The 109798-nt window shown below is 44.8% G+C and overlaps 7 protein-coding genes and 1 long non-coding RNA gene across 8 annotated transcripts in view; 6 read left to right on the forward strand and 2 right to left on the reverse strand.

The window, feature by feature from the left end:
• Positions 1–360: 360 nt before the first annotated feature.
• Positions 361–10304, forward strand: LOC137910409 (microtubule-associated protein tau-like). Its single transcript, XM_068754846.1, has 8 exons — positions 361–501; positions 829–880; positions 1079–1335; positions 3988–4080; positions 4604–4696; positions 6020–6101; positions 6189–6295; positions 8403–10304. Exons 1-8 carry the CDS (start codon positions 361–363, stop codon positions 8598–8600), a joined length of 1023 nt encoding a protein of 340 aa, XP_068610947.1. The 3' UTR covers positions 8601–10304.
• Positions 10305–11494: 1190 nt separating this feature from the next.
• On the reverse strand, positions 11495–25303 carry LOC137909927 (KAT8 regulatory NSL complex subunit 1-like). Its single transcript, XM_068754357.1, has 14 exons — positions 23901–25303; positions 16597–16738; positions 16366–16449; positions 15357–15466; positions 15070–15211; positions 14720–14885; positions 14200–14355; positions 13847–14041; positions 13551–13705; positions 13175–13299; positions 13019–13076; positions 12528–12640; positions 12180–12432; positions 11495–12008 (listed from the first exon to the last, which is right to left on the reverse strand). Exons 1-14 carry the CDS (start codon positions 25301–25303, stop codon positions 11799–11801), a joined length of 3312 nt encoding a protein of 1103 aa, XP_068610458.1. The 3' UTR covers positions 11495–11798.
• A 13788-nt stretch (positions 25304–39091) lies between these two features.
• On the reverse strand, positions 39092–66050 carry LOC137909813 (corticotropin-releasing factor receptor 1-like). Its single transcript, XM_068754238.1, has 14 exons — positions 66021–66050; positions 62371–62458; positions 61503–61556; positions 61169–61294; positions 52032–52117; positions 47819–47925; positions 45426–45546; positions 44239–44392; positions 42873–42933; positions 42151–42223; positions 40512–40597; positions 40261–40396; positions 40122–40163; positions 39092–39232 (listed from the first exon to the last, which is right to left on the reverse strand). Exons 1-14 carry the CDS (start codon positions 66048–66050, stop codon positions 39092–39094), a joined length of 1305 nt encoding a protein of 434 aa, XP_068610339.1.
• Positions 66051–75002: 8952 nt separating this feature from the next.
• On the forward strand, positions 75003–79980 carry LOC137910255 (protein FAM171A2). The gene is made up of 8 exons (XM_068754696.1): positions 75003–75105; positions 76702–76929; positions 77082–77174; positions 77440–77598; positions 77699–77878; positions 77992–78105; positions 78272–78398; positions 78495–79980. Exons 1-8 carry the CDS (start codon positions 75009–75011, stop codon positions 79978–79980), a joined length of 2484 nt encoding a protein of 827 aa, XP_068610797.1. The 5' UTR covers positions 75003–75008.
• A 3161-nt stretch (positions 79981–83141) lies between these two features.
• Positions 83142–89767, forward strand: grnb (granulin b). Its single transcript, XM_068754397.1, is given in 17 exon segments — positions 83142–83252; positions 83541–83609; positions 84331–84471; positions 84702–84842; positions 85331–85444; positions 85666–85807; positions 85991–86100; positions 86279–86408; positions 86493–86584; positions 86766–86916; positions 87221–87318; positions 87492–87725; positions 87800–88036; positions 88772–89017; positions 89163–89417; positions 89501–89611; positions 89613–89767. Coding segments are annotated over 16 exon segments (2229 nt in total). The 5' UTR covers positions 83142–83252; positions 83541–83606; the 3' UTR covers positions 89637–89767.
• Positions 89768–97724: 7957 nt separating this feature from the next.
• LOC137910290 (uncharacterized) lies at positions 97725–98914 on the forward strand. The gene is made up of 3 exons (XR_011106041.1): positions 97725–97950; positions 98020–98120; positions 98385–98914. It is a non-coding gene; the product is annotated as an uncharacterized lncRNA (long non-coding RNA).
• Positions 98915–99841: 927 nt separating this feature from the next.
• arf2b (ADP-ribosylation factor 2b) lies at positions 99842–104118 on the forward strand. Its single transcript, XM_068754221.1, has 5 exons — positions 99842–99958; positions 100925–101082; positions 101475–101585; positions 102091–102215; positions 102300–104118. Exons 2-5 carry the CDS (start codon positions 100935–100937, stop codon positions 102459–102461), a joined length of 546 nt encoding a protein of 181 aa, XP_068610322.1. The 5' UTR covers positions 99842–99958; positions 100925–100934; the 3' UTR covers positions 102462–104118.
• A 1454-nt stretch (positions 104119–105572) lies between these two features.
• The window catches only part of grb7 (growth factor receptor bound protein 7), a 7358-nt gene continuing 3132 nt past the window's right edge, over positions 105573–109798 (forward strand). Inside the window, exons 1-5 of the mRNA XM_068754322.1 lie at positions 105573–105600; positions 106994–107165; positions 107703–107829; positions 108935–109091; positions 109168–109289. Coding sequence (XP_068610423.1) covers positions 105573–105600; positions 106994–107165; positions 107703–107829; positions 108935–109091; positions 109168–109289 — 606 coding nt within the window. The remainder of the gene's footprint in view (positions 105601–106993; positions 107166–107702; positions 107830–108934; positions 109092–109167; positions 109290–109798) is intronic.

Consider the following 109798-nt stretch of genomic DNA (forward strand, 5'->3'; position numbering starts at 1 on the left):
AATCTGGAAAATAAAATGAAGAGAAAAATAAGGCATGTATTAGTACCCAAATTGGTTTTGTGCTCTTCTTCTCACCACCTGGTTGCAAAGTTTTTTTTAATGGGAAAAGGTGGAACTGAATGTAGGAGTGCCGATGGGAACAAAGAACCAAAACAATAAAGTGGAAGATGCTAAAAATGCTCTCTAGAACTGAGATGGAGCTTCAGCGTCGAACAAAAAAATATAAATGTCGGCAAAGAACCCAGCTTGTAATGATTCAGAACCTTTAACGCCCCATTTGTAAAACCATTCCTCCTCATCAGTTTCCATTTGTTGCGTCATCCTTCTGTTTTGTTTTTTTTGTTCATTTTTTCCTTTTTCATGAAAAAGATTCAAACTGCCACCTGTTCCCCTAAAAGACCACCCACAGTCACCAAGGGCAACGAAACACATGCTTCCTCCCGAAACGGCCACAGCTCCATCCCCATTAAAACCAGCAGCACTGGGCCGAGGCAGCCCGGAGTAAGTACAGGCCCGAGTGTCGGTAGAGTTTAGACCTGAGCTGGGCTCAGGATGGATGGATGTTTCCCTGGACATCAGGATGGCCTCTTGTTTGAAACGGGAAAGATGAAACAGCAGTAAAGGAGATGTTTCAGTCATTTGATTGTTTTAATATACTTTTTTTCTTCTTCAGAACTTCTCCATTCATCACTGATTCCACACTTCTACAAGTCAAAAAAAAACACAGCTAGTCTGCGCTTAAAAGAAAATTCAAATTAGAGCTTAGGTTTAAAAAAAATGCATGTTTTTGAAGAATAAATCATTTTGTGTTTTGCTGTTGACTTTCAGAGTTTTGGTGCCAAGTCTCAAACACCTGGAGCCAAAAGTTCTGTCAGAACAGGTACGGATCAATTAAATGTAGTCCTTAATTATTCCTTATTTTCATGTCTGTCATTTTGGAAGGAGGGCGACTTAAGGGTTACTTAATAAATGCCACATCTTGCCGTGACTCAGCTAATAGAGCAGAAGTACGCGTCATTAGAGGTCACCTTCTGGATCTGGGTCAAACTCAGTTTCCCGTCGTACTGACTGATTTCAGATGCCCAGAGCGGACAGAGCAGCCCTGGTACTCCGAAGTCTCCCACCAGCCAGGCCCTTTCTGCCAAGGCGGCAGCCGAGGCCAACAAAGTGAAGAAGGTGGCCGTGGTGCGTTCCACTCCCAAATCTCCGGGCTCGCTGAAGGGCCGCCCGCCGGCGCCTTTGGCTGCAGCGGCGGCACTCATGCCGGACCTGAAGAATGTCAAGTCCAAGATTGGCTCCACAGACAACATGAAGCACCAGCCTGGAGGAGGAAAGGTATCTTGGCTCTGACTCCTAGTCTGTGCAAGCCAGAGCTTCCACCGTAGTTTGCAGACGGATGTTTTAAACCCGATGAAACATTTTAAATGTTTGAACACTGCCGCGGAGGCTGAAACGGGCGAGTAGGCAGACTGCATTATTATCCACACCCTTTAAAAAGGGAACCGGCAGCTTGTCCAGGGTGTTTCCCGCCTCCGGCCCGCTGGGATAGGCTCCGGTACGACCCGTGACCCGGCAACGGAACAAAGGGGTTCGGAAAATGAATGAATAGCTGATATTTTAAGTATAATCAATGCATTGTTTTAAACACTTTGCTGGCTTGCATTATTCTTCTGCTCCTGTTTTTGAAAGCACAATTCCTCTTTATCGCCCCCAACTGGCAATTAGTGGAATAACAGGAGACGTCTGCTTTAATTTAGTGACCTACATTTGAAAGCACTGCATCCATCACTGCATCCATCACTGATGTTTAAAGGGCAGATCAAATAAACCGAAGAAAGGATTGAACGTAAAAAAAACACAAAAAACACTACAGCTGCTTTGGACTGTGATTGGCTGCACTGAATGCATTGATTTCTTTCCCGTCTATGTTAACCTATGAAGGCCTGCATTCTTTCTATTGACCAGCAGGGGGGCAAGTCCATTGGTTAAAAAAAAAAAAGAATCTTATGAATCTCACTGCATTCATCCACTATTTATTACACTTGTCTGTGTCTCTGAATCAGAAGAGTCCCTTTCTTTCAGGCTTTCACGCCTCTTTTGTCAAATCATCATCTACACCAGGGGTCCCCAAACTTTTTCCTGTGAGGGCCACATCACTTTTCCCTTCTCTGATGGAGGGCCGGGGCCAGTTTGTGGGAAAAGTGTGACGATGGCAGGGGTGCCTAAACATTTAGGGGCCGAATGTGGAGGCAGGCTGTAGTTTAGGCTTCATCTCACCCTCACAGCTACACACAGTGACATGAATCGAGTGTCACACATGCAATGCCTCTCACACCCAAACTCAGTCTCTCTCCAGCACTATCAGGAAGTGCAGAGGCGAAGAACGACTGGATCAATCAGCTGATCCAATACAGCTGCAGAGGACCAAACAACAAACCTCAAATTCTTGTAAAAAACCCAAATGCTGCACACCTTGGTTTTGAACCCAGGACCTTCTGGCTGGGAGTCGAGTGCACTACCCGCTACACCACCTAGACGCCACCCTAGCAGGCGTTAGGATAAATAGACAGTAGCATTGTTGACTTTAGACCAGAGGCACTGGTTTTGAATCCAGTACGACGTCACCTGGTCGGAGACACGCCCACTCCACATAACACATAAGGAAAAAGCACAACACAACAACACAGCAACACCGTACAACATAACAACACGCTGTGGTCTGAGAATACCTCAAGTTTCCTCACCTATACGGTGGCGTAGTCGGTAGGGTTACCGGTCTACTGCCAGAGGAACTGGGTTCGCATCCAGCTGTGGGAGTGGGGGTGGAGCAGGGGCGGCAGGGTAGGCCTAGGGCCTTGCCTGGGCGGAGTGAACTGGACCACCGGTCCACTCCACTCCGCTCAGGCGTGCCCTGGGCCTACCCTGTTGCCCCTGCTCCATCTCATTCCCGTAGTGGGATTCGATACCAGGGCCATTTTGCCCCCCTCTACAGTGCTGCCAACTATGCCACCGTGGAGGTGAGGAAACCTGCCCTGTTATTACAAAGTAATTACTATGTAATAAGTTGATATTACAGAGCACCGGAACATTAACTTTCTGGCCGTATGTGACCATCATTAAAATTGTCCCAAATAAAAGGGAGGCTACTCATGTTGTATGGAAAGGAAAATAAGTAAATTCTATTTTGGGTCTCTGGTATTGTTCAGGGGGCCAGGCCAAATGTGGAAATGGGCCGGATCCGGCCCGCGGGCCGTAGTTTGGGGACCCCTGATCTACACACTCGAAATCTAAAAACTGACATTTTGATTTTTCCCAGGTACAAATCCTTGATCAGAAGGTGGACTATAGTAATATCCAGGCCAAGTGTAGCTCCAAAGGCAATGCAAAACATGTACCCGGTGGCGGCAATGTGAGTAACTGAGGGATGAACTCAACGCCAGACTCTTGAGTTTCTCTACAGTTATGATCATCAAAACCAACTTTTGGTAAAAACAAAGTGTTCTCTCATTTTCTTCCCCTCTCTTTTGTTGAAAGACATGATCAGAAGATGGACTTCCAGTCAGTCACCAATTTATTTCAATTCAATGAGAGCATAAGAGTTGGCCCCGATAACATTTAATTCGTTACTGGATTCATGTTATTGTATAATTATGTAATCACTTAATATTAGTATTATTAGTAGTGCTGTAGGCAAAAGTATTAATCCGAAATTTTAATCTGAGACTTTTATGCAATTCTCCCCCCCCTTTAAATATCCAACACAATTTAATCACTTTGCTCTTGCTATTTAAAAAATAGTTCAAATTCACGATTGCCCTTCTTTCAGCCATTTGGAAGATGAGTGACATCAAAACGTTCTGGATGGCAGACTTAATGAAATGAAAAGTACATCTAGTCTCATTTCCTTCTTCGGGGCTGATCCCATCCTGCAGCCGCTCCCCTTTGCAGTCCCTGAAGGTATTGTATTTTTCTTCTCACACCTTGCAGGTCCAGATCCTGGACAAGAAGCTGGAGCTCAGCAACGTTCATTCTCGCTGTGGTTCTAAAGACAACATTAAGCACACGCCTGGCGGAGGCAAGGTGAGGGGATGTGGATGCTAAATTAAGACACACACTATACAGGAGGATTTCTATCCGTATGTACTGTAGTTTTGTTCTGCTTTTACTTTGCTCGGGACATTTTTACGCGTCAGGGCTCTTTGCATTCTCACGAAGAGCAAAAAGAAGAACCAACTGGACTTGTTCAAGTTTGATCGAAGACGTTTCACCTCTCATCCAAGCGGCTTCCTCAGTTTCTGAGAGACTGGTAGAGAGTTTGGATACTTGTACTCTTGTTGTAGCAGAAAACAAAGAAACAAAGAAGGGACAGAAACCACCAAGGCAAACTCAGGAGCGTCTCAAGTATCCCTGCAGTTTTGTAAACTAAACAGACTTTGTAGAGAATCTATGAATAGTCCTTCCTTCGTGTTCTTCAATCAGCCGTGTTTCCCGGTCGGAGAGAATCAGATCCATCCCTCCAATCCGCTCCTCACTTGCAGCCCAGCTGCTTTTGCATTCCGAGATAACCATCTTCTCTCCCCCCCCCCACATATCAACTTTCCAGGTACAAATTCTTGACAAGAAGTTGGACTTAAGCAGTGTACAGTCCCGCTGCGGCTCCAAAGATAATCTAAAACATGTACCCGGCGGTGGCAATGTGAGTAGACGCGGCCTAGTGGCCGGCCGGCCGGCTGCATGCGGCTGCTGCCGCAGATCCTTCATGCTGCTTTAAATGAACGCATCTGCACAAAGCAGCCGGATGTCCGAGTGCACGGAGCCTCGTGTCCTTGTGAAGCGTCGGTGAAACCTCCCCAGCACTCTGTAGAGTCCTCTTGTGAACAGTTTTACCACCTAACTTACATCCATGAGCATTTCATACTGATAATAACGCAGAACTACAGATATAGATTTCACACTGCATGGCCTTAGTCTTAGATTTTAGGAGCATATTATATTAATATTATGATGTTTATTTCTGCTGCGTTGATGTGATGGCGATGGAGTTTGCTTTGATTAGGATATTTGCTTTATTATATACATGTTTGTAAAGGAAAGGGAAGCTGCTGTCCAGTGAGAACTGTGTATCTCCCCAAAAAATATTTTTCACGAGTAACAGCAGCATATAGTTTTATTTTTCCTATGAATTGGGAGAATTACACATAATAATTCAGAAACTTTAAAAAACTTCAATCACCAAATTTGGAGATGTGTGGATTTCAGAAGATCGGCGGAGAAAAAAATCCAAAACTGACAAATAAGAAACAAATTCTGTAAGACTTCAGATGAGCAAATTACATAAAAGACAAGTTAAGTGTAAACATGTTGGGATATTAAAACTAAGTTACAATCATGCACTGATCAGTTGCCCTACACTCCTATCTTGCTGCCCTCCAGTGCTAACGATGCTATGTAATGCTCATGGTCGAATGTAAGCATGATAACTCTGGACCTCCCCCCCCCCAAACTGGCCCCTTCGACAACATGCATGCCGTCCCGTGTGTGGCTGTTCCCACTCAAACTAATCCGTGCCTCATGTCACAAGATGAGACAGAAATATGTAAAGAAACACTTTCAGGGCTCGTAGCTGATCATTCCCGGAATCAAAAAAGAGACTCCTTGGAGCAACAAAAGAGTCTCTTGTTCTTGTCCTCGCTGCCAGACGGTGACTGTCGTGGCGAGCTCCGCGGCGGCGTCAGCTCAGAGACTGAACGCTTTGTGTCCAGAGACAATCGGGCCGTGAAAAGTGGCTTTTTAACCAAGATTGATCAAACGATTCGAACATGAGAAGTGATCGTTGAAGCATCAGTAAATGCTGCAACAGTCACGGATGACAGTACAAGAATTTAATATCTAACCCACGTGTGTGTGTGTGTGTGTGTGTGTGTGTGGGGGGGGGGGGGGGGGGGTCTGGGATCATCTCCTCTGCAGCTGCATGCAGGCAGATAAATCGGCTTCCTCTCTGTTGTGTTCGTCTTCGCAGGTTCAGATTGTGCACAAAAAAGTCGATTTGAGCAGCGTGATGTCCAAATGCGGATCGAAAGACAACATCCGCCACAAGCCAGGTGCGTTTTTATTCCACGCTAACATTGTGAGAAAATGCTTCTTTTTTTTAATTTTACCTACACTACACCACCTTCTGTTTTTATTAGGTGGTGGAAATATTGAGATTAAAAATGAGAAGGTGGAGTTCAAAGTCAGGTCCAAGGTCGGCTCCCTGGGCAACGTTGGCCACGTTCCTGGAGGCGGCCAGAGAAAGGTAAAGGCATCGCCGCCACGCTGTTTCAGAAGCAACACGCTTCCTCTTCGTTCATGGGCCCGTCGCCTTTCCATCCCAATCCCGTCCCGCCAACGCTTCATTCTGCATCGCTGCCCCTCTGAGTTCAAGCAGAAACTAGTTCTGTGCAGATATACGTCTGGAGTTCTTTTTTTTTGGGGGGGGGGGGGGGGGGGGGGGGGGCAATAGTATAGAACAGGGGTCCCCAAACTTTTTCCTGTGAGGGCCACATCACTTTTTCCTTCTCTGATGGAGGGCCGGGGCCAGTTTGTAGGAAAAGTGTGACGATGGCAGGGGTGCCTAAACATTTAGGGGCCGAATGTGGAGGCGGGCTGTAGTTTAGGCTTCATCTCACCATCACAACTACACACAGTGACATGAATCGAGTGTCACACACGCAATGCCTCTCACACCCAAAGTCAGTCTCTCTCCAGCATTATCACGAAGTGCAGAGGCGAAGAACGACTGGATCAATCAGCTGATCCAATACAGCTGCAGAGGACCAAACAACAAACCTCAAATTCTTGTAAAAAACCCAAATGCTGCACACCCTGGTTTTGAACCCAGGATCTCCTAGCAGGGAGTCAAGTGCACTACCCGCTACACCACCTAGATGTTACCCTACCAAGCGTTAGGATAAATAGACAGTAGCATTGTTGACTTTAGACCAGGGGCACTGGTTTTGAATCCAGTACGACGTCACCTGGTCGGAGACACGCCCACTCCACATAACACAAAAGGAAAAAGCAAAACATAACAACACAGCAACATAACAACACAGTACAACATAACAACACGCTGTGGTCTGAGAATACCTCAAGTTTCCTCACCTATACGGTGGCGTAGTCGGTAGGGTTACCGGTCTACTGCCAGAGGAACTGGGTTCGCATCCGGCTGTGGGAGTGGGGGTGGAGCAGGGGCGGCAGGGTAGGCCTAGGGCCTTGCCTGGGCGGAGTGAACTGGACCACCGGTCCACTCCACTCCGCTCAGGCGTGCCCTGGACCTACCCTGTTGCCCCTGCTCCATCTCATTCCCGTAGTGGGATTCGATACCAGGGCCATTTTGCCCCCCTCTACAGTGCTGCCAACTATGCCACCGTGGAGGTGAGGAAACTTGCCCTGTTATTACAAAGTAATTACTATGTAATAAGTTGATATTACAAAGCACCGGAACATTAACTTTCTGGCCGTATGTGACCATCATTAAAATTGTCCCAAATAAAAGGGAGGCTACTCATGTTGTATGGAAAGGAAAATAAGTAAATTCTATTTTGGGTCTCTGGTATTGTTCAGGGGGCGGGCCGTAGTTTGGGGACCCCTGGTATAGAATATGGGTTGGACCATGTACGTCCGCTTCCTCTGAAGATGAAAATCTCTGATCTCTTCCTCCAGAGTTTGAAACTAGTGCACCCCCCCCCCCCCCCCCCCTCCTGTTTGAGTGTCTGTGTCCTCCATCCAGCTGATTTTACATTCATAATTCAGAGATTTATTTTTTTAAATCTTCTGTTTCTACTTTTGTTTATTTCTTTCATATATTCTGTTGCCTTTTGATTTCTGTTTGACGCCATCGTGTGTATTTTCGTTGCATGCCGCCGTCATTTCCCTTGCTGGGGGGGCTCCTCTGTAGAGGGAGAAGGGGAAGGAAGCAGAGGGGAGTACCTCAGACAGCCCCCTAATCCCCTCCCCTGCTGTGACCCCCCCCTCAGTCGCCTCAGACTGTCCCTTCAGCACCCATCTTGACGAACCCCCCCCTAAAGATTGAGGACTCCTGTAAGTACTCGCCAGATTAAATAGCAGCGTTAAAGTTTTCTAGACTTGATAAGTGACAATGTTTTATTGAAGGAGTCTCCAGCAGTCCCAGAACCCCCCCTCCCCCCCCCCCCCCCCCAAAAAAATAAATAATAGACCCTGATTTACTGCACAGGAAATACGCAGTAGTTGTCGTCCTCGTGCAGAAACATGAAATGAGAACCAGAAAGTCCGGCTGAAGTGACAGATTAAATGTGCTGAAGGGGGCCGGCTTCGTGAAGGGCGGGTGGGGGGGGGGTCGGGGGTCGTGTGTGTGACCTTCCACTGTGATCTGACCACAGATTGAGAGCCACAAACTGAGCTTCCGCGAGACAGCCAAGGCCCGCACTGACCACGGCGCCGAGATCGTCTCCTTGGAAGACGACCCCCACCAGCTCAGCACCGTGTCCTCCTCCGGCAGCATCAACATGGCCGACTCTCCACAGCTCTCCACGCTGGCCGACCAGGTCTCCGCCTCCCTGGCGCAACAGGGCTTGTGAATGCGCCCCCCCCCCCCCTCAAACGTGGCGTTGTGATGCCTTTCTCTTGATTTTCACAGGACTTTTTTTTTTAGCTACCCATCATCACTGTTTGTTTGTCCTTCACTGCTAACCTTTGAAACTGCTCTTGAGGAATTACTTGTAAAGGTCTTAAGAAGAAAAAACAACCCCCCCCCCCCTTCCCCCAGATAAACAAGGCCACAATGTGTTTAATTTCTCTCTCTGTGGTCATTCTGATTTTCCATTTCCACCTTTTGTAAGTCTCCCTTTAAGATTCTAAGCGCCCGAGCAGAGCAACATTCTCCCTGTGAATCCGAGGAATCGTCTACGTTTATATATTCTGGTAAATCTGATGTCATGTGAAGCTTGGTTTCCCATCACGCTGGCCCTTCCTTTTTGTTTGCTTGGGAAATGGAAGGGGGGGGGGGGGAGGACGCGCTTGTGCCAGGTTGGGCTAAATTTATCGCGACAGGTTATGGTGGGATGGCTTGAGAGGAAAAACGAAAAAAAACCCACACCCAGACCTCACTGCTGTCTTTTACAAACGTAGTCCTGCACCTCCAGCTACCGGATAAAATAAAAAAATAAAAAAACATGGCTAGAATAGAACTTTGGTTTGTGTTGGGCACAGTTTTATAATCGTATTCTGTGGATCTATGACGCGTATTTGATATGAAGAACCATTTGTATTGTGCCTGCTGCTGTCAGTGTTAGTTTCTCTCTGTTCCTGCTCTATCGTTAAAAATAAAACGCGCTGAAGCTTGACGCCTGAGGAGGAGAATTAACCTCAAGGCTTTTAGAATCTGCACCTTTCACGGTGAAATGATAACAAGAAGGTGAGCTTGTTGTATTCAAGATGTTATATGCACATCAAAGTTATGTAGAATAAGCTCCAAGTCACACCTCTGCCAAACAGGAGCCCACTAAGGAGTGGAAATGAGGAGATAATGCAGAATAAGTATTCATCATTCTGCGAGAATGACGACTGGAGAAGCATGAAAGTAAGGAAAGGTAAGGTTAGATTTCACTTTGCCAATAAGCTACTGAATTTGACTTTTTATTTCTAAGAACAATGTATTCGATTTTAAAGGTTGAAAGAGACTAATATTTTAAACTCCACTCAACCAGAGGGCATTCAAATGCCCCCCCCCCCCCCCAATAACCAGTATGTAACGGGAAAACGTTCCCTTCAAAATATTACGCAGCCATGTGCTCAAAGGTATCCCCAGTGATTCTCCGCCATTAATATTCCCAAACAACTTGCATGTAACTCATGTTAGGAGACATGCGTCTGCTCGTTGCCCCCCCCCCCCCCCCCCAGATTGAACCATATCTCTTACAGGAAACATGCTACTGGAGACACGGAGGGCACGCATTACCTGCATGATAAATTATTGCTTCTTTACATTTGTCTCAGTGTGCAGAACAGACTGACGCTGGGAGGTGGGAGATAAGCTTGGGGGGCGGTGCCGGGGGGGGGGGGTGTAAGGTTTGTGTGCTTTGCTGGCTCCTTCCCATGTAGGTTTGTACCGGATAAATGTTTCTGCAGTAACAAAAACTCCCCGAGTCTTTGGCTACTTCTGACACTGTACAGTTGTGGAAATGTGATTGTTCTTGTTTTTTGTGCATTTGATCAATAACTGGTTTTATGGTGATTCTCATTGCTGTATAATGTCGATTTGAAAATAAATGCTATGAAGTCAAGCGTTGTCGTGAAGGATTGCAAGCCTGAAACTCTTAACCCTTCACGCTACGAAACAAAGTTGGGACACGGAAGGACCGGAGGCCGGAACGACGACGCCAAGTTAAACATAAATGTTTTTAATGGTACTATTTACAACAACAAAAAAGAAAACAATCAAACAAAGTCTGCTTTTTTTTGATTAGATTAACTGCTGCAACAATCGAACAGGTACATCGACATCGTTTAACTACAAAGGAAAAACTGAATGAATGGCCGTGGCGTACAGAGGGTGGGAAAGGAAAACCGTAGACTTTTTTTTTGCATAGCAATTAGACACTCAAAGGTGGGTGTTGGTTATGACAATGTGGGGGTGGCAGAAATAGGGGGGGGGGGAACAGTAGTTTGGATTTGATCAGAGTGAACGTTTAAAACAGCAGAAAATATTCCTTTACTTTGGAAAACCTGAGCTCGGTGTGCCTTCTAGCGGAGATCTGCTACATCCGAAGTGTTTGCAAGAGAAAGCTTGCCAAGCTGATCCAGAACGAGGAGGGCGCTTGCTGTCAGATCTTTATCCCCCCCCCCAAGCCGGTTACCTGTCAGTACTTTGTTTTTTTGAAGTGGGGATCTGTGTGCTGTCGTCATTAGACGACCACAAACGTGTTCATCTCAGCATGCAGCAGTGCTTTCTGAAGTGCTCTAAAGACACCACCAGTCCTCTATTCCATCAACCTCTAGAAAGAACTGAGACTGTGCGTGTGTGTGTGTGGGGGGGGGGGGCAAGCAACCGCTCTCTCTCTCTCTAAAGAGACTGTAAAAGGAATGATTTACAAGTTGTTACACTGGAACAGACAGAACGAGACACAAATAAAACATGTCAGGAATGAAGAACAAACAAAGAAAGCTAAACCAACTAAAGGTGGACTTGGCAGTCGGAGAAGTGCTCTGTTGATTTCAGGCGACCTCTAGAGGGCGGATGAGGGAACCGCATCTCAAATGTACCCGTTATTCGGATGAGGAGCGGGAGCAGGGAGGAGGAAGGGGATATTTATTTACTTTTTCCTTGTTTTATTCGTCACTCCACTAAAAATGTACATGGGACAAGCAAGCTAGTCAATAGAAAACACCCTTTGGCCATATTTTGAGGAGTCCGCTACATAGTGCGCTACAGGTGACATGAAACACCATTAAGCCCCCCCCCCCCCCCCCCCCCCCCATGTACATTGTTTAGCCTACTACAGAAAACAGTTTTTGTAATGTGTTGTTTTATACCTTCTTTTTTTTTTAAACATTTTTTTACATTTATCCTTTTTTCCTGTGACAAAACAAGTTTAGGGAAAAGGCTTCTATCTCCATAATATTCACTAAAAACTGTGAAAAGTAATAGACTGATGTTTGAATATCAAACAACAGGAACCCATTTAATATCTTATTCTGCTGTGAGGTTCTGTTTATTAATGCCAGAGGAGCAGAGGGGAGCAGTGGGGGGGGGGCGGGGCCTCAGCCTGTCCAGTCATTCATCGGTGGGTGGGGGGGGCCTTGTGTTTGGGGACGACGTCTTCATCACAAGGCAGTTCTGCGTCGTCCGAATCGAGACGTCCGTAGGCCGTCGCTCTGCAACCCGAGATGCTGCGGATTCTGGGCCTGGTGTGGTCGACCTCCGCCTCGGGCTCCGGCGCCGGGTCTTGCGGCAGAGGGAAGCCGCGCCGTTCCCACGGTGCAACCGTCTGCAAACATCGGGCGCGGCTCAATTAACCGCTTGAATTTTAAGCGCCAGTATTTTAAACAGGTTTAAGATGTTAAAAGGCACCTAAACTAAACCTTTCCAGTCCGAGGTTTTATCTAAACACTCTCAAAACTCAGATTAATTTCCACGACATTCGGCACTTCATTCGTACCCGCTCTTCAAAGGTGAAGTCCGGCGTCGAGCACCGCGTGTCCTCACTGGAGAACAGCCGATGGGAATCCCTCGAGCACGGCGTGTGGGGGTTGGACGTGGTGTCGGGGCTGGCTGGACTCATGGGCGACGGGACGTGGCTGTAGTCGTGCAACAGGGGGCAGTGGCCCGGGTCTGGAGACGCAGGCTGGGGTGTGGGGGGGTTGGTTCCACAGAGCAACGGCGTGGTCCGCCCGTCAACGGATTTGTACGACCTGAGGGGACGACACAAGCCGCGTTCACATCTAGTCTCTGATTGGCTAACAGCCTGCGTGTGTGTGTGTGTGTGTGTGTAAGCGGTGGTACCGACCTGCTGCCCCTCCTCTTCGCGGGGGCCAGAGCCATCCAAGTCCAGCGGGAACGCTCCTGGTCCTCGTAGGGCTGGTGGTGCTGAGTGAAGGCTGCGTCCGACAGGTCCTCCACCTGCAGGCGCGCAAAACAAAACCAGGACCTTTAGAATTTAGCTCAGAATCGTCTTATTAACCGACTCATAGGCCGGGAAATTAAGATTAAACCAGACCTTTAGAATTTAGCTCAGAATCAATCGTCTTATTAACCGACTCATGGGCCGGGAAATTAGGATTTGTTTTTTTTATTACCGACATGGTAAGTATTTGCTGGATGCATGAATAGACATTTATACGACATGTTTGTGACAATAATTCCGTCGAGACTGAACAGCTAAGAGGTGACTTTGGCCACGTTTGACCACCAGATGTCAGTGTTCACATGGAAGGCATTATTCAAATGGAACAGGGGAGAATAAAAGAAGCGATTCTTTTGCTGGTAGCAAACACTTGCCTCGCGTTCGTTTTCCTCTTCGGTTATGGGCTGAGAAAAAATGTCCACGGACCTCCAACTATACAAAGGGGACAAAAAAAAAAGAATCCTTGAAATGTTAATATATAAAAACGCGGTCGCTGGAAGCTCAAAGGAGAAGCGTGCAGCCGTCTTGACCTGGGCGTGAGGATCTCTTTGTACTGCAGCTTCTCCACCCTGGTGGTCGCAGCCACAGACATGGGGATCACTATGTTGTTAATGTCGAAGGAGCTTTCACCTCGCCTCCGCTTGATGGGCTGCTGCTGGGGGGGGGGGGGGGGGGGGGGTAAACACAGGAAGGGGGTTCAGCGTGGACGTTGGGGGGTGTTAAAATATCAGGACGGATCGGGTCATGGGACGACATCCAATCCTCAAACAGGCGTGTCATTTTGGATTTAACACTTGATTTAAAATCATTGACTTCTAGGCGAGCAGCCAGACTCAAGCTCCACTTCACAAATCAGATCACGAGGCAAGCGGGGGAAAAGCGAGGCTCCGCCCAGCGTCTCCTTACAGGTGTGCTCGCGACGCTCTGGCTGCTGAGGCCCAGCGGCGTGGAGTTCTCTGAAGACGTGGACAGCTGGCGCGTGAGGGGGCTGTGAAGTGACGAATGCATGTTGGCCAGCATCGTGCAAGGGCCGCTCGAGTCCAGGAAAAGTTTGGGGGAGGCTAGAGGAGACGAGCGGATTGAAATTGACTGCTCAAAAGCCTTCAATAGAACAATAAAATAAAAAAAAATAAAAAAATAAACCAAAAAAGAAAGCAACTGAAGAAGGCCGCTGATCAGGCCTTCATTCGTGAAACACTCACAGTCAGTCCTCTCCAGCGAGAGCTCTCTGAACCTCTTGCGACTGTAGCTCTTGTCGAAGGGCCCCAGTGTGGCGGGGAGGGCCTGCAGCCGCTCCGCCTTGCACACGGCCTGGCCCTCCAGCCGGGCGGCGTTCAGGGCGGCGCTGCCGTCCGCCGTCCGGGGCTTCTCTGTGCGGTTCTTGTAGTGGCCGAGTCCTGCAACGCCAGGGAGCAGACGCGCCGTCAGTCGGGAGGTAAATGCAAGTTCAATTAAAAAAACAAAAAAACGGCGCCTTGAACTTCTTCACGACGATCAGCGATTCCACAAATGGGCTAAATTGAAAGGGACCGACCGGGCGTGGCTTCGCACTTACTGACTGCCATGAGGGAGTTGGTGAACTTGTGTTTCTCTTTGGAGGAGGACAGCTTGTGTTTGAGGGAAAGCTTCTTCAGCGGTTTGCTCCTCTCCAGGGTCTTGATCTGCCACTGGCTCTTCATGACCTGCTGCAGACGGAGGCCGATGCAAACGTCTGCGTGAACAGAAGAGGCTCGGGTCACGGGAGCGCTCGTAGCTGAGGTGTGAAGCTTTAAGATTCGCCATCAGCAACTCACAATGGCGTGCTAGATGTACAATAGCCCCCCCCCCCCCCGAGCGATTTACGACACGCACCAAGTCTTGTGGTCTCAATTCCGGATTTGTCGAACGTCTCTCGTTTGGTTTTTGAGATAAAAAAAACAAATGCATACCGGGGGAACAAGAACCCCGTTACAGATTGTCTAAACTGTCCCCGTGAACTTCCTGCAGAGGAATATCTCGCCAGCCACTCTTTGTTTCGTCTTCCCGTCAAGCAGGAAACGACGGCGCCCCCTTGGAGCGAGGAGCTCGGCACTGACCGTCGGGGAAGGAGAGGATGGGGTGGACGCCGAGATCCAGTCTCGACAGGCGATCCAGCGTGGGCAGCTCAAACTGGGGGTCCTCCCTGGGGGTGGGCCAGCCACCACACATCACGCAGCTGGGGTTCACCCGGCAGTTACACTGGACGCAGCTGCTCCTCTGGGCCTGCGGGGGGGGTTGACCGAAAAATCAACACAGGAAGTCAGTCTCTGCCCGCTGTTGCCCAGCGAGGGCAGAATCCATTCTCCTCTCTGGAGGCCAGTGACGTCACGGCGACAGAGTCCACGTATCCACACATACACCCCCCCCCCCCCCTTTTATTGCATTATCTGGTCAACGTGCAACTCACCTTGCCGTTCAGGTTGGGCACCGTGTTGGGCTGAATGAGCCGCCGGCGGCGGCAGCTTGCGAGCGGCCGTGCACGCGCAGCCACGCACGTGCCGTCGCTGGCCAGCGGCTGCTGATGCTTGCCGTCCGCGCCGTCTGCCGTCCTGCCGCAAGCAGCAGAGCAAACGAGGTCAGAGACGTCGCACCCGGCGCATCAGACGCACTTCTTTGTGACGGGCGTCAAAACACGAGCGAAGAAATAAATCGGAATATTCAGACCCTCAATCTGGGATCGGTCATCGGCGGTACCTGCTGAGGACGCCGTTGACTGGTTGTGCACTATGACCTTTCAAAAAGCCGGCCTCGGCGTTGGCGATGTGGGCGGCGCCCGCGTGGTCCAGCCGTTCCGAACCAACATCCTGCATCGACAGATAAGACGGAACCGGTGAGATTAGCCGCTCATCTCAACCGCCGGTCATGCTGACCAACGGCGTGCAGAAACGCGGCGATAAAGGAACAGCGATTGTGAGAAAAGCACGGCTATAAGATGTCTTAATTTATGACGGCTGCTGGGCCGAATGCGTCAAACTGAAATAACACACACAGCTAGCTATTTGAATATGAAATACTCATACTCATTATCGTTCAGACATTTGTGTGAAATACTATTTGCATGTGAAGGATTTGTAAGGTCACGCCGTCCTCGACACTGTGGCGCCGGCGCCAGAGGGAAGGTTATTCCCTCGAGGTGTTCCTCAGATACCACCTTCATCAGAACGCCGCAGATGCGGCGCCACGGTGAGCTTCGGCCACCAAAACCCGATCAATAAGCTCAACGTTTGCACAAACTTAGATCCTGCATTTAGCAACAACGTTCCCGTTTCAAACGGAGTGAAATATTCGCAGCATCGTCTACAGCTTTGTTTAAAAAAAGGAATCTAGCCGTTAAAGCGGATAACATTTATTCCACTACATTCACGCACAATGAGGAATAAATCATACAAAGCTTGGATGACAGCTGTATGACTGGGCGACAGCAGTCTGGCTCACCAGCAGGCCCGGAGGCCACTGCAGTCTCGCTGGTTGAACTGGTTTTCACATTTACACACACGTTTGTCAGCAGGGACAGATTCTGTGAGAGATACGGAAGCTCTTCCTTTCCGACTCTCTCGGGCCCAACAAGTAACGTCACGCCCCGTAACCGTTTAAGATTTCATTTTCTCCAGACGCCGAGATCAACTGAAGCTTGATAATTTAAACCTGGGCTTTCTCAGAGCTCATTCTTCTCATGCCACTCCCCCCCAAACGTACTACTCACCCGAGTATTTACAGGCTCCGCCTTCACCTCCGTCCCGACTGCAGATGCTGCACTGGGGCTAACGCCTCCCAACTCGACCGAACCCTACAGAACCAAGAGCGCGAACTGTTAGCTTATCGTTTTAATCCGACACCGCAGCTTAGTCATCGGCTCTGCTCTGAAAGCTCCTCCGTATTCTAGTATTCAGCACGCAAGCAGGCATATCTAGCGTTGAGAGAGCAAATGGCCGACCTTGGTGGCACGGATCTGTCTGTAGATGTCCGTTTGTTGTCGGATGCGATATTCCAAGTCAGAGATGTGGGCTTGGAGCCAGTTCCAGTGGCTGATGATGGCAGCCCTCTCTACCGTGTAGCGGCTCTCGGCACGCTTCCATCTGCAAGCGAAAGAGCAGATGTGAGTGCATGGAGATTTATGCATTAAAAAGTATATCCTCCACTTACAAACCAAAACAAATTAAAGATTGGCATACTTTAAAAGAATTAGCCGACTGTATGAAAATAACTGGGAATTAGATTCAAACAAATTACTAACTCTTTTGGGTCCGAGAAGCAGAGGTCAAATCTATTAAACGGGAGTACCAGCTTATAATCTTTTAAGATAACACTAAAATGTCAATTAAATAATTCTTTTTTTTTTTTTTTTTAGATAGCACGATATTTAACAGGCTTCCAAGCCTTCCCTCTGTCAGACTGCAGAGGTCAGCGAATAAGCATCAAACAAAAAGCAACAGAGGGCATCGAGTGTAAAAATGTATCTTTAAAAGAATGAAAGAACACATTTTAAACTGAGGGAGAAAAATGGAAGGTGTTTTCATTATCATGGGAGAAAGTGAACACAAACAGAGTACTCCATTTTATCAGTATGACAGAGAATGGGCATTTCAAAAGGCAGACGGTAGGAAAATGTCTGGAAAATGTCTGCTCTCGCACCGTGTGGCAGAGATCACAGAGGGCGCCATTTCTTCAAACTAGGAGCTGCAACGAGGGGCTTGAACAATGACCAAAAAAAAAAAATAATAAAAACACTCAGATGGCAGACAAAGATAGACCTCGCACTCCTCTGCGCTTCCCACCCCACACCCATCTGTCTTTGATTTGCAAACCTCTGCCAGGTTGGAGGAAGTCAAGCAAGTCTACAGCTGAGAGGGGCAGGAAAGCGGAGGAAGAGAGAGGGAAAAGGGACACCGAGGACTGGGAGGCTCGAGCAGTCTGCGTGGGGGGGGGGGGGGGGGGGACAGACTGGCTTTAAAAGCACCCAGGGCACTGGCTGCACAGCAGGCCAACCAAGCATCCTGCCTCATTGTGGCGCTGCACCAATCACCAAACAGCTTGATTCCTTGCTTTAGTCGGCCACATCATTTAGCAAACTACGACTCCTCACTGCAACTGAATCAAGGCCGAAGCTGCAAAGTTACCTGAAAGAACATTTCCTACTTCCATTCCATACACTTGATCCTGCCCCCCCCCCCCCTGCAGATAAACAAACATGCATTGTTCTTGCACACCGGGTGGCGAGCTTTCAAAAACAACACTCCTGAACACACCCATAGCCGGTGCTCGGACGATTCGTGTTCACCTGTGAGATCCGGTGGGAAATCCAACACTCATACTGGTTTGAGCCTGTGTGTCACGACAGGCCAGGTGTAATGCCCCCCCCCCCCCCCCCCCCCTCAGGGTAAACAGGAAAAAATGACCTCAAGGGGATTCATAATCACAATGACAAGCTAAGCATATTCTACACTTGACACCAGTCTGGTTATGAAGGTCAGCAAAACCACAGACAGCTACGGAAAAGTGCGACCGACGTCTGAACAAGAGAATGGGACATGAAAAGCTAAAGGAAAACATTCAAACTCAAATTTTCTGGCTAAACCAGAAACTATATTTGAGAGTTTTTTGGTGTCTCCCGGTCCGGAGCCATAGATTACAGAAAAAAGGGACGTGGAAAAAAAACTCAGCTTGCAGTTTAGTGAAATATAAACACACAGAGGCCATTGCAAGCCCAGTGACCTTAATTTGACAGAGTGGGGTGAGGAAGAGGGGTCAATAGCAGAGACCTCCACCCTAGGAACTCCACCCCCCCCCCCGCCGCCGCCTGCTTCAAACCAGAACATATTTTCCTTCCCCCTACTCCCACACAAAAGCACCAGCAGCCATCGTTTTCTAGCAGTCAGCACATTCTCCATTGTGGTGCTTCTCTGTATGCAGCACATATGTGGTATGGTGCCAGGCACCCCTATACCATATTGTCTCCGACCAACACGGCCACCGACAGTGCCAGTCCAACGCTTGGACAGACACCAATGGCGTCCATAAGAAAGTACGCTGAACGAGTACTGTGGAACTCTTGCTTCCGTAAATAAATTATGCTGAAATTCTGAAAGTACGACGGCTCTCCTTTTGGTACTAAAACGTTATTCTGCCCCGAGGAGCCACCGCACATGCCCACAAGTGTTCTTGCCTGCTGTTGAAAGGACAGAACAGAAAAGACATTGAAGATGGTGACAAATGCAGCTGCAGCTCACTCAAGAGACAAACGGTGCCAACAAACACACACATATTAACAAAGCCCTTTAAAAACACTCAGCCTATCCTGAGATGTAAATACCATTATTGCTCATTCATGACTGGCAGAGCCAGAATCCAAACTCCAGTGCTGGATTCCAGCCACCCTTTACCAAAACCTGACCTATAAAGAGGTCACATCCACACAAGCCTTAATTACCGAGTGTGCAGTCAGTTGATGGAGCTCTCTTATTCTACAATAAGCCTTTACACACACATATACAATATTACAGCTTGAACAAACCCTAAGCAGGAACACACTCATATTATACTTCACATACTCCTCACTCAAGTGGGAAAAAAACAAATATGCTAATGAGAGCAACAAATTCAATCCTGCATGTGTCTAGAACATATTTATTTCCAGTGTCTACATACATATATATGGATCACATGGCTCAAAATGGAACTTCCAACAAAGCTAAAGCTAACTGTTAGCCGATGCAGCAGTGCAGTAGCAGCTTCTGCCGTTCCATCTTATCATTAACATCATCCATTGTTCTGGTGGATTCACATCATTTCCCTTGGTTAGATCAGTCTACGTACATGTGTAGTGAAACAATCATTCATTCATTTTCTTAACCGCTTCATCCAAAATCAGTCATATTGATTACGAGATTAATCAATTACTTAAACAATCAATAGCTGCAGCCCTACATGAAAGTGAAAAATGCCATCCAATCAGCTAGCGCCGTTTGTAGAGGCACGTTGAATGACATGAACAGCTACCTCAGTTGCCAAATGTTTTTTCCATTGTTTTAATAAAAATGATTAAATATAGCCTCTGCATTTATGTAATTAAGCTTTTAATACTTTTTCCTTGATGCTGCATGTAATTATAATACTATTACTTAAGTTTTATAATACATATTTACACATTATACAATGTTATCGTGAAATAAGACCGTTAAAAGAGCTCATCCAAACACCGAAACATTTACGGTAACATATTTTGATGCACCAGGACGGGTGGGCGGAGTTTCAGAGGACAGCTGGTTAAACTCATTTTACAGGAAGACGCTACTTGGGAGCCGCTATTGTGGATGAGAGCGGCCGGCGGGGTGTGGGACATGGAAATCTAGATAGAGAGGGCAAACTCTGCCAGAGAGCTGCAGCCATTACATAAAAGTGGAGGGTTATGCAATGCCTGTGGATTCATACTGAGGAACTTGGGCCAAGCTAAACACATCCAGATGTGTCCAACAGGACAGGAACATTTACCATACAGACAGTGACGTACATGCACATGTAAAAAAAAAAAAAAAAAAAAAGGGAAAAAACGTAGGTGACCCACTCATCCTGGAGGGAAATGCCGATCCATGAGCGTGAAAGGAATGCTCTCGTCTCAGCCAGCCTCATTACCCTAGTTCACAGGCAGCAGGAATGCTTACTGTCTTACTGAATGAAGACCATACACACACACTTTGACTCCCCTTCCCAGTTTCATATCCCACAGACAAAAAGCCAGATGAACAAAAACCGAGATGCCTCTGTGATGTCAGATCACATTTCCGACGTCACCGGTTGTATCCATGAGCCATCATGCAAGTTCTGAGATTTCCTGATGAGCGCTATTGTTGCCTAAGAAACTGAGCCCAGTCGCTTCTTAACACGGAACAACTGGTGCATTCCACACAACATGCCTGAATGGCAGAAATCCACAAACATCTTATTCTTCTAATGGAGCAACTCTCCTTTTGTAGCAAGTAATTAAAGCACACTTCAGTTCCCACACCATAGCAGAGGCCTTTACAGGCGTCACATTCACAGACAGTGGTATAGGGAACGATGACAGGATGAGCGTTAAGTAGCGCATTGCATCCAAACAAGCAGGCAAGATCCATCTGCATCCGTCATGCCGACTGGCGTAGCGCTGTAAGCCATTATATATATATATATATATATATATATACATACACACACACACACCCTCTACACAAATGTGTTCTACCACGTATGGTTAAGAGTGACTTCTGGACTCGGGGTGGAAGATATACAACGTGCATCCGAATGCTTCATATAAAGGCATTACAGATCGATTGCTTTAAACTGCAATGGCACCTTTCACTTTGTGCACAAAAGCTGTATGTAGCTCTTTAGACTTTCAGAACAGTACTCCTAGCTAAATGTGCTAAGTCATGCCGAGATGTCAAACAAACCCAAGTAAATACAGAAGAGTGGCGCAAAATGAAATGTAATGCAGACATGTTTTAGATGTTCTTTTATCACAGCCTCATTGCACTATGACACAGTAAACGGCATCAGATTGGTCCATTTGGCTCCAGAAACAAGTCAAAAGATGCACGAAACACTCCTTTATGGAAAAGGACACAGACCTCGAAGCAGAAAGGCGTTTTAACAAATTAAATTAGATTTAAATAAGGATATTTACATGAAATGCTCGGTTAAAGACATTTCAACCAAACCAAAAAGAAATTAATAATTACAATTACTAACGGTGTAATGGACTGAGTATCCTGTATTTTTATAAATTTGTTTATTTTTTTGGTACATCTTATTTTAACCGTTCTGCATACACGTCCTCTCTGTAAATAAAAGCTTAGTTATGTTACAATTAGGAGGTAGAGATCTGGTAGTACAGGCCTATGCTATCAGCTGACCTGCTAACCCCAGCTGACCGCAGCTGTGCAGACAAAAAACAACGTTGTCTTCTACTCTCACTATAAACCATAAGCGTGGAAGAGCTGCTATACTGTTTCATGTGATTTTGACATTTAAATCACACAAATAAACTCAGTATCTAACTAGTCCAGTCCTTCCTGGCAGAGGCCAAAAATAGCAAACGCAGTTGAGTCAACCCTATAAAATAATTAACTTCTTTAATATACTCGCATTGCTGTAATTTGTGAAAAAGCATTAACATATGCTGCTTCAATCACATATGAGGAAAAATAATCCTCTTTGTTTTCCGTTTAATTCTAGCATTGAAAATTAGTAATAACTCCCTGACAAAAAAGAAAGCACTAAAAGAAGTCCACATCTTTATGGGAACCTATTTGAACAGATTGGGTACTTAAGTCCTTAAAAACAATGAGTCATATTGCATAAAGCCGCAACTGCTTCACAGTAAAATCCTCACAATGGCTGGTTGATGGCGGGCTTTCAGAGTAAAGTATAACAAGATGTGTCATGTTTGACAAAACACATGATTCACTAGAGAAAAACGGAATTATGTTGCCACGTTATTTATGGAGTTTAGTTACATTATCATTGTACCGAGGCTGCTGCCATTGTCCCTACTGTTTACTAGGAACAATACCGTCCTCTTGCAGAAATTCTTAAACTACATGAAGGTAGGTAGGTAGCAGACAATTAGAGTAATCTGTTTATATAATATAATACAAGAATGGAAATAGTTACTTTGCAAATGTAAAACAGCACGGCACAAATTAATGTGTGACAAAACCATCTATTCTCAAGTAGTTCAGCCATCAGGAATGATTCAGAGTTGGTCTATAAATCAATCTTCCATGTGAAGATTGATTTGAATCAATTGTTTGATATGGACTATACTTGGAGCAACGTAGTTGAGCTTCTGACAAATTTCTTTCACTATTGCAAGCAAGTAAGCTACAAACAATACACTTGTGCATGCGTGTGCGTATATGTAAGATTTACTTTTTTTTTTAAAGCGCCTACAACTCGGAGGTCTCCATTATAGAGCCCTTCGATAGCTTTTTTCATCATAAAATAACTACATTTTATTATAACTTTCAGAGTTGTGATACATGTGTAATAAAATGTACAATTTATGTTGAATTTACACAAATTAAACAAAACCATCTGTACACCTTAAAGGAAACGTCTTCCCTTAAAGTAAAAATTATACAGTATGACTACAAGATATGGATTATTTTCTTACATATTTAAAAGACACCTTGTTGAGGTCAACATTTACCATTACGTCACATTACTTTCATATTTTAAAGTTCTATCAATCGGTCATTATCTGGAAACAAATTCAATGAAAATCTATTGCGTGCGTTTCATAATTATAACACACACAATGTCAAAGAGAACAGCGGAATTTTATTTCGAGGATTTTAAGATGTGACATTTCAATCTCAATCTGTCAGTCACGCTGACTCGCTGCCAATCCCTGCTTCAGAAATCTCAGTCCACATAAATGCAGCTCACTGTCTATTCTCCTTCTGACATGCTAAAGATTTGCACTTAAAATACATACTTGGTCCTTCAACGGCACGAGATTCAATATGAACACATGACAGGAAATTGTTCTACTTTTTGATCATGCGTGTACACACACACACACACACACATCCTGTTATGAAGTTATTTAGGTCAAAGGTCTAAAGTCAACACTGAAAAGGATAATAAAATCGGTGTTCTGAGCAACGGCTGTTAATAATCTACCCAAACCTACAGAGGTCAGTAAGTCATTAATGCTGCCGACACACCTGCTGTACTTCCCCCCCCCCCCTCCCCCCCCCAAACACTAATGACACACAAACAAGCAGTGTGGTGGGAACGTCCCATGGAAGACATTTGCATGCTCCGACTGAGGCAAACCTGACATCCCAACATGCAGCACATAAAACACAACATCCACACCCTCTGAAACGCCACCACCACCCCCGGCTCTATGTTTCTTCATGGCTTCAGTGTAAATCAAAACATTCACAGGCTCTGTGCTGCAGATAAACAAAACATTCCGTTTCAGCCTTGGCCTACTCCGGAGGAAGCCCTGTGCGATGAGATCTTTTAAATTCGAGTCCATTCGAGCCGCTGCTTTCTCTACATGGTTGACGCCACCCACGCACTATACACGTGCTCTAGCTAAATGGCATCCTCTACCCGCCCTTAGAGCGACTGAGACAAACCAGACAGTTATTAGTACCTGCTAAGCATGAATAACAACAATCAGGGTGTAGACGTAGCTAAAAAATAAAAATAAAAAAAATCTCCCACGGTGTTGATCCTTTTACTTACATTTTTACATGTCGCTGCTCAATGTCCACCCTGGCAAGCTCCTCCTCCTCCAGGTCAGAGTCCCCTCCTGAGCTGCTTTCTGTTACATCTGAGTCAAATGCACTTTCTGCTGAATGAAGGTTGGCTGATCCACTTAGATACAGTCTCTCCAACTCCAACGGCATGGTGCCGCTTTTAAGGAAGCGGCGGAGTCCGTCCCTATTGTTCGAGGAATGGCGCCCAGTCCTCCATGTAGCCGAAGGTGCCGATGTCTCTGATTTGCGGTTACCAGCCAGTAGACGGCCAAGAGCTGAGTCCAAGAAGCCCCCAAGCTGCTGTTGAATGTGCCGCTCCACCTGCTTGGCCTGCACAACCTGCAGTCGTTTGCGCAAGCGCCGTAGCCGACTCTCAATCTCCACTTGGCGGCTGCTGTTGAGTAGGGTGCGCTCCCTGACATGCGCTTCAAGACCGTCAGAAGAAGAACTACAGGGTAGGGGGGACTGTACTGCAGGCGTGCAAGATGGAGAGCCCTGCTGGCTGCCGCCCGGCCGCTCTCCGTCGGATTCCTGTGGCTGACCGGTGGCCATGTTTGAATCAGCTTCCTCCAAATGTGACTGTTCAGACGGGTTAAGGGTTTCATGGGTGAAGGGCGAAAGCACAACAGACTGCAGCACAGGGGATTCAAGGTGTTTTCCATCTGTAGTTTGAGACACCCCAGAGAAATGCTTCTGCTTTTGAGTCCCTTTCAACAGAGCACGCCCTGATAAATTAGCCGTCAAGGTCTCGATGTCCGAAGGCAAGTTCTGGGACTGAGAGTCGGCGGCGGCCGAAGGCTTGTCGCCGTTCACTGCCACCACACAACCAGGGCCTGACATAGTAGCCAGCTTCTTGGCCAAGCCATTGACGGGCGCCATCGGCTGGCCGCCCCCGTTGGTGCTGCCGCTCATTAGGCTTTTGAGCTGGCTGCTGGACAGTTCTATCGCCTGCCTCTTCCTCAACAGGAAGTCTCCTCCACCGTTGAGCAGGGAGCCGGGCAGAATTTTGTGACTTTTCAACACAGACTGTTTGATGAGGACTCCTTGCAGCTTGATAGACTCCTTACTTGAAGGGACAGGCGTCACATCAGAGCACAAGTAGGACGCCACCAATGGCTGAAGCTTGCCCAGGGCGGAGGCCTGGGACACAGAGTCGGCGTTGGGCTGCTGTTGCTCCTGTTCCTGATCGCCACCACAGAAGTCGAGGGGGCACTCTTCGGTGGTGGCCTTACACTTAGCGGGGCCGCTGCTATGGATAAGGATGTTGCTGGCGTTACCGTTGTTCTCCGCACTGGCCGGTGAGAGACTCGACGATGGGGCAGCCAGTTTGAAGCGGATGTGGTGAGCTTCGGCTGGGGCGTCGGTGAGAGCGGGCGCCATCGCAGCCATGCAGTGCAGAGGGACGGGCACCGCGGCCTGCTCCACACCACCCACTTACCGCCCCACCTGAGGACAGCCTGAATGAAAAACAAACCGATTGAAAGGGGAAACACAAAATTAATTAAACAGATTGAAAGGGAAAACACAAAATTCAAGTGACAGTTTACAGAATTTCCAAAAATGACACCTGAGTTTCAAAGATGAGTGTTTCAAGACAAAGTGGATTAATTTAATGTCAATAAATACAAATACACATTTTATATAATTATAATAATAAAAGAAACATTCTTGTCATGTGAAAGGAAAGGCGAAGGGAGGCCATACGCCATAAGATAAAACATAACTGAAATGCTTGCACTGCAAGTTCTGTAAGCCTCTGAGTGGTCGGAAAATTACTAACCAACAACCAATAACAGGAGCATTTCCAAAATAGCAACATATAGCAATACACTGATGTTACCACATAATCAATTCCTACTAACCCAAAGTAAAGTTTCAAGCTTAATGAAAAAAGATAAAGACTTATTGACATTTTGTTGACCTACTGGTTCCAAGGGTTGCAAAAAAAGATCCTACAACACTAGACAAGGAACCATAAAAACACACTACAGAATAGGAACATCTGAAAATATCCAACATGCGTATATATATCGCTTACCCTTTAGTTGTTTTTGAATAAATTCCAGAAAATGCCATTTGAAATCACAATAAGTAATTGCTCTAGAGGCCCTCTTGCATGGTTTAAATAAATAAATACAAAAAAATGTTATGAAATGTGTTTGGCGACTAGGATGTTAAATATATCTAGAGCTAATATATCTTGAAGCTACATGTATGTTTGGACATGCGTCTATGAATCATTGACATAAAGTAACACACCTACTCTTTAGAAAAACACATTTAAAATGATCTTCTAATGTAGAATAACTGATGCAAACCCCACTGCCCTACATGTGCAGCACAGTTCGACATAGACAGTGTAAGTAGGTGGATTTAGGGCCTAGCATTAGTCCAAAGCACATGATGTCATGCTGTGTATGTTCTGTCAATTTCATCTCATCTTATTAAACCATTCCCCCTTCCCCCCCCAAACATCAATTTCAGCAAAAATAAATAAATATATATACATATATTGTACTCAAATTAAATAGGAAAAGGGAAAGACAATAACGAGTAAATGATCATCTGAGTGGTTAAGCATGTTATCGATTGGAAATGAATACATGCTCCCATCAAATAATAGGAGATCAAAGGGAGCTGCATCTGCAGGCTCAGATGAATGGGAGCTCACTGTTTCACCGCAGTTTATAGTCAGCGCGCACTACGCCATATTGGTATTTCCGAAGCAGATTATGCAACGCAATCCATTTACCCAAAACCGCCCATTCCGCTCAAAAACACACCGAACTTGTTTCTCGGTCCAAGTGAAGAAATCAAATTGCATTTGTAAACGCGTGGTTCTGAACCCTCGCACGTCACAACGAGAGTTTCTATATCAAAGGTGTTGCTAGAGATGCGACAGAAATATAACCAGAAGGTAATCACCGAACTGTTCACAGTAAAATGTTACAGTTAATACAATTCATGTACAATTGTACTCATGCTGGATCAAACTATCGCATTCTAAACTCCTCCGCGGAGAACCACGTCGTTATTCTGGTACCACTGAATCCGAGCCAGTGAAAATCAGCAAACGAACATCACATTAGCTCAAGTCCCGCAGCGCTTAGACTAATACCCCCCCCCCCTAGCAAATGTCACTCCACTGTGTACACATTAATGCGTTATGTTCTGTAGCTAACGTTAGCCCAGGAAAGCTGCTGATGTAAGAAACAACCTGCTCGGAAGCTAGCGTGCGGCTCTCAACCGCAGCGAGACGCGAACCATCGCCATCAAATCGTGTACCATTACGTAAGGAGCACAGTTTAGATTCATGCCTCTGATTAAAAACACACTTTGGGCTTTGCGCAAACCAAGCACAACATCTTAGTCACGGAGTACGTAACCTGCGATCACAACACCCAACGCACTATGTGGCACCGTGAAAGCCACGGTAACATGCGTAAACCCAGGTCGTAATGCACCAAGCTTCACGTATAGTCACAATAACGCATTACAGTCACTAATCGCGCGTCGATAACTCATTTAAACAACCCGTTCGCACCCGACGCGATCGCAGAGCGCGGACATGGCGTGCATTGCAATGAGACGGAGGAAACGAGCCCGGGCGCCGTGAAGTGAATCCCGTTGACCCTTCTTCTCCTGCTCTGAGGACCGACAGGCAGGAACCACATAAACGCGCGACGTCGGTGCACAGACGTCAAAGGCAGGGAAGTTGGGAGTAGACGCTGGCCGTCTAGCTAGCGCGCTAACAAAGAAAAAGGAGGAACCTACCACGTGACGAGGTTGCACTATCCGAGGGAATTTCGGCAACAATCCCCTGCAGTTAAAGTGGAAAAAACCAAGGGTGCTAACATGAAAAACCGCGGCTCGGTCCGGTCAGTCTGCCATTAATCACTCCAAAAACGCAGCCAGTTTGCCCGAGAGGCCCAGTTCATATATCCGCTCGGGTTCGTTCCGGAATCGGGCAATGGGCGAATCAACGATCTACACCTTGCTCGCCAGCTAGCTCGCCTCGCCGCTACAGCGAATATAAGACAAGGCCGTGAAACGGTCTTTTCTATCCCAAATTACTACAAGTGTAGGACATTTCACGCCACTCATTTACCAAAAAATCCGATTCTCGGCAAGCAGAAGCTACTCCAGATGGCGGTATATCCGCGAGCCCTTTTCTATCGTTTTAGGGAGAGACGCTTAGAAAATGGCGGCTAGCTCCTCTCCCTCGGATTTGAGTCTGACAAACATAGAAGGGTTGTGTGAGTGTGTGTGCGCGCGCGCGCGCACGTGTCTGTTTGTGTGTGTGTGTGTGTGAGAGTGCTCGGTGGTAGGCGGGAGACATTTCTCATACTCACCACTAGAGCAAAGGGCAGATAAGAAACGACATAAAAGCTCAAAAGGAGACGCCACAGGAGGCATTTTCTATCAATTTCTATCAATACACGAGCGCGACGTCACTTCTGTACTCGTCAGACAGACTCCGTAACAAACGTGTTGCTCATAGTTGAACTGGAACCTCTGCCATTCATGCCTTTACCGTCTGTACAGTAAATATCCCCTTACAATAAACGTCACAATACGTGTAACCACCTGTTACTTATCCACATAAAGCAATTGTAGAAATAATGATGTACACAGAACATATGCTGTCACTTATATATATATATATATAAACACACATTATGGCTTTATCTGCAGCTCTACACGGCTAAGCTGTGACAATAATGAGTGATATACGTGATTATCACGCATCTCGTTTCCGTTGCACGTTACAGGAGAGGCTCGCCCGCCTGATAGGAAATAGGAGAATGACTGGTTCCTGTGGCAGTTTTGGCAAAACAAATAGATCGCCGACCAACAGAGCAAACGTTGTGAAGATGCAGCCAGTGGCCACATGGAGGCGCTCCACTTGATGGCTAAATGTAGCTTAGCCCAAACACACTGTAATATACCATACAGGGAAAAGCCAAACGTATTACATCTGAAAGGATTAAGGAAACTACAGGTCTGAACATGAATGTAAAACAATACAAAGGCCTGTTAATAATTTGGTTTTGGTTGGGAAAACCAATTTTTAAAATTAAACAATTGTATACACCCCTAGCTATTGTGTCTTGAATTCATTTGTCAATAAGAAAATTACATTTAAAGATTAAGAATTACATGTTTAGCTATGAAAATACCTCATACTGGTACTGGTATATCTGGGAAACTGTTACCTCCTCACTTTGAAAAAAATATTTCATTCTGCTTGACATTCGCCGGTGCTTTAGACAAATCAAGCATAAATTTATGGCGTGGCGATTGTAAGAGCTACTGCATGTTACACTGATTCATTACTAGTCTGACCCTTGTAGTCAGCAGAAATGGGTTACTAAAGTGGTTTGAAATCATAAGGGTCCATACCTCTGATCTTGTAATGCCAATTAATTTCTATCTCTTAAATCTTGCATATTTTTCTTTAATTTACAAAATGTGGCATTGCCAAAGGCTAATAATATGAATCTTACTTACAGGTCTTGCACGTCCTCTGCGCATGGTAGATATGCAAAATAAATATGTAATTACCAATTTTAGCAAGTGAGCTGTCTATTTTTTTTAAAAACATACAAGTCTTTAATCTCTATGTGTTGAGAGGCAATATGTGTGGCTCTATCGTGAATGTTTTTGAATGTTCTCTGGTAGATTATAAATAAACCATCCATAGTGCCTACATCAGAACGCACCCAGCTCATAAGATACGTCTTCAAATTCCTTGGTGCTCCTGGTGTATTCAAATTAATTTTAAAAACTACTCCCTCGTAGTTATAATTAAGTCAACTTGTTTCAGGTGCAGATACGCCCGTCTCAAAAATACCTGCACATGGATACGCACCTGACGTGGCTCCTTTCCATTGGAGGTGGTCGGATCAAGCCAAGGTACCCGAGAAAATAAAAATCCCCTCCCGCCCCCCATTCTTGTTTATGGTTCAAAAAAAAACCTAAAACTAAACAATTAATAATACCATATAAATACCTTTATCAACACAGCTGCAACGCTCCATTCAATAATCCCGGAGGGCGTCATTCCAGTCATCGCGCATGGAAATAACATGACACCTGAAAAAATAAATAAAAGATCGAACAAACATTAGTTGGCTTGTGTTCAAACATTTCAGGACAGAGACAGATACATAAATACATTTGTCGACTGTCGCACCTGAACTGTGAACGGGGGATTTCTTCACGTCTTGTTATGCTAGCGCTAGCTGGCTAGTATTGACAAACGAAAAATGTCATTGCAAATATAGAATAAAAAAGTTTCAGGTGTTCAGTATTTTTAACACGGAGCTGGAACGTTTAAAACTAACTGCTGATGGGGGGGGGGTTCTTTATTGAGTGCCGAACCGAATAATTGAATTTCCAGTGATTTCTGTGATAGAAATAACAGTATTTTCTCTCAACGCTAATTGGAAAGCTAATGTTAGCCAAGCGAATGTTAGAGCCAGCGCTAAACCGACGGCATGAGCTAACGTAAGAGGCTGGCCAGCAAACTTAGCTGACAGGCTAAGCTAACGCTCGCTAGCTTATTTGCTTCCCGAGCCCATAGTGACTTCTCAATGACTGCCGTTTGTGCACACTTGGCATTAAAGTGTGCAAAATAAATCAAGCCCTCCCGTCTCAAATAGCGGAAAGTTTAACCAAATGAATTGTTTTCCCTGACACGCGCAGCGTTCTCCAATTTTCAAAAAATAAGAAGAGAAAATCTTACTTACCAGCTTGTCTCGTTACTAACCGCTTACGACTTGATAACAACCTCCCCCTACGTTTCTATTGGCCAATACTCCCATTAGAGGCTTCCTATTGGCTTACGCAGCTGTCGGTCTTACCAAATGCCCGTACAGCGGAAATGTGGACAAAAGTTCTTATCATACAACTTCATTAGCCAGATATATTGTTTTCACTTGAAAATATTTCCTTAAGTCTCCTAGCTCCCCCTATCATGTGCAACTAGCTGTCTTTTCTGTGCTATTACGTGCGCGTTGCTTGCAACGGCACGCATGCTAGCTACCTGATGTGTTTTCACTCAATGTAAATACAATATCAAATATTTATTGATCCATCTTTCGGACTGCGCTCCGAAATCAACCGCCGGGTTCCACCGCAGAACACAAATCATAAGCACATATCGCTGTCAAGCGCAGGCGACTCCATACGAGATGTTTTCAATAATTTAATTTGATCTTCTTTCTTGTGGTAAATGCTAACATATTTTGTCGGTTGGGGTGCAAACTGAGTGATCAGGGTCACACAACTCTTGCTCCAGGTAGTTTAGGAGACGCAAGAGAAAGGCATTACTTAAAAAGAGTGGATGTTAAGATGGAGCTGGTGAGATGGGGTACAATCTGATAGACGGGGGACGGCTGAGTGATGTAAATCTACATTATTGATGCAAAGAGCTAGCGGTAGGCCTGTGAATATCAGACACTGCAGTGGGCCAGTCCCAATGATTGAACATCTGACCCCCCCATTAACCACATCCATAGCAAAATATTGAATCGAAATGACCCTCAATACACTGAGCAACAGAGGCCTGACGTGCATGTTGGATATATGGGTGTAAAGCTCAATAAAAAAGTATATTTCAGTCATTGTTTATTTCTTATCCTAATATTTTCAATATATATTACATGTCACTTACTTGCATTTTACATTGTCTTTACCTCTGTGCATGTTAAATGGGAAAATTGTGAAATGCTCCAATTTAAGGTGTACACATTTAAGGTGCCTGTTCTTTAGTTTAGTTTTTACATTTTATAGTATTGCAAACTTCATATAAGAGTCAAATATAATTTTCAAGTCCATTACATTTGTCTGAGAAGCTGATGAATTAGAGATACATGATTTTTACGGGACAACAATACTGCAAACATGATGCTCTTATAAAACATGATGCATTCCTGTATATTAAACTGCCAAGTTGTAGAGTTATTAAAATGAACTTTAAGCATCTATAGCTATGAAATGTGACATACACAATAATACAGCAGTATAAGAATATAGAATATGAATAATCAATAATGCTAAAATAGATACAGCAAACATTTTACTCCACACTGGTAAATAATGTTTAAGCATACAAGACTTATAAATGTCAAAAATACACAAATGAATACTTCTTCTACCTGTGGTTGTTATGCAAAAAAGGGTGAAAAAGAAACGTATGATGTTTTATACAATAGTACACACTGCAGGGGGTATTTTATTCTTTGATTTCTTTTACTTCCTTTAGTATTTTATCGTGTTATGATATGAGAAGTTCCTCCACTCCTAAACACCACAATGTAAAAACAATCAAGTAAAAGTCTCTCATTAAAATCTTAATCAATGTATGTATTGGTGAGAAAGATTATTACATCAAATATAAGAGGCGGAGTGCCACAGACCTCACCCCTCACACTTTTACAATTACATATGCTTATCAGAATCTCCATCCGACAACACGGTGTAATTTAAAGATGATATCAGTTGCCAGGGAAAATCCTAAATACTATGAATTTAAATTAATCTATGCATCATCTGGGGTTTTCAAAGTAATGGCAATCTCATATATGCTTAAATGGATCCTCTGCACCATGGTGTTCGTACAGTCAGCGATATCTCAGAGAGTCAACCACCACTCATTTTAATGATTTCGTGGATGTTAACTTAACTGAAGACGCCACAAATCAGAACTTGTGACTGCATTATTGATGTAGGAGCATCTATTTTGAGCTGCAGTATCGCTGTAGTTGACTAAGCACAGCTCATAATAGCACAGTCTGTCTTTTTATACCGCATCTGAAGCACTTCCAATTGATTTACCTCAGCCACTGCCATTCATTCTCTTTATTCCCGGCTCATCCTTTCTCTTTCAGCTGCCTCGACATCTTTCTGTCATCTACCTTTCGTTAAGGAGCGTCCACAGCCATTCGTTTTTTTTTAAAGAGTATGCATTTTGTTAAAAGTCAAATGTCAGTAATGTTCAAATTCTGCCTTTAATTTTCCGCTTCAGCGTCCTTTACATGCAGGTCAAGTTGGTTCAACTCCTAATTAAATGCGTCAAGGGACTCAGAAACATGCTCATGTAGTTGTAGTAGCAGAACACTAGATGGAGCAGAAGTCTCACACTCGACACCATCAGAGGTCTGCTTTACACACCAAATTTACAGGCCTTGTTCCTGTTGGTGTGACTTAAATTCACTTGATTAAGTTCCATATAGCAGAATTCAGTGTACAATGGTGAAATAACATAAACTAACCACATCCAGGGCTGGTTAAGTATCAGACGAAGCCTCAGTTGTTACTTCACTGGAGTTCCTGTAACACTGACTCAACGGAGATTATTTTACACCGGCGCTAAAAAAATTAATGAAATACACAAATGTGCTTTTTTTTGTGTCTTTTATTTTAACAATGTGAAATAAGCAAGAAAGTTACAATACATTACAGCACCGTCTCTTTTAGAGGTTTTGTTTTATTGTGGGATTGCATTACTTTGATCTTCTCCAGAAAACAGCACCATTTGGTCAAGCTGTCTGAAAGCCTTTCACACCGAGTCGCATCAATGCTGTCCCTTTCATCTCTGACAGCTTCTCACAACTGGTCAGGCGCCCCAAATTTTCTGCCAACTGGTTTGGCCTTGATATGCACCCAGAAATTCTCTGGGGTTAAGCTCTGGTGACTGACAAACCAAAGAAATCCCAGACAGCGAATGCTGCTCAAATCATGACTTTGGTTTTGTTTTTGCTGCATGTCGGCGCTTTGTCTTGTTGTGAAATGGCCCTTTGTTTGACATTTGCCCGACACGGCTTGTTCAGGTTTTGGAAAAAACCTATCTCATATAATATCTTTTGTTTTTTTTCATGAAATGGAGAAATTTTTGAAGCCATTTTGAAACAAAAATAACACCTTTACGCCTCAGTCACATCTCTCCGATGCGCAGAGGTCACATAGATGCTTCATGTTTTCTAGGAATTGACATTGTGAGTCAATCAGCCTTAGTTCAGTCTTGGTTGTCTTTTTATGTGGTCTGTGATAAATTGGCGACTTGTCCGGGACGTACCCCATCCATTTATTTTCTGTTGATGAATAATGTTTTTTGTGTGTGTGTGTATTTGGCATTGAGACACACTGTGATCATTGCTAGAACTTGAAGTACTTCACCTCCATATTAAACCGACTTATCTGCCTCTGAGGTTGAGGAGGTTGTGTTTTTAATCAGATTGAGCTGTTAACTTCATTGTTCCGTTTTTACAAATATACCAATTACACTAATGTTTAATTGTGGTTCCTGCCAAGCAGACCGTTGCCAGAAATGTGACCTCTTAGCAGACAAAATTAAAATGTTAGCGCTTCAAAGGTATGTAATATTAGACTCCTACTGATGGAACATGCGCCGGTTACATGTGAGCTGCTCTTTATAATAACCGTTTGATGAGCTGGACTCTCTGAATATAAATTCCCAACTACAGTGTGAGCTGGTTGGCATGGCAGCTACTCTAAGGGAGAAACCTGTAGATCATCCCATAATTTTACCCTCTAATATCAAGTTCACAGGCCTTAACCCTTTCACTCCTCTAATCGTCGCAATTATTAAACTCATCTTATTTCACAGTGACATTCATCCATATTATTTCTGAGCTTCTTCTAGCTTCCACTTGTTTTTATGATTGCAGCACGGAATCAAAGGAATAAACACATCCTGCAAAAGCATTGCCGTACGGCAGGGGTCCCCAAACTTTTTCCTGTGAGGGCCACATCACTTTTCCCTTCTCTGATGGAGGGCCGGGGCCAGTTTGTAGGAAAAGTGTGACGATGGCAGGGGTGCCTAAACATTTAGGGGCCGAATGTGGAGGCAGGCTGTAGTTTAGGCTTCATCTCACCATCACAACTACACACAGTGACATGAATCGAGTGTCACACACGCAATGCCTCTCACACCCAAACTCAGTCTCTCTCCAGCACTATCAGGAAGTGCAGAGGCGAAGAACGACTGGATCAATCAGCTGATCCAATACAGCTGCAGAGGACCAAACAACAAACCTCAAATTCTTGTAAAAAAACCCGAATGCCGCACGCCTTGGTTTTGAACCCAGGATCTCCTAGCAGGGAGTCAAGTGCACTACCCACTACACCACCTAGATGTTACCCTACCAAGCGTTAGGATAAATAGACAGTAGCATTGTTGACTTTAGACCAGAGGCACTGGTTTTGAATCCAGTACGACGTCACCTGGTCGGAGACACGCCCACTCCACATAACACATAAGGAAAAAGCACAACACAACAACACAACAACATAGCAACACCGTACAACATAACAACACGTTGTGGTCTGAGAATACCTCGAGTTTCCTCACCTATACGGTGGCGTAGTCGGTAGGGTTACCGGTCTACTGCCAGAGGAACTGGGTTCGCATCCAGCTGTGGGAGTGGGGGTGGAGCGGGGGCAACAGGGTAGGCCTAGGGCCTTGCCTGGGCGGAGTGAACTGGACCACTGGTCCACTCCACTCCGCTCAGGCGTGCCCTGGACCTACCCTGTTGCCCCTGCTCCATCTCATTCCCGTAGTGGGATTCGATACCAGGGCCATTTTGCCCCCCTCTACAGTGCTGCCAACTATGCCACCGTGGAGGTGAGGAAACTTGCCCTGTTATTACAAAGTAATTACTATGTAATAAGTTGATATTACAGAGCACCGGAACATTAACTTTCTGGCCGTATGTGACCATCATTAAAATTGTCCCAAATAAAAGGGAGGCTACTCATAAATTCTATTTTGGGTCTCTGGTATTGTTCAGGGGGCCAGGCCAAATGTGGAAATGGGCCGGATCCGGCCCGCGGGCCGTAGTTTGGGGACCCCTGCCGTACGGTATTTAGATACTGCTTCAGATATCTTTTGAGGCTAGAACTGATAAATAGAGTCTATGTAATCTGTGAGACTGATGACATACTGACTGCACAGCCTCAGTTTGACTGACGCCAGAATAAACTGTGGCTTGGAACTACCTGGTATGTTTGTTTTGGACCATTCTTATATATTTCGTCACATCATGTCCTGATTACATGTGTGAGCAAAATCGCCTCCAAGCAAGAAACCTTGGAACATTTAGTGGCCATTATTGTGATTAAAATAGACATTTTGAGAAATTTCCAGCCAGACTTGTTACAACAAAACTTGATATTGTCAGGCAAAAAAAAATAATGACCTTTTCCTAATCCTGAATGTTTTTGTGCTTCAACCTGAACTGACTTTAAGCATGCTGTTGAAAGGTTATATTTTTCTCCTGTTCTGTTCTGTTACATCGCGGTGACGGGAAGGGCTGCAAGCCTCTCTTGCTATACAAAATGCATGACAATTTAACAGTATTACCACAATCATCCTGTGACACTTCACATTCTGAATGTTAAAAAGAATCAAAATATCACTTGAAGTACTTCTGCAAAAGTAAAAAACCTGTTATGGGAAAATCAATCCAGACAATTGCACTAATGGTCTGCTTAAAGCTGCAGACGTTGAGTAACATTGTTGGTCTGTTTATGTGTTCATTCAGCTTCACATCTACCGTACTTTATTGGCATGGTGCAGTAACGAGTTTTAAATCACTTGAATGCTCTCTCAGTCAATTCACTCTATCCCCCTAAACCCCATTCCTTTCTGTTTGGATCATTGTTCTGACATTTCAGGTTAAAAGCAGAAACAACTCCTCTCTTGATATCCCATTCACGGAGAAAAAAAAAAAAAAAGGAAGGATCTTTATTTAAAAGCTGATGTTCAGCTGTGCTCCCCACTGAGACGCAAACACACAGCTTGAAAGGAATCACACGGCGCTCAAAATCCATTTGTTGGTTGCTTCCGTCTCCTGGGACCTGGGAGACAAATGACATCGCGATCCTGAGCAGAGCCTTTAAAGCCGGCATCCGGCACTCGTCGATGGATGCGTCCGTGCATATCTGTCCGTGTGTGGGGGAAAAAAGCATTTTCTATAAATAACCTTGACATCCCAGCCACTTGTTAAATGTTTCATTCAGTCAAATGCAACACAGTTTATTATCTCTTCACAAGTATGAAAATAACAATACTCAAAATAAATACAAAATAAATATCACGTGATTGACCACCAGGCAATGAAGAGGTCAGTGTCGGTCATTGTTTTTCTTTGGGTGATTGTGGCTGGAATGACAACATGTCACCGATATCACATGCTGCTCATTCCTGCTTACATTTAACTTATAAAATTGCTGCCGGAAAACAACAACTACAACAATGGCAGGTTTTCTTGTAGGGTAAATTCCTTTATAATGTGAAATACGTGATAACAAGTCAAATTGAAGGGTAGAGTTGTGCAATATAAAGAAATACATTTGTCTGAAAGACAAATGAGCATATATTATATTACTTGAATTTCAGTATGTCGCAGGGATTTGCTCATTTTCATCAAAGACTTTTTATTTTTCAGTGAGACACAGATTAGGCAGGGAATTTTTGCATACGCAACACAAAACAAACACGAGCTTGTACCTAAATGCGGAACTAGATCCATGGATGCGCTTTTGCTGTGATTCTCCACAACTGACCGAAACGGATTTTATATATGACAATATATGAAGCATGACAATAACACACATCCCAGGGACAGTTGAATTTATATTATCTTAAATAACATTTCATCACAACCAGAACTCACACATCATTAAAATTGTACTTTTCTTTTTTCCTCTTTTTTTAATGCTTCTTAGGGCAACAGAAAGATGATGCTCATGTACAAATTGACAACAAGAAGCTCATAGAAATGCACAGGTGCTAGTCTAACCGGTATGGTTGGAATGTGGACTGTGAATGGATGAGCCCATGGATGATGCACCCAAACGTCTCACAGTGTGTGGTTTGTGTTTTTTGGTTTTGGTTTGAGAGAGGCAACAGCAGAAAGTCTCTTTGTTCAGCCAAAGAGTTTTGTTCCAGACAGAAATTTGGACAGAAATAAATAAACAAATAAATAATCTTGAGTCAAGATTCTCTTAATAGCCTCTTAAATTTACAATCACATTATATATATATATATAGATATACACTTTAAACTGTGGTGGCTAGCTGGTGAACACAGATATCCTTTGAGTAGCGAAGGACATTAGTCCGAGGGGTTATGAGCTAAGAGGAGAGATTATATTGGGCTGACATTCAAAAGCAAAAACTGCTTTAAATGAGTGTGCTACTTTGTGCCAGCATCCGTCTGCTGACGTGCTTCTTATAGCAGCTTTAAAAGGTGTACAAATAGTACGTTTACAGCTTGGGTGAAAGCATTTCTCATACTGTATATGAGAAAATGAGGATGTGCCGAACGCATATCTTATTACTTCCTTTCTGCAACTTAAAATAGACGAGAAGCCGGAGATTGTTTTGCGACATGTGACAGGAGAAAGACATCCTAGCTCATTCCCACTGACATCCAGTCTTTATGCTAATCGAGGATAATCGGACTTGACATTGGTATCGGTGTTCTCATCTAACTCCCAGGAGGGAAGCGATTGACTTCAGACTTTACAGCTCACCCCACACACGCATTACGTTTTCATTTTGGCAGGCGTGTTATTTTTGGAACAAAACTCTTCAGATTTGAAAGTATGGAATGTTTTAAACTTTGTGGAAATTGAATGAAAGTAGCACGACGACATCAAGCGGAGGAAGGACACAACATCAAGGAATTAGCTAACACAATAACCATACATCTGATTGTTACAGCAAACCCCCCCCCAAATAAATAAAAACAAAGACTGAGATGCCCGGTGAGTCCAATGCCCGCTGGGTTGGAATCCAGGTCAAAATTCCTCATGACAGGTTGTAAAAAAAAAAAACGCGAACGCGACAGTAAAATTCTGTGTTAGGTGAACATTAATGAAGACGGAGTGCCGAACATTCACACCCAAATCCCAAGTCCAAAAAGATCCCAGCTCAGCTTGGTCGCATGCATCTTTTGATCCACTAACCTCTCATTCATAAAGTCTGCAGTCCCCATCCATTCCATGTCCTGCTGAAAGCCTGTAATAATGCCCCTCCTGAGGTTTAGGGGACTGATGCAGTCTTTCCCTCGCTCTCCTGCCTGCTGTTTCAGCGTACGCCCAGCGATGTGGCAGCGAGTCCCTCGGTAGATTCCCTCCTGTCCCTCATAGCGACGTGGACTGCTTGATACTGTGAAAGCTGACCCGTGAAGGTGAGGTGGGGATGGACATGGCCTGGGTCATCCTGGCTCTGATGGAGTGCTGCTCCTGCCAACGGTGGAACCGCTTCCTCGCAGCTGACCGCACCTGCCGACAAGAAACCAGGAAGCTCCTGAGGATACCTTCTTAGCGTCCGGGTTTTTAACTGAGATAATACTTTCAATTCTTTTACATCTATTTTTGTGCTGCTTTTTTGCTAGAAAGTTTTTGTGTATTTTATTATATAACATTCATGAATACTCCATGTCAAAATTGAGATAGATAGATAGATAGATAGACAGATAGATAGATAGATAGATGGAGCTAGTGTCCTCTCCAAACTTGTGTTACTAACTGCTTTCCTTTTCTGTTCAATGTGACCTCGGGTATCTTTTACTCGTCCGTCTCATATCTTCCCCGTCTTTCCGTCTTTGCACTGCATGTAACAGGACACTAGCGGTAAATCAATATCCTCCATAAGCTACGCATGCTGTTTAAGCCTCTCGGTGAAGCCGCAGCCCAGTCGGTGAAGAGCTATTCATTTATTGTCCAGCCAGCTAGCACAGTTACCAAAAGGCTTATTTTGAAACATTTTTTTTTTCTTCATGAATGGCTATGTTTATCTGTGTCGTGAATACCTAGGAATGTACTGCATGATTAAATACATGCTTAAATAATACCGCGCTTTAAACGTTCTGTAGCATATCTGTTGCATTCACGTGAATATTCCTGGGCTATTATTAGACGCTTTCATCCTTGTATTCTCCATCAAAACCAATTAAGGTTGACGTTTTCATTAAGTGGACAAAGTGTTGTCAGTTGCGCCATTGCGAGACAAGTACTAATTGGGCCCTAACTCTAAGAGCCTCGCGCCTTTATCACTAATTTCCCCCCCTGCAACAAATACAAATACACAGCAACAGCCGGTGAAGCAGAGCGTGGAGGCGTTTTATGATTGATTATCTGAAGCGGGGTTAGTGGGAGCGACTCTGCTTACCTCGCTGTTCAGGAAGCAGTAAAATACGGACACAAAGAACCCCTGCGTGAAGAAGAGTGAGACAAAGAGTGTAATGTCGCTCAGACGTCAAATCCATTATCCCGTTTTAATCGCAGGACTCATCCAGTTTTTTTCATACCTGGAAGGACTCCAAAAATGAGTTGAAATAGATGAAGACGACTTGGGAGATCTCGTCTTCCCCCGGATTGACAAAGAACAACATATAGGTGATTCCCAAGAGAGGGAGAAGGACCAGCGTGGCCTTGACTGCTTTCCTGCAGGCGAGACCAGTGATCAGGCAAATAGAACCCCCTCAAACTCTTCGTAACTCTTCATCGTATTTTTTTTAGACAGACAGACTGCTGGATTGCTGGATTCCATAAAGAGCACCTGTACTGGATGGTCTCTGATGTGGTCGACGCTCGCAGCTTGGTCATTAGGATTCTCACGATGTTGAAGAGGAAAATGAAATTGATCTGTGTGAAAATCAATCACACACAGCAATGGGAGAGATTACATCTTATAATGTCAGAGGCGGACTTTCTTCTGTTCAGGGGTCGCTGTTCTTTACACTTTCTAATTCTGTGCAGAAAGTCTCATTACCTGCTTTCCACTGAAGTGAAGGAGCGGGTTATATATTTATTTTTTTGCAGCTTGATGGTGAGTGTGTGTGTTTCACATGTCCACTATGGGGGGGTGGGGGGGGTTGAACGGGGCTCTATGTGTTGGACACACATAGGTTGTGGTGGCGGGTAGCCTCTTCAGATTATGTTTCCACAAAATCAATAGCACATGAAATAGGTGTGAATTACGCAACGGGGGGGGGGGCAAAAATAGCTGGAGGAATACTTTCCACGGCAAGTCGACCTGACCTTGGACCCGAACAGATGCATGGCAATCTTTCAAAAGCTCCCACGCCTAAATGCTTCTGTTCCATTTTTTTAATGACAGCCTGTATTTATGTCTTACAGTTGTTACACGAGTTTATTGCTGACATTAAAAACCCAAAATTGCAAGATCACAATAACAGCACCCTTATGGTAGATGCTACAAATATTCTGTTGGCCTGTCCATGATCCGATCAAGTGCTCTGCAAAGAAATAAAAGCCTGAGAGAATTTGCTATAGAAATCAAGACTGGAGATTTTTTTTTTTTTTAATGCAAAAGAAGCAGGGAGATATTAAGGGAGGCAGATGTGTGCTTCAGGGGAGAGTAAGGCATAAAGTGCTTCTTGGAAAGATGTTTTCTTTTTTTTGTTCCTTTCAGATGACAAGGAAATGTGCTGCTTTTGACAAGTATGAGAAGGTCACACCACCACTCAAAGCCCAGAAGGGACAACATAGTCCAAGATGAGGAGAAACGCTGCCAAATTGCCACAGCGATGGGAGTGAAAGGAGCGTTAACGCACGCAAGTGTGGGTAAGAGACTGAACAGTATTTTGGAAAGATAGCCAGGAGTTACCGTAGTTCAGACAAGACATGACTAAGGCTTGTACAAGCCGCTAGGGCGAGTCTCCAGACAACCCCCAAAATCTGAAAGCTCATTCAAACGAGTCCTGCCCGAGGGACGAACGATGATAAATACTCTGTTGTGAATGCTTAAGCCTTTCAGTTTAATAGGTCCTGCAATTTCAGAGTGTAGTCGCTAAGCGTAGAGCCGCAAGCAGGAGGCGCCGCCTTTAGGATTAAGAGGCAACACAACAATTCACAATATAAAACATGACGGAATAACAAAATGTGCTGGAAGTGACCTCTAATGGGTTCCGAGAAGATTAAACACATCTTCGGATCTCGTTCTTGTAATTTCAGAGTTCCAATAATTTCTCGCAGCCTGTTCAAATTTGCAGCAATTGCAAAGTTCTATTTGGTTGGATAAGTGTTAGAACTTTAAAATGATCACAAAGAATTACGGAGAATGAATTGACGCATGCGCCATTTTACAATCTGCCAGGCAAATGAAAACTAATTGCGGGCTGGGTGTTACGTAAAAACCCGACGCTGCTGCAAGGACAAATAAAGAGCACTCTTACCACTAACACAAGGATCATGGGGCCTTGGTAGATGTAGTCTGTGTACACGCCGGCTCTCTTCCCAAACCAGCACCTGTCAACAGAAGCAATCAGTCATGCTTTGTTCCGGCACGCAGATGCATTTTCATCGGTACTTGAGGTTCCTCATAAAGAAATCCACTTCAAGTTCACTGCATGTACATGCCGCATTTTCCAGGCAGTAATTCCACACAAAATATGGATTCTAGAGGCTTTGGGGAAGGGGGGGGGGGGGGGGGGGATTTTCATTTATAACTGAGCCATTAAAAGCATAGCAATGAAAGTCTCGTTATGTGAAAGCCTTTTCAAACTTCTAATTTAAAAAAATAATAATCTTGAAACAAGAACAGGAAAAAAAAGAGATTTAATATAATTATAGAGAAAGAAAGGAGGGTAAATGAGAATTTCCAGCCCATATTTAAAAAGAACGATGAAAGCACTTTCACCTGTTTAAGAAGCTCTAAATCACAAAGAGCAAAAGAAGCTCTAACTCTAAACCTTTATTTCAATCAAGAGCTAAGCACCCGCAATAAAAGCGAAACTGGCCGCAGGATTAATGTCTAATTAAGAATATCGTGCAGCGTAAACGTGATTACAGCAGGCTATAAATAGACATTGATATCCTTAATGCAATGCAGGTTTGACTTTGCGCTCATCCTTTTAACGACAAAAAAAGAAAATGCTCTTTGAATATCTGAGCTTACTTCTCATTGTCGTAGTACAGCTTCCCGATGGCCCACGCCACAATTATCGGGAACGGGATACCTGCGAAACAAGTGACAATCTGATTAATATTTTGCTGTTATTCACATTATAAATGACCACTCCAGGGATTTTGCAGTGAAATATGAAATCCCCCGTCTTGTTTTCTCTTTATTTTATTTTTTTACATTTACAGCAGCGGTGGCTGCCAAGGCGCTGTCAGAAGCGATTGTTGCTGGTGTGCTATACGATCAACAGAAGCAAGCCGAGGCTTGTCACCTTCAGACTATTTATTTGTGATGAAATGAAAACCTGATGATGATGATGATGATGTGGAGCGATCGTCTGCTTTATTGACTTATATGGGCAGAATAAGGCGAAGACACTGCCAGCTGCCACTCTGCACGTCTCCGTCTCATGTTTCTGGAAACTTTCCACTTCATTAGTAATTTGTTTTCATCCGTATAATGGTTTTAAACCTCAGGAAAATCTACTCTTAAAGCTTGATAAATGTCATTTGTCTTCTCATTTCTTGTCCGCGCTGCTCGGGCTTCATCATATTTCTGCTCTTGAAGCTCTTCCAAGCGAAGCAAATAAAATGTGATCTTATTTTTTTTTTTGACACAGCCGTTCTGAAATGTGCTGCCATCTCCTCTTCACACGGACGCTTCAGCGCTACCCTGAGGGGGGGGGGGGGTAAATCCAGCTGGCACGATACACCTAATCTCAGCAGCACATAGTTTAGTTTGACAGTGTGAAACGGGGTGTTGGTGAACTCTGCACCAAATACATCACGCCATTTCCATCATGTCTGCTTGTTGGCTTAATTTCTCCCTGACCCTCAGCCCAAACTGACTGTTAGTTCAGCATTTTTATTAAATCAATTTTTATTCCTTTCTCATGTCTGAGTGATGATTATTACGCTCGAGCGTGAATTAGCTTAGCATAACGTCTCACAGCAGGGGCGAACAGCTAGCCTGTAGCACATAACGCTAATTATAGTTCGCAAGATATGCAACATTGCCAAGACCCCAGGTGAAATGAGTTAAGGCATTAATTAAGTGGGGGGGGTTTACACTCTGTGCTTTACAAAAAGCACCAAAAACAAAGTTCTCAATGGATTTTGACTCAGAAATGTAAAATAGAAAGATATAAGGGATGGTAAGAATTATTTTTCTAAATTGCCCATAGGTGTGAGTGTGTGTGTGTGTATGTGGCCCTGCGGTGAACTGGCTGGATAAGGGAAATGACACCTCTCCCATGTCTCAGCTTTCCACTGTTAAGCTAAGATAGCCCCTTCCTGCTGATGTTTTTTCTTTAAGTTTTCAGCTACAATAAATGAACCGAACGGACAGAACTTTTACTCACACCAGCCAATGCAGATGAACATCCACTTGCGCAGCTTGTCGGTGGAGTAGGTGAGGACGATGGCCGTGTGGAGGTAGCAGCCCTCGCCGAACATCCAAAAGAAGTTAGTGGAGTGGAAATAGTTAAAGGAAGCGGTGACGAGACGGCACCAAATCTAAAAAAATAAATAAAATAAAAATCATTCTGTTCAGGTTTAAATTGATTCTTGTTTGTGCATAAGAAGGAGCTCCATTTAAGATTCTCTGAAAACATTTAGAGTCATGCATCTTTTGTTTTTTTCCATGTCTGCCAATTTCTCATCTAATAAAGCATTACTGAAACAGGATGTAAAACTGGGGGGGGGGGCTATTTTCAGCAGAGGACTAATCAGCATTTGTTGCCTGGCTTGAATAACTGTGCAAGCTGGACTGTGTCTGAGGGATTGAGCCAAAATAAACAACAGGGTGTTTGTGACAATGAGAAGTCGCACCCAGTGCAGCAGTGTGAGTTATTGATGTGTTTAATCCTAAGAATTGCGTAGTTTTGTAACCGTTACTGCACACAGGAGGAAAAACATTATTGCAGGTCAGAAATATAAGATGGATTTCTAACAAAGAATAAATCACATGAAAATTCTAATGCTTGCAAAATAAATAAAAATAGCACAAAACTGAGTTTATTCTAAAGCTGTAAGATATATCATATTGAGTACGACTAAAAATGGCAAAAGTCATACTGACTTATGCAAGATTTCTAATTAAACCTCAGAATAAACAGATAAATCTTCTTATATTCCAGATTGATATCGTGAGTTGAACACTTTAAGGCACTCTTACCATACCTGTATTTATATTACCCTGTATTTACATTGGAAACATAACAAGGAACATTACCAGTCTGACTGGATTCAAATGCAATATCTTTGATGTTGGGTGGAGATAGTTTATTTAAAGCTTTGCAAAAGAAAAAAAAGGTTTAAAACAAATTCCAACAGGATCCAATTTATCTTCTAGTGAAGAATTTGGCTGCAGTTCCAAATTTGATGTGATTTTACTGTCTACTTTCGGTTGAACCAATGAAAGGGCAGCCTAAACAGCGATTAATAAAGAAGGTCAGACCTTTGCCAATCGATGCATTCAGTGTCGGTTTGGGTTATTTGAGATATAACGCCTCTATAGTGGCAGATCAACGGATTCAGAGAAACGTACCACGTTGCTCTCATGCACCTCGGGACTCATAGTCAGTTGGACTATGAACCATGTGGCGTTCCTCAGGATGAAGGCAGCGATGAGGTTCCAGTGGATGATGTTCCTCAGGCAGCGGATGCTTCTATGAGACCAACAAAGGAAAAGGAAGACGAGCTCATGTCACACCGAAAAGATGAAAGATGAAAAAGAAAATGTTTTTTAATAAAAGCAAAACAAACTGGTGGGAATATCTGACATAAACCATTCCTAAACTATGAGATTGCTGAAGTCCATGAATAATACAAGCAGCCTTCCATCATCGCTCTCCAGCGCCCCGCAGCCACGACATTATATGAAGCAGCATTTTATTCCTGCTGTTTGGACTCTTTGTTTGTGTCACGTTCTGATAGTCTAATGTTTTTAGTTTTTAGTTTTTTAAATGCTAAAAATAAATGAACCTGAGGATACAATTAAAATCTGCTCAACTTGCCTCAGAGGGAGTCGTCGAAAATAGACGCGGACAACTAACGGACAGAACAAACCAACCTCGGCCACCAGTTGTATTCGCTGCCACCAGCATTATCAGCCAGCAGAAGCCTCTGCTAGTCATGAATGCATCAATTCTTAATGGGGGGGGGGTCACTTGCACTGGCTTTGAAAAAAAGCTTCCAGTAACACAATAATATTGAGCCTCTTCGCATTTTCATTCACTGTGAGCTCCTGAAGAAAATACAGCAACAAAAAAGTCATGGTCTTAAAAATAAATCCAATTTTGAGTCATTAAATGCTTTTGTGCCGCAAATAATCAAGCAGCTGATTCCCTCCCTCTGTGTCACAGCTTTACTTGTGGCAGCGGCTGCAACACCAGAGACGCAGTGAAGGAGATTGTTGTTGTTGTTTTTTTTTTTTAAACAAACGTATTCATTACTATGTGTGACCTCACTCCCCTTGGCATTTTGCTGCTGGGAACAGCAACGGCCGAACGTGTGCTAATTAAGAGGAGAGACGAACAGTTCTGCAGACATGTCTTCGGCAGAGATGCAGAAAAAGCATTGAAGGCCGCTCTCTTGACCAGCGGATGACAATTTATTTAGTAATTCAGTAAAAGCACGATGTTAAAAAATGCTGGTTTAAAACAAGATGTTAGAAAGATAGAGACACTGTAGAGGGGCAAATACAGTACTGCGAAGTATATGTGAAAACTACACTTTTACATTGTTGTTGACATACAGTAAGGGTCAATTAAAATGATGTTATTTTGTAGTGTTATTACTCTTTAGATTTTTATAGTGTGGATTTAAACCTGAGGGAAAATAGGCTTCTTGTTTTTTTTTAATGCGAGGCTAAACTAACCACTTCCTCAACACTGAAGTGATTTTTACATCTTTCCACTGGGGGGGTGGGGGTGGGGTCACTCATGCTGTTGGACACAAACAAACAAGCAAACAAACGCAGAAGAAGAAAAAAAAGAACACATTCCCTGCTTTTACTACATTCAGCAAAGGTAAATTATTATGGATTAGTTTTGGATTAAATTGCAAAAAATAGCTGATGGATATCGGAGTATTTGGTTTCCCGGCTCAGCAGGGAGAGGAAGTGATTCACTAATGTTAGTGCGGCTGCTTTGATCCCTTACTAGTCATTTCCGTGCTTGGGCGCTCACTGCATCTGGTGTGCGGGGAGATTAATGAGAATCAAACACTGTAAAGCGCTCAAATCAATGCTTTAAGACGGCTCATTTCCATAGAGTCAGTATATTTAAAGCTACTGGTCACAGCATCCAGGCTGCTGAATCGAGCAACCCCCCCCCGAAACCCATCTGTTCGAATGACCAACCCCATTTTAAGTCGAGCTCCTTATCTCCGCTCTGATCCATATCCACGACAGCCGAGCAGGCATTTCCCCACTTGTCCTCCGTCTCCCCCTTCCTGTCGAAGCGTCTCCGGCCTGCATGCGAGCAGGAATTGTGCATGAACGGCGATCCGGGAAATGCCTATTTATTGTGTCTCTCAGTGTCCTTTCGTGCTTTTCTCACCTCACGGAGGTGTCTTGGGGGGGATCGATAGCGGTCCAGGCTTTCGAGGGTACCTCTCTCGCTCCTTTTGACTTCTGCTTGCCAGAGAAACCCATTCCACCTCCACCGAATTGAGTTCCTCTGTTTTCTGAAATGTGTATATTGTTCCCATTTGTGGCAAAAAAAATGTGCCCTAGATTTGTGGGTTCCTAAGCCCCATTACATCTGAGGGCTTGAGATACGGGGGGACGTTTCATCCCATGACCAAACGGGTCTCAGAATGAGAATGAAAGGCGCTTTGGGATGAGGGATCTTAGGAGGGACTGACGTTTTTCTGTCACATCAAGGATTTGTTTAGGATTATCAGTGGCCTGATGGCAGCGAGAGAAGCGACACTTACCTCAGACACAAGAAGAGGAAGAAGGCGATGAGCAGAGCCACCATTGAGATGCAGTGACCCAGGAAGTTTATGATCACAGCTATCTGGTAGTGCATCTTGCCTTTTTTCTGCAGGTAGAAAAAGAAGAAAGAATGTATCTACGCGTGTCTCCAAAAGTCTCTTAAATGTCTCTTAAATGTCCCTTTGTCTCCTGAATGTCAGTTTGTCTTCATGTCGTGTCAGTGCCTTGTTTGAATGCTTGTGGTGATTTAATATCTTCTTGCAGTTTGCTGTTTGTATGTGTCACAGTCTGTTTTCATTGCGATGTATTCATTGCCATTCTGCACAGATGCATTCCAGACTCTCTCTCGTTCGCCCCATCGGTCCACAGCCACGCCCGACTACAAACCTGATCTTCCGTACATTCACACTGAAACTCCACCAGCTCATCGTTTCTTTGCGGTTTTTGCTATCTGTTTACCGTTACCGTCTATCTGCCGTGCCTGCTTGGCTTCTGTCTGCCTGTACGCCATCTCTCTAATAAATACCTGACTGACTCCCTTGTCGTCTGAATTTCTTTGGCTTTATCGCAGTTGCAGAGGATTACGGGCGTTGACAGTAAATGTTCTCCTCTCTTTGAGGCATCACTCCTGTCTGTAAGTGGTGCACCTGTCTGCGCCTCCCATCTGCTCCCACTCCTGCTTTTGAATGATGCAAACTGCAGCTGTAGTTGAACCTCATGCACAAAGACATCTCTCTCTCTCTCTCTCGCTCTCTGAATTTGCACCCAAGACCACACTTAGATAGCCATTGTGATGGGATCCCCCCCCCACCCCACACTACCAACAGTAATCTGGGCTGTAAGTGGATTTATGTAACCTACTGGTGTCTACGCTGAGATTAAACGTGCATATTTAATCTGAGCAGAACTCGGCGCAGACCACATTGTCTTTCCTATTTCCGACATTTTGGTGCAGCAGCTCAAATCCTTAATGCCTTCTTGTCTTTGGTGGACAAATCACACAATGTTGCATGAGCAATAGCAGCTGCTTCTCTTCTGATTCACAAATGTGGCTAATGAGATGTGTGAAGAGAATATAGGACATGAATTGAGTTGCTTCAGAACAGCCATCTGCTTGAATCCAGATTTCCTTCCAAGCTACTAGACCGACATTACACACTACGAATAATTCCTGTATGATCAGAGCATTTTACCATCCCACAGGTTGCAGTTGTTTTGTCTATTGCGTCAAAGAGCGCCTCCTCACATTGTCCAGGTGTATTTAATGACCCTGGGAGAAGCACAAATTAAACTGCGTTGCACTGCTATCAAGCACGGTCGCGTTTCCACGGTTACTCGAGGAACACAGGCGCTAATGATAATGATGAAACACACCCCCCAACTTAAGAGCATGTGTTCAGCAAGAAGAGATCCAGAACCAGACAGACAATAAGGGAGCGATGAAGAGACCTGCAAAATTTCATTTTATGTAGAATCTTTCAAATAAATAAAAAACATAAATGTCAGAACTTTTCATTTCTTTTCCACTCGTCTATTTTTTCCAGGTACTTATTAATCATTAAGCAAGACACAGATAACTAGTATTTATCAGCAGTAATAATCAATATCAAGGAAAGTCTTGACTACAAAAGGAGTTTCACTAAGTAGAATTTACTTATCTTGAAAGTACTGTCGTGTTATTCTGAGGTACTGGAGTATTTCTATCGTTTGACCCCCCCCCCCCCCTATGTTTATTTGATGCCTTTAAGTACAACTACAACTTTTAGATGTAACCGGTTGGAGTTCATTGGTGTTTGTAAAGTAATTAACAAGACACTTTCTAATGACGGACATAATCCCAAGGGTCGCTTGACATGAGGGCTTACAATGATTAGTGATTATTACTCATCGAATGATTATTCCATCAAGCTGCATGCGAGCAAACGCACAATAATACAGAGCTGACCAAAAAGGCGTTGAGCAGAACTGGCTGACGCATCAGCGAATAAATCAAGCAGAAGGTTTTAAGATGGAAAGCGGCGCTGTGAGCGGAGCCTGAAAGGTGTGAGGCGAACGAAGAGTAGATAAAACAACACCCCCCCCCCCCCCACCCAGTTGCCTCGGGCCCTGCTGAATAGTGCAAAGAGGATTTTTATTTTTATTTTTTGTCCCTCATAGAAACCTTCTCATCAGGCTGCGATCCACACAGCTTGTCTTCCCAATGGGGACAATGAATATCCGGTTCAATACATGCCAAACCATGTGGAGAAGCTGCTTCAACTCTCCCATGGCTTTTCCTCCGCCGCGGCCAGGCGATTTATTTCACGAGGAAACAACAGCAACAAACAAACAAGGAAAAAAAAAAATCAACCACACATTTTTTTTAAAGTCAGACAACATCAATCTCTTACGAGGATCGATTGGAAATAAGGCTCTGGGAAAACGCTAAATGAAGGGTCTCAGTATGTTTCTTATTACTGTTGGATCCTCCATATAAGGATCAAAGCTGACCTTTCACATGTTGGTGAAACGATTTGAAACAATACATATCGTCGCGTTCTTATCGTCCAGCAATAAATCCCCATCCTCTCATTGACGGCTATTTATGCCAGACGGGCAAAAGAAAATCGGTTAATCTGAGTTTTGCAGGCAGGATTAAAGACGAAGTTTGTTGTTTCTTTTGTGCAGCAGAGCCAAAATATTTCAAGTTAATATTAATTAAATCCTTTTTGTACACCGCAATGCAGCAGCAACAACAACAACAACTAAAGCCTGTTTGTTTTCTACTAAATACATTAGCCCCTTATAAAAACATTTAATTTTACATACACTGTAATTCCAATCTGGCGATGTGGCGCCGATAGGGGACCTCCCTGCCGTCCCATGTGCACGCCATGTGCACGTGAAGAGGAATTTGTTGGTTTGTGCAGCCTCTAAAGCGCCGGCGGAAGTACAAATACGAGGATGAATGCGATGCATTTTTACCAGAAGAAACTCATTACCCGACACGACTCCGCCTCATTCCTTTGGGAGGCCTCGTCCCTGTAGCCCGGTGAAGATGGAGATGCTGCATGTTTGCTCTGACCAAAAAGAATCCAATAACAATAACAGGAAAAAGCTCTTCTGCTTTGTTGTAGGGATTTTTTTATTATTTTTTTATACCCTTGTTTTGGAAACAGATGACTGATCCCCCCCCCCCAAATTCTCTGTCTGTAAATGGGATCTAATAAATCTATTCATGGGAGAATCACACATACTGGTAATTATATTTAAACGGTGGCTGAGAGAGGTCATGATAATACGGTACTTGAGGTGAGGGCTTTGGAGATATATTATTGTGATCAATAGTCTAATGATTCATTAATGGGCCGAGCTGCAGACAGGGACTCAGAAAGCATTACAAAGTGAAATAACGCAGCATGTTTTTTTTGGACTTTCAGTCAGCTACGTTGACAAAAATGTGGATCATCCATCCAGTGCTGAAGCAGGACAGGATTATAGTGATCCTGGAAACTCAGTTATTCAATATTCAATTCCCCACAGATAGCCAGGTGGGGCACGGCAAGCACATTTTGTCACATAATTCATCATCTCATTTGAAATCTTGCACGCAGTACTTCAAATTTCCACCTATTCCAGTCTGATTTAGGTCAGCGTGTTCTGTCTTTGTCCTCCAAAAAAAGGGCACGCACATACATCACAATAAAATGTCAACCACGTGAACACGGGAGACAGAAAGACCAGCCTTTGCTGTTGCGTTCAAGCGAACCCGCCTGTCGGTCACAAAGCTCGAAGTGAACCGCGTGTAGGAAAATCGCTGCTGCAGAATGGCTCCCACTGTCATCCAATCCGTGGGCAAGGTGACGCTAAACCTCAGCATGTTCAAAGACAGCCACTGTGCTTTTGAAGCAGATTGTATTTTTATTCAGGAGATGCTCTCAGGAATTTTCATGGTGCATTCGCAGTATATTTCATATTTGTGTTACTGCAGTATCCTCTAATTGCTGCAGGCGCTAAGCAACCGACCCCTGAAACCATGATTGCAATAAATATGTCTCTCGTCAACCTGCTGCACTTATCCTCCACCGCCTAACCTTTCCACTTTGATTAATGTATGTTCATGTGCAGAGCAGAGGGTCCAAGTGAAAAGCGTCATTAATCAGGACATATGCCCAGAAGCACACACGCGCGCACACCCACACCCACCCACACACACACGCACTGATGTCTTACCTCTTCATGAAGTATGGCTTTGCACATGGAGTAATTCCCCTTCATTGCCCATGTCCCATTTGCAAGACATTTCCTATAAACATTATCTGCAAAGAAAGGGGGATGAGAGGCAGGGGAGAAGGCCGTTATGAAATTTTAATATTTGACGAGCTCGAGAATAATGAATTTTCTTCTTGCTTTTCAGGCCTAAACAGCTGGGAATAAATAAGATTGGAGTTCCTGCACGATCGTGACCTTTCCCGCTTTTGTGACTAATAGGAAGGGATTCTATTAGAGGAAGTCTTAAAAGCTGTGATTTTTCACACCTCTGCTGCCGTGACAGTCTATCGCCCCTCTGCCCAGGCTGGGGTTGATATTCTTTGCATTTTGACACAAATTTCCCGCATCCAATTCTATCATTCTGTGCAAAGCTCTGGACCCACGTCAAAACTTTGAATATATTTATGCACATTGATGTATACAACCGAAATAGTAGGTGTGGGTGGGCGGGGGTGTCTGCATGAAGGCTTTGACAAGTGAGTAAAATTGAATTTCCCCATGCAGGCCATGCTGTAGCACAGCATATAGTTCTGTTTGCCCTTGCAGGAAAGACATGGAATAATCTGCGACAAATTTCACATTTGTCATTTCGCATTTATTATTTCTCAAGATGAAGGAAAGGAAATGGGACACAGTGATAAATGAAATGGTGCAAATGAGGTAATCCACACTTGAAAGGACAGACATCAGACATCTTCAAAGATCTAGTTCTTTTACTTGCACGAGTAAGCCTTTTGCAGAGGAACAGGTTAGGCCGCCAGATCTAAAATGAAATGTTTATAAGACTAAAGCTCGAAGTTCGCTTCATTTTTTTCTGCGCGGGTGAATTTAAGCAATGCGCTGCCATTTCTGATTTGGGGGGGGGGGGGGGGGGATTATTTCATCTCCAGGAAAAGGTTTTCTGTCAGAGTGGAGAGACTGTGACAATCGGCAGTGAGAGCAAATACAAAATGTGTCAGCCAGTCAAGCGCTCGCTTCGCGCCAGAAAGTTTTCCACCGAGCTATTTGGGACGGCTCTGCTTCTGATGTTGAGTGAGGTCATCAGACGCCTTTTCAAGTGGCGGCTGAGGAAAGTGGAGTTTGTCCTGGACTCCATTATTAAACCTGCTACTGTTTCCTGTGACCGTTGAAGAGCTGTCAGCATCTAGAAACGATGAAGCGCAACACCAATAAGATGGAGCGCTTGTTTGTCTCTAGACGATATCAGGCTTAGACAAACACTTTGCTATACGGTGCATTTCTAGGTGTGAATCTTTATTTTAAGATATTGCCTTAACATGGCTGTTTCTCTTAGAGGTAAAAAAACAAAAAACAAAAGCAATGTTTTGAGATACTTTCGCACATTTCTAGACACCAAAATGAACTTTTTAGTCGACTTTGGGTCATTTTTCAACCAGACAAATATGTCAGAGTATGCATAACCTTTAAGCTTCTTATAAATCTGCTAGATTCATACGGTGCCTGCCAAACTGCCTTTTCCAGTGTCGTGGCTTTAAGTAAGGGTAGATGAACAACTATGTGATGGCTGCCTTAGCATGAGATTTGTATATTCATGGTCCCCAGAAGATAAATCCTGCTGACTGTGGATTACTTTGAAACGCGTTAAAGGCCTATATATAATAAATAACGACACTCCTATCGTCCGCCTTGATGCGTTATGCTTAATGCTAAATAGCAACGAGTTCCAAAATCCAATGAGTTCTAAGAATCAAAAGGCAAAAAGCGTCTTTGTGCTCATCATGACCTGAGACAGATGACCCTAAATGCATTGTTTTAATAGAGAGCAGCTTTGGGTGTGGGTAAAAGATGAAATGGGATTAGGTTGCCTTGGGGCAATAATGTGCACTGAAGTGGGCCCAAATAGCACGATGATGGTGTAAGGGAACTGTCATTCCCGATCAGGGTTACCTAAGTTGTGATGGTCCCTTAACCCCAAACGCAATATCCCAGAGAGTGGTAAATTCTGTCTACGGAGCATTATGTCAAAGAATAAAGTTACGAGAGACAAACTTCCGTCATGGACAAACTAGTAAAGCACGCACAGAATAATCTCAGCCTTTCAAATCTAATTAGGTCTCCAGGAAGAAAGCTGTCAATTAAAGTGGACAGACAGAGGCACAATATGAATATTTAATATTTTAAGGATATTAAGTTGCTTTATTTTTTCTATTATTATTATTTTTTCACTTTCTACAATTAGATGTGTGACGCACGAAATTGAAGCCCACTGGGAAAATGTCCTCACTAAAAAATACTTCTCTCCCTTTATTCAAATTAATATCACAACACTGTGTGGTCGGACAGCTTTCCTTTAGGCGGACGCTGGCAAATCATTTGCAATAATTATAGTCAGAACAATAATATCACTTTAGTTTGAAAGCACATATTCCGAAACCAAAGTAATAATAAAAAAAAAACAGGGACAACAAACGCAACAGACACAGAATGTAAAGCCGTCGAGCATCTTCATGACAAAGATTGAAACATATTCCTACATAAGAAGCCGATTAAATTCTTCTTTATTTGTGGCCCTCTTTAGGCATTTTGGCATTTATTTCATTCTCGTTGAAAGCATTCTCAGATTTAGATTTAACATCCAGCTACCGTTTTATTGTTTGCTGATTATAATATACATTTTGTTTCCATAGTTTCAGGGCAGTTTATTTTATTAGATTGGGAGGAATCATTCAGAATACTGGGACATTGGTTAATAGCAGGAACGTGGGGAAGAGGACATTTCTAAACAAGGGAAAAACATAAGGCGATGTTCACGTCTTACCTTCCGTAAAGCGAAGCTATTCCTTGAGCACAAGGCAAAACATAAATATTCCTGTAATACAAAATGTTAAATTTTGACAGGTTTCACCTCTGAGATGGCCTTAAACTCAAACACGTTGGCCGGTCAGTCTCTCTGTCATGTTTTTCTGATCGTGCCACAAAAATCTTTAAATCAGCTCAATGAAATGCATATCCTAGCTGGTTCCATTTTTAGAGAGCCTGCCCCCCCCCTGCTTCAAGCCTTTTATGCTAAGCTAGGCTAAAGCCTGATTGAATCTTACAGTAAATGAACACGTTCAGGCCAGCTCCTCACTTTTCTTGGAAAAATCAATCATTCTCTCACTTCATTAAAAGTTACAGAGTGCGCATTCAGGAGTGAACAGCCACGCCAAGGCGTACGACGTGGGAATAATGCGTGATTCATTGCCGACGCCTTCTTTTTGTCACTGCACACTTTACTCGCGCTGCGGCGCTTCTGTATTAACATTCTACTGCGTCCTCGGCGGACTGCAGGAGAACGAGCCGCCGAAAGCATCGTAAAACACCCACAAGCTCGAGGTCCCAAACATAACCGCAGAGTTCATTGAGTGACCGCTGCCAAATTGGTGATTTGCCAAGAGTCCTATTTATAAAGCAGCCAGGTTTGTTTCTGCAGCATCTTAGACGGCTCGCAGTTGGAATGCATGCTAAAACGTTATCAGTTTTAATATTTGCTCGGTGATGGGCTATTGTTTTTCCTGAATGGGTGTTAAAAAGGGCGACCGGGCCAGGTGCTAAATCCGGGAGCTCTGGATGCACGTGGGTGGAACGCAAGGCACATCTCCAAACGCGTGCCTAAACAATCCTTTTTTGTTTTTTTTGTTTTTTCTTCTCCTGCTTTGCTCGGCAGCAAAGATAATTCTAAAGTTATTTCCCCCGAGGCGAAGAATTGCAGAGCAGAGATGTACAATTTGGAATACAAGCAGATATACGCTGACCCAAATGTAGTCACACTTTCAGCACATCAGATCAATAGTTAGAAGCACCTCCGCACCTCTGCGCATTTTAAACAGGAGGCTAATTAGGGAAAATTGCCTCAGCAGGAGGAGAGAAAATAATATTACTTGCGTTTAAGAAAGTGTTTCTCACACAGTGTCGACATCTGGGATGTTTCCTTTTTACGCTGATCGGTGTTGAGTAAAAGATTAGTGCCGAGCTGCAGTCGTGTACAAAAACTAATCTGGGCATTATGCAGCTTAACTAGTTATTGAGGATTTATGTACACAGTTAAACGCATGTCAGTGGATTTATTTCACAGCTCCAGCTATATTAAGATTCATGAACACAAAGCTTGATGGAGCGCTCGCACCCTTAAATGATTCGTGTTAAAGGTGCAGATGAAACGATAAACCAGTTAATCAATTGATTCACTGTCAGGAATTTGAAAGTACTTTGATGATCTATGAATCATCTTTTATTCATTACCTTCATAATCCTGCTGTATTTTCGATTAAAGTCACTATTTTCCTGATTTATTGGTTAATCAACAAAATATAAGCAAACGCATCCTGCAGGAAAATAACCATTAGATGCATTTTTTTCCCCCTCCAATATAGTGTTGGTATAAGTATCAAGAGGTCTGAATGATTCCTCTGTGAAAAGTTGCCTCATTCCTGCAACTTTTCCACATCTCCCAAGTCAGCGGCTGTGCTATTCATGGAAATATTTGCTGCCAACTCTTTTATTTATTTCTAAAAAAACAAAAACAAAAAGTTTAAAACTCCAGAATCTGAGTAAACTCTTGAGACGATGCAGACAGAGGAACATATACAGATGCCAGTTTTCCGTGCAGTGTGTGCGTTCTGGCCCCGCTTCTGCAGAGGGAGCCACCTTGAGGGTTTGCTGTGTTCTTAATTAGAGAGAAAAATAATCCACTTTTCAAACCGTGGGATTACACGGAGGAGAAAACAGGTATTCTTCTTCTCTGGCACCACTTCCTGTCTTTGATATTACCCGTCTGCACAAACATTCATGAATTATTATTTGACAAATGCCCCCCACCCCAGTTGGGCTCAGGCTGCTAAAAGATGTCTTGCATTCTTTGCGAGGGGGGGGGGGGGGGGGGGTTGCCACCCCGTTGACCGCAAGCATTATTCCAAAATAAAACTAAAGCCCTTCTTCTCCTCCCCTTCGGCCTTTGCCTGCTTTGACCTGACAACACACAGCAAGTTGGTGGAGTGGGCACCCGCATGAACAAATACCCCCCCCCCCCCCCCCCACACACACACACACATGCATTACATGAAAATCCAGAGGCCTCCCTTTGGGGACCATTAAGGGAAAATCTATCTTGGCAGAAAATGGCGCTGTTTCCGGGTGGGGCAAGACGTTAAACAACAGAGAAAACGTCCCGCTCAGTTCTCGACCCACAGCACGGCACGCAGCGCCACGGGCACCTGTCACGAATCGCCGACTAAGCAGGGTGGACAACGCCCCCTGGACGTCTGTCGTCCCTTCCCTGCATATGTTTGACAACATGCTGCAGCCATCAGGGATGAGCGTTCAGCGCGCCCAGCGGTTCCGATCCGGCCCTAGCGTGGCTGCGAACGCATACAAAAAGCGAACGCCATGTTTATCTATTATCCAGTTAAACTATAGTCAGTTTGACTTAAGCATTAGTAGGAATGTGAGCAAAGCATTGAGACTTTTAAAAAACACACGAGCAAATTCGGATTCGGATTTGGGGTTGTGATCCAGATTATCATGCAGCTGCAGAATCGATTTAATTATTTTAATTCATTAATTAGTAGTTTAAATGAAGTTTAGAAAAAGAAATGGAAGCAACCTCACATACACATGCATGGGTCAGCTTCTTAAGTTCAGGATTTACAGTCATCTAATTTTGGAAACTGTTTCATGGAATTGATTTTTCACAGTACTGCTGTCAGACAATGCAGTTTCATAGTACTGCAGATTTTCATTACTGCTGTCAGACAATGCAGTTTCATAGTACTGCAGATTTTCATTACTGCTGTCAGACAATGCCGTTTTATAGTACTGCAGATTCTCAGTACTGCTGTCAGACAATGCAGTTTCATAGTACTGCAGATTTTCATTACTGCTGTCAGACAATGCCGTTTTATAGTACTGCAGATTCTCAGTACTGCTGTCAGACAATGCAGTTTCATAGTACTGCAGATTTTCAGTACTGCTGTCAGACAATGCAGTTTTATAGTACTGCAGATTTTCACTACTGCTGTCAGACAATGCAGTTTTATAGTACTGCAGATTCTGCAGATTCTAGTACTGCTGTAAGGCTTTCAGACAGAACAGATTTACTTCTGTCATTTAGAGAGACTTTATCAGTCTCAAACTTTCATCTCCAAGTTCAAAACGAGGTCAGTGACAATTTACATTTCCAGGTTTTTAGGTTTTTAGTCCTATAATCGGCAAACCGAGCAGAGAAAAGAGAGTCACGCTTGGAGATCATTTTTGGTTTTCTTACTAAACGTCCTGTCTGACTTCGGAGGTGAGCTGCGGCTGAAAGGAGCTCCAGATTCTCAGCCTCTTCTTCCTGCACCCGTTAGCCCGACAAACAGGGGAGCCGCCTCCTGCGCTTGTGAACCAGATAAGCTCTCTGTGAACCCGAGGACAGCAGCTACACCCACTCTCCACAATGCCTCCAATGAAAGCCAGTTAATGCTGGCCCTTCATGTGGCTGCTTTTCTCTGTTTGCCCCGCAGTATTGTCGGGAATCTCCTGACTCCTTCTTGGAGGAAGGAAATAGCCCATAAAACCTTGGATGAGATTCGATCGTGGGTCAGATATACCAGTAATTTTATTCTTGGCAATTCTCAATTGTCAATACAGACAAAAGCAAACATGCCACTGTTGTACTTACAAACATATACTACTTATGTTTGCAGATTTAAACATGGTGGAAGCATGGACCTCCCTGTGGCCTTCCAGTTCTGATCTTTTCTTTATATTGTTATCTAATCATTTTTATTATAATAATTGTCAATATTCCTTTATATTTTACAGACACTTTATCTTGTAATATAATACGTACAACACAAAATGTACTGTAGTCATATTTTGGAGAATACCAAAGTAGAAGCGCCTTACGAACACAGGCGAGAGGTGAACTTTACTAATGTTTAGACGCTGCCTTTTTCTTTGTCAGTATCAATAAAATAAACCCATCAACATTTCAAACACAGAGAGACGGAGCGTTCCTGCTTGCTTGGGTGCTTTAATTTGGCACGAGGCAGATGGGAGTAATGCAGAGTGGGTGAGCTGCGAAGGCCAAGACTGCGTCTTCAGTTTCTATCCTCACAGCGGTAAAAGGTGGAATGCAGGTATTATGCAAATGCACAATCACAACATAGTTTCTTCTTTCGCTCAGACAAGATCCCTACATAGTTGGTGGAGGTATGCGCCATCGGAGGCCTTTCTAGTTTCTGACGGAGCTATTATTATATCATGTTAGCGTTAGCGTCGGGGAAAAAGGGAGGTGTTGTGCAACAAACAGATAAATCTTCTACATTATGACACACAATCATCAAAGAATAATATTATTTAGAATGCAAGAAAAGATCCATCTTTTCTGTTTGTGTAAGAAAACTCACAGCAGCTTTGTGCTCACAATAACCGACCTTCTCTTTGCAGAAACATAACAAATGTGGACTTTCAGCTCAACGGGAAAGAGAAAAAATGGGAAAACATGTGACAAAACACCTTAAAGAGGTTTTGTCACTTGTTTTCCCTTTTTTTTTTGCAGGATTTAAATTCCGTAATGATATCATAGGTGTTTTTAATATTCAGTAGGTCAACATCCCAACTGAATCTACCCTTAATTTTAAGTTAAAATTCCTTCATCCTGCATCCTGACCCCATTTTTCCTGCTTTGACCTTTGCGACGAATATCAACTGATGGGCAGCCTTTTTTTTAGGGGCCTTTAGGCTTTGCCTTAATTGAGATTATTTTAATCCTGAAGGTGAAATGACCCCTGCAGTGACAAAATACTGTTGTGCTCCATCTGAATTATTGCCAGCTCCCCCCCTCTCTCTCTCTCTCTCTGGAGCTCCTCGGGGTCCTGCGGCTCTGGAAATGCATTTGCTTTAATCTCCTACATTTATTTAATTGTGCTTACTGCATTTCCCTTTCTAATGTTTGCTTTACCTCAGAGTGAGACGGCGTCCCAGATGGAGACAAATCACAGAGCACAGACGCACGTTTGTCTAAGATCACGGCCGGGATTCGTGCAGCTGGTATCTTTCTGCGCAGCTATCAGATGTGACTGTGATAAATTAAAGAATTATTCCTCACTTTGCAATGAAACAAATAAAAAGAAACAACTTTAAAGGACTGACACGTGAAATTTCAGACATTGATTTTGAGTAATCCAGCCCTCCAATTGTTTTGAGCCCATCTTAGAAAGTGTGTGTGCGTGTGTGTGTGTGTGTGTGTGTGTGTGTGTGTGTGTGTGAGACTGCTATGCAGAGTCACAACCCCAGTATTCCAGCTGCTGCTGTTTTTAATCAAAGACAATAAAGAGTCATCTTTGTAGTCGTTATTCAAAAGCAACACAAACTCTTTTAATTACCGCCACCGGGGTGAGGAGGAGTTATGTAATCGCCGGCGTCTGTCTGACTGTTAGCAACATAAGTCAAAATGTTAGGGATGGATTTTGATGAAATGTTCAGGAAATGTTGGGAATCTTACCAGGAACAGATGATTGAATTCTGCTGACGATCCAGAAGAGATCCTGGATTCTGGATTTTCATTAACATTTCAGTCAATGGAGCTTCAGAATGTGTTCCTCAATATCTCGGTTGATTATTTTACACGGTAATGTAGGGGGGGGCGTGATAATGGAGAAAATGAGCTTCCTGGTGCTCGGAGCTCTGCATACTTATCAAAGTTAGCCTTATGAGATCCAGTTACAATAATCTTAATCCACATTACTGCTAGTGTGTTTCTCTACAAAAGGAAAGCATTGTGGGCTCAATTACAGGGCGGAGCTATTATTACATGTGTACTCTCGCTATGAAGTTACAGTTTGTCCTTCAAAGACATTGTGTTGCACAGAACTGAAAAGCAGCTTGAAGACGCAATAAAGAATTTTGAACACAAGGTCGTGGTTTTAGAGAAATCTGTAGACATAAAGAAATAGTCCGATAGGTCGACTCTTTTAACCAGTTCATGTTTCAGGATGTCTTTTTTTTTTTTTGCCTGATCCTGATGAGGATGAGTTGGCTGCGTGCAAGAGGAAGGCTGATGTTCAAAGTAAATGTTGTGGTGAATCTATTCTTTGTGTTTGGCAGGACGCACTCACTGGTGGTGTTGTACCGGACGCCGTAGAACATCTCCGGACAGGGTCGCGACACCATCTGTCCCGCGCTGCTTCTGGGCCAGCAGGTGCCGATGCCGTCGACGGAGGTGTCGCAGAACGGTCCAGAGCCTGAAGCGTGGGGACGCAAATGTCAGATAGATGCACAGATTCCCAGCATGGGCTGCGCTGACAAATGCTCCAGCGAGCATTCCCGTTTTGTTCCCATCTTTGAAGTTCGTCCTTTCTAAACTGCGCCCAGCTCAAACCCATTTCCCTCATGAGGTACTGCACGGGGAATTTGACTTCATCTAAAAAAAAAAAAAAAGCAACCTGTCCGACTGACCTGTGGCGTTGCTCAGGGTCTGGTTCCAGGAGGAGGCCAGGGAGTGCACTGCAATCCAGAGGGGGAATTTCATCATCGATTACAATCTGAGTATCCGGAAGAGGCTGCAAAAATCTCATTAGATTCACTTAAACAGCTACAAAAGGGTGAGCATTAAAGGGAAATTGTGATGACAGACCTTCCCCCAAGCAATAGCAGGCGGCGGCAGCAAATATGACTCCAGACATGCCCCGAGTGGCGGGACATTATTTCTGTAATAGCTCAAGTTTTTAATAGAAAAGGTTGGTCATGTAGGGCAAAGATGACACTTTCAGATGATTTCTAATGACCAGTAAGGAGAAATTAATGGACCTGAGATGAGCAGAAAATTAATCAAAAGTATCTGTGAAGGAAAATAACATTCGACGAAAAGGCTCAGGATTGAATGCCTGATGAAACTGCTGTCTCAGCGAGATCGATCTTTCTTGAACCACCAATTCTACACACAGACATCAGTTTAGTCTGAGAGCGACCTGGAATATATTCACTGCCGTTGCCAGAGTCCAATAACGGTACGCTTGTGCATGTTATGCAAAGTGTTAAAACCAAAACGATTATATTGTCGATTGTGGCCAGCGCGAAAGCGGAATTAAAAAGTCAAAGGCATTCTGCCAATACTCAGTAAGAGGAAGATGCGACTGAGGATGATGCGGTTTTGGCATTTAGCTGTTGCAACCAAGAAATGGTGCCGACTGGAAATCAATGCAGGGCTGGCATGTGTAATAAGAGTGCAACGCCCCCGAGTTGGATTGTACCGGGACGCGCCCGCCTGTTAAAAGCCCCTCGCAGTGTCTGCCGCAGACAATGTTGGTCCTCGACTTACTTGAGACGTTCCCCGACAGCAGGAGCAGAGCCTCGCATGTCAGATCGGCTAAAGAGCCTGAAGGCACAAGGCCTATGATGGCACAAACCTGCAAACAGAGGAGAGCCACAATGAACGAGTCAAGCAGTAACAAAGAGAAGCGTCCCGGCGTTTGAGCTCCCAGTGTTCTTTCTATTTCCCCTACGCCCACATCTGTGGAACAGAAACGAACAGATCGGCTGCTGCATGAATTTCCTTAATCATTTATAAGCACCGACAAAGTTTCAAGTTCACAGATACACATGACATTGAGTATAAGGTTATAAGCAGGGATTTTGCATTTGAATCTGCTGGGTGTGACATTTTCACTGGCTTCCACCCTCGATAAAAATGTAAGACGGCCTCTGCCGTTCTTACGCACCAGTAGATTGGCTGCAATGTGAAATGGCAGCGCAGTGGAATTCGGTGTTCGGTGTTAATATTTCATCCGCACACTTCCATCCTAACTGGATTCCTTCTGCTCGAGTGATTCCTGGGAAACGTCCAAACCCACGAGGGTAGGCGACACCGTCAATGTGCGCTCCGCTCTTCATGGTGGCATCCTGCAGCCCCTGATCCAACGGCTTGGATGCCTGCGTCATTTTTGTTTGAACCAAACTCGGCCTGTCTATTCGACCCTCCGCTCGGTTGCAGCTGTCCTTGCCCTCTCGTGTCCCAGAGGGCACCGAGGACGCCAGAGGGCAGCTTACCTTCGCCTATAAAGCGACGGTTCATAAATGAAACATTCCTATGACTAACAAAACACGTGGAATGGCAAACGTTTCATGAAAATGAGGAGAAAACGCTTCAGATTCCATCATTCATCTCGTGCACGAAGATCACCTTCGGAGTTGATGGGTCACAGCAGTGTCAATTACCAGAAGTCAAGCGCAGTCTCATATAAAATGCAAGAGTGGCCCAGATTTCAAAGACCAGGTTCCTGGTGGCGTGACTGTTTCACGCTCAGAGTATTCTGCCCTGGTATCGGAGTACAACCACAGTACTGGCTGTCCGCCTTCTTCCAAATAAAGCTCAGCAACTGTCAGCCACAATGTCAGCGATGCCATTAAACCAGCCTGCACTGCTCTTAATGTCACCTGAAACCTGATTGTCTTCTTGGGTAAAAGTACAAACAGTGTAAAATCACTCAGGAGGGTGTGAGACCTGAAAATAATACTTGAGTAAAATATAACTAAAATAGCCAAGTATACGTCGTGAGACAAACCCCAATCTGAGAACTGTCCATCCTGCCAGGGAACCTGTTTAAATTTGAGCCGCGGGCACTGCTGGTCACGTCGGTGCCCTCGCCTGACCCCGGACTGTGATGGGCTGCTGGACGGATATAGTAAATACAAATGGGTAGGGAATATTAACTTGGAACACCTGGCAGAGATCCTTTATCCAATGCATGTTCAACACCCTCCTCCAGAAGAAATTTCCATGCTTCCTGTGGCGGGGGGGGCATGGAATTTGAGCATCGCGTGTTCAAAGCCTCCATTGTGGAAGCAGCTGCTAAGACCTGTGGTCAAAAAGGTCCCCCCGGCGCGTGTCAGCGGTGTCCACCTTGCAGATCGCTGGCGGGTACCGGCGACCCCGATGCCCAGCGGCAAAGTAGAAACACGGGTGCTGGAGAATTCTGGAGAGAAGGACTTTTGGATGGCCTCCAGGAAGTTTTGGCAATCGTTCAATGACTAAGAAGGGCAAAATAGGGGTTGGCCCAGGCTTCAGCTCGGAGGTGGGGGGGGCAGCTGAACCCGACTCCATGTGAATAGGGGGGGGGGGGTCTGGTAAAAAAAAGAAAAACAACTTTCAAGCACTCCACCCATATCCCTGGCACACGTGTTTGAAATAGCAAAGAGGTCTGTGCGCTGGATCTGGGTGAGATTCAGTATAGGGAGCCCCGTGGGGGGGGGGCATTTGCTGGAAGCGGTTCGGTTCCCACGTATCCAAAGAGAGAAACATGCCAGAGTCTTCAGGGAGCCCTCAGATCGGTAACCTGACAGCTTTTTTTTTTTGCCGATGATGTGAGTCTTCATAAGTCCGTGATCTTGGGAATGCGCTGGAGTGACTTGCAGCAAAGTTTTGAAGCAGTCATGGTTCTCAGCCAGAAACCGGGAGCCTTTACAATTGCGTTGAGCTGACGGCGTATAGACTGGAGGAGGGAGGCATGAGCAGCTTGGGTCGGATGCCTCCTGGGCACCTCCCTCTGAGAGGAGACCACATGATCGACTGCGAGCACAGATCTCATCTGGACCCGGCAACGCCTTGGGATTTCCCAACTGGAGCTGGGAAAAATGTTGCTTGGATGCAGGGACATCTGGAATACCCTTGCCATGTTGTCATGGCGACATGACTTTGGAATCCTACTGATGTCGGAGGCCTTTGGCAATAATTTAACTCGACTTTTGAATGAAATGAGTTTAAATATGTTTGTGGATGAATTCTGTTTCCAGCAGCAGCATCCTGTGGGGTCTGACCGGGAGTCAGACGGACACCGACATCATCATTATCCTGTCGATGATCAAAATACTCAACAATTCGGCGCAGCCTTTGGGTCGCCGGCTAAATGTCAGAGATAAACACAAAACCGCCGCTCACAGAAACGAGAACGAATAAATCATCTCTAAAACCAAAATGAAAAAAACTGGAATTATTGAAAGGTTTTAATGAATTAAAAGAATCTCAATCTGTTTTTTTGTTGTGTTTTAGGAGGTTTAGTTATAAAAAAATTTTAGAAGTGGATGTCATTTGTATGAAAGTTTCCCTGCACAATAACAACATATAGTCGTACAGTAATGCAGTTTCTGGTTTAATTTAGTATTTATATTTCACGCTGATGTCAGACAACTTTAGATCACCTCTGTAAAGGAAGTTATGTCTTTGAGTCTATTTGTCCTTTAATTAGTGACATTTTGGAATGATTCTGAAGTGCAGTTGCAGGAGATGTGCAGAAGTAAATATTTGCATGTAAGGACAGAACATTCAGTCAAGAATGATCACCAGAGTAAAGCCTCCACTGAGAGACAGAGTCTACACAACAATGGGATTAGAACGCAGGGAGGGATTCAAAAGGCGGGTTCTTGGTTATTCTTAGTTCAGCAGCTCTGCTCTCACAAGCGCAGGAAGGAGGAAAGGTGAAGCAATGCGCCTCAGGCATCCTCTCAGACCTGCAAACCGCGCGTACTCCTCGCTGCCTCTCTCCGCGCTGTCCAAAAGGCATCGCAGCGGGGACCGATACCGGATGACTCATCCCGGGACGGATTGAATTTGTTTTCTTTTCTTTACGTGACTCCAAAAGAAACGCGTGAGAAGCGAAAGTGCACTTGCTGCATTAACATTTTTTTTTATTTTTTATTTTTAAATCTCGTGTGTCCCAAATCCGCGTCAGCGTTTAGCACCATGGGGAGGATCACTTCTCATTGCAAACAAAACATTTAGGCTAAGTGAATAAAATGCGGATTTGTTTGGACCCTTTAATTCTGAGACGCTTTAAAAACAATACATCCTCTGGACGAGGTTTAAAAGTTGCCATCAAGATTATACTTCGCTGACATCGCTAAAAAACCGAGACAGGTATCCTCGGGATGAATAAAATATCTGCACGAAACGTCAAACCCGCGGCAGCAACTTACCTCGAGCAGGCAGAAGCCTTCGCGACGCATTTCCAGAGCTTTGCTGTTCACACCATTTTTTTTTATCAGGTGGTATTAAATGTCTTTTGACTTGTACCAGAATCTCACTCCCGACGCAGCATCCTGAGTTTGTGCAATGGAAAACGCGCTGCGACGCAATTTGTGTCAGTGACGCGTTATTGTTGAAAAAATAAAAATCACTCATGTGAAGGTGCAAGGATTAAAAAAAAAAACAACACACAAAAAAAACAATCACGAGTCTGATATCCGGGTGATCTCAGATGCTGGGATCCATTAAGGTAATTGCATGTGGAGTTAAGGTGTCAGATGGTCTTCAGGTGATTAAGCGTCCCTTCTGTCAGTTTGCAGTTACCGGGCTGGAGGTACGTTCACCGTCCGCCGGGCACCGGCGTGCCCTTCAAGATAAAATAAAAAGCAAAACGTCTATTCCACGCGCGGCTCACTCCGCAGGTCGCTCCGTCTCGTCCCGCAGCTTCACGTCCATCCTCTTGAGGGTTCAGCTCGCCTCCTGAACGCGCCGCGCCGCGCCCCCCAGCCCACGCGTTGTGGCCGCTTTCGTCGACGCGACTATTTTAAATTCCTCGTCGTGGAATTTAATTATGCAAACCGCTCTTGCTCCGGAGCCTAATCTCTAATCCCATCTGCGATCACGACGTCGCTTCCTTGGAAAAAAGTTAAAGGACTGATTTAGAAGAGGGAGGAACCACGCGTAATAGGAACTCCGAGGAAAGGGAATCCTTCTCACGTGTTATCTCTCTCTTTTTTTTTTTGTCTGCATTTGTGCTCGAGAGTGACAATTTAGTAAATCCACTCACCGTTTTTTTGTTTTCGTCTGTGTCGGGGTGGGATCAAGGAAGAGATGTTATTTGACATGTTAGGTTTTCAGGATGATGAAGAGTTCATTACATTTTGAGACTCATCCGGCTGCAGAATCTGGGTCACTCTTTTGTTTTTTTTTAAAGGTCAATTCTGAAACGTTGCCAATATCGTGAAAAAGTCAACAAACATGAAAAATAGTGAAGCGCAAGGCAGTTTCGCGGTGTTGAAATCATGCAATCTAATCTGCATCCTATAATCCAGGGAAATTTTAATATATATTTGGGGCGATGGGTTCATGCTGCCTCCAATATGAAGATGGGATCACGCAGAGTCAGGCATGAAGAGATTCTCGGCATCATCACCATGGTGACGCTAACATAAATCAGCTGAAAGCATCTCCTGAGACCCTGAGGAATATTTTTTCACGCTATGCGTTGCCATTTTATTGTCTGGGAAAAAAAGATACGTTACGAACGATCACAATCTTCAAATACCATCCTGGTTCTAAATTTGATCTAAATGAACATTTTAAACAACACATGCATCAGTCTGGCTGCTGAGGATGTGATGAGGTCCCTGCGGAAGATCAACCCCCGCAAGGCTGCAGGCCCAGACAACGTCCCGGGCCGGGTTCTGAGGGACTGTGCCGATCAGCTGTTTGAGGTGTTGACCGACATCTTCAACACCTCATTGTCCCAGGGCTCAGTGCCGACGTGTCTGAAGACAGCCACCATCATCCCTGTCCCCAAGACCTCCACCGTTTCATGCCTGAACGACTATCGGCCGGTTGCTCTGACTCCGATAGTCATGAAGTGCTTTGAGCGGCTGGTGATGGGGCACATTAAGGAGAGCGTCGATGACAGCGTGGACCCCCATCAGTATGCGTACCGGAGGAACCGCTCCACCGACGATGCAATCGCTTCCGTGGTTCACAAGGCCCTGAGTCACCTGGAGACCAGAGACGCTTATGCCAGGCTGCTGTTTCTGGACTTCAGCTCGGCATTTAACACCATCATCCCGCAGACTCTGGTCAACAAACTGGTGACACTGGGACTGAGCCCATCGATGTGCAACTGGGTCCTGGACTTCCTGACAAACAGGCCGCAGACCGTGAGAATCCGCAACATCTCCTCCGCCCCCATCATCCTCAACACCGGCTCCCCTCAAGGATGCGTTCTGAGCCCTCTGCTGTTCACGCTGCTGACGTATGACTGCAAAGCCAAGTACCCGAGCAGTCATATCGTCAAGTTCGCAGACGACACAGCAGTGGTGGGACGCATCCTCAACAACGACGAGTCGGTGTACATGCAGGAGGTGGAACATCTGGTGCAGTGGTGCAGAGATAATAACCTCTGCATCAATGTGAAGAAAACGAAGGAGATGTTTGTGGATTACAGGAAAGGAGGCTACACCCCCCCTCCCCTCTACATCGGAGGAGCGGCTGTCGAGGTGGTCCAGAGCATCAGGTACCTGGGCGTGCACATCGCCAGCGACCTAACATGGAGGACTAACTCAGCCGCCTTAGTGAAGAAGGCCCACCAGCGCCTCTACTTTCTGAGGAGGCTGAGGCGAGCAGGTATGGGCTCCCCTGTCCTGTCGTCCTTCTACAGGTGTGCGGTGGAGAGTGTCCTCTCATCCTGCATCACGGTGTGGTACGGCAACTGCTCTGCTGCAGACAGGAAGGCCCTGCAGCGGGTGGTAAAATCGGCCCAAAGGACTTCGGAGAGCAGCCTACCCACCGTGAGTGACATTTACAGCAGGAGGTGCAGGAAAAAGGCAACCTGCATCATGAAGGACCCCACCCACCCTGCACACGGACTATTTTCCCCCCTCCCATCTGGGAGGAGGCTGCGCAGCATCAGGGCCAGAACCACCAGGTTCAAAAACAGTTTCTTCCCTGATGCTGTGAGAGTTGTGAACAGTGGATAACTCGGAGGCCAAATGCACTGCTTCCGTGTTGGACCCTACCGGGGATCGTGCAATCACTTTTGTCACTTTGTCACTTTGTGTATATATTTAGTTTAAGTTGAATGAATGTGTGTTGTGTGCCTCGAGCTGGGACCTGAGTGCTGTTTTTCGTTCGTGCATGAGAGTGTATGAATGACAATAAACATTTCTTGATTCTTGATTCTTGATTCTTTACAGTGTGCTTCCTTACATGGGACCGGAAGGCTGGCTTTAGACCCTGTGATGTGCAAAGAGGCATTATTCGACAGATGTTTTAATCCAAGATGACAGTGCCATCTCATGAAGTCTCAGCAGTGGCAAAAAAAAAAAAAAAAAGGCCACCGTGGCAAACCCGGGCCATGCACCTATCTGATAGCGAGTCTAGCAAGCAGGTGGCAAAGAAGCATCATCTTAATCAACCTGACAGGTGCCATGCATGCTTTAGTGCAACCATTCATCCTGGTCTCGGTGTGGATTTTTCCATGGGCTTGTGTAAAATGGTCTTTTTAATCCCTTTCCCTGCTGCTGGAGGAGTTCACCATCAATCTGGCAGCATCCCCCCCCCCCCGTTTTCTAATCTGAAACACCATTCATCCTCCATCTACACATGTGACCTCCTTTGCTCTGGAAACTTATACTCTAAACAGCATCAGATGCAGGATTTGTGTGCCATGGGTCACTCCAGATGCACGAGCGATGACAAAGCGGGCACTTTGCTGCACGTTGTGGTGGACCATACCACAAACCTCAAATTCTCGTAAAAAAAATCTTGGTTTTGAAATCGTCGAGTAATGAAGGGGTCGTTTGCATAGTAATTAATCCATTCATCCATTCGCTGTAGGAAACTTCAAATGCTTTTTCAAGATAGGAAGACTCGTCAAGTCTCTCGATGAGATGGTGACCTAGAAAAACACATTGGCTTGGAATCAGTCGGGGTGCGTGTGTGTGTGTGTGTGTGTGTGTGCGTCCCAGATGTGTTCGGTTCGGTCGTGCTGATTCTTGTTTAGAGTTTTCGCCACATCTGTTCACTGTGTCTTATTCTCACAATCAAAACGCCCAATGATAACAAACACAAAGCGCTGCACAGACACACACACACACACACGTCTCCGAAGAACAACCTGCGAGGCGCAGTCAGGATGGAAGAAACAAAAGAAAGAATCCTGCAGAGCAAGCAACACCGGTGGGAATGCATTCTGTGTTTTCGTGACGAGCGTGCACGGTTCCACCCGTTACGTCTTCTGTACACAGATATTTCACGAGGTAAACAATTTCAAGAGTCAGGCCTTGAACTTGAGTTTGTGACAAAGCCAATGTGAGTAATCGGCGAAGCCTCCAGAAGATGGGGGTATTGATTTTGTGACAGGCCAGGATGTAGCGGCACCTTCAGAACACGATACAACTCGGTGAAGCCTCTGTGACCAGGTCTGGAGTGTAAACTGGAGAGCGCAGATTAAAATCTGATCGCGCCGTATAGCAGCGTCAGCAGAAGATGAAATAAACACAGCATTTAATTTACAATACATTCGAGGGATTACGTCCCAGCAATCATTCTTGGAGAGATGGAAGATGGGATTTAGTGACGTCTTCATGTTTACACCCCCCTTGGCATTTCTCAGGATAAAGGTGATAACAACATGAAGGAAATTTCAATCTCTCTGCTGGAACAGCTGTGATTATGGTGCAATTGTTGGGGGTAGAATTGAGGGTAACATAACAACCAATGGCCCGACTGAAAAATTGCAAAGTTATATAAAAAAAAAAAAACTAATAAAATACTTGAAAATACAGATATTAATGAAAAATAAACTACATTATTTTATTATATATATATGATCGTAAATTAACTTAATATTGAAGGTAACTAAAACATTCAGATCAAGTTAAATTAACCGATTAAAATAAAGATAAAAATACACAACAAATAAACAAACAAATAACAGCTAGACGACGCTCAGCAGGGAACTGTCTTTAATTCTTATGGATTTAAGTTATGAGTGAAATTCTGTCCAACATTCATCCATTACTGTAATGAAGCTGCACATTGAAAACGAGAAGCACAGGCCATTCTCCTTGAAGCTTTTTGAACAGGTCTGCTTTACTTTTTTCTTTTCCTCTACCATCTGTCGATTACTCTATCTGTGTGGATCAATATTTCCATCCATTCATCCATCTTCCATCCATTCATCCATCTCCCGTCTGCCTATACACAATTTATGTCTCTTCCTTCTCTTCTTTCTTGTTAGGATAAAAAAAAGGACAATGTCTGAAGTTGCTCCTTGTCGAGTCATTCCCTTCTCAGGTCAATATCAGCAGCTTTAGGTTTCTTTATTGATCCTTTCCTGTAAAATGATGAGTTTTAGGATTAACGCGATGGACTTTATAGAGTTTGTCTAAATCTCATCTAACAGTGCGGTGAAGTTTTCACTCGCCAGAAGACGATAATGCTGACGTTGCCTATAATTGCCATTTATGGGACTTTCATTTGTTGTGCAAATAAAGGTTTAAAAAAAGTTATACTGATGGAGAAGTCATGAGATCTCTGGGGGGTAGAATGTATTTTTGTTTAAGCCATGAAGACAATCAAGGAGATGAGATATTTCACATAATAAGCAAAACAAAAAGTGTGACAGGATCAAAGTTTAGAGGAATTCTGCCTGTCATTTCAGGTAATCTGGGACACCTGAAGTGGTGTGTTTACTTCCAGCCCACGATGTGTTAATAGGTTGAACATGTATGTCATGGTTGCCTTGGAATATGATGTTTGCAGATGACATTGTGGTCTGCAGTGAGAGTAGGAAGGAGGTAGAGGATCATTTAGAGAAGTGGAGGTCTGCTCTATAGAAAAGAGAGGACTGAAGGTGCGCAGGAGTAAAACAGAGGGCACGTGTGTAAATGAGAAGGTCCCAGGGGGGACAGCGAGGTCACAAGGAATGGACGTAAAGAAGGTAGAGGACTTCAAGTACCTCGGGTCAACATTGCAGAGTGATGGAGAGAATGTGGAAAGGATAGGATTAGAAATGAGAGAATAAGAGGGACAGTGAAGGTTAGACGTTTTGGAGATACGATTAGAAAAAAAGCATGGTTTGATTTTGTTTTTTTTCTACTTCCTGAAACATTCCAGTATACTTTTTTTTTTTTAATTAAGAGGGACTGTTCTGCATTGGCAGAGGCATCCTGTCTCCTGAGTGCCGTCCTAATTTTTTTTTTTTTTTTTTTTCTTTTTATGCCGATTTTGGCTCTTGGCACGTGCAAAGTAAGGGGAGTTAAACATTTCTAATCTACGTCCACGAATAAAACAAAATGCAGATCTTCAAAAAAGAAGTGCCTCGTGCATAGAAGACTGATGGGTGGGTGTCTTTCTCCATGCAGCAGCACCACAGACCATTCAGATCCGGACCCACTATGTGGAGAATTGATTGTCTTGTCAAGCGGTTCCAGTGGGAGACCTTTATTTATCAGGAAGCTGTGTTCCCATGGACCTGGCAGAGTCGCAGTCGGTGTGAAGGTCAACAAGAGAGTCATATTTTAATCAAAGCCCAAGGAGCCAAAAATAAAAACTCCCCTAGTGGGCTCCACACTGCGACGCACCGAGATGTCAAAATGCTCTGCACACACGCGTATTAATTATCGCTCATATGTTGTTGCTGGACAAAATTGGCAGTTGGACAAGTCTTAAGATGGCAATGACTTTAGAGGCAACAAAAGTGTCGCAATGCACCTGGAGATTGAGCCCTGTCCAAAACCCACAGCGGAATCACCTGTTACGACTGCAGCAGCAGAATAGATGTGTGTGTGTGTGTGTGTGTGTGTGTCCCTCTGCGTTTCACATGTTTGCGCCTTCCTAATCACGTTTGGAATACTTTGCTGATCATTTTTCTTTACTACCTCGGGCAGAAGCTGTGCAGGCTCTTCATTCATAGTCAAATTGTTCATTTAAAAACAAACAAGCACACAAGTGCGTAAAGCAAAACACGGCAAAACACGATCGCCTCGTCTGACTTCAATCTGAGCTGAAGTTTGACAGTTTTAGGCAGGACAGTTCCATCTGGTTTTCCACAGGATCGCTGCTTTGTAAATAAATCCCAGGTAGGGATTATCCCACCTGATCCCGGAGGCGTCTTGTAATAACACGCTGTCTGTCATCCTGGACAAGCCGGATTAACTGGTACTATGGGTATTCACATTTTAACAGCCACGGAGAAATATTTTACATTTAGCGCTATTAAATTTGCCTGAAACTGTCATCTTAAATCACTTTACACATGCAAATGTTCATTTTCATTAAGCGCCATAAAACATGGAATATTTCAAAGTGCTTGACTTCCTCCAGAACAAGAAACTTGATGCATTGATCTCCTGCTGGGTCCAAAATTATCCCTCATATGACATTAAAACTGTAAAATTAAACCGCTTTGTAGTTGGATCTGTGTTTCATTCGATAACTGATGACCTTCCCGCCTGACAGAACTACAGCTACCATTCATCACACACACACACACACACACACACACACACACATCAACCTTCACTGCTAACACACACCAACAGAGCAAATCCTCCGACATGTGTATCGCTCAAACGCAGCAGGGGGCCCCCCGAAACCCAATGCCCGATGCTGATTGTGTCTCCCTGCATAGCTTACAACAAACTGAAGGCAAACTGTGATCGCAGCTCACGTCAAGATGAAAGCTATTGATAGCAGACAGGTGTGCTTTGATGTAGATTACACGTCTAATCTCTGAATGCAGCCTGGGGCCTGTCAGCGGTGGTCTTTGGCTCTATCATACCCTCTGCTGGTGGGTTTACTCTCCAGCCACAGCACTGCAGAGCTGGAACTCTTCAGTAATACCCCCCCCCACTCCACCCACCTCTCATCGTGTTGGAAGAAAATGAGACACGGCTCTATCCTGCCCCCCACCACCTGGTGCACGATGGTGCACTTGTGGTTATTCCAGTGGAAGACAAGGAATTATATTTGCATCGATGTCTCTGAATTCGGAAGGATGCATGGAAGTTGGGCATATTTTTGCCCCCCCCCCCCCGCTCTATGTAAATCGTGGCCCTTCTGACTCCAAGCATCCTACATCTGCCCCTGCCTCATGACCAATGTGACCCATGTGGTGAATAAATTCTCACAATGGCTTCATTCTCTTCACGTCGGATTCAATCTGAAAGGAGGCGTTTGTGTGATTTGAGCTTGTCTGAGCACCAGTGAATCTGTTATGATACGACGTAACGATGTTTGACCCCCCCCCCCCCAAACCAAATCCAGAATTCCCTTGAGCATACAGATGTTATGTTCGGAGGGGAAGGGGTGGCTTTTTGCGGTACACGTGACGTGTTTCGCCACCGTAGACGCTGCCTCTTTGGATAATCTGGGCTTTGTTCTGAAGCAGACTTTTCCCACGGCCACCATCTGCTTCTGATGACATTTTCCCTGCGAGACATTTCGTCTCTTTGTTTGCTCCAGATGTTTGCGATTGCCTGTCATTCTTAAATAAACGCCATGTCTCTGGGGTTCGCCGTCCAACACGAGGAGTTTCCTGGAACATCAGATGTGTGTGGACAATGGTTAAGGTCGCTTCCTGCTGAGGAATGTCATTCCCAGACATGGCTCTAAATACGGGATTAAATCTGGAAAAAGTCATATCCTCATATCTATTTAATCCTGGCAGTGCCAAATATAATCCCATTTAAAATGTTAAGCACTCATTGAATCCAGACTTCTTGTAACACTATGATCAATTGTTTGATTACGCGCTATGCGGTGACGTCACCGTGATGACGTTTTTTGAATTGCATCTGCCTCAAACGATGTCATTATTATTATTAAACAGACTCCCAGAATCCGGTGTCTTTAGAAGTTTATGAGTTCTTGACCCAAACAAATTTAATTAATCAGATTATGATCCAAATCTGTCGGGATTTTACGCCTACATTTATACATTTCCTGCAGATTTACGCACAGCTCTGCAGGAGCGGGCGGAGTCGCTGTTCCTCTTGGCATCAGCAGAGGGAAACGTTGGACTCTTTTCCTCTCCGCTTCAGACAATAAAAACAAGGCGAAGCCCGCACAGAGACGGCAGGATCTCGGTTCAAGGCCCGGCATCCGACCAATGCGCGCGGCGTGAAACGTCCCCCCCCCCCCCCGCAGAAATATGGATATATGGCCGCCGAGCTAGAGATGTAGCTGCAAGGATGCCAACCGACCACATCTCTCGTTTGCTCCTCTTCGTGTGGATCTGCGCGGTTTGGGAGGCGCTGGGCAGATCTCTTCCAGATCAAGGCGCATTTGGTAAGCTTCGCCATACGGGAGGCGCAGCAGCGCGCAAAGACAAAGATGGGAGTGGTTGTGGTTTTTAGTGCTTTTGTCGACAAGCCGTCGATCCTCGCACCTCTGCGCGCCGGTAGGACGCCGGCGTGCAGAGGTGCGAATCTCAGGGGCGCGCTTCTGGTGTTATCCGCTTTATAATATGACTTTTGATGCGGTGGATGTATTTGTATCCATGGGGGGGGGGGGGGGTTCTCAGAGAGGGCCACGCTCGTGTCCGTGTGCTCGGATTTCTCACCAGGCCTTTTACACCCTGAACCTTCTCTTTTAGAATTAGCGTGCGTGTTTTTTTTTATGAGATTAGATTGACCTCAGGTCCACAAGACGCAACAGTCGCTCCAAGTAACGCGCACATTTGTGTATTCAAAAATCCCCAAAAATGCAAATGATGGAAAATCAACAACACACACACAGGAAAAGCAGCCATTGTTTATATTATGGTGTGCATTCTGAAGGACATTATTATGTAACGGCGTTGCATTGTGCATGCTTTATTATATGGTGGATGATCTCAGACTGAGGTGGATTTTTTTTAGACTTCTCCAGTGTATTTTGTAGGTACTGTAGTACAATAATGATGCACCATTTTCTTTTTTTAATTTTGTGTTGTTGTTGTTGTTAAATATATATATATATATTCCATTACTTTGAAGGTTAACAATTTACATTCTGCAAGATGAGCACCACCGTTTTCCTTTTGGTATCATGTGCTGTTTGATTGCAAGACGTATTATCTTTAATAAAATACTCTTAAAACATAGTATTTTTTTTCATATAAGAAACTGGATGAATTCATTTTAAAGGACACCAATCGGTTACTTTTAATATAATAATTGATGCACATTTCCAGCCCTCAGAATGTTTGCACTGAGTTGAAGGAGGTTTTTACTCGAGCCCTTCAAGAGAGTGAAAATTCCCAGACCCTCGATGTGACACTGTAACACAATGTCTGTGTCAGTGGAGCTGCTTAAAGCTACAGATGGAGGAAATCCTCTCTGCACACACAAGGGAGCTTTTATTGAACCGGTTGTGAAAATGGCTGACTGCATTTTGCAGTGGAAATGGGAGCACACACACACACGTGCTTATTATTATCCAAAAGTATCCATTAGTGAGGCTGCTGCTGTCACTGAGAAGTTGGGGTTTGCCATTAGAAGGTTTTAGAGCTGAGTGAAGAAGCAACAACAACAAGCCAGCCAGCTTTTGGAGAGTCAGCTTCGTATCCATGGAAACATCCCCAGGCATGACCCACATCCACGGCGTCAAAAGGGGCAAGATGAGAAACAAAATGTTCTGTGGGGGAGGGGGGGTGGAAAAACACTGTGTCGTGCGTTTGCAATGAAGCGTCATCATTGTAAAAAAAAAAAAAAAAAAATTCCATCACAGCCACCGGAAATGATTCATCCACGTCCAAAGTTCACACTCCAGCTCGGTAGTCGGTACATCTACAGCTACGATTGATGCCGATTCACGTTCAGCAGCCGATCGACTAACTAATCAATGAATCAGTTCAACTTCATGGAAAGTCCCAGACCCAGTTACCTGCTTTGTGCTTTACAGAGGTCCAAATCAAAATCCAGGTGTTTGACAACAGCGACCTGTCGCCGCTGGCAGGCGCTGAGGTGGAAGTGCACGGCAATCAGACCATCTTGGCGTCCGGCAGGGCCGGCGGCGATGGCGTCCTGAGGGTCAGCTTCCAGTACCGCACAGGAACATGGGTCATCATCACAGCCTCCAAAGAAGACTACGTCACCAACTCTGTCCCCTGGCACTCCACGCGCATCCCTCGTAAGTCGCAGGGGCAGAAAGACGTGGCACGCGGCTAATCCCCGCATGATGTGTCAAAACGTGTCTCAGTCACTATAGGTGGCGTTTAAATGTCCACGGTGCAGAAGCGCTGTCTCACTGTCTCGCCGCGGCACCTTTTGTCTTTTCTTTAGTGTATGCAGCCGTCAGCCTCTACCTCCTCGTCCAGAGGCCGGGGACACTTATTCTCTATGACGACGTCCTGCAGGTTCTGTCCGGATCGCCAGGTAAGGAGAATAATTTCGCCCGTGTGAGGAATGCAGTTTGACACAGTCGTCTCCACCTATTCCTCTGACCTCTCTCTTCAACATGTAGACGACCTTGTTCCTATTTCCTGCTGCTATCACCATAGCAACAACAGCCGCTCTTTGTTATTTATATCTACAGCTGAGTTGAAGCTACCTCTAATGCACGAAAGACACCAGATTATTTATGAGATTGAGATTCGGCATTGCATGACGCGGGCGGGGGGGCGGGGCTGTTTCTGTGCAGGCGCTCGTAACCAGCCGCTGGTGCAGCTCCAGAGGAAGTCCTTTCAGCCGCAATCCAACCCCAACTACACGGCGCTGTCTGCCACGCTGACCACAGCCAGGACTCGGTATGAGATTGGCGGTTTCCCATTTCTCCTGGGACAAGAGAGCAACGGCACAGGTCGGCGTTTCTGGCGGATATCAGTGTGAGGAGATACAACACAGCAATCAAACTGGAAACCTGATTTTTGTTTCTTGTTGTTCTTCTTCTTCTTCTTCAGGTGGAGAAACGGGGTGGACAGACTTGACCGCTTTGGCCGTGGTTAGCATTCAGCTCTTTGACGAAGATGGCAGTGCGATCCACATCTCAGATCCAATCCACGTCTCTGTGCCGCTACCGTCCGACACCCGCAACAGCATGGCCACAAGTGTTCCTGCTTGGCTGTATCAGCCCAAGACGGGTAAGTTCTAATGTAATCAGAGTGGACAAAGCCTCCTGTGATTTCTATAATTCTAACTCTATATTAAAAGTGTCAAAAATCACACGCAATGACCGTAAGAAACATTTCTCTAGGACTTTGGGCGAGGAATGGGACGGGCTACATTAAGAAGGAGGGCCAAGAGTTTGTCTGGAACGTTGTGGTTCCTCAGATGGGATACTGGTTAGCTGCCTTCCCTTCATCTTCAGGTAATGTAGCTCATCCAATGCTTGGTTGTTAATGTGGTTTTTCTTCGGTTGCAGCCGTTTGCGTCGTTGGAGTTTGACGTTCTGGTCAGATCTAAAGTGTTTGTGGAAAAGAAGTGAAGTTTAAGAGTGATTTTAAACCCCCTACCCCCTGTGTTTTGTCTTGCAGGATTGGGTTTGTCTCATCCAGGACTGAGGGACATCACCACCTACCACACCCTGTTCCTGCTCGCCATCCTGGGCTCGTTGGCACTTCTGGTGCTCATCTTGCTCTGTGTGCTGCTCTACTACTGCAGGTTTGTGGAGCTTGAGGGCCGGTTTCAGTTTTAGATATCTAAAAGTAAAAAAATTACCCCCCCATTTCTAACTTTCACTGTGTGCTAACCTTTTAGGCGCAAGTGTTTAAAACCCCGTCGACAGCAAGGGAAACCCCACACGTCCAATCTGAACGGTGCTAAGAGAGACCAGGGTACTTCCACATCGCGCCTAAATCTAATCTGTGGAGGCCATGCGGATCCTGGCCCATCTAATGACAAAGCTGACATGTCCCCCTCTCGAGACTACCAAAGTTCAAGGGAGGACTTGACCAAGCATGTCCCAGCTCATATGTTGCGTCATGCAAAGGGAAAAAATGCATCAGGCCCACAACGAGGTGAGAGCTTCCCCATGAAGGTCACGCGCGCCACAGAGACCAACAACCTGGACAACCCTTTGCTGCACGACGACTACAGCCGGAGCTACAGCCCTCTGGAAGGAAAAGAGTCTGAGTATCATCGACACCACAATGCCAACGACAATCGGGGATACTCCTCTGACCCCCCGTCTCCGCCTCGCTTCCAAGGCTACGTGCCCAGCCAGTCTGACAAACCTCCTGAATATTCAGCGGCAGCTGCAGATAATCTTGCCAGACCAACTTCCCTCAACACCCAGCCAGGTCAGATCATCTTCTGCAGCTCCATTGACCAAATGAAGGAGAACATGTACCGGAGCATGGTGCCAACTCTGGTCATCCCCGCCCACTATATGCGCTTGCCCACTGAGTTTACGGGTAAAGATGGCAAGGACCAAAAAGACCAAGACAAAGACGGCGCCCCGATGGGAGGAGGCCAGCAACATCATCTCCATCACTCCCAGAAACAAGGCCAACAGCCGCAAGGCGGATCTCAAGGCGACGATTCTGAGGATCCAAGCTGGGCGTCTGACTCCTCCGGTGGGCCTATGACCATCCCTGTGCTCTTCAATGACTCCACCATGGCTCAGATGAATGGGGAGCTGCAGGCTCTGACTGAGAAGAAGCTACTGGAGCTGGGTGTTAAGCAAAACCCAAGGGCGTGGTTCATCTCTCTGGATGGACGGGCAAATGCTCATGTACGCCACTCCTACATAGATGCTGGGAATGACCTCAGCTGTGGAGGTGCCGGTGGATTCTTAGGTGGTTTGAGCTGCACTGCCCGCGATGTGAACCTTGAGCCGCCTCTGGAAGCCCATGAACGCAAGTCTGCAGGCAACCGGAAGGGAAAAGATGAGCGCTGGGGATCAGGAGGACGAAAGGGTCCCGGCGCGAGCAGTGGTGGGAAGCATTACTCAAAGCTGGCCTACCCTGACCACAGCGAGCCCAGCAGCAGCGAAGGACGCCCCGTCTCACCAGAGGAGAACTCCCTCACCCCTCTTCTCGATGAAGGCCCGTCCTCCCGAGGATCCACCGTCACCAGAAGAGGGCGCAGCCGAGTAAGCAGCAGCCGCAGCAGCAACAGCGAGAACCGCCGCGACTCCATGACCAGCCCCGAGGATGATCCCGATGACAAAGACGAGAACAAGAAGAGCCCCTGGCAGAAGATTGAAGACAGGCCTCTGATGGTCTTCCATCCCAGGAAATGAACTTCTTGAACTTCCTGAACACTTTTACAATCTTTTGGACAGGGAACTGTCCCACATCAAAGATGGGTGATGTTTTTCCACCGAGCTCCATCCTAAAAAAGCACAGCCGCGCTTCACTGGTCCATCTTCGGGGCGTTGTCTCGCCTTTGCGTTATTGTTGAGGCGCACGTTCCCTTCCTGATCACTCTTGCCGTCTCTCACTGCCAGCTATTCTTACTGGTTTCCACTGAGATGATCTCTCGCGTCCTGAAACCTGTCCAGTCGCTTGAGAATTCTGTCACCCATCACATCAATTTTCTATCGCCCTGAGCCATTGCATAGACTGACTGTGGAAATAGCCATTTTATAGAGCAGAATATAACAATAAAGCACTTACTAATAATTTGCTGATTGATACCCACCTTGTATTTGGAAGAGTATGACCTTTCTACGAGAATGATGGATGTTTGTTGAGCTAGACTTCACCTGTGGGCACAAAGGTCGGTATTAAGGGTAGAGAATGTGCTCCATTGTTTCCTCGAGAACGTATCTGCCCGAACCTGCTATGAGGATGTGTTTGATAGGAACGAGCTTCTTGAATATGTAAGTTTTATTGAGCCCTTGTAAATGGATAATGCAATCTCATCCAACGTGCCACTTGCATTTAGCTCCTTCAGGGTTGCCCTTGACTTCCTCTCGCTCCTGTTAATGTGTTCTTTATATTCAGACCCTTTTAAGCGTTCATCTTTAAGTCTTTCTGTCACGCTTTCTGCTATCGATGTGTCACACTGATCTGAACATCTGCCAAAATTTCGTATTTTCTTTTGTTGAGGAAAGGTTCCGTCGTGTAAATAGATTCCCAGAGATTGGAAATTTCATGTTAAACATTTGCATGCACACAGTCCGAATGTAAGAAGGCACCAAAACCTCCTAGCGATTCTTTGAACTCCTGCATAGACAACCCCTAAATGCCAAGAACGGGATGTAAGGCTAAAGAAGAAGCGTTGCTTTACCTGAAGACTTGACTCTTTACTACTTTACTAAGATCTACCGGGGTCGTTCGTAGACAGGATCTGTGTCATTTCCCTCCTGTAAGTGCCTTCTTTCACTCCTTTCACACACGACTGAGTGATGGGCATACATTTCTCTTTTTTGAGTGAAGCCACCGAATCTAAGCTGTCCTAATAAGACAGGCACTTGTAAACGTCGCACTCGTGGTAAGAACACGCTTCACTCGGGAGCATGCCTGTGAGGGCCAACAGCTTTTTTTGTGGCTTTTAGGTCCTTGGATATTTTCATTTCTCGTATCTACCCTCTTTTTCACCAAACCTGTAAATGGTATGAGTATTAATGAGATTTTATGTGTATACGATGTGCATGTTACATGTAGACTAGGGTGTTTCTAATTGAACCTTTTTTTGTTTGTTTATTTTTTTATGATCTTTGCTGTTTGGCACAAAATGTGATGCACTGGCACATTGACTTGTGTTGCCAAACAAGCGTGGTTGCACGACACTGACTTTCCCTTATTCCAGAGCTAACAAAATTCACTTCCGGTCATAAATGTTTACAATAACATACTGACCAACATGCTCACGCTGTTACTAGCATCGTCACTGCCTGGATGCGTCTGCAAACGCAAACATGACTTTTTTTTTTTGCAGATTTGTTAAACTTCACCAGTTTAGAAAACTTGAAGGAATTTTTTTTTTATCATCAGCTGAGGGTGAAGTGGATATTCTGAAGCCTGTACATACGTCATGCTGATTCGTTGGTCCTTTTCACCATTTGCTTGCTTTGTATAAGCCTATAGCCATAGCCTAGAGTACAAACCGCAAATGTGATGTAATTCAAAGTCTGAAGAATTGTGAAGAACCGTGCAACGATTCCTTCTGGCCTGTCACGTCCTCCGCTGTAAATGTACATTATCTTTGGACCAGGTGAGGAAATTATTATGAGATGTGCAATTGTGGCTTTCCTGCTTATTTTTCTTTTTTCTACATGAGAAAATTGTACTTTTGAGTAGATTTTGTGACCTTGTGTTTGGATTGAAAGTATTCAGCTACAGCTGATTTACACAAGAACCGAACACTTGAGGGAACGCACTAATGCTGGTCAAATGCTTTGTTGGATTTTTTGATAGTACACATAAGGGTCAGGAGGTTTGAACTGTAGGCCTTCATCCTGTGCCGTAAGTCATTTCCTTCATGGTCAGTTGTTTGTAAACTGTAAATCAATTCTTTATGTACACAATAAAGTAGAAATAAATTTGTTTCCATGGTCAATAAGCGTCTCTGACTTAATTTGGATGGTGGCTGAAGTTACTAAAAAAAATAGTAAAACTGAAGATATATACAACATGACATTTAAGAAAAGTATTAAACAGCAGAACCAGATCGACTGTAAATGGATGAATTCAGAGCTAAATGAGAACGTAAGCCTTTACCGGTGCATGTCACAAAGACCTAAACAATAAGGAATCGGTTTCCATGTTAGGTCAAATCAGAATCCTGCGAAAATAATTGTAAAAAAAAAGGGGCACATCAGTGATTAAAATAAACAAACTATTATTGATCCTGGAAACCTATTCCCATGCAGTATTTGAAATAATTAGTAGTTTAGTAGTTATCAATAAAATTTTCCACAATGGTGGATATTGATCTACTTCTCCTCTACATTATAATACATATCTGTATTTCAATCTCTTAAATCTAGATTATGATCAGATTATGATTTACATGCAACTGTGACAGTGAATGGAAAAAAAAAACTGCATAATCTGGAGCCTAGCTGCATTTGTGTGTTTAAAATTTTACAAACACTTCCTTGGCCTGAAATCCACCCCGTCTCAAAATGTCATCAAAATGTGTTCTCAAACAGAGTTAGAGACTTAGCTATTAAAGTTGATTCTTATTTCATACCTCAAAAAAGGTGCAATTTAAATATAAATTTAAATATTTTTTTAAATAATTAACTGAATTTATATTCTATATTTTGTAAAATATTTTATGGGTAAAAGAAGAGGATCAAGGTCACAAGATAAATTATTTTTACAATTCAAAGAAGTCTGTAAAAACGTTTCATGGACCGAATCCACTTCCGCAATGTGCTCTCGCGATAACTGCAGCTTACTATTTCTTTAAAACGCTGATCGCAGTCACGTGTCGGTGTGTCATGTGACCAGTGAAGCGTTATTGAGAAGTGCGTGCAGGTTTCGCTATTTAAAGCAGTAAATTGTCGGGAAAATACTACATATATGTGACAACTTGGACTAATTACACTAAAAGTACCTGGTAAGGGAAATACTTCTATTTAGCTACTTAGTTTAAACATGTCCGCGAAAAGTAATTTAAATTGGCTAGCTCTATTGTTAGCCACGTAGCTATTTAAGCTAACTTGTTTCATTTCAGTCAACACTTTAATTAAGAAAGCCACTCTCTTGCTCGCTTCTCATTTTCACCCCCAGAAATTTGTTCCGTCTCGCGTCATGTTTTCTTGTGTTCACATACGTTATATTTATTAGAATTATGATTAATGACATTTAATTACTTTTGTTGTTGTTATGTTGTCGTCATTTTCAGGATACAACGGGACTATGCCGCACGGTGCCTTTTGTTGATACCTTCCTCGTTCCAAGTCTTTTAGTCATGGTAATGTTGATTGTGTGAAGATGTTTTTAACATGCCTGACATTCACTCAGCATCAATAAAAAAAAAGAAAACCAACCTCAGAAGCTCATAAATCTTGGCCTTTGTATCCACCAAGGCGCCCTAGCCCCATTATAACTGTTTACAATAGTTGTCAGTAGAGCTAAACCAGTTTAGCTGGTGTAACAAAAATGATTCATCGTTACACACTGTAGACTTTCTCTACTTTTGATCTATTGAATATTGCAGTAAATTAAATGTTTTTGAGCTGGTGTTGAGCCCTAAAGACATTTGAAGACATCGCCTCGACCTCCCTTTAGAAACTTGAGTTGTTGTTGCATAACTGATCACTTTGATCATTAAACCTATTTTGAAATGGACACTTCTAAGATAATATCAGCTCTTGCAGTAGTTATCTTTACTGTAGGCATTTGATGGCTATTATTTCCGACATTAAATGCCTAAAATGTGGGTGCTATACAAGGACAAAAGGGACATGGACTTTCACAAACGGCAAGGATTTCAGTCTGTTTAGTGATGAAATCCATGTTATCATTTGGAATGTTTGCTGAACCCACCCTCTGTTACCTTTGATAACATTCTCCACTGTGATGTATGAGGCTTTGTCTCAATCTCTAAATAAAACAAATCAAGATCTTTCCATACGGTCAGATGAGATTGTGTTTTACCAACAATCCTCTTCTCTCCTCTTTTTTTCTTGCAGACTCTACATATGGGAGTTCTGCTCCTAGCTCTGCTGGGATTGAGCACAGCGCTGGTTTGTCCTGATGGAGGCATGTGTGAGGACCGAAGCACCTGCTGCAAGAACACTGTTGGAGAGTTTGGGTGTTGTCCACTGCCAAATGTAAGTTATCATTCACTTGAGTCAAGTGATTTGCGTGGCATTCGAACCTTAGAGTACAAGGGCCCTGTAAAAAATCAAAAAGCATCAGTGGAAGAAGCATACTCTTAGGTCTGCTGAAGGAAGAAAGCTGTTTTTTTTCCCCCTTCCTCTTTGTGTTGGGTTTCGTAAAGTTTGAGTAGCTGTAATTCATTAGAAATCTTTTTTTCTTTCCCCTGAAAATTTGCTGATAGGCTGAGTGTTGTTCAGACCACCTACACTGCTGCTACGAAGGGACAGTTTGTGACCTCGTCCATTACGAGTGTCTCAATCAGACTGTTTCCCTTCCCTGGCGAAGAAGACTTCCTACCAAACAGTCCCAGCTTATCCCTCATGTAAGTTCATTGTTGTCTTTCGATGTTATTTCAGGTTTTTCTCCTCATGGCAGGTACTCCTGGCCACAATTTGTTTCCTCCACCCCATCATGTAGACATAAACAATTAACTGAGGGTTGTAGTTATCAAATCCACTAAGTTGTGTTGTTCCATTATGTGTTTCACTATTTCACCAAAGAGGACAAGCCCATGGCATTTATTTTTGTTCTACCTTTGCTGTTTAATATCCCTTTATTTCAGAGCCACTGTCAGGATAATACAGACACAGATTAAATATGCCACCATGAAAGTGTCAAAATCATCAATATCACTTTTGTCATTACCAATTAATCTTTTGATACAAACTGATTTTAAAAACTACATTTCTTTCCATATGAATAACCTTTTTTTTTCCACACTAATGACCGATCTAATCATCGCTGCCACTGAGGGTGTTTTGTGTGCTGCTGTCATTGGTATGCATGGACTGCCGTGTGCGATGGTTCCAGTCCAAGGAGAGCGTGAAGGCAGTCCTTTGTCCGGACCAGGAGTCCGAGTGTCCAGATGAGACCACTTGCTGCCAGCTTCCCGACGGCTCCTGGGGCTGCTGTCCGTTACCGAAGGTGATGCAGTAAAGAAATCATCCCATAAGAACATGTTACAGTTTGGGACACGTCCTGTGTTAGTTAGAGGTTCCAGGATGACTTTCCTGACTTGCTAATTTCATAAAATTTTCAAGAACATTTTTGTTACACCTGTACTGTTTTGTTTTTATTATTACCTGCAGGAAATGTAGTCATTGAAGACTATTTCTGACTGTCTGAATTGATCTTCTCCCCTACAGGGTATTTGTTGTGAAGATAAGCTCCACTGTTGTCCGGAGGGATCAAAGTGCGATATTAGTCACTCAAAATGCGTGTCTCCCTCACTGCAGTCCATCCCCATGCTGGAGAAGCTGCCTCCCAGAAGGAGGGGGAATTCCTCATGTAAATTATAATACAGTTATGCTAAATGTTTTCTTGAAAAGTTATTTGTTTAAAAAAAAAAAAACCCACAACATTTTAATTGTCAAATATGTTTTTTGTTTCTTTATTAAAGTGTGTTTACTTTATACGCTGATGACGCTGTGCTAATAATGAGACCGTTGTTATGTTTTCGTGTTCCTGCAGCTTCTACAGTGACAGCGGTGTCTTGTCCCGGTGGACAAAGCAGCTGCCCAGACAGTTTTACGTGCTGCCTGCTGAAGAGCGGAGAGTACGGCTGCTGCCCTTACCCAGAGGTGCGTACGGCTGCAAATTTAATTAATTTAATTATCCTCTGGTGCGCCTTCTGAAATGTGAGAGTTTCCTTTCCTTCTCAATTATGGATTTGATCATTTCACAATATATATTTTCACAAATTGTGAAAATATATATTGTGTGTGAATGGTTGTCTGTCTTTGTGTCGACCATGTGCAGGCCATATGCTGCAGCGATCTCATCCACTGTTGCCCTGGCAACACAATATGCGACCTCGAGCACGGCGTCTGCAGGGCTGCGGAGGTGCGTCTGCCACTGCTGAAGACGCTTTCCGCCGCGCCCGAAGACGGTACGCGGTTCGTTAGTGTAAAGCAGCGTTGTAAAGATCAATCATGGGATGGGATTTATTTCTTTGTTTTTCTTGTTCTGTCAGTTATGTGTCCAGACAAAACAACATCTTGTCCCGATCAGACCACATGCTGTCCAATATCTGAAGGCGCATACGGCTGCTGTCCAATGCCTGATGTAAAGTATAAAGTATATATGTATAAAAAATCTCAACTCAAACCTGCATAATCCACTTTGGTCTGAATCGATAGTCTTCATCCCGTCTGGTTGATGAAAGAGAAGAGTCAAATAAAACTGGTGTTTTCTTGTCTCTGCTGGAGTAACACGGACATTAAGATACTCGCCTCTCCTCTTTTAGGCTGTCTGTTGTTTGGACTTCGTCCACTGCTGTCCTGCAGGAACAAAGTGTGACTTGTCTCACAGCACATGTGTGTCCTCCACCCGGGAAGAGGCCAACGAGGCCGCCAAGATCCCTGCTGCTGCCACAGAGATGGTTGCAGCACAGAGAGGTCGGGCAGCATGGAGTTATCGGCGATCTGGGTCCCGGAGGGGAGGAGACGGAGTTACATTTCTTTATTATTTATGACGAAACCTTTTAGTTTTGCTTCTTAAATGTCCAACAATTAAGCTTAGCTGTCATTAGCTCCTCGCGTACCTACCTCTGTTAGCTTTCAGGTTTACTTTGTGGCAAATGAAGGTGCTGGATTTTAGCAGGGAAGAACTACTAATGGATTAAATAATCTGCCGAGGACATTTAGACAAAACCTTTCCTACGTATGCGCCCGTAATATTTTTTCCTATTTTTCTTTTCAGTGTTTTCTGTTCACTGCAATGAATCGGTGGTCTGTGCCGACGGAAACACCTGCTGTGAATTGTCGGGGGGAGAATGGGCCTGTTGTCCGCTACCAAAGGTACCGACGCACTGATCTGTCCAGCTGTGTGGAAGTAACTGGCAGCTAATGATTCACCCGAGTGCAGGAAACATGAGTGGGTTGTGTGTACGGAGGAGGATGTGTTCCTGTACAAATGTTACATTTTGGTTTCAGTTGTGAAAAAAGACGCGTCTGTTTCCCTTCCCTTGCAGGCCGTGTGTTGTGAGGACCGCCTGCACTGCTGTCCACATGGGACCATTTGTAACCTGGAGGCCTCTACGTGTGACGATCCCACGGGCAACGCCGTGATACCCTGGTTTACCAAAACGCCCGCCGTCCCTTTACCGACCGATGGCAGCAAATGTGACGAATCTACTTCCTGCCCTGGGAACTCCACCTGCTGTAAATCAGCAAGCGGGCAGTGGGTCTGCTGTCCTCTGCCTCGGGTAACGCAACACCGAAACAAAATGATGGCTTCCGAAGATAAGGCACTTTAAACAAGTCTTTATGTTCCTGCCAGGCTGTGTGCTGTGACGATCAGGTCCACTGCTGCCGTCACGGGACAATCTGCAACCTGGCGTCTGGAACCTGCGATGACCCGCCGGGTCTCCTACCGTCCCTCCTGTGGGTGTCGAAGGTGTCTGCTGTGACCTCAGCGGTGCAGAACGGCAAATGTGACGAGCAGACCATGTGTCTACGAGGAACCACCTGCTGCAGAAAAGAGTCTGGGCTGTGGGCCTGCTGTCCTTTACCTGAGGTCAGTGTCAGTGGCTTATTGAAGGAGTCCGGCACAGAATGCAAGTTCCAAGGAAAACCAAATACCTTCATGCATTTGCTGGACATTTTCATTCACTGCAGCTAGAAGTTTATTGTATTTGTCTAGTTTTTGAGAGAAAAAGGAAGAAGAGGAGGAATGGACAAACGTTTTGTCGAGGTGAACAAGAGATTAACAACTATGTTGGAATGTATCTGGTTCTTTGATTAAATATCAGAACTACCAGATGCCCTTGAGCACAAAAACTGAAAGAGAGAAGTTAAATTCCGAGAAGCATTTCAGTTCCATCCAATAAAAACATAAAAGTCACAACTAATGATGAATTGAAACTAAAATTACGCTTTATTACTGCGTCATTACAACTTCATCCTCGCAGAAATGCATCCGATCCGGCTAATTAAAATGACTCCATGCTGTTGTGGTGCCTAATTCAGATTTAGGTGTGTGACTCTTTCACAAGTTGGATTAATTTGTGCTGTCTAAAAAAAGCAGCACAAATCTGACGTGAAGATGCCAGACGGCGGCGCGAGTCATCGTTTATTCACACTTGCAAAGGGCAGCTGTGATCAATGGTTCTTATTTACAGGAAGCTGTAAAACCAAGACGTATTGTCGAGGACATGATTTACCTTTCTGAGACGCTTTAACTTATTGGTGTCATAAAATGAGAAACACAAAAGAAGCGCAGGGAACAGTTTGGGTGTCTCTCACTTTCCAGGCCGTGTGCTGTAACGATCACGAGCACTGCTGCCCTGATGGCTACAAATGCAACGTGGCTGAACAGACCTGCGACAAGCCCGCTGTGCTCAGCCTGCCCTGGCTGCCGCAGCTCCCGGCCCTGAGCGTCCCGACCGGACCCAGCGCGGCGACGGACATTAAATGTGACGGCCAGACCAGCTGCCCATCAGGAACAACCTGCTGTAAGCTGCAGACGGGAAAGTGGGGCTGCTGCCCTTTAGATAAGGTTTGTACACTCCATGTAGCATCTTTTTTATGAAAGCAAAATCTTGCAAAGTGCAATCCAAACAGGAGACCCCCCCCCCCCCGTCCCCCCCTCCACGGCGTTCAGGGATTCCTCTTATTAAAGCCGCTCGCTTCTGTCTTTTCAGGCGGTTTGCTGTGCAGATCGCGCTCACTGCTGCCCTCAGGGCTACGTCTGCAACATGCAGAGTACGACGTGCGAGAAGAAGCACGGCGTGTCCATTCACACCCTCCTCCAGAGCAAAGTAGTACAGTCCAAGCCCCCGGACGGCAAAGGGGACGCATCTGTACCATGTGACGGCACGGGGGGGTTTTACTGCCCCGAGCGAGACACGTGCTGCAAGATCTCAGCCTCGGCGTGGGCCTGCTGCCCCTCACCGGGGGTGCGTGCTGAATATGTTGTACTAAAACACTAGAATGAATCTCCAGAGCGACTTCATCTAACGGCGTCTTCTTCCTCCGGCAGGCCGTCTGCTGCTCAGACTCCAAGCGCTGCTGTCCTGCAGGACACTCCTGCGACCTGCAGTCTGGAGGTTGTACTTTGCAGAGCCGGTTGACCTGGGACACCTTTTTCAGGAGACAGAGAGAAAGACTTTAAATAGTTGCCTTGATGTTAAAAACCGAGCGCAGGGGGGGTTTTCCTCTCAAAACGTAGCTCGTCGTCGCGCCCGCTTCTTTTGAAATGAGAATGACGAAGATACAACAATGAGAAGTAAAGGAAGCATTACAATTACGGATTTGCAGTGTGTTTCTTCACAAATAATATCGACTTTTTTCTTATTAAAATATATTAAATAATCAAGATGGAATATCCATCTCTTCATGACGTTTTTAAACTTTATTCCTGCTTCTGAATTGTGGAACAAAGTTCTCCGACGCGTTGGTCAGTGTGATATTAACTTCAGGAGGTGTAGCCCCCCCGCCCCCCATGGAGAAGTCCACGCACACTTCCGTTGGCCTTCCATCTCCAATTTCCCCCTCCCTCACCATCACCTCCTTTTTCCTCGTTGTCAGAAAGTTGCTATGACGACCCCGGTAAATAGAAGATGGCTGAGAGGAGACGCAGCTGTGGAGGGGTCGTGTCCCACTTTACTGGCAGCCTGGCAGGGGAGTGTTGCCGGGCTGCTGCAGCAGCTTTCCTTCATCATCTGCCCCCTACTGGTCGCAAACAGACATGGCGGCTCTCCTGCTTCAGCTGCAAACAAAAGCCAACCCATGCTGGTTCTTCTGGGATTGAGGTCAGATGTGTCCGGTGAACATTTAATAGTGTTTCGTTAGAAAATAACATTATCTAGCCATTCCAAAGCTGCATTCATTTATATTAATTTACTATAATAGTTTAATTGATAGCTTCTGACAAAGTGTCACAACTTTAATGAGGTTTTTTTCACGTCTATGTAGAGCAGACTCTTCTTACCAACAGCACAGAGGAAAAAAAGTGGTAAAAGCCCCACTGACGTCACGTGGGAGTAAATTCCCTCCTCAGCCTCACTATTGGTTGGTCACTGATCCCTTTCACATGTTGCCGGGGAGAGGGACCCTCCACCCTAAATCACACGCACGGACCTATTCTACACTCCCTTCTCTGGTATTCCCACAGGAATGCAGAGATTTCGTTCTGTGGGACAACAAATGTGTCGTTGGACAGGAAGATGAGCTGACGGATTGAGCAGCTGTAAAGTCCTCAGATCTGTTATTTTTCATATAAGTGTGTTTTTTTTTAGTTTATTATTATTGTGGTTAAAAACTTCAGAACAAGGAGGAAAAAGGTGTAACTGTTCTTTAATTAAATACAATAAAATAAATCATTGTTCTCCTTATTAATCAAGAATCTTTATGAAGATGGACTTGGAGTTCATAAAAAGAAAGAAGGCTAAGAGCTACAATAAAGATCTGTAAGTTTAATTTGAGCGCAACTTTAAATGCAGGATTTGAACAGGCTACAGCTGTACACTGGGGTATTTCTGAGTACTTCATCTGCTGTGTAATTATACTTCTATGGTGTTAATTCTGTAGGAAACATCTGGGGCAGGACCCAAATATCAGTGTGGGCAACTACACTGAAAGCATCCAGAGTTTTTGGAGGCGACTGTGTGTGGGTGGGGGGTCGGAGGCACTGAGGTGTAAGAACTCATAATTCACAGCCAATCACAGAACCCTACGGTTGGGGGGGGGCAGAAAGCCGGTTAGGTTACCCTTGGACACCCATGACACAGTGCAAACAGTGACGAGGGGAGTCAGGAAACTTTAGTTCACTTTCTTCAAGACCACTGGAGCGACTTCACCTGAACTCAACAAGACACGAGCAGCTGATCGTCCATCTCAGGTAAACTGTGGTCCGTTGGTGCCAGAGTGTCACCTTGCTGGAACTTTACGCCGTCAGCCCGGGGTTGTTTCACTGGAGCGGTTCCCTGTCTCGTGCAGCAGTGGCAGAAGCACTGCTGATTCTGATTCATGAGTAAAAGTAATGTTTCTTTATCAGTTACGCTATTTTAATGTTATATGTCATTAATATGGAGTCCTTTTAAAGAAATTATCAATTTTTTTATATGGGAAAAGTTCAAAGTAGCTCAAAGTGCAGTTATGTCAAAGTTAGACCTTACTGCATTACTTGTATGAATACTGTGTATTTGTCCTCGGAGCAGTTAATGAAGAGGGAAGTGTGGCAGTGTTGCTAACAGGAAGTGTTGTTAGTGATGCACCATTGGATGAGTGGCGTTTGGGTCATGAAATTAGTGTTCAATATACCCTGGAGGGTTTTATTCAATCATAAATAATTTACTTTTGTACCCGTAAAAAGAAGCATTAATTGTTTTAAACACTTTACATCCTACTTTAGGATTATCCTCAGCTCAGTTGCAGATCCTGGTGACCTCGCTGCCTTTTTATAGCTGAGTCAGTTTTATGTGACACAAACAGCATTATTACACGGTAACTCATCGGGCCGCTCCGGGATGCGTCCGAGGGCTTCAGGGCTGTCTTTATGTGGAAGTGCGAGTGTTTTGACCCCCCCCAGTTTTTGCTGTCGACATGGAGAGTGTCAAGGAAGAGAGACTCCGACAGCTGCTCGCCCTCAGTGGAAAGCATGCACGGATTCGCTGCGTGCCGAATCTCTCCGTGCTATTTATACCCACCTTTGCCCGGCTCTCTGCTGGCATCTTTCTATTTTATGCCCCGGCCACAGCCAATTCCACCACATTAAAATGACACTTTTAAATGAGCTGTTTATGCTGTAGATCATCTGATTATTATTTTTATATTTTTATATATAAGCCTATCGTTTGGCCGGAATTCACAGATACAGATTCGAGTTTTTTGATGGTGAGAGGAGGCTGGAGAACCCCCCCCCCCCCCCCCCCCCCGAGAGGGACAATGCATCACCTACAGGTCAACCCTTGCATCACATTGGCTTGTGGGCCTCTGAGGTGATGCTCACAGGAGCGATCGGGGTTAATGACGCCGCATGGGGGCCAAAGTCGAGACACCAAGGTCAACTTGTGACTCAATGCGTTAACCTCCCCTCAGGAAGACGATGGTGGAAGAAGTATCCTTAATGGTCGCAGCCACCGCTGCGGCCCACGCAAAATGTGTTTTTCATGTTTTTAAACTACTTTGTTCGTCTTCTTTTCCAGTGATCGCAACACAGATGCACGCGAACGGTGACAGAGACATGGCCATGCCCCCCAACGCGCCGTTCGTCGTAGTCGCCGGAGGAGCTGCGCTCTCATTTCGTGACAGAGAGGATTCCGACCAGGGATGCGAGGAGGAGGAGGAGGAGGAGGAGGAGGACGAGAGGGGCTTGCTGAATCGGGCGATGCAACGCGGCACCGCCAAACACGTGATCGCAGAGGGGAGCGAAGTGTCCGCGGAGGACCTACGAGTCTCCGTAGTGGCACAGGCAGAGAGTAAGCGCGTATTTGCAGGTCATATACGATATCGAGTTGCATGTGGGCTGTTAACACGCTCACATCTGTCCGTGCCAGGAGAGGATTTCCAGGAGTTCAGTCCCACCAACACGCAGTGCCCTTACTCCAGCTCTCAGCTGCTGAGGATGCACAGGTACCTCAGGATATTTATTCCAGTCTTCCTATTCTGCCATCTTGTGTTGCAAGCGGCTTCATGGGAAGGCGCCGCGTGCGTTGTGTCGTCTAATTTGCAGGTCTTTCACCAAAGAAACTGCGTTAATGAGTGACACAGAGGAGGAGGAGACGGATAAGGCGACAAAACTCCCTCACTGCCACCTCCAGAGGAAACATCGCTGGAAAATTGGAAGACAGGGCTCAGAGGGAGGGGAGGAGCCTCCAATCATCCAGGGCCTCTGGGTGCAGGAGATTGATTGGCTGAAATCAGCAGAAAGAGAGATGAGCTCATCTGTTGAGATCATACCGCCTCCTCCTCAGTTTACCGACTCGGTGTCGCACGCCCGCCGACAAGGAGGCCCGCGGCGCTCCTTGTACGACGGCTGCCGCTGTGCAGATGCGTGCGAGTGTGTTGAAGACGCACCACAATTCAAGCACCAACATGGCGGATCAGAATGCACAATGGACAGCACGGATGACAGGGGAGGCTCAGACTCCGATTGCGGCCTGGAATGGGACTCTGAATCCGTTTGCACACAGGAAAGTGAATCCGACTCATCCTGCTGTGTAGAAGACGACACACAAGCACGAGATAATTTGGGAATTGAAACCAGAATATCAGATTTGACCTTTGACCTGATGCGCGTGTCTGGCTTTGACGACTCCCCGTCTCACGGTGACCGGGATTCTGAACCGGAAGGCCGTTGGCGAAGCCTGCTAGGAATCTCGGACTCCACCTATGCCCTAAATACCGCGAACGTGTCCCAGTGTGCCGGTGGCCTTTCTGACCCGAGCGATGCTGAAAAGGTTTTCGGGATTCTCAGAGGGAGCGTAACGCAGATGCCGAAGCCTCCCGCTCCACCCTTCTTCAGAGATTTGATAAAAGAGTGGAGGATTGGCAAATCTCCCAATGAAGGACTCCTGTTTCATCATGTAAGACGTTTGCATCCAGTATATACGTATATATGCACTGTGTTCTTATTGGTTCTGCAGAGAACTGCAGGTTCCACCCAACAGAAAATGAGAATGATTCAGTTATTTGTGAAGGAGCACTCCAGAAATCTGCTATTACACACGATCAAAAATAAACTGAGGCAGCAGAGGCTTCTATTTCTAATAAGGACCCTTAAATTCCAATAACTAATATCATCAAATGAATGCAGAGTTTAGGGAAAACCGAAAAGGGGCATTCAGTCGATGTTTTGATGAAATACAGTATACTGTATTCGATTGGGAATATTTTACGAGCTTTTATTTTATTACAAAATCTGTAATGCTATCAGTTTTTATCCAGAGCAGAATTACTGTTTAAACTTGTAAAGCAATCAGATTCATTTATTCACGGATCACAAATCTAGAAAGTTTCCAAATCATTCTATGGAAAGTGTCCGGTTGCACGGAAACACCAGTGAGCACTGAGTGGGATGTATTTACAGTTCACAACTGCATGCTTTCCATCTTGACTGTTGTCCCCCCCCCCCCCCCCAGAAACTTCAGCCCAGCTGTTCTCACTACAGGGAGGGAGAGGAGTACAGCATTCTTCATCACATCCAGAACGGCTCATACGGTGATGTCGTTTGCGTTCGGGACGAAATGACTGGATTCGAATGCGCTGCCAAGAAGGTGAGGCAGGAAATAGTGAGTCATTTTTATAAAAAAAAAAAGAAATCCACACATGCACCTCTCTGAGCTTTTTAAACACCTCGACGCTGTGAATGAATTTTAAGCTCTTGAAATGCGGCTGCTTCCAGATTCCCATGAGTCACTTCAGCAGCGAGGAGGTGAGCACGTGGAGCGCGCTCAAATCTCCTCGTGTTGTCCAACTCTTTGGGGTTGTGAGGGAGGGACTCAACGTTGTGCTCTTTATGGACCTGAAGCCAGGTAAACGTTCTTCAGCAACAACAGCAACAATGCTGATATGATGCAGTGCACCTGAAAGTGTGTTGCCGTGGAAACGCAAGGTTGAAATAGTCACTTCAATGCAATAAAGATTTTGTTTCAAACCTCTTCAGCGTGTTTGGCCCAGCTTCTGAAGGAAGCCGCTGTACCTGAGGATTTGGCCCTGCACTACCTCCATCAGTCGCTGGGGGCACTAGAACACCTGCACCATAGAAATGTCCTTCACCTGGATGTCAAAGGTATATTTGTGGTTGTTGACAAGCATGACTGCTCTGTGTTTATCTCAGTTTATTTGCTTTCTTGTTTGCTGTCAAGTAGAAAGTTATGAAACCTTTTCCAAACCGAAACTGCATTTATTTGACGGTTATTTTTTTGGCAATCCTGCTTAGGAAGGCGTCTCCCCCCCCCCCATTTGGGCCTTTCTATCACCCTCGCTGCCAGCAGGTTCACTCGACCGACACATATCCCTTCATGCTGTCTCATCATATCAGGCGTGAAGTCCACATGCTTTAATTCTGAAAGATAGAAGCTTGCTTTGCAAAGAAGGCCGAAGTGGGCTTTGGTCATCTGAGTTCCTCTGAGTTCCTCTGAGTTCCTCTGCGTTTCACTAACAGCCTCCTGATTTCTCATTGCGACTGCCTTGCGATGAGCGCCAAAGGAAGCCGAGCCGTCTCGCTCAGTCCTGTGTGTTTGCTTTCATTCCAGTGGACAATGTGCTGCTGTCTGAGGACTGCAGAGACACATTCCTCTGTGACTTTGGTCTCTCGGAAACATTAGTCGGAAATGGACGGAGCACCAAGGCATTCAGGGGTGAGTCTAAAATGACAACGTCTAAAGGTGAACGCTTTGACATAATAATACAGGAACTCAATCTGCTGGTCATTTTTATCTCCGCCGAGCCGGGGATGATGTCATCGCCGCGGCGTTGGCTTGTTTACAGACAGATCTTAAAATTCAGGAAATGTTGGGAATGTTATCAGGAACAGATTACGATTTTGGTGATGATCCAGAAGATATCCTGATTTATGGATCCCTTTGAAATTGCAGTCAATGGATCTTTAAAAAAAAAATCTCGATCTCGGTTGTTTATTGACAGATGTTTATGGGATTCGACACATGTAGGGTGGGGCTGTCTATCTCTCCACTGAATTTCATCTGGATCAGATCCAGATTGAGGTCAGGAAAACCCCATTTGAGGCTTCAGAAATCAGTTCAAAACACAAATATATTTTTCTGGATTAAAGGAACTGCCTTCCCCGGCACAGAGACCCACATGGCCCCCGAGGTGGCCGGAGGAGATCGGCGCGGTACCAAGGCCGATGTGTGGAGCAGCTGTTGCATGCTGCTGCACATGCTCAACGGCTATCACCCGTGGATACGCTATTACTCCCACCCGCTGTGTCTCCAGGTGAGTCTGCTTGATCCTTCTCACCCAGATGTGGAGGGAGATGAATCACAGCGATCAAGTCTCGACCTTTTCTTGTCATTTTATTTGTCAGATAGTCAATGAGCCGCCGCCTCTTTGGGAAGTGCCGTCCAACTGTAACAATTTCACGGCCAAAGTGTTCAGAGCGGGACTCAAGAAAGACCCGGAGAGACGAGCGTCGGCACAAGAGCTCAGGAGGAAAACCACAAAGGCTCTGCGAGCAGGTGGGTGGGCTACCTATTCGATAGCGTAGTAGATACTTCAAAGTACTGAAACATGTTGGATTTTTGACTTGCTCCACAGTTGGAGGTCTAAATCCACGGTCTCTCAAAAAGGCTTGTGAGACGCTGCGTCAAGGCAAGAGCTGGAATGAAGACGCCTCCTGCTCTTCGTCGCCTGTTCTCCCCCCAACCAAACCATCCGCTGCCCATCCAGCACCAACAATGTCCTGGGTCAGCCCCTGGAGAACCACAGCAATCGGTGAGGACTGCAGTGACTGGCGGGATGGCGACTCGGACCAGGCCTCGGAAGGGGGGACAGACTCCTGGACAAGAGGATGGGAGTCTCCAAAAGCGCTGCAGGAGGATTATGCTTCAGACGGACAAGACTGGAAGCCCTGGTCTGACTCAGACATCGACATATACATGGGGGAGGAGGAATATATTCAGGAAAAGCGTCGGAAAACCGACAGGGACTATGAAGGGGATATGGAAGAGGAAGGCGATGATGAGGAAGAGGAAGAGGAGTTGGATTGTTTTGACTATCGCCATGTTCTCAGAGGCGTTTTCCCTCTGCTGCAAAAAGGCCAAATGACAAAAGAAAATTCATGGAGATCAGAAGCAGAGCTGGAATTCCTCAGAGACGGTGAGTCAGCCGGTGAAACGCGCTCTCCGCCCAACTCTTGAGTGTCCTGTTCTTTCATCAGCTGCTGCTCGCCAGCAGAAACGGTTGCTGTGGCTACGTGCAGATGAGCGTGCTCTGACTTTTGCTACAGTACAACAATTTTTTTTTCAAATATTTTGTTAAGGTTCTTTTCAGATTTAGTCTTTAAATGGGAGCTGCCCTGACAATAAGTCTCGCAGGGATGACTTTGTGAACGCAGTTGCATGAAATCATTTCCCTCGGAAGGGAAAAAAAACCCAATTAATTAGTTTTTAGCGCTATGGAGAACAAAACGCTAACGTGTTCTGACCCGCTAGATCTCCCCATTGGCACCACATTCCAAACCCCATCCCCCGAACCTCGAGATGACCCTCCATCTTGTTTCAGCTGCTCCGACACGTCACAGATCGATGCCTCAGAAAAGGTCCATACATCTACATGCACATGCGTGGACTTACTCTTGCAATAAATCAAACTCCTGACAATAAAATATTTTTTAAATCCTCTTGCTATTTAAGGACTCTGAACATTCGTCGGACGATCTGAGCTCCGGAGTGTTTTCCTCCTGCAACAGCCAGACAGACGGACACTTGGTGTCAGGAGATCAGCCGTCCTCCAACTGCTTTGATGGTGAGACGACAGGCCTGTAGAAACAGGTAGACGCTGGTTTACTTCTTTTTTTTTTTTTAATGACCGCAGGTGTTGACATCTGGGTTGAGAACGTGCAGGGCGAGTGTCTGAGGATTCGTGAACGTCGACAGGTCAAAGTGGGCCACGTTGCTATAGGGATCAGCGATCAGGTAAGAGACAGCCGATTGAATGGTTGGACACACACACACACGCAACTGCAGGCTGCAAACACAAGAGTTTTGGTGCAAATATCATTACTTCAAGAAATATAAATATGTGTTTTTCTACATAACTTCATTCCAATCGAAGCTGATCCAATCCCAAAAAAATGTTTTAGACAACATTGCCATCTTTTCAATACTTGATGCTACAGATACATTTCAAGCGATTTTGCAGCCTCCCAACCAAAATGAATGATCTCATCTGCCATTCAGATCACAGGGAGAGCTTTTACGTTGGAGACCCTTGACAGGAAGACGGTCTCCTTTGAACAGCAGATCAGAGAGTCTTGCCTGTGGCTCCGCTGCGTTCCTGCTCCTGATCGATGCCAGCGCTGGAGGTGGAGAGTCAGAGACGGCAAGCTGGAACTCCGAGAATAAGACACGTTTGATACTCTTTCGTGTTTGCGCCGACTTAAACATTGATTGTTCTACTGACCGTGCACACGTGTAATTGTGCCACTGCTGCTGATGGAACTGATGCGATTTAAAGTTGATTTTTATATTTGTAAATATGATTTCTCTATGCCAGCTATTATTTTCAATCTCGCCGTATGTGGAAACGTGTCCTTATATTTGTTCTGACTGTGATCTTGAAACTCGAGCTTGTCTTGTTGCTTATTTAAGCTGCTTTAATACGAGTGCAGGTGCTTCAAACAACAAATGACTGTTATAACATAATATGAATGAAGACTTTAATACTTGAATGTTACTAACCTTTTATATCTAGATAATAAATGACTTCTCGGGTGAACAAGACGCTCTCCTCCGATTGTTAATTGCCTCCTTCATCCACCTTCTGCCCCCCCCAGAGGGTGTAGTTGGGAAGAGGGCAACCGTATTGCAAGCATCAATCTGCATCATTTGACAACATTCATTTTCATGCAACGTAGCCATACTTTGTTGTTGGACATTGTTACACGTGCCATTTTCTTTGGGATGTGACATTATCTATATTTAAGAGGCAGCATTATCTTTCATGATACTGACAAACACTTCTTTAAGATTGAATCAGCAGCAACTGGACTTCTGTTTTTTGGGGAAAGATTAACAGCCGATTCCAATTCACCCTTTGATGATTACCAGGATCAGTGATGAGTATGAATCTGCACAAAGCGCGTAAAACTCTGCCCTGGCACAAAATAGTTGTTTTTCAAGATATGTTTGCAGAGAAGCAAACTGACGCTCCAAACAAAGAGGTGATTACGGAAATCATTTGGTTTTAAAGTTCCACTTCAACCGCCTGGTTTCAGATGCAGCTCCAGCTCCCAGTCAGTGATTCATTTCATTCTAATTGTTTACATGTCGAATGTGGTTGAAAGTCAGGCCTCTGCTTCCATTTCACAACTGGGGAAGTAATTTAAACAAACAGAACACGTCACCATTAGTCGTCATCAGTTTGTTGGTGAGAAACAAACCCAGTATTTGTAATAGATTTCCAAATGATACCTGCTGTACTTGATTAAATTGGGACTATGGTGACAACAAGGCATCTATCATAAAAGGAAAACGAATCCAACCAATCGTCGATTGTCGGTGAAACTTGAATAAATTCGTGTGCGGTTCACTTCCGCGACATTTTGTGTAACGTGCACACAAGGGTCTGATGACGCTGTGATTGGACAGCATAATAAAAAAGGCGGGCTATTAGTTACACAAGTACGATTGTGATTGGACCAGATTTGATAGTGGGAAGTCAGTACGCCGGTGCCTCCCTGGTTGCGCAAGACGCCATTTTGGATTGACAGTGAAAGATAACGGCAACCTCGAGAAGCTGTCTTTCTAAAAAGGTAATAATCAAGTCGGACAGTTTTGACCTAAAATTATTAATCGTCTGAACCGACTGTCGCTCTGTAGTGAAGACTGGTATTTTTAAGCGTTTAAAATGGCGTCATGATGCTCGCCCTGTATTGTGACGCGGCATTTAGCAGTGTCCGCGTTGGCTGGTTCATGGAATCGGTTCACAGTTACGGACGGATCAGCCGTCATTGTGGATGTAGCAGAGTGCCAACTTAAATTGTGCCGACGGTTCAGACATCGCTTTAGTGTAATATGTGCTGATCGTCTGTTGCCGTGTGCTAGACATGCCCGTTCGAATCTTAGCTTTCACGTAATGCTGTACCCTTGTTAGCATCGAGCTAACTAGCTGAAGCATCCGCCCTTAGACGAAGCTATCGGTTTCGATTGCTAGTGATAGTAAACGCCTATTCGTTCATATGAGACGATCGGATTCACCACCGACTACACGTTTGTAGACTTACTACCCGAATGTACGCGATGTTCAATATGCGGTGGCCTCTTGCTTTGGTCGATGGTTGTTTAAGATAGCGAGCTACCGTAGTGTGACGGCTAACACCGCTAATGTATAGGGCTAGAGTGTGTCAGCTGGAGCAGGCCTTTATTAGCTTGTGCTTTTACACTTCATCCGGGTTAACAAAACGACGTTAGCTGCTTCTGAATACACTATTATCGCTACAATCTGCTAGTATACAAAAAAAAAAAGACCGTGAAATTAAATATTTCAGGGGAATTTCGGGTGTTAATATTTGACTTTCTCGGTTAAGTTTGAATTGGTAGCGTTTGAGCTTTAGCATTTAGCATTATTGCCTGTGTTGCGTTCAAGGCCCCTACCGAATCACGAATTGTTCTTTTACCCACGTATAGTTAGTTCATGGTGATCCGTACAATATTTTAGCGCCGCGGAACAGGTTCGCTTCGAGGCACATTTCCGTAACTCTTTCTCTTCACGTTGACAGCATTGTCGCCATGGGGAATATGTTTATGAACTTATTCAAGGGCCTCTTTGGCAAAAAGGAGATGAGGATTCTAATGGTTGGGCTCGACGCTGCTGGAAAAACCACCATTCTATATAAACTAAAGCTTGGAGAAATAGTGACTACCATTCCCACCATTGGTATGTATGCTTATGTACTGCTCAATATTTGTGTCGAATTTACAATACGGGGATTTGGGTACAGTTTGAAAGTCAGTAAAAATGCTCAATGCGTTTTGAGTTATTTAATGAAATGAGGGGGGGAAAAAGTCCATAATGATAAATCGTCAGACTTTTCTACATGGAAAACAATCTGAAATGAATATATATGACATGAAATCAGACCGTAAGCTCTTAATAGTTTTATTCAGAATGAAAATCTAGTGTGTCTTAAACACTGACACTGAAATAGGCAGAAAGGATTGGATTCCTAATCGTGGAATGCCATAATGGATTGTTGGATATTGAGCCGTCGGCCCGGCAGGTTGTAGTTTTTTGCGTATTGAAGTCCACGTTTCTCCTCTTTCCGGCAGGTTTTAATGTTGAAACTGTAGAGTACAAGAACATCAGCTTCACCGTGTGGGATGTGGGCGGTCAGGACAAAATCCGGCCACTGTGGCGCCACTACTTCCAGAACACTCAAGGTGAGGCGGATTTGAACCGAACCGGCACCAGTGTCGGTGAACAGCACTGCCTATAGGCGTCCTAGTGATGACGTAGAAGTGAGTCCATCCAGTGACTCATCAACGATTGTTCATTTTTTCCCAAACGCTCCTATAGAGCTTCCTTAAATGGAATTTATTTTCTGAAGCATCTCCGGAGCATTTTCCAAACTTGGATTTAACCCTGAAGTCACACAGGCTTAAGAGATGCACCATTCAAAGCAAACATCTGCTTGTAGTGTGATATTCTGTTTAATGCTAAGTCATTAGTTGGCATTAATTCATTTTTCAATGAACTGACTCACAAATTTTCACTTGAGACAGAAGGAAATGCTTTGAAATCGGAAGACGCCATTTCTGTTTACCTGTACATTTGGATTCTTGAAAATGAAGGCGTGCTGTCGTGGTTTTTCCACCTGTCATAACAGCGATCCTTTGTTTGTGTGTGTGTGTGTGTGTGTGTGTGTGTGTGCGTGCGCGCGCGCAGGGCTCATTTTTGTGGTGGACAGCAACGACAGGGAGAGGGTGAACGAGGCGAGGGAGGAGTTGACCAGAATGCTCTCTGAGGATGAACTCCGAGACGCCGTGCTGCTCGTTTTCGCAAATAAGCAGGTGCGGTCGCGTCGTTCTTCAGAGTGCTCGAGGGCCTGGAATCCCTTCGTTTCGTAACCAGTCAGCTTCTTGTGCTCCTCCCAGGATCTCCCCAACGCCATGAACGCAGCAGAGATCACAGACAAGCTGGGCTTGCACGCCCTCCGCCAGCGCAGCTGGTACATCCAGGCCACCTGTGCCACCAGCGGGGACGGCCTGTACGAGGGCCTGGACTGGCTCTCCAACCAGCTGAAGAACCAGAAATGATCCATTCCACCAGTTTTGCTTTCTTTTTTGTTTATTTGTTTTTGTTTTTTTCTGTTTCAACATGGCGGCAGCACCGGATTCAGGCCCCCCTCTCCTCTGACCCCCCCCCCCCCCCCCCCCCGGCTCTTTTCTTTCAAGAACTTCCTTCATTCCCATCCTCCTGCTTTCTCCTTTCGTCAGTACTCTTGGGGCGCTAGCCTGTGCTGCGCGTGCGTGTGTGTGTGTGTGTGTGTGTGTGTGTGTGTGCGCGTGTACCTTGTGTTCAGCGAGTGTGTGGATGTGAAGGCGTCTCTGTGTATGCTGGCTGGGATTGGGAGTAACCCCGGCGTGCCTTTTACACACCTGTGGAATCAGCAGTCTGGTTTTCAAGCCCCCTTTCTCCATCCACCAAACTCAGCCTCTGCCCCACTCAGCCTACCCCCCCCCCCCCCAACTTCAAGTCTTGCACGGCCCCTCCCCTTTCCTCCACCCTTACTCTCCAGAGGAAGCGTGGTTTTCATACAGCAAAGAAAGAGCAAGGGTGCAAGCCCCCCCCCCCCTTTTTCCTCTAGTATATATATATCTCTATGTTAACTATAAATGTTCAACCGATGTAGACTGAATGCTTAAAATGTTCATTTGAACCCCTTTTGATTTTTGAAACCTCAAACGCACCAGAGAGCGAGCGATTCAGTAAATTGCATCTTAACCTGTATCAGGTCAAAGCAAATCAAAAAATGGAAGTTTAAAAAGAGAGAGAGAAGGGGAGAGAGAAACGAATCGCCAACCCTCGATTATTATTCTGGTGTCCTTCTAAAATCATGCCGTTTGACTTATTTTGGAATAGCTCGATTAGTTACCCCCCCCCCCCCATCAAGTGAGCCCCTGAAGCACAAGGCAAGCCAACAGAATCTGGAATTCAAAATAGAATAATTAGGATCTGCGAGTTTCATGTAATTCTCGCCCCCCCCCCCCTTTTTTTTTTTTATAGCTAGTGTTTAATTCCTCGGATTTAATTGGATGTTCTAGACGTCCCACGGTGTAATTAATCGCCCTTAAAGTGTTCCTATGTTCCGTAGGTCAAAAACAAGGTGTTGCAAAATTTCATAAACCTCTGCCAGTAAACTCATACTGATCTCCTGATACCTTCACAATTAAGAGATGTTACATCTTTTCTTTTTTTCTTTTTTGTCTGTAACTAGTATTGGCGTTTCTATTTCTACTGTTACTGCTGAACCAAATGCATTTGAGCAGTACGACATCCTGTGTACGAAGGTGGTGCGTCCTCGGGGGGCCTGAACTGCATGGTGATGCTGACTGAGGAGGGTTTTCCTTTTCATTTCTCACTGACGGTTCCCAGTTTTATTCTGATATCTGAAAGCGACCCGCTATCTCATTGTCCTGGTCGGAATGAAGGATCGGCGTCACACGCGATGAAAGCTGTTAGACTGAGAAGGTCCCAGACGTGAAGAAAGGCAGCCTAGCATGTTTAGAGCACGGCATACCGAAGACCGGCACAACACACACCCGCTGTCAGCGAGCTGAAAGGACTTGGTGGGAGAACTGTAATTGGGGAACGGGTGCACAGTTACCTGGTCGTCGGGCTGGGGGGGGGGGGGGCGGGGGGGTAAACTGGCACTTCTGTCAAGAATGATTGTAAATCTGTGTTTCTGTGGGGATTTCCTGAACACTTAAATAAACATGATTTGATCCAATCGTCTGAGAATTTGTGCCAAACTTCTCCTTTTTTCCCCTCGCTTTTTTTTTTTTTTTTTTTTTATCTACAAAGTGTCAGTTTTGAACATCAGAAATTGAAAAGTTGTAAGAGTAAAAGATGTGTAATGCATAAATGATCACTAATTTCCAATTCTAATTTGCGTTAATCATTCAATCGGATCGATTTTGTGTCGAGGGCCAGTTACCAGAGCCTTTGTTGCTGTGATTTTACTCGGGGGCACCTTTGCCCCTCAGGCTTCTCTAACTATTCTATTGTTAGAAAATGTATTGCACAAGCGTATTGATTGCAACAGCAGCAACTCCCCGGTGCTGACGTCATGGAAACGCTTGTTGGTCTTAAAGATTATTATAGTTGTCTGGGATAACAATCTACTTAAAGAGGAAAAACTGGTTTTGTATTTGCGCATTTGCAAAACTAGCCATTTGATTAATCTCTGCAGAAAATGCATCCGAAATGTTTCTTCACCAACTGACTTTGTGAAAGTCACCGCAGCGAAGGATCTTTGCGTTTGGATTTTTGCTTCTGTGCAAAATGCATTGTTACCAAAGTTAAATTATTAGTTGAACTTTGTTCGGGTCAAAGTCAGGAATAACGAGTTGTCACCTGCCTTGCTCTTGTTCGTCAGTATTTGACCACTAGGGGGAGCCATGTTCACGTTGTTCAAATTATATATATTAGTCAAAGCAAAACGACGCTTAAAAATAAATTGTAGCTCTTCTAAAACAAGATTATAATTGCGTCATAGCTCTTTTTTTAATTAAAGAAGTGGGATTTGGGAAATAGGGAACGGAATTTGTCATTGACGGCAAATATGCACAAAATAAAAGCAAATAAGGGTTTGACTTTTTTGTCCTTAATTGTTCAAAGGACAGTTTGATGGGTTTTTTAAATAGCAAAGGAAATGACTTATGATACAACTAAGAAATTAGATCATCTTTATTCCTTATTAAAAAGAACAGCTTCCTAGGTGGATTTAATTAATCAGTCGCCTAGAAATATGGGTTACTTTCAATTTTATTATTACTTTAATTGCATTTACACAACATGGAGGGAAATGTTCTCATTCCACTGTGCATTATTTAATCTGATAGTTTTAGTTACATTGTATAAATCTTCTCATCGCATTTGAACTCCTAAAAGAGAGCTAAAGTTCAGCTTCGCACTTTTAAAATTGCTTGAGTTAACCAGGAAGGTAATTTAGATGCGCTTCATCCAGGAAGGAGGGGGCGTGTTTACGGCGCGCACCTGATGGACAGACTCCGCCCCCACCGTTCACTCCAGCCTATGTATTTGTGACCTTAGTGCCGCTGCCTGCTGCTCGGTTTACCTTACGTAAGGGAAACATAAAGTTGAGCATTGCACGTGGGTTTAACACGACGTGTAACGGGCGGAATATGCCGAGTGACGACACGAAGCTTACAGGTAGGTCGCTCGTTCCAAGATGCGAACGAGCTGCAAGACAAACAGGTGCACGGAGGTCGTAACTGCGAATTTAAAGCTCATTTAACGAAACGTTATCAGCCGAAATTAGCCGAATTTATTACCATTGCAGTGTCAACCTTGTTGAGGCGTATTTTAGTCGGTAGAGGTTGAGTTAGGGTAAATGAGTCCATTTCTTCAGTTTGACACTGAGGCTTTCTTTGCGTTATGCCCTACACCTGAGTTTGCCGCACGCATGCTGCGTTCACAAGCCGTTGGAAACTAGGAATTTTCACACTCCCGACTCGGACAAAAATAATTGTTTTCATCATAGTTTGGTTTGAATGGTGACCTGACGTCATATTCATGAAGTCCTTCCTTGTGACAGATGACGATGAAATTATATTTCCTTTATTTTAGTGGTAATTTACTTTAGTTTGTGCAACATTTGAACGCAGCAATAGAACTACCAATATTTAGTTGGTTCACTTTGCTGTTTCTGCCTTTCATTTACAAAGTAAACGTTTGCAGTGTTGATGGCTGCAACAAAACAACGGCTGCAACATTATCAGTTTGTATTTCTCACACTCGTGCAAGCCTGTTTCTAAACATGCTGGCTATACGTCCGCACCGCGTGCGAAAGCATCTGAAATCCACATTTCATTTTGTTTTTTTGCTGCTCATATGTGATTCAAATGTTTGTTTTCCATCGCAGTGTGAATGGCATTTAAATAAAAATGAAATTAGACATTCTCTATTTTGATTTGTGCCACACAGAAGTCATGTGGCTTTCCTCCGAGCTCCTGAGGCTTATTTTTCGTGGGCTGAAACCTGAACTCATCAGTTATTCTTATTTTCTGAGCCTCTGAAGCGCATGGCTGCACATGTTCCTGGGTTGAATGATATTCCTTATATTTATAATTACGTATGCTTGATAATTGTGCTTTTTTTAATCTCTATTTTAGGCAGTTTAGCTTTTTTCTTTCTTTTCTTTTCTCTATACTCCTAAGTTTTTTGTAATCTTTCAAAGGAAGAACCCACCGAGAATCCATTCTCACATAAAAGAATAAATGTTATGTACACGTTACCATCATATTGTAGTTCTTTAACCGTGAAAACACGTGGCTGGAATTTGGAATCTTGCTGATTTCATTATTCTAATTATGAAGTTATTGACAAATGCAACGGCATTTAATTTAGAGTTAAAATTATCCATGTAAATTTTCTTTTGCCCTCGGCTGGAGGATATTTACTACTCGCTCAAATCTTTCATGGCTGTGCTGAGCACTTGGTGCTCTACTGGAGCTGGTCCTCATAGCGGAACCGACGCCTTGGGGCAGAGAGTGCGGCTTACAGGCTGGAGGCTAACGATTCGTTCTCTCCTCGTCCCTCACAGATCACACGATGGAGGTGGAAGGTCCCTGGTCTGAAGAGTTAAAATCTGAAATGGGGGAGAAGTCTGGAGGAGCAGAGAACATGCTGACGAGCTCCACTCTGACTCTGGCTCCTCTGGTCGTGGATTCGCCGCCCATCCGCCGCTCCCAGCCTATCCCCATCTCCCTAAACAGGTATGACCGAAAGAAACGCCGACCGCTGCACTCGTGCGCGCCGGACATGAGTCATGACAGGAGGAGGCTGGGCTATTGACTCAAGTCACCTCCGGCCGTAAGTCATCTGCTGAAGACGTTTTTATGAACGCCGGTACGGTTTAACGCTGGCTACTCCCCCCCCCCCCCCACATGAAAGTCACGAGTCGGCTGGGAGGGTGCGCTCCGCTGCAGCCACCGAGCGCAGTTGCGTTTTGTTTCTCTTGCTTCTGTTTGCACATTGACATTTATATTTGTTTCTTGTGACCATACAGAGAAAGTTTTTCTCAATCTAAGTTGCCGCCTGTAATAAGTGCTGAGAGGTTATCTCGGACCCGTCGGCGGGGGCTTGTTTGTCTGATGCAGGGTGATGGTATCAAATCAAATCATGGCAGGATAAAGGATTCATTGGTTTGGATCAACAAGAAGAAACCTTAAATTCTAATGGATTCTATGATCAAATCTTTTGTTTCTTGTGATTTTGACGTCGTTTTCTTTTTAACCAATAATTGTTTCCAGGGTGAAAAGTGGGGAATCCTCCTCTTCGTCTGCTCCATCCATTCCCAACCCCTTCCCAGAGCTGTGCAGCCCCTCAAAGTCTCCGGTGCTCATTAGTTCGCTTCCCCCGCAGTCTAGCGACAAACACGTAAGTGAACGCATCGTTTTCACGTCAGCGCATTGGATCCTCCAGACTTTTTTATTCAGGTGGTTGAATGTTGATTCCGATTCTCGCCGACGGGAACGCTGCGTTGCCATGTCTGCTCGACTCTATTTTGACACAACACTCCCAGCGAAAACACGTCTGTCATCGCCGCGGCATGTTGCCGTGCCGCTCTCACCACAGCGTGATTCAAGTGATGGAAATGAACAAGCCCCCTCCTGATGCTTCGCTGTTCACTTGTTGCTTTTGCCGAGGAGGAACATTTTCTTTTAATGGTTTCAGTTTGTCCTTTGATAGGATTAATCAAAGTTGCGAACATATTTCGGTGGAAGTTATTTATTTATGTTTAGGTTTTTCGAGACTGGGGTTTGAGCCATGGAGCTCTAACTTTTTCAAAACCGAATGTTTAACGTCAGAATCGTTCCTGATTTTAGTTTCCTTGTCCTTGAAAAGGAACTCTTTACAACAACATCCTCTTGCCGATCGAAATGAAAACCAGTTTGATCCGGATTGGCGCATCAAATGCAGCACGGCTCGTACGTGTGTTCCGAGAGAACGCTTCTCCTCCGTAATCCTCCCTGCCTGATACACGGCCATTATTTGTCTTACGTGATGTCAGCACCCACCCAACCAGTCGGGACTCGTTGATTGACAGCCGCAGGTTACCGGTAGGGCAGGTTCATTGTCTTCTTGGTTTGAGGCGTGCTGCTGTCTGGATCCAAAACAGAAACGTCCTCCCTGACCCTAAAATACCCTGCTCCCGGCTTACCTGTGCCGTCAGGTGAGGCGGCTCCTCCAATCATTTACTCGATATTAAGGGCAGATGGTGCGCTCTAAGAATGGGTTAGCATTCCTCACCGGCTGACGACTCGTGGAATTTAAGATGTGCTTTCTCTGTAAATGTCGAAGCCTGTTAAATATGGCCGGTCTGCCTTCGTAGCAGCATGTTTCCCTTGATTCCTTTATAAATCATGCTTTCATCGTGACAAAGAAAGCAGACTGGCAGAATGAATAAACGCACAACGACAGTCGTCCATCGCAGAGACGTGAACACCTCTGCCCCCCCCCCCCCCCCCCTCCCTGTTTGCAGTTGATAAAGGTGTATGGCGAGGACAGCCACGGCAGGTCGTTGTGGGTTTCTCTGGAAGCGACGGCCCGAGAGGTCTGCCAAATGTTGGTCCAGACGGCTCATTGCACCGATCAGGAAAACTGGGCTCTCCTTGAACTCCATCCCACCCTGGGCCTGGGTAAGATGGGAAACGGTTCAGGAGTTAAGGACGCGAAGGGGTCTAAAAGATGTTTGATGCTCTCCTGTGTCCTCAGAGCGATGTCTGGAGGACCACGAGGTGGTGCTGGAGGTTCAGGCGACCTGGTCTCTCAAAGGCGACACGAGGCTCATTTTCTGCAAAAACTACGCCAAGTACGAGTTCTTCAGGAAACCGACGGTACGCGGTTTGCGATGTTTGATTTTCATGAACGCAACTCTTGAATAACTGAACTTTTAATAGGAATAATTCATGCAGGAGGGAGATGGATTAAGCTGCTCTTTATTCAGCACGTTGACATACCAGACACCGGAGCCTGACGCCAGACTTCTTTTAGGATTCTGAATGATTGGCAGGTTGCGGGCTGGTGCGCGCACACGCACACGCACACACACACACACACACACACACACACACACACACACAGTCGCTTAACGCCTCAAGGATTTCATTACATCAGATCTGGTCTGCAGCCTGTCCCGTCAGACATCGAGAACTGGTTTCCATGAGCCCACACTGCCTCCAGAAGGCACCGACGTGAATTTGAGCTACTTTTGCGTTGCCAATCTTAGCAATTTAGTGTTACACATTTAATCTTACACATGCAAAACAAGCAACGCATGTAACGACGGATTCATTTCGGGCTTCAGGTAACGCTTGCGCTCGGAACTTGCTTTGCTTACTTTCAG

Source organism: Brachionichthys hirsutus, chromosome 21 (genome assembly GCF_040956055.1).
Source record: "Brachionichthys hirsutus isolate HB-005 chromosome 21, CSIRO-AGI_Bhir_v1, whole genome shotgun sequence".
NCBI lineage: Eukaryota > Metazoa > Chordata > Actinopteri > Lophiiformes > Brachionichthyidae > Brachionichthys > Brachionichthys hirsutus.

What these genes read in the sequence shown, in the direction of transcription:
- LOC137910409 (XM_068754846.1), top strand. Translation starts at nt 361, where the DNA reads ATGAAAAAGATTCAAACTGCCACCTGTTCCCCTAAAAGACCACCCACA. An exon ending in ACCAGCCTGGAGGAGGAAAG is followed by an intron (nt 1,336 to 3,987) that starts GTATCTTGGCTC and finishes CACACCTTGCAG; the next exon opens with GTCCAGATCCTGGACAAGAA. An exon ending in ACACGCCTGGCGGAGGCAAG is followed by an intron (nt 4,081 to 4,603) that starts GTGAGGGGATGT and finishes TCAACTTTCCAG; the next exon opens with GTACAAATTCTTGACAAGAA.
- LOC137909927 (XM_068754357.1), bottom strand. Translation starts at nt 25,303, where the DNA reads ATGGCTGCGATGGCGCCCGCTCTCACCGACGCCCCAGCCGAAGCTCAC. An exon ending in GAGCAGCGACATGTAAAAAT is followed by an intron (nt 16,739 to 23,900) that starts GTAAGTAAAAGG and finishes TTTCGCTTGCAG; the next exon opens with ATGGAAGCGTGCCGAGAGCC. An exon ending in CTCGCTGGAGAGGACTGACT is followed by an intron (nt 13,706 to 13,846) that starts GTGAGTGTTTCA and finishes CGTCTCCTCTAG; the next exon opens with CCTCCCCCAAACTTTTCCTG.
- LOC137909813 (XM_068754238.1), bottom strand. Translation starts at nt 66,050, where the DNA reads ATGCGTCGCGAAGGCTTCTGCCTGCTCGAG. An exon ending in GAGCAACGCCACAGGTCAGT is followed by an intron (nt 61,295 to 61,502) that starts CGGACAGGTTGC and finishes CCCACGCTTCAG; the next exon opens with GCTCTGGACCGTTCTGCGAC. An exon ending in CCATGATCCTTGTGTTAGTG is followed by an intron (nt 40,598 to 42,150) that starts GTAAGAGTGCTC and finishes ATTTTCACACAG; the next exon opens with ATCAATTTCATTTTCCTCTT.
- LOC137910255 (XM_068754696.1), top strand. Translation starts at nt 75,009, where the DNA reads ATGCCAACCGACCACATCTCTCGTTTGCTCCTCTTCGTGTGGATCTGC. An exon ending in GCACTCCACGCGCATCCCTC is followed by an intron (nt 76,930 to 77,081) that starts GTAAGTCGCAGG and finishes TCTTTTCTTTAG; the next exon opens with TGTATGCAGCCGTCAGCCTC. An exon ending in GCTGTATCAGCCCAAGACGG is followed by an intron (nt 77,879 to 77,991) that starts GTAAGTTCTAAT and finishes ACATTTCTCTAG; the next exon opens with GACTTTGGGCGAGGAATGGG.
- arf2b (XM_068754221.1), top strand. Translation starts at nt 100,935, where the DNA reads ATGGGGAATATGTTTATGAACTTATTCAAGGGCCTCTTTGGCAAAAAG. An exon ending in GACTACCATTCCCACCATTG is followed by an intron (nt 101,083 to 101,474) that starts GTATGTATGCTT and finishes TCTTTCCGGCAG; the next exon opens with GTTTTAATGTTGAAACTGTA. An exon ending in CTACTTCCAGAACACTCAAG is followed by an intron (nt 101,586 to 102,090) that starts GTGAGGCGGATT and finishes GCGCGCGCGCAG; the next exon opens with GGCTCATTTTTGTGGTGGAC.